General features: G+C 49.0%; 3 protein-coding genes across 5 annotated transcripts; 2 read left to right on the plus strand and 1 right to left on the minus strand.

Annotated features, from left to right (window-relative positions):
• Positions 1-9600: 9600 nt before the first annotated feature.
• LOC102943152 (protein-arginine deiminase type-1) lies at positions 9601-48238 on the plus strand. Its single transcript, XM_037881491.2, has 16 exons — positions 9601-9689; positions 20739-20919; positions 22232-22304; positions 24470-24531; positions 26034-26151; positions 30792-30921; positions 32904-33078; positions 34884-34987; positions 35760-35883; positions 36781-36888; positions 39432-39583; positions 42137-42281; positions 43730-43823; positions 43905-43984; positions 46097-46222; positions 47045-48238. The coding sequence occupies exons 1-16, from the start codon at positions 9601-9603 to the stop codon at positions 47276-47278; spliced, it is 1995 nt and encodes a 664-aa protein (XP_037737419.1). The 3' UTR covers positions 47279-48238.
• A 4071-nt stretch (positions 48239-52309) lies between these two features.
• On the plus strand, positions 52310-94400 carry LOC102943376 (protein-arginine deiminase type-3). The gene is made up of 16 exons (XM_037881384.2): positions 52310-52562; positions 67885-68065; positions 69077-69149; positions 70068-70129; positions 71757-71874; positions 73051-73176; positions 81820-81998; positions 83186-83289; positions 83963-84074; positions 84527-84634; positions 86534-86685; positions 88710-88854; positions 89368-89461; positions 90208-90287; positions 91081-91206; positions 93890-94400. Exons 1-16 carry the CDS (start codon positions 52471-52473, stop codon positions 94121-94123), a joined length of 1986 nt encoding a protein of 661 aa, XP_037737312.1. The 5' UTR covers positions 52310-52470; the 3' UTR covers positions 94124-94400.
• A 6685-nt stretch (positions 94401-101085) lies between these two features.
• On the minus strand, positions 101086-139307 carry RCC2 (regulator of chromosome condensation 2). 3 transcript variants are annotated; one of them, XM_037881034.2, is made up of 14 exons: positions 139145-139307; positions 138730-138932; positions 137366-137709; positions 127948-128041; positions 119768-119911; positions 118866-118997; positions 116897-116985; positions 115103-115217; positions 112827-112993; positions 110257-110437; positions 109879-109984; positions 107457-107529; positions 105542-105619; positions 101086-104442 (listed from the first exon to the last, which is right to left on the minus strand). In XM_037881034.2, the coding sequence occupies exons 3-14, from the start codon at positions 137699-137701 to the stop codon at positions 104338-104340; spliced, it is 1620 nt and encodes a 539-aa protein (XP_037736962.1). In that variant the 5' UTR covers positions 137702-137709; positions 138730-138932; positions 139145-139307; the 3' UTR covers positions 101086-104337. The 3 variants fall into 3 exon arrangements, with proteins under 3 accessions (XP_037736962.1, XP_043387587.1, XP_043387588.1); XM_043531652.1 differs by lacking the exons at positions 138730-138932; positions 139145-139307 and adding an exon at positions 138377-138461; XM_043531653.1 differs by lacking the exon at positions 107457-107529 and having other exon boundaries at positions 104377-104442.
• Positions 139308-142639: the final 3332 nt, after the last annotated feature.

Consider the following 142639-nt stretch of genomic DNA (forward strand, 5'->3'; position numbering starts at 1 on the left):
AAATAATGTGTAATTATCAGCTCGGGGAGATTATCAGACTTTTCCTGCTATGAGGCCGCTTAAAACATATGCCCAGCAAAGGGTCAGGTCAGCTCTGACTCCCTTCTCCATAAGGGAGGGATTTGTTTACCTAGGGGTCACGACCCAATAGGGGGCATGTATAGGTATCAAGGGATTGTAACCAACCTGCTCCACTCACGCTGCTAAACGGGAGATTGGTAGATCCTGGCTCGGAGGTGGGTCCTAGTAGGGAAAAGACAGAACTACCGCCATCAGGGAAACCTTGAACAGAGAATATGGCGAGGGCTCATCTGTGTGTGCACATTTCCATGTCAAACCCTGTTGTCAGCATGAGTAACTGGGCTGGGAGCTGCGCAGCCCTAGGTGGGTGAGGAAAAAGCCTCCTTCCTGGGCCATGGAACCAGAAACTTAGTTCCTTGGCTACTATTCCAGATTCAGTGGATTCTGCAGCTCTCCGCTGCAGATGGCAGTACGGCCAGTGGATCCATGCATCCGCAGATCCACCATCCGCAGCAGCCCTGATTGCTGGGGGTCATAGCACACAACGCCGGGCTCACTCCCCTTGAGCAGACGCTCCAAAGCCTGTCTCACTCCCACACTACACAGCCCCAGCGTTGATGCTGTATCTGGGACCCTCCAAAACTGTGGGAGCAGGGAGTTGCCAAAGTCATATCAGTGAGTGCCTGTATTGGGACCTCTTGGTATGTCACAGGTTTGGGTTCTACCAACACTAGCCTGGCTACTAATTCACCCACAGGACCCTGGGGTAGATCAGGATTAAGTTACACCCCATTTGCCAGACTGGTGGGTATGAAAAAATTACATGAAAGGTACTCCAAACTGGCATGGAATTATTTCTGGAATTGCCTTCTCCGGAAGGTGGCTCTCCTCAGATGATTTCCCCATCGCAGCGTCACCTGATCATATTTCCTGAGTCTGATGAGTCTCTTCCAGATAAAAGATCGGCCCGATCCCCGTGTGCAGTGTGAAGTCGCTGACACCCGTGCAAGTCAGAAGGCAGTTTGCACAGTTGACAGCGGTTCCAGAAGGCCCAGGGTATTAAAGAATCAGGTCCAATGTGTAGGCAGCTCGCTCCCCCTTGTTAGAGTACAGTCACACAGTCATTTCTATTTCTGCAGGCCCTGCTGCACGATTTTCAGGGCGATGTTAGTTTCACAACACCCAATTGTGCAATACTGCTTATAAAGTTATAAATAGTATATTTTCCCCTTGCGAGAGATTTGTGTAGCATGATCGAAATGAAATTAAACAGTATTTTGGGGGGCAGGGGCCATTTTTTTGCTCTGTGTTCATACAATGCCTAGCACAATGGGGTCCTTCTAGGAATACAAATAATGATGATAATTACAGCAATATTTAAATGGACCACATGGAATGAATTTTCAACAAAACATTCTGAGGAAGCATTCCCTCTCCTCTGCCCCAGAATTAATCATCCCGGAGCTCTGCTGTGAATCCATTCTGGATCACAAGCAGCTGGGCAGCCTGAATTGGTGTGTGTGTGTGTGTGTGTGTGTGTGTGTATTGCACCTTTCAGTGTTCCGGGGTCTGCTGGAGGTGGCTGCCATTTTGGGTTCAGGTCAGCTGCAGCTCGGGTCAGAGGAGATGCACACTGTGCTCTCTCTCATGGAGATCTGCTTTTGTGCTGGCACCCAACTGCGCTGCTGCCCTTGAAGAATTTTTCTGGCAGCCCCAAAGTCAACGGAGTAGATTTCCCACCTCTTGCCCTTCCCTGTTCCTCAGGTTCCTGTCTGTCTCCCCGCAGCCTCCTAGCCTCTCTCTCAATAGGGCAAGATCATTGCCTTAGAGCTAACCAGGTATTTTCCTACAACCTCTGCTTCCGAGAAGAGATCCTTCCGGTCACAGGGCTTCTCGAGCGCCACCCTAGACAGTGGAAGGGTGCACAGGTGTCTAGTGTAGCCTCTTGCATCTCTTTAAAAAACACCTGCTTATACCACTGAGCAGTGGCGGATCAATGATTTTGCCCCCCCAGGCCCTGAAATAATTGCCGCTCGCCCCAACAGCGCCCCCCCCAACCCCAGCTCACCTTCGCTCCGGCTCCACCTCCTCCCCTGAGTGCGCCGCCGGGTCCTGCCTCTCCCCGCTCCCTGCCAGAGCTTGTGCGCGAAACAGGTTCGCGAAGAGGGGGAACGCGGCGCGCTCAGGACAGGAGGCGGGTCCGGGGATTTGGGGAAGAGGACCGATGTGGGCAGGGAGAGGGTGGGGAAGGGGTGGAGTTGGGGCCGGGGGACGAGGGCGCGAACCGGCGCCGGGGGAAGCAGCTGCTATTATAAATTTGCCGCCCCTGCAATTTTGCCGCCCTAGGCCTCGGCCTTGTCGGCCCAGGCATTAATACGCCGCTGTCTCTGAGAGCTGCTGATGCACTGAGGGGTTGGAGCAGTGGCTTGTTCTTGGCACAGGCCTGGCTGCATCCAGGAGCCATTTCAAACACGATGACACAGGAAACGAAACTACGGCGGGGCAGAGAATCTTCCCTGGGTGGCCAGTGCTGTAATCAGAGCCAGGGGAACGAGTCAGGCTGAAAAACAAGCCTGACCAAACCAGCTCCTTTACAGTCTGCCAGGCCCCACCCCAGCTCAGTAAATTCAATTTGACACGGGGGGGGGAAATAATGCTACCACCAAATAGATATGTGCATGTCGGTAGCGTGTCGAGGCACCGTGACGTGTCGGTCACAGGCTGCAGACATCAGAAGGTCAGGAGGATAGGGCCACAGGAGAAGAGTAGCCACAGGAGAGCTTTATACTCCAGGGGAACCCGTCTCCGGAGCACAGAGGGGAGTTCACTGATCTCTCTCTGGTCCAGATTCCTCCACCCACCCTTAGTTGGGTGTCTTCCAAGCTTTTAATAAGCAGCCTCTGGTACAAGGTATAATTACGAGAAAACACTCAGCCCTGACCGAATATACGATTTAAAGTTCGAAGCACCCCGCTTCCGGGTGGGCAGGTAAGAGCCACGTGCTAGCTGCTGGCAGATGGAGGAGGAAGAGGTGGGTGTAGCTTTCAAGCAAGGGACGTTGTGTGTGTTAACAGGAGGAACTGTTAGAGGTCACCCCCGTAATATAGCTGCTAATTACACAGAGAGCCGTAAACAGACAGGGGTCCAGCTACAGTACCCACAGGCATGGTACTTTTCCATCTCTCCTCCTCTGCCCCAGTATGGACGCAGCATGCACCAACAGAAGGAGTTTTTCTGCTGGCACCTCCCTGAATGTCATTAGCTGTTGGCATAGCTGCATCTGCACTGGGGGTTTCGTTGACATAGCTGTGTCGGCAGGAGGTGTGACATGCTGGTATCTGTTTTAGTTGGAGATTAAGCCACAGGAACATTGGAGCTCCCACGACATGGGAGCAAATTCTACACCACAGGCCTCGACACCCTGACAAGGGAAGAAGGAGGATCCTGGGAACTACAGGCCAGTCAGCCTCACCTCAGTCCCTGGAAAAATCATGGAGCATGTCCTCAAGGAATCAATTCTGAAGCACTTAGAGGAGAGGAAAGTGATCAGGAACAGTCAGCATGGATTCACCAAGGGCAAGTCATGACTGACTAATCTAATTGCCTTCTATGATGAGATAACTGGCTCTGTGGATGAAGGGAAAGCAGTGGACGTGTTGTTCCTTGACTTTATCAAAGCTTTTGACACGGTCTCCTACAGTATTCTTGCCAGCAAGTTAAAGAAGTATGGGCTGGATGAATGGACTATAAGGTGGATAGAAAGCTGGCTAGATTGTTGGGCTCAGTGGGTAGTGATCAATGGCTCCATGTCTAGTTGGCAGCTGGTATTAAGTGGAGTGCCCCAGGGGTCGGTCCTGGGGCCGGTTTTGTTCAATATCTTCATAAATGATCTGGAGGATGGCGTGGATTGCACCCTCAGCAAGTTTGCAGATGACACTAAACTGGGAGGAGTCGTAGATATGCTGGAGGGTAGGGATAGGATACAGAGGGACCTAGACAAATTGGAGGATTGGGCCAAAAGAAATCTGATGAGGTTCAACAAGGACAAGTGCAGAGTCCTGCACTTAGGACGAAAGAATCCAATGCACCGCTACAGACTAGGGACTGAATGGCTCGGCAGCAGTCCTGCAGAAAAGGACCTAGGGGTAACAGTGGACAAGAAGTTGGATATGAGTCAACAGTGTGCCCTTGTTGCCAAGAAGGCTAACGGCATTTTGGGGTGTATAAGTAGGGGCATTGCCAGCAGATCAAGGGACGTGATCGTTCCCCTCTATTCGACATTGGTGAGGCCTCATGTGGAGTACTGTGTCCAGTTTTGGGCCCCACACTACAAGAAGGATGTGGAAAAATTGGAAAGAGTCCAGCGGAGGGCAACAAAAATGATTAGGGGACTGGAACACATGACTTATGAGGAGAGGCTGAGGGAACTGGGGATGTTTAGTCTTCAGAAGAGAAGAATGAGGGGGGATTTGATAGCTGCTTTCAACTACCTGAAAGGGGGTTCCAAAGAGGATGGCTCTAGACTGTTCTCAGTGGTAGCAGATGACAGAACAAGGAGTAATGGTCTCAAGTTGCAGTGTGGGAGGTTTAGGTTGGATATTAGGAAAAACTTTTTCACTAGGAGGGTGGTGAAACACTGGAATGGGTTACCTAGGGAGGTGGTGGAATCTCCTTCCCTAGAAGTTTTTAAGGTCCGGCTTGACAAAGCCCTGGCTGGGATGATTTAGTCGGGGATCGGTCCTGCTTTGAGCAGGGGGTTGGACTAGATGACCTCCTGAGGTCCCTTCCAACCCTGATATTCTATGATTCTAAGGTTCTCGATCTTGGTTCATTTCTCACTGCAGCTTGTGGACTGGAATAGCAGGGCACTGTGGGAGAGGAATGAGGGGAGTTATCAGGGCAGCGGGTGGCTCAGGACTGGTCTGCAGATGCCAGAACAACCTGAGGAAGCTAGCACTACGCCCAGCTCAAGCGAGGAGCTCACTGATAAGCAGTGACAATGTCACTTGCACGGATATATAGCACTTTCCAGCCACAGATCTCACGACAGATAACAAATAAGAATTCCTTCTCATAGTTGCCCTGTGAGGTAGGTACAGTATTATTACACCTGTGTCCACACTGGGGTGGTTGTGCAGTTTAAAGTATATCAGTGTATATACAGTCAAAGCTTATAATATGTTTGTGCACACAAGACTCCATGTTAAACAAGAGCTATCCCAGCACTTCACCCAGACTCTGTCTGGGAAGCTCAGCCCTTAAAGGTGCAGTCCTCAGTACCACTCCTCCATGAAATTTGGTTCTTTATAACCTTGACCCTAATCTCACTGAAATCATGAACTTCAACAGGGCAGGATCAGTCCCAGGAAACTGCAGGTTTCTAAAGAGTTTTAAACATTTAAATATTAAATGGCTGTGAGCAGTTTTTCTGTCATGGCTTCCCATGACCAACTCCTTCACGGGCATTAAGGGCTTGTCTACAGAAGTCGTACCACTTTACCAGTGTAATTAAAGCCGCACAACCCCCTATACGGTGTGGATGGAGTTCTATGGGTATAAAGGTGCCTTGGGCTTGGTCTATGCCTAAAACGTAGGTCACCCTAGCTATGTCGCTCAGGGCTGTGCAGAATTTAGCTCAGAGTGTGACTTACTGGGGCCGACCTAACCCCCACTGTGGATACAGGTAGGTTGACAGAAGAATTCTTCGGCCTCTCAGAAATGTGGATGACCTGCATTGATGGAAAGACCTCTTCCGTTAATGCAGAAAGTGTCTACACCTCAGTCAGTGCTCCTGAAGCAGGCAGAGTTGCAACTGACCAACCGAGAGAAGAAAATGTATCTATTAAGTGGCTCTAGAACTAAAATATTTCTAAAAAGAAAAGGCAACCGGAAAACACAGGGATTATAACAGGCATTACAATGAAACCTGTCTAAAGATCACACCCCTGAACAAAGAACCTTCAACTAAATTCACTATGGCCGGTATTCACTTACAACTTATCCTGGCATTACTATGTCAGTTACAAGTGTGATTTTTTTTTTTTTTAACCAACATATGGTTGTGTCGGTATAAGCCCTAAACACTTACATAGGCATACAAGTTCTTCTGCTGGTACAGCTTGTGTCTCCCAGGGAACAGGTATCAGCTATGCTTGCAGAAGCATTTTTATGCCAGCATAAGCTGCATCTACGCTAGGAGGGTTTGCTGGCTGTCAGCAAAAGGCCAGTGATTCTGGAACAAGCTTTGTTAAGATCCTCAAACTGGCTCCAAGACTGGGCTTGATAACTTTATGGAGGGGATGGTAGGATGAGACTGCCTACAATGGCATGGAGCTGATCCGTGGTTGCTGTTAGCAAATATCTCCAACAGCTGGAGATGGAACACTAGTTGGGGGGGGCTCTGAGTTACTACAGTGAATTCTTTCCCAGGTGTCTGGCTGCTGATTCTCACCCACATGCTCAGGGTCCAGCTGACTGCTTTATTTGGGGTCAGGAAGGGATTTCCCCCTAGCTCAGATTGGCAGAGATCCTGGGGTCTTTTCGCCTTCCTCTGCCGCATGGGTCACTTGCAGATTTAAACTAGTGTCAATGGTGGATTCTCTGTAACTTGAAGTCTTTAAACCATGATTTGAGGGCTTCAGTAGCTCAGCCAGAGGTTCTGGATCTATTACAGGAGTGGGTGGGTGAGGTTCAGTGGCCTGCGATGTGCAGGAGGTCAGACTAGATGACCTTGATGGTCCCTTCTAGTCCTAAAGTCTACGAGTACGTCGGCTCCTTTTGGTATCCAGTACTTATTTTGATTCTTTCTAGACCAGGGGTCGGCAGCCTTTCAGCAGTGGTGAGCCGAGTCTTCATTTATTCACTTTAATTTAAGGTTTCGTGTCCCAGTGATACATTTTAACGTTTTTTAGAAGGTCTCTGTCTATAGGTCTATATATTATATAACTAAACTATTGCCGTATGTAAACAAGGTTTTCAAAATGTTTAAGAAGCTTCATTTAAAATTAAATTAAAATGCAGATCTTATGCTGCCGGCCCGTTCAGCCCGCTGCCGGCCTGGGGTTCAGTTCACCTAGGCCGGCAGCGGGCTGAGCGGGGCCAGCGGCTGGGACCCCGGCTGGCAAGGGGCTGGCAGCCAGAACTCCAGACCAGCAGCGGGCTGAGCGGGGCCGGCAGCCAGAACCCCAGACCCGCAGTGGGTTGAGCGGGGCCGGCAGCTGGGACCCCAGCTGGCAAGGGGCCGACGGCTGGGACCCCAGACCAGCAGTGGGCTGAGCGGGGCTGGTAGCCAGAACCCCAGACCGGCAGCGGGCTGAGCGGGGCCGGCAGCCAGGACCCCAGACCGGCAGTGTGCTGAGCGGCTCAACTCGCTGCCACTCAGCCCGCTGCCGGTCTAGGGTTCAGTCCACCGGCTCCTGCCAGCCAGGGTCCTGGCTGCAGGCCCCGCTCAGCCCGCTGCCAGTCTGGGATCCTGGCCCTGCCCACATACAGTGGGTACCTACCTTCTCCCTGGTTCTAGCCCATTCTCTTCCTCTCTCTCTGCACTGAGCACAGGGCTGGGGGTGAAGGAGCAAGCTGGGGGTTGGGGTGTAGGGTCTGGCCAGGAGCTAGAATGAGGGATGGGGCTCAGGGTTGGGGCAGGAGGTTTGGGTGTGGAGTGCTTACCTGGGCAGCTCCCATTTGGTGTGAGGGGTGCAGGTGGGAATGTGTGGGGGGTGCAAGAGACAGGGCATAAGGTGTTGGGGGGCTGGGTATGTGTGGGGGTGCAGGAGTCAGGGCAGAGGGCTGGGGGCGTGTGAGGGGGGTGCCGGAGTTAGGGCAGAGGGCTGGGGGCATGTGAGGGGGGTGCAGGAGTCAGGGCATGGGGTGTGGGGAGGCTGGGTATGTCTGGGTGTGCTGGAGTCAGGGCTGGGTGTGTGTGTGGGGTTGCTGGAGTCAAGGCTGGGGTCGTGAGGGGGGTGCAGGGGTCAGGGCAGGAGGCTGGGGGTGTGTGAGGGGGGTGCAGGGGTCAGGGCAGAGGGCTGGGGGTGTGGGCTAGGGTCGTGGGGGTGTTCCCAGCCCCCTGCCCAGAGCAGCTCATGGCAGGGGGCTGGAGGGGATATGCCCTGATTCCACCGCCCTTCCCCAAGGCCCACTTCTCCCCCTCCCCAGCAAGGGCCATCAGCTGATGGGTGGCAGGGAGGGAGAGGACAAGGGGCAGGAACCCAGCATGGCGGGGGAAGAGGTGAGGGAGGGGGGACCTTGCTTGCCCTGCAGCAGCAGCTGGCAGGACCAAGCTTCTTCACCCTGCCCCGGGGTGCGGGGGGCGGAGAAGAGCGGGCCAGGGAGGGCAGGATTTTTAATGGCTCGTTGCTGCCTGCCGGGGTCCCTGCCTGGGTTCGGCAGCGGGCTGAGCGGGACCGGCAGCAGGCAGCAGCGTGCCATTAAAAATCGGCTGGCATGCCATAGGTTGCCGACCCCTGAGACTGTTGGGAAGACATTTTCTCCCCAGTCCAAGTTAACAGATATTTTCACTGGGTAAAACAGAGCCACCTCAGTTGGGGTCAGAGATCCAGAGTCACTATGCAAAGTGAAAAGGACTCTCTTTTCTCCCCTCTGGTGCAACGTCAGACAGGATGGACTCCACCCCACGCAGGGGGTCAGCAGGAGGAGCCTGCTAATATTATTTATTATTTGTAGTGTCTTGGCACCTAGGAACCCTAGTCATGGAGCAAGACCCCATTGTGTTAGGTGCTGTACAAACACAGAACAAAAAGGATGCAGGGCTGGCCTTCCGGGTGAGTGACATGGGGTGACTGCCGTAGTCAGGGGAGGCGCCACAGTCATGATGCAAGGAGCAGAGCAGGGCGGGCCTGCGGGAGGAGGCCATGGAGGGGGAGGCAGCGGGGGCCAGGGACAATGGAGGGATGGGTGGGGAGGCAACGGGGGCCAGGGATGGTAAAATACAAGTTGTCCCAGGGTGCCAATTTTCCTAAGGCCGGCTCTGCTCAGATGAAGCCAAAAATGGCATGGGATTTCGCCACCATTTGATCCTACCCATAGCCTCGATTCAGCCTTGAACCTGAACCCAGACCTCTGGGCAGAATGGAACCCAGAGCTGGGTCTGGACACCACCTCCTATAACCCTCCCGTTTGTCTACCCCAAGAGGGGGTTTTAAGAATCAAGTAACCTTATAAAGCCCTTAGCCCGTGTGAAGAGCTCCATATGATCATCCCCAGGAGCCACGCACCATGCAAATGCCCACGACTGTCCTATCTTCCACACCTGAGTTTGCCGCGAGCCTGTCTCTACCATGCAGTCAATGCTTGGAAGTGACAAACTCCAACTGGGGCTTGGGTCAACACAGCTCCGGCCCATTCTTCCCTCACCCCCTAATATAAAGCCAAAACAGAAGTAGGTAAAGACCTTGGAGGGGGAAGGGACTGTGCCTCCAGCTAGTCAGTTCAGAAAGGGAAGGGAGGAGGGTGGAACAAATTTTCCATGCCTTGTAATCCAGTCATGCTGGTTTGCCTGTAAAAACAGAACAGCACGGGAGCACAGCCGCTCACTTCACACACGTTTATGGTCCAAGGCCAACCATGACGCAGCGGAGAGTCCGGGTGTCCACCGAGAGTCCCAGCTACGCCGTCTGTGTGGTGGGCACAGAGGTCTCTATAGACATCTATGGGTAAGACATTCATTTTTAATACCGGGAGATTTGCCGATCTTTGTCACTTTCTCTAATCCGTTTCGACGGTCCGAGGCCATAGGGTGGGGAGCAGCCTCTAGTATTTCGTGTTTATTTTACAGATGAGCGCCAATGAAAAACTTGGATCTAAACTCCCTCGCTGAAATTTGGATCCCGTCTCTGGCCCTCCATCCCAACTTCCTATGAAGCTTTAGCATAATGAGAGATCTGGGGTGAAATGCTCCCATTTTCAAAAGGGAATCAAACACTTACTGAAACGCAAGGGAAGTGACTAGGTCACTTTTGAAAATGGGACTTAGGCACTTTTGGAAATTTTCCCTTGGTCTCCTTGCGTCCATTCCACTGCTGGAAGGAGACCACGGCCTTGCATCCCCGTGTCCCCTAAATGGCTACGGGAGGTATTACAACAGTTCTGAAATGCATAGATTCAAACACAGACAGCTGAGACAACTGCAGATACTAAAGCCAGTGCACACCCCTGCTAAATGGATGCTATTTTTGGCCATCAGAGTGCTAGGCAGCAACCTTGCTGGGTGAGTAACTTGTAAAGAATTAAACTGGATGAAAGAATAAATATGCATTCTTCTAAGCGCATAAAAACACATGAATATGCCAGAGAAAGTTTTAAGGGGTAACCTAAGGAAAAGAAGATTTTTCCTGTGCAAAGACCAAGAGTTACTTTATTGTACAGCAGTGAGGCTGTATTTGCTAACGCTGTTCCATTATTATGATTGAATGACATTTGAACGGATATAGTGCCTACAGGCAAACCACGCTGGGAACCTATTTTGCTAGATGTTGTTCTACACATGATTATTAAAAGCATTTCTATGACTGGAGCCCCCGACTGGGACCCGGACCCCACCGCGCTAGGCGCTGTACAACCACAGAGCGAAAGTACTTGCCGTCTAGGTAACACAATGGTCGTCATTTAAAGGTCAACATTGACCTGTTGTTGCCTTATTGCTACACAAGAGCAATGGTGGTGCAGGAGCCCAGGTTGTGGGGGTGAGAATTTGCTGCAGGGTTGGAGGTAAGCGTGGAAGTTAAGAGTTAACGATAGTTTTTGGCTATGAAGATCGAGCATGGGTGGGGCGCCAGGCCCTGGCTGGCTGGGAGCTTCCACCCTCACTAGCAGCCCTACTCTGCCTTTCACAATCACGGCACTGTTCGATCCTGCTGCCTGACAGGCGCTGCGGCCCAGATCCATTGAAATCAGCAGGGGTTAGGCACCTCGCTGCGTTGGAGGATTTAGGCCTAAGTCAATAGACGACTTCCTTCTCCCCCAAGCACGTACAATAAAACCAGGAGAACACACGCACGTCTGGCGCCAAGCCTCGATTCCTCTCTTCCATCTCCAGCCACGTCCTTTGGCAGCCACGGCCTCAGACTTCGGGACGGAATTAAAAAAATAATAATAGAACAACTCGGACCCATCCAGGGGTGGACGTGGTTCCCCGTATAACCAGGGAGTCACCCTCCTCCTTCCTTTCCCCATTCCCTTGAGTCATTGTCATGGTTACTACCTAATGTAAACCAATCAGGATGATTTACATTGAGAACATATGACTAAGGGAACATGAGCAATGTACTGGTCTGAGAATCACCTCTTCAAGCAGGGGTGGGCAAACTTTTTGGCCTGAAGGCTACAGCTGCGTATGGAATGTGTGGCGGGCCATGAATGTTCACGAAATTGGGGGTTGGGGTGCAGGAGGGGGTGAGGGCTCTGGCTGAGGGTGTGGGCTCTGGGGTGGGGCCAGGGATGAGGGGTTTGGGTGCAGGAGGGGGCTGTGGGCTGTGGGTAGAGCAGCGGGGTTTGGAGTATGGGAGGGAGTTCCAGGCTGAGGCAGAGGGTTGGGGTGTGGGAGTGGGTCTGGGCTCTGGGTTGGGGGTGCGGGTTCCAGGGTGGGGCCACAAATGAAGAGTTCAGGTTGCAGGAGGGGGCTCCGGACTGAGGCAGGGGGTTGGGGTGCGGGCTCCAGTTGGGGGTGCGGGCTCTGGGGTGGGGCTGGGGATTAGGGTTGCAGGAGGGTGCTCTGGGCTGGGACCGAAGGGTTTGGAGGACAGAAGGGGGATCAGGGATGGGGCAAGGGGTTGGGGAGTGGGAGGAAGTCAAGGGTGCAGGCTTAGGGTGGCACTTACCTCAAGCAGCTCCCGGAAGCAGCAACATATACCCCCTCTAGCTCCTACATGGAAGAGTGGCGCCGGCTAGGCAGCTCTGTGTGCTGCCCCGTCCATAGGCGCCGCCCCTGCAGCTCCCATTGGCCACAGTTCCAGGCCAATCAGAGCTGCAGAGCCAGCGCTTGGGGCAGGGGCAGTGCGCAGAGCCCCATGGCTGCCCCTACACGTAGGAGCTGGAGAGGGGACATGCCACAGCTTCCAGGAGCTGCGTGGAGCCACAGCACGCATGGGGTGAGGCAAATCCCCGACTCTGCTACCCAGCAGGAGCTTGAGGGCCACATTAAAAGGTCTGATGGGCTGGACGCAGGCCGTAGTTTGCCCACCCCTGTCTTAAAGGCAAGAGCAGGTGAGGCCAACCTGGGTTCTAACCACATCATCCTACTGCTTCATCTCAGCGAGGCTGATTGCTGGAGCCAGGTGACAGACGGGAATTTCCAACCCCATTGGAAATTTGCTACATTCACTTAACTCTGTTCTGAATCCAATTAAATCAAACCTAAAGAAAAGGGGGTTTAATGACATGGGTTTAAAGTCACATGTGAGGTGAAAACACCACAACTTCCCTGTGCAGCCAAGCCCTGGATTGAAGTGAGCGAAGGAGTCTTGTGGAGGAAGGTGTCAATGATCCCCGTTCGCAGCGGTTATGGAGCTCTGGGTGGATCAAGTCACGTGCCCCAAAAGCAAATTCCCATCGGAGCGGGTGTATTTAAATCCCATGCAGGCCATTCGGATTCAGAATTAAGGAGCCGACTGGAAGTGACCTGGCGAACATTTTTGACGGCCCCAGCTAAGGGGACCAGAGAGCAAGTGTGAAAAAATTGAGATGGGGGGCGGGTGGAGGGAAATAGGTGCCTGTATAAGACAAAGCCCCAAATAATCAGGACTGTTCCTATAAAACCTGGGACATCGGGTCACCCTAGCCCAGTCCGGGTCCACAAGGAGGGGAGGGTGTATGGAGCCTTTCCCCCCAGACCTCAAACAGGGCTGCCCAGTTATGGCCCTTGCCCTCCCCGCTAGTGTCTGTGTGGACACAAGCCATGCCAGAAGAGGGAAGAGGCTGTAGGGTCATGTCCCAGCTCCCGCTGTACTAGCCTCAGAGAGGAGCACACTCTGTATGTAGCAGCGGCCAGGCTTGCTTTGGGGTGGTGCGAATCCATCCCAGCCCCCGCGCTGGGCCAGAGCCTGGGAGATGCACCCGAGGCCAAGGTATTTCCTCCCTCTTGGAGTGGTCCCCACTTGCAAGAGTAGCATGGTACAGTCTGTGGCTGAGCTGGTGAGCCCCAGTGATGAGTGGGTCAACCTGTCTGTTAAACTGCCTTTCCTGGCCTCCCCGCTGCCTGCGGAACAGCGATTTTGCTTCTATGCAGCATTCAGATTTGTGGGAAATGCTGGGGAGCCTTTGGTTATAAACAAAAATCAAACCAGGCTGGTCCCAGGAACAGGGTCCACTCTATTGAATAAAGGGGCAGGCTCTGGGCTGCATCTCCTGAAAGACACAGCATAGAAAATGCAGTCCAGGGACAAAGATTTGTGCTGCCTGAATTCAGTGCTGATGTAGGGGTCAAAATGGCCTTTGGCATAAATTAGAGCAGCCCTGGGGCTGCTCTAACTTACAGCAGCCTCTCCACAGCTGCCTAGAGGCTGTGCTGTAGCCTAAAATTCTTGTAGCACTGAGCAATATGAATACAACTCCTCATCCACCCACTCCCGGCCTGGTATCCCCTCTAAGCAAGGGCCTGGAGTGGGGTGGGGGGCTCTAGGTTGCTCAAGTGCTTGTGGGGAGGGGCAGGAATTCTTCCCTTGATCCTTGTGCAGCCACCAGAGCAGCAGAGAGGGTCAGGGGACCGGAATCAGCCACAAAACATTTAGCTTTAGAGCAAAGATAGTTCTTTTACACGCACACAAAAAATTGGGTTGGAATCTTTAAACATGAACCAAGGTCAGAGTTGCGTTCTGTGAGAGCTGATGTCACTCATAGATTCCAAGGCCAGAAAGGACCATCGTGATCATCTAGTCTGCCCTCCTGGATAACACAGGCCAGAGAACTGCCCCAGAATTTTTCCTAGAGCAGATCATTTAGAAAAACATCCAACCTTGATTTTAGAATGGTCAGCGATGGAGACCATGGCTGCATTTGCTACTTAGGGGTCAGCGTGATTGCAACATCAGCAACATCAGTGGGTTCTTCAGACTTTGCTTCCAAGTGGCTGTTGTCAGTTAGGTGTGTGCGCGCGCCCTCCGGATGCTGTCCCAGCCCTGTGCAGATCGGAGGTTCAGCAGGCCTCGATAGCACTACCCAGAAAGAATGACCAGTGGCACGGTTCAGTGACAAAGGCTCTCGGCCAGGTTTACCATCCCAGCGCCCTGGCTAACACGAGTGCCCTGTGGCAAGGAGCAGCTCAACAGCAGGACTTTCTGCTGTCCCCTAGGCTGCACAAAGGGTTAAGGCGAGGTACCCTCACATTTATAGGCTGAGACAATTTACATACCACCTTACAGGTTTCATGACATCGGTTTGTTTGGTCCCCTTGTCCCTGGCTCCACGTGTCTGGGGCAAAACATCCCTCTTCATCACTTCTGTCAAACCCTCTTATCTGGTGCTAGGTCAGGAGGTCCCTGGGCTAATCACACACATACCCAGTATCTCTTGCTTCTCAGGAGTGCCTGTGTTTTACCAACAGTACCAATACTTTTGCCAAGGTCATGTATTGGACTGTGAATTTTTGAGCATCCATTTGAACACATGGCCTCACTTTGGTGCAGAGCCTCTGGCTGAGACCTCAGGTCTTGCTCCAGGCCCAGGGCTCCAGGATCTCTCTCTTTCTCTCCCCTACATGGGTCATCTCACCCTACATCTTAATTTGAGGGGAATTTGGTCCAACTCTACTCATACAAATCAACCACGTGTCCAAAGATAATCAAGTTTTCCCCCAACTCCTCCAAGAAATTATGAAACGATTTGTTAGTTTCAGTAAATCATCTGCCCCCAAACCTATAAGGCAGGGGTGGCCAACCTGAGCCTGAGAAGGAGCCAGAATTTACCAATGTACATGGCCAAAGAGCCACAGGAATACCTCAGCAGCCCCCGCATCAGCTCCCCCTGCTCCCAGCGCCTCCCACCCACTGGCAGCCCCACGATCAGCGCCTCCCTCTCCCTCCCCACACGGATCAGCTGTTTCGTGGTGTGCAGGATGCTGGGGTGGGAGTGGCGGGGGAGCGAGGGCATGGCAGGCTCAGGGGAGGGGGCGGGAAGGGGTGGAGTAGGGGCAGGGCCCGTGGCAGAGCCAGGGGTTGAGCAGTGATCTCCCCCCCACCCCCCGGCACATTGGAAAGTTGGCACCTGTAGCTCCAGCCCTGGAGTCGGTGCCTAGACAAGGAGCCGCATATTAACTCCTGAAGAGCCGCATGTGGGTCTGGAGCCCCAGGTTGGCCACCCCTGCTACAAGGATACAGCTCTGAGTCCATAACATGCCAGATCCTCATGACTATAAAGGAGCTACGATCATTTACATCAGCTGATGTAATGGCACAAAATGTAGAGCTAGCAGAAAAATGGAAAAGCTGTCATGAACAATTTGGTATGGTCTACGTTGTTTCTGTGTTGCAGGCTCCAAAATGGAACTATTTTTCCTTCCCCCCCCAAAAAAAAATCGTGAAACTTTTTCAAAATGTTTAGATGTTATTAAATGTATCTCCCAGGTCCTCCCTTCCTCATTGGTGCTGTTGAATGCAATTAAATGAATGACATTCAGGATTCTTTCTTCCATTTTTTCATCCCTCCCCCCACCGCTTTCCATTGGCTACTCTGCAACTTTTTACACTTTCTCTAACCTTGTGAAAGGAATAAAAGGATAAAAAGGAAGGGGGGGGGTTAAAAAATCAAAATCAGGCAATTTAAAATTTTGAGTTTTGACAAAAATCTAGAACATTTGTGAAATTTTGTTTAATGTTTTTGGTCTGGGGAAAGGGCCGTATTTTCTGAAAAATTGCTTCAAACCAAAATTTCAACCAGCTTGAATAAGATGTCATAGGATGCAACCCCATTTTCCCGTCCTCTTTCCCCCCAGGGGGCTTTCCCCTCCCTCACTCTGGGTCCCCGCTTCCATGCCTGCCCATCCACCCAATTTGCCCCATAGGTGGAGTTTGGGGGGGCATGGGAGGGCATTGCCCCCCCAAACTGCAAGCCTCAGACAGGCAGCCTGAGTGTGCAATGTAAGAGTTCTGCAGAGGAGACAAGAGACTTGTCACGAGCTGCTCCCAGTTTACGCCCTTGAGGCAGGGAGTCAGAATTTTGTTTATAAATAGAGTGATTAACTGGTGATTAAGATAAGAAAGGGCTGTGAGGGTGTTCCCTAAAGTTAAATGAGCTGTTCCAAGCTTGGTGAACTGCAAAAAGTAAGTAGTTTACAATTGTTGTATTCAAGAGGTAATAACGAAAGTTACCTTTCTTTGAGCTGATAACTGATTGTTTAGACAAAGGAAATGCAGCAGATCTAATCTCCCTGGATTTCAGTAAGGCATCTGATACCGTTCCACATGATTCAGAGTAGCAGCCCTGTTAGTCTGTATCTGCAAAAAGAAAAGGAGGACTTGTGGCACCTTAGAGACTAACCAATTTATTTGAGCATAAGCTTTTGTGAGCTACAGCTCACTTCATCGGATGCATGAGAAATTATTAGTTAAATTGGAGAAGATGGGAATTAATATGAGAATTGAAAGATGGATAAGGACTGGTTAAAGGGGAGATTACAACAGGTCATACTGAAAGGTGAACTGTTAGGCTGGAGGAAAGTTACTAGTGGAGTTCCTCAGGGATCAGTCTTGGGACCAACCTTATCTAACATTTTATTCCTTGGCACAAAAAGTGGGCGTGTGCTAATAAAATTTGCAGATGACACAAAGTTCGGAGATATTGCCAATGCCGAGGAGGACCGGAATATCATACAAGAAGATCTGGATGACCTTGAAAGTGGAGTAACAGAAATGGGATGATATTTAATAGTGTAAAGTGCAAGGTCCTGCATTTAGGGACTAACAATAAGAATGTTTGCTATAAACTGGGGACTTATCAGTTGGAAGTGACAGTGGAGGAGAAAGAGGTGGGTGTATTGGTTGATCACAGGCTAGCTATGAGCTGTCAACGTAATGTGGCTGTGAAAAAAAGCTAACGCAGTCCTAGGATGTATCAGGTGAGGTATTTCGAGTAGAGACAGGGACGTGTTAGTACCATTGTACAAGGCACTGGTGAGACCTCATCGGGAATACTGTGTGCAGTTCTGGTCTCCCATGTTTAAGAAAGATACATTCAAACTGGAACAGGTGCAGAGAAGGGCTACGAGGATGATCTGGGGAATGGAAAACCTACTTTATGAGAGGAGACTCAAAGAGCTTGGCTTGTTTAGTCTAACCCATAGAAGGCTGAGGGGAGATCTGATTGCTCTGTATAAATACATCAGAAGGATAAATACCAGGGAGGGAGAGAAGTTAAAATTAAGCACCAATGTGGACCTCAGAACAGATGGATATAAACTGGCCATCAACAAGTTTAGGCTTGAAATTAGGCAAAGGTTTCTAACCATCAGAGGAGCGAAGTTCTGGAACAGCCTCCCAAGGGGAGCAGTGGGGGCAAAAAACCTAACTGGCTTCAAGACTGAGCTTGATAAGTTTATGGAGGGGATGGTATGACAGGACCACCTACAATGGTGTGCGGCCCATCGGCAAAAATCCCCAACGGCTGGAGACAAGACACTAGATGAGGAGGCTGACAGTTACTTGGGAAAGAAGAACGCTGGTCAGAGAAATAACCCACTCACTTCCTTTCCTGATGAACCAAGGGATGCACCCCACCCATGTACTTATTCACTACACCAATACTGACTTGGACTCGAAATACATTCTATGGGTGGCACACCCAAGATCACTTAACCACTGATGTTTTAAAAACTCCCACACCCCAATCTGGGTCTATGCTGGTTATGTGCTATGTATGTATGTATGTTATGAACTTTGTAACTGATACTTGTAATCCCTCATAACCCAAGCCTGACCCCAGGTGTACCTTCCCTCTTAACTTGTGTACATTTGACTTTAAACATTAACTTTAATCAAATTTTTAAATCTGCCTGGTGGGTCTCGCCCACATGCTCAGGGTCCAACTGATCATCATATTTGGTGTCAGGAAGGAATTTCCCCCTGGGTCAGACTGGCAGAGATCCTGGAAGGTTTTCACCTTCTTCTGCAGCATGGGGCACGGGTCACTTGCAGGCTTACACTAGTGTAAATGGTGGCGTCTCTGTAACTTGAAGTCTTTAAACCATGATTTGAGGACTCCAGTAACTCAGCCAGAGCTTAGGGGTCTATCACAGGAGGAGTGGGTGAGGTTCTGTGGCCTGCAGCGTGCAGGAGGTCACATTAGATGATCATGATGGTCCTTCTGGCTTTAATAAGAGTATCTGAGTACGAATAGACATTACGATTTTAAACTAACCAGTGTCCCTTAAGTGACTTGCCACAAGATGTCAGAACATGTCAGTGTTAGAGCTGAGTGGGTCTAATATATATTTAATTTTCTTTCTTGATATAGGAATTAGATACAGTGCTCCTGTCAGATATTTCTAAGTTATTATCTTCAAAAAACACTGGAGTTTTCAGTTGCCTGACTAGCCCCTGGAATCACAGTTAAAGTTGCCTCCCACCCCGAATCTGAAATGGCGCCCCTATTGTCAGGCATGGAATTCCCCCCCCCCCCCCCACGCAGCCCTGTTGGCCTGATTGGAGCCCCTGCCCCCAAATATAGAAGTGAAACTACACCTATGCCCCTCTGGGTTTCTGCTTTTTTCAATCACCATTACTCCCCCAACCCCTCATTCCTTTGCAGGTCCCTGCTCCCCCTTGCCAAGTCCACTCCTCCAGCCCCAGCCTCCCTATTCCTTTCCCTTGGCTTGCTCCCCATCAGGTCCCCACTTCTCCCACTACAAACCCTCCCTATAAGGCTCTCTTATGTCTTAAGTCCAGGCTACAGACAATGTCTCCGTGCAGCAAATGAAGCTGCTGCCTCTGATATTAATAGGCAGCAATAGGGGGCTGCAGAAAGATTTCTCTGCCGGCTGCACAAGGCAGCCCGGAGGCCCCGATTTCCTGTGACTCAGTGATCCCATTTAAATTAAAATCAGTAGTCGTGTGCCCATGTCCCCTGAAACGTGAGGGCTTGATGGGACGTGGCATCCCCAAGTTAGCACATTACAGACAAACACCATTGAGTTGAACATTAGACTCCACTTTGCTCAGCCAATGAAAGATTATGAGACGCTCAGATACGGCAATGACAGGGACCACATAAGTACCATGCCTGGAAGTAACTCACACAAAGTCTATGGCTGTTCTCTTCATGCCGATAAACCCACGCGCACTTCGCCAGTCTTCCAAAGGTGGCCCCAGAAGCCATGTACTAGTTCTGGCGGCATGCGATAAATCTCACATTAACACTTCAGCAGTACCCACCAGAAGGCAAGAAGCTATTACACAGGTCTATAGGTAGATTTAAAATTCTGGAGGTGGGTGAGTGATGATAGATTAATCTCTCTCTTTACAAGTTGCTTCAGGCACTGACATACTCATGCAAAGGGAAACAGGGAATAAATCACTGAAATATTTTTCTTATGGTTAATGTTTACAACTTCATCCCTTTTCTTTGGGAAAGGAAAGGAGGGATGCAAGTCACATGCAAGACAAAAATGCCTCCCCACAGCACATTTAGGTTTTAATAGGTTAATTAATGTTCACAGGGTGCTTTGAAAGCGTGACGTGCCATGTATGCTGCGTGCAAAGAATAATTATTGCTTGCAGATGGACTGGATTTTGCATTTAAATGCCACCTTTTATCTGAGAATCTCAATCATTAATTTTTAGCGTCATAAAAATCCCGTTTAGTCAGGATTAGAGCTGGGCAAAATTTTTCAGACAACTTCTTTTCCACACAAAAAATAAATGCAGATTTGGCAACATCAAAATGTTTCGTGAATGAATTTGCGCCAATTTCACTGATGACCCACAGCATCTATGGGAGTTTCCTGAGTCTATGGGGATCTTTAGTTAGTGCTTTTATGCGTATACATAAACAGTGAGAGGGACAACTCTGAGGGACCTGGGGATTACAGTGGACGAGAAGCTGGATATGAGTCAGCAGTCTGCCCTTGTTGCCAAGAAGACCAACGGCATATTGGGCTGCATTAGTAGGAGCATTGCCAGCAGATCAAGAGAAGTGATTATTCCCCTCTTTTCGGCACTGGTGAGGCCGCACCTGGAGTATTGTGTCCAGTTTTGGGCCCCCCACTACAGAAAGGATGTGGACAAACTGGAGAGAGTCCAGTGGAGGGCAACGAAAATGATTAGCGGGCTGGGGCACATGACTTACGAGGAGAGGCTGAGGGAACTAGAGTTATTTAGTCTGCAGAAGAGAAGAATGAGGGGGGATTTGATAGCAGCCTTCAACTACCTGAAGGGGGGTTCCAAAGAGGATGGAGCTCAGCTGTTCTCAGTGTTGGCAGATGACAGAACAAGGAGCAGTGGTCTCAAGTTGCAGTGAGGGAGGTCTAGGTTGGATATTAGGAAACCCTATTTCACTAGAAGGGTGGTGAAGCACTGGAATGGGTTCCCTAGAGAGGTGGTGGAATCTCCATACTTTAAGGTTTTTAAGGCCCGGCTTGACAAAGCCCTGGCTCGGATGATTTAGTTGGGGATTGGTCCTGCTTTGAGCAGGGGGTTGGACTAGATGATCTCCTAAGGTCTCTTCCAACCCTAATATTCTATGATTCTATAACAGTAACCAAGCGCTCTTTTCTGTCTCAGATCCATCCCAAGTGGTGCCACGTCATTTGATGCCCGTGGCACCTCTGGAGTGAGGGTCTATGTTGTCTACAACCATAGTGATGTGAAGAAACCTGCTGGTGCATCGAGATGGACCCTCAATTCTCAGGTGGAGGTCATAGTGTCCATGGACATCCCAAGCAGTACTGTCAATGATAGCAAGGTGCGTGGATTGCTGGGCTTTGAAAGAATCACATGATCACTCCTGGAAACATGGGGTCAATCCTTTGCAGCATCAGAGGAAAGGGGATATTTTAACTACAGGATGCGGCTCAGTTGCAGAGTGCTTGTATGTCAGAAGCACAGCGATCACCCAACTTCTAAAGAATAGATTCCTAGTTAAATCTGTGTCGTTAACAGCCACAAAAAGACACAGAAGTGAGTAAGGGTGTGTGTGTGAAGGGGACAGAGGTTGTCCAAACAATGGAGAGAGGAAGGGTTAACGTGCTGGAAATTCAATGACTGAAAAGTCTGGTGGTAGATGCTCAGGAGCTGGTGCAAGAGAAGGGAAAACCCTTCTTTCACCTGGCTGGTGCAACGCACATTGGTACCTCCAATGGAGATTAACTGCCCACAGGCATTGTCTAGATGAGTGGTGCGCAAACTGGGGGGGGCGCTCTCTTGGTGGTGCACAAGAGGTTCGGCGGGGGGGGGGGGGGGAGGGCGAAAAGAAACTGGGATCCCGCGGGTCCCATGAATGCCCGCTCCAGCAGCTGCTGCTCTCTGGCCGTGCAGCTCTGAAGGCAGCGTCGCCGTCAGCAGCAGCGCAGAAGTAAGGGATTACTTCAGATTACAAGTAAGGGGGGGGACGGGGACGGTGACGGTGACAAATTCTGTGAATGGCAAGGGGTGTGTGTGTGTGACTGGAAAAGCTTGCGCACCGCTGGTCTGCATAGCCCAGGGCAGAGAGCCTCCCAGCCCGGGTCGGCAGATTCTCTAAAAATAGCTGTGGACTTCAGAACACAAGCTCCAGGCCAAGCCACTACTTCAAAGCACTGAACACACAGCTATGTTTAGAGCGCGAACGCAAGCCCTGCTAGCCCTAGTTTGTTAACCCGGGCCGGGAGGCTCGCTGCCGTGAGCTGAGGACACATGCGCCATGAGCCCAGAAACGACACAGAGGATTCCATGGAATGGGCTTCCCCACCCACTGTTCCATTGGTCAATTGCCCGGGGGTATAAATCCATTGCCAAGACCTTTCCCAACTTCCCTTAGCGTGAATGAGGCCCGTTGGACAGTTGGTTTTTTGTCTGAATGAATGACCCCCCACTGAATCATCAACTGCCATGAGCATGCAGGATGGTCCTACAGTTGATTTATTGAGGGTGGTTTCCATACCGCCATCACCCAACCTCAGCAGATATCGGGCATCACGCCTCTCTGAGGGCAGTGAAGAGATCACCTTTGACAACGGGAGCATGGCATGAGATGGACATTTGCTGGAATTTGTCGTGACCAGGCAATGTCTTCACAGGTTAGGATTTCGTACTATGGACAGAAAGAGAATGCACCTATAGAGGGGGCTTGGTTGTACCTCACCTGTGTCAGTAAGTATTGTAAAAACAATTGGCTAAATACACTCGAGACAGGCAACCTATTCAGCAAATGGGAATTAGTTTGTGTGCGTGTATAAATACTGTAACATTTTCTATTTTTCCATCCACTTCATTATCAGCTATTCAAAGGGAAGAGAGAACTGGATAAGCCTCCCTTCATTAAATATATATAAGATATGTGTATGTGTATATATTAAATATAATATGTACAAACATTCCTTTCAAATAGATCAAATGTTTGTGTCTACGTGTATATTTAATATATATGCAGTGTATATAATAGAAACCAGTGGTTTTCAACCTGTGGTCCACAGACCACTGGGCGTCCGCAGACTAAGTCGAAGATTTCCAAAGGGGTCTGCACATCCAGTCAATATTTTATTGGGGTCTGCAAATGAAAAAAGGTTGAAACCCACTGATATAAACGTATTATACACCCACACCCTCACCATATATATATATTAATGCAGGGAGGTTTGTACGTTTCTCTCTTCCCTTTGAACAGCTTATAATTAAGTGGATGAATGCAAGAAATAGAAAGTTAGCGTGTTAATCTTGCCCACCCCAGCAAATCCATCTGCTGTGTCATGGCCCTATCCACCCAGTGTTCTACACCCCTTTCCTATGAACAATACGACTATCTGGCTGGCTAGCAAGGGGCACAAGGAAACTGGGTGTGGGATTTTCAAAAAAGGCACATACAGCAGAACCTCAGAGTTACGAACACCAGAGTAATGAACTGACCAGTCAACCACCCGGAAGTACACAATCAGGCAGCAGCAGAGACAAAAAAAAAAAGATACAGTACAATGCTGTGTTAAACCTAAACTACTAAAAAAAAGGGGAAACATCATTTTTCTTCTGCATAATAAAGTTTTAAAGCTGAATTAAGTCAATGTTCAGTTGAAATTTTTTGAAAGAATGGCCCCAATGTTTTGTTCTGAGTTATGAACATTTCAGAGTTACGAACAACCTCATTCCTGAGGTGTTCGTAACTCTGAGGTTCTACTGTACACCCTAGGAAGTTGGGCGATGGACACTGGCTTCACAACCCAATGTTTGCCCTGGGCTCAAACTCTGGGCACGTATGGGCACTCCCTTAGTCTCCAATTCTACCAGGGCACACAAAGTGATACAGCTTCTCTGTGTAATGTTCACAGCACACACACAGAGAGAAGTTAGATAAACTCAGCACTCTCTTGCTGGAAGGTTGCAATGTAACACTACTCTATATCTTAGCATTCAGAACCCTAACACAAAAGAACCCGAAACCAGAGTTAGACAAAGCAGGCTGCTCCCTAAAACAAAGAGGCACAACTCACCCCACCGTACTTCAGGGTGGTTCTCTGCAGACTGACTGCTGAAAGACCAGGTTTCAAGCTTCCTGCAGATCCTCTGAGCCTGCAAGCAGGACCAGGAAGGCCCTTGTAAATTAAAGTGATGGCATCTCATTTTAACACAGTTTTCAACATACTGACCACACTCTACACTGTGACCTGCCTTTTGATTTTCAGAGAAGTAGCCACCTCCTCCTCCATTCCCATACCCTCTTAATGATGCTCACTTTGTTTCTCCCACTGTCTTTTTTGATCAGCTCAGTGGACTACCAGACAGAGAACCACCTAATGTCTACTATTGACTAGCGGTCCAGTAAGGTGCCAGAAACCTGGGGAGGAGGGGGGAAGAAGCATTTGCTTACGAAGGGCCCCTTTAAAATATTTCATCACTGCAAGCAAATATTTTGGTGTTTACATGCCCATATTCTGGAAACATTTCTTCCTGCTTCCACTGCATTTAATTTTCATTCAACAACAAAAGGCAGATATCAAGGAAACAGGTAAAAGTGCATCCATGAAACTATTTCCACCCGTGCTTTCCTGCTCAAGGGACCAAAGATGGGAGTAGACACATGAAAATCATAGGAAGTGGCAGGAAAAGGCTGGAACATACAGATTCTGAATGGAGACCCGGGGAGTCCTGTTCACACAGCCCTATCCTGTTGCGTGTGTTGGGGCGGGGGGGGGGGGGAGGGGGAGTTGGTGCTGTCCAGGTATGGATGGATAGCATTAAGGAAGCACCCAAGACATCAGTGATTTGAGTGTGATCATTCTCCTGCCATCTGAGACCAGGGCTTCCTTCTCCCTTTGTGATTTCAGATGTCTCTCTGGATGCCGACACGGACCGCAGCGGGATGGTGAAGAGCAATGGAACCAACAAGGTAATGCGACTTAGTTCATATTTGTAAGCAAGGAGCAAGGTAAAGCATTCGGCATTGAAACACACTGGGTGGATCCACTTCCATTCCCATTCCTAAAGGGCACTAGCCACCAGAAGCTGACAGTGACAAAGGTTGTGAGTGGAGACAGGCTGTTTTCTGGATCTCTGAAGAAGCCAGCCTAATCCCGGTATTGTTTTTCCATGCCCTATCACTATGAAACCATGGCATTGGCCCTGGACAAAATTCTCCTCCCTGCTTCTCAAGTGCAGAGTCAGGGGTCAGGAGAGCAGAAGTAGCATCAGAGAAAAGAATTTGGCTCCCTATCTTTTTCCATTGGGCTGTGCAAAAAGAAAGAAACTATCCCTTTGGTCCTGGATCTGTGTATTTGCTGTGGGTCCCAGCTTGCTCCATGCCTAGATTAAAGAGTCAGATGCCCAAGTTCCCAGGGAATGTTTTTTCATGGAACAATACCGGGATAGATTCATCCCAGCTGCTCTCCTGTAGGGACTCTCCCAGGGGAAGGCAAGTAGCTTCTGCTTTTCGTCAAACCATGTCTACACTAGAAAAAAAACCCCATGGGTTAACTAAGGTTATGTCTACACTAGCACTTTCATTGGTACAACCTATGTTGCTCACAGGTGTGAAACTCCGCGAGCGACATAAGTTTCACTGACAGAAGCGCCGGTGTGGACAGCGCTTTGTTGGTGGGAGACGCTCTCCCGCCGACATAGCTACTGCCACTCGGTGGGGGTCGTTTAATTATGTTGACGGGAGAGTCTCTCCGCGGGAGATCTTGCTGCGGTGCAGCTGCATCGGTACAGCTGTGCCGCTGTAAGATCTCTGTGTAGACATGGCCTAATTTGGATTAAAATGCTAGTGTAGACCCGGCAGCTGTAGGTTTAATGTGAGTTTAATATGGGGCTGAGATCTTACCAATGGGTTAAAACTACAACTAACTGCCTTGTCTACATTAGGGTTTTAGCACATTAGTTTGTTAACATGTTAAAATCTATTTTCCTAGTGTAGACATGGCTCTGGGTTTTTGCCAGCCAGGGGCACCCTTAGAGTATGTCTGCACTGCAATTGGGAGGTTTGATGGCTGGCTCCGCCCACCCAGGGGTACATACGTGAGTGGCCACCGAGAGTCCTGTCCAGACAGGGCTAGTCCATGCAGCCACCAGCTGCTGTGGCTTCACAGCGATTGTTTCTTGAGCTAGCTTTGCTCTCAGGAACGTCTCCTTGTGCGGCAATCACCTTCCCCGTGCGTCGCAGATGGACCTGTCGTTTCTGCTGGAGGCTGCGATCCAGATGTGCTGACTCAGCACATCTGCTGTACACGCCTGACCACACCCCATCACAGGTGTGGCCCCATGCCCTGATCATTGCCAGGGTTGTTCGGAGGGAGGAGAGGAAGGGTAGATTCCGGGTGAGGAGGAAGATGGAATTCAGGCTCACTGGCCTGGTTAGTTTTTGTTCCAGATCCCTTTGTGTTTCCTCTACAGACGAAATGGATGTGGGGCCCTGACGGGCAGGGAGCCGTGCTGCTAGTGAACTGCGACAGGGACAGCCCGGGCGCCAAGCATATGGACAGTGCTTACCAGTATGTGCAGTCCTACGCAGGTACTCGCTGGGAACAGACCTCTGCTCTGGGCCAAGCGTTAGACAGGTGCAGGGGGAAGTCTGACCGTGAGCCAGGCCAGGCTGGAACTAGATGGGCCAACTCTCATGTGCTACCACTACGATTCCAACACAGGGGAAGTGAGCTTCAGTGTGTAACACCTGGAGATGGGATCGGACGGTCCCTCGACTCATGTCTCCAACCACGGCTACTTATCTTTTGTTGTGGGGAGGCCATCCCCCTTTCTCTGCACATCTCCCTCCCCTCTTAGGGCTCATCTACACAGGGAAGTGAGTGAAAAACAGCTAGCGAGGGTATGAATTTAAGTTCAGTAACTATTCTCCATTAACTCCTCATGTAGATGCTCCTTTTCCTCACAAACAGTGCCTTTTACGCAGTGTGGCTTAATCCACTTTGGAAGTGTACTGACCTAATCTGCACAAAGGCACTCAGAGTGTGGAATCGGCGTGTCCACACAGGAAACTCACCTGGAACAGCTATTTGGCTACTCTGCACTAACTTTGGGGGACTTTTCCCCTATGTAGACAAACCCTTAGATGCTATCCTGGCTGGGAAAACAAACCGAGTAGACAAACAGAAGCGGGAATCTAATATTGTATCCTCATGGCTTCAAAAGAGGCTCCAATTTTCAACCTTTGACCCCTTCATGACAGAAGATTGACAGGCTCCCTTCCTCTGCAAAATTACCTCCCCAACCCCATGCACCTCTCACCTGTTACATCCCATCCTATCCTTTGGTGGGTTGTGTCTGGTTTGGACCCAAGGCGAGGGCCTATCATTTCTCTGTTTGTTGCCCCACGCAGATCTATGGCACTATACAAACAGTAGCAATTAGGGCTGTCAATTAATCACAGTTAACTCACACAATTAACTCAAAAAAATTAATCGCGATTAAAAAAATTAATTGAAATTAATCGCAGTTTTAATCGCACTGTTAAACAACAGAATATCAATTGAAATTTATTAAATATTTTGGATGTTTTTCTACCTTTTCAAATATTTTGATTTCAATTACAACACAGAATACAAAGTGTACACTGCTCACTTTATATTATTTTTATTACAAAAACTTGCACTGTAAAAATGATAAAAGAAATAGTTTTCAGAGTAGCAGCCATGTTAGTCTGTATTCGCAAAAAGAACAGGAGGACTTGTGGCACCTTAGAGACTAACAAATTTATTTGAGCATAAGCTTTCATGAGCTACAGCTCACTTCATCGGATGCATTCAGTGGAAAATATAGTGGGGAGATGTATATACACAGAGAACATGAAACAATGGGTGTTAGCGTACACATTATAAAGAGAGGGATCACTTAAGGTGAGCTATTACCAGCAGGAGAGCGGGGATGGGGGTGGGGTGGGGGAAGCTTTTTGTAGTGACAATCAAGGTGGGCCATTTCCAGCAGTTGACAAGAACGTCTGAGGAACAGTGGGGAGTGGGGGGGGGTGGGGGATAAACATGGAGAAATGGTTTTTCTTTGTGTAATGACCCATCCACTCTCAGTCTCTATTCAAGCCTAAGTTAATTGTTTCCAGTTTGCAAATTAATTCCAATTCAGCAGTCTCTCGTTGGAGTCTGTTTCTGAAGTTTTTTTGTTGAAGTATTGCCACTTTTAAGTCTGTAATCGAGTGACCAGAGAGATTGATGTGTTCTCCAACTGGTTTTTGAATGTTATAATTCTTGACGTCTGATTTGTGTCCATTTATTCTTTTACGTAGAGACTGTCCAGTTTGACCAATGTACATGGCAGAGGGGCATTGCTGGCACATGATGGCATAAATCACATTGGTAGATGTGCAGGTAAACGAGCCTCTGAAATAGTATTTTTCAATTAACCTTATACTAGTACTGTACTGCAATCTGTTTATCGTGAAAGCGCAAATTACAAATGTAGATTTTTTTTGTTACATAACTGCACTTAAAAACAACAATGAAAAACTGTAGAGCCTACAAGTCCACTCAGTCCTACTTCTTGTTCAACCAATCGCTAAGAGAAACAAGTTTGTTTACATTTGCAGGCGATAATGCTGCCCGCTTCTTATTTACAATGTCATCTGAAAGTGAGAGCAGGTGTTTGCATGGCACTCTTGTAGCCACATTGCAAGGTATTTACGTGCCAGATATGCTAAACATTCGTATGCCTCTTCATGCTTTGGCGTCCATTCCAGAGGACATGCTTCCATGCTGATGACACTCGTTAAAAAAATAATGATTAATTAAATTTGTGACTGAACTTCTTGGGGGAGAATTGAATGTCTCCTGCTCTGTTTTACCCGCATTCTGCCAGATATTTCGTGTTATATCAGTCTCGAATTATGACGCAGCATGTTGTTCGTTTTAAGAACACTTTCGCTGCAGATCTGACAAAACACAAAGAAGGTACCAGCGAGAGATTTTCTAAGGATAGCTACAGCACTTGACCCAAGGTTGAAGAATCTGAAGTGCCTTCCAAAATCTGAGAGGGACAAGGCGTGGAGCATGCTTTCAGAAGTCTTAAAAGAGCAACACTCCAAGGAGGAAACTAGAGAACCTGAACCACCAAAAAAAGAAAATCAACCTTCTGCTGGTGGCATCCGACTCAGATGATGAAAATGAACCTCCGTTGGTCTGCTCTGCTTTGGATCATTATCGAGCAGAACCCCTCATCAGCACGGACGCATGTCCTCTGGAATGGTGGTTGAAGGATGAAAGGACATATGGATCTTTCGCACACCTGGCATGTAAATATCTTGCGACACCAGCTACAACAGTGCCATGAGAACCCCTGTTCTCACTTTCAGGTGACATTTTAAACAAGACGCGGGCAGCATTATCTCCTGCAAATTGTAACCAAACTTGTTTGTCTGAGCAATTGGCTGAACAAGAAATAGAACTGAGTGGACTTGTAGGCTCTAAAGTTTTACATTGTTTTATTTTTGAATGCAGTTTTTTTTGGTACATAATTCTACAGTTGTAAGTTCGACTTTCATGATAAAGAGATTGTACTACAGTGCTTGTATTAAGTGAATTGAAAAATGCTATGGGGGAATGGGGGTTACTGGTAAGTGAAAAATGCTGGTTAACTAAGAGGGAGGGAGTTTGGGTCGTGGCAGGGGTGTGGGGCTGGGGCATGGGAGGGAGTGTGGAGTGCAGACTCTGGGAGGGAGTTTGGGTGCAGGAGGGGGCTTGGGGCAGCAGGTTGGGGCATGGGAGGGAGTGTGGGGTGCTGGATGCGGGGGGTGCTCACCTCGGGCAGCTCCCCGCAAGCAGCGACCTGTCCTGCTGCTCCTAGGCAGAGGTGCAGCAGGTGGCTCTGTGCTCTGCCTTCGCCTGCAGATGCCACCCCTGCAGCTCCCATTGGCTGAGGTTCCCAGCCAATGGGAGCTGTGGAGCTAGAGCTTGGGGCGGGGTGGGGGCAGGGCACAGAGCTGCTTGCTACGCTTCCACCTAGGAGCAGCTGGGAGAGGTCGCCGCTTGCAGGGAGCCACCCGAGGTGAGCGCCCCCCAGATCCGGCACCCCAAAACCCCTTCCCATGCCCCAACCTGCTGCCCCGAGCCCCCTCCTGCACCCAAAATCCCTCCCAGAGCCCGCACTCCACACCCCCTCCCGTGCCCCAGCCCCTTGCCAGTCCTGCACCAACCGGACTTTCAACGAAGATCAGAAATGCCGGTTTATAGAACTTTCTGATTGGTGAAGTGCCGGATAAAACAGCTTTTATTGTATAATAAAAAACAAATGTAAAGTGAGCACTGTACACTTTGTATTCTGTGTTGTGATTGAAATCAATATATTCAAAAATTCAGAAAACATCCAAAAATATTTATATAAAGAGTATTCTATTATTGTTTAACAGCACGATTAATCGGGATTAATTTTTTTAATCGCTTGACAGCCCTAGTAGCAAGAACAGAAAAACATAGCAGGCGTGCCATATAATCTGACAGCCAGGTATAAGCTCAGTATAAACTCTGTATCTGGACACACACTGGGAAAGTCAAAGTTTCAAGGCTTGAGCTTGAAAACCTCAACAGGTCACTGTAAGAAACTACTTGTCTTCACTTTCAAGGCTGTTCACAACATATCCCCCCCCCCGCCATCATCTCTCATCCAATAGCAAAAGGTCGACTCCCACCTCCGATCAGCCCATGATGCCAGCCTCCTTCACCCACTTGCTAAATTTTCAAACCAGCACCTTCATGCTTTCTCCCAGGCAGCCCCCTCACGCTTGAGAGAAGGTCCTTATAGACATCCTCAAAAATTAGTTAGTCTCTAAGGTGCCACAAGTACTCCTTTTCTTTCTTCAAAACTAACTCATTCTCCTGCTTCAAACCCTCCTTAAAACTCCCCTCTGGCAGAAAGCCTACAGAAAACTGGACAACGGGTGGGCTGCTGGTGTTCTGAGATCACTGCCTGTCATGATGACCAGTGTTGTTTCATTGTTTGCTTGTATTCCGCCCATCTGACCCATCTGTGGTCGCTTGTCTCATACTTAGACTATGAATTCTTTGCAGGGCAGGCAGCGTCTCTTTGTTCTGTGTTTGTATAGCTCCTAGCACCATGGTCCATGACTGGGGCGTCTAGGCATTATGATAATACAAATAATAACAGCGGCTAATGCCGATCTCTTCTCTTTCCAAGATCTTCAAGACATGTCACTTATGATCCTGAGGATCCAAGGACCCAGTGCCATCTTTGCTGACTACAAGTTGGTTCTTCATGTTTCTGTGTCCGATGTGGATAAAGTGAGAGTTTTCCATGCCAGTGGTGAGCATTTAGCCTTCCTGTCTATCTAGGGGCTTGGGTGGCCCCATCACCAGAAAATCGAGCCACTCACATATATTAATGAGTTTAGGTGGAATTTGCTTGAGTGCCTAAATGAACTAGGATGGCTAAGCAGAACTAGACAAAAAACAGATGTTTTGATTTGCTGAAAATTGCTAAACATAAAAAAATAGATTTGAGTCAAATGAAATGTTTAATTCAACCCCAAATAAAATGTTTATTTCATTTTTGAACATTTTCTAACGTTTGGAAAAACTTTGAAATAAAATTAAAGGACATTTCAAACCAGAAAAGTCATTTTGAATCGGAAAACTGAAAAGTTTCATTTTGAAAAGGTCAAAATCCGGAACTGTGCGGGTTTGTTTGACCGAAAACAATTCAGTGAAAATTGACACAAATTGGCAACACACTTCAGTATCGCCCAATCTGGATTTTTTGCTGGAAAACAGTTTTGGCCCAAAAATGTCCCTCCAGTTCAACTCCTAAGACTTTGTTCCACTGTCTGTTTCCGATATCAGCACCAAGCAGGAAAGTACCAACCCTAACGGAGGCGCTTAGAAATTAAGGACCAGACTGGGAAATGCTTTATGCTGCCAACAGTCCCCCTCCTTGTGTGAATAACTGATCAGCAGGGTGAGCAAGGGGTTTAACGCTGACCCTGCTACGTCGCTCAGGGACAAGGAGTCTGTGGGAACGTCTACACTAGGAGCGAGGGGCGTGACTGCCAGCTCGCACAGACAGACTCACGCTACCCCTCGTTGAGTTAGCATGCTAAAAATTGCAGTGTAGCTTCAGCAGCACGGGCAGAAGCATGGGCTCACCGCCCGAGTACAAACCCGACGGGACGTACACCGGGCAGCTCTCCCCAGCCACCATGGCTACGCTACTGTCTTCTAGCATGCTAGCTAGCACAAGTATTTCTGCATGAACTGGGAATCCCGCCCCTAGCGCATAGTCTAGACGTACCCTGTGGCTGAGCCAGAAACAGAATCCATCTCTCCGGAGCCTTAGCTACAAGACCATCCTTCCTCCATGGCAGTCTTGACGTCCAGTGATCTGACAACACACTTGGAGCATAACTCTACAGCTCTCAACAGTCAATATCGTTCTACTTCTGCTTTCTCTGGCTTTGTAATCATCCTGATAATTTAGGCGTCTGTGTCATTTTACTTTCCTGTTCCTTCGACTCATTTTTCCTGTACAATTTGATGTCCTCCGATTTCAAAGGTATTTCCTGTCCTCTGAGCATCTCTGCATTCCCTTGCATTAGCCCTTTTAGAAGATCAGGTTACAAGACAGTTAGGGTTATTAAAAAGAAGAAGAAGGCTTTGTTTGACATTTCAGAGGGCAAGGTCTGCTTCTCACACCAGTTCGTCTCCAATGATGAACTGCGTTTGACGTTCCATTAGGCATTTCTAAGCACGCCTGGGGCAGGCCTGACTGCCTGGAGAGCCCAAATACATATGAGTGGTGGGCATTGCTCTGTAATATGACTGCCAGCCCACCCACCCCACCAAATCATGATGCAAGTCAGTTTTTGCAGGACAAACTTCAGAGGGGGGCAGTGTGACCCAGGGGAACAAATACAAGGCTAGTATCCAAGATTGCCCAAGTTCTAATCCTGCCACTGACTTATTGCATGAACTTGGGCACGACACTTAGATCAAAGCTGGGTACCTCGCTGGGCAAACAGATTCTTATTTCAACACCTAAATCCATGGCTGAGAGCAGAGCCCCTGCAGCTCCCATCCAAAATGAGGCCATGGATTTAGGGAGCCAACTTTAGACAACTCACACTTGAAAGTTTTGGCTCCAGGGTATACAAAGGAATATTAACTGTATCCACTGGATAATGCAGGAGATGCTCTCCTTTGGTATACACCACCTTCCCCTGGCTGCCCCATCCACTCCAGTGTGTGAAATGTCCCGGTCACACTGTGGTGTGTATTCCTTTGTGTTCCTAGGCAGCGGCTCACTCGCCCAGTACGAGCATGTGCTGGGGTCGGATAAACTCTCCTACGTAGTGGATCGTCCCAGTGGACAAGAAGAGGAAACCTTCTACGTCGAGGGATTAGCCTTCCCGGACGCTGACTTCTCAGGGCTGGTTTCCTTCAGCGTCACCCTGTTAGAGGTCTCCGATAAGGTACAATACACTCTTGGACTATGGGCAGTACAGAGAGATGCTTCTAACTGCAGCGCCTTTCAGCCAGTGGAAGGATGATCACATAGGGAGGCAAGGCTCAAGGACACTGCCCTCACGGGGTTCCCCAGGCCAGCGTAGTCCCCTTGCCCCGGAGGAGGTTTTCGGAAAGACCAAAAGGCTCAGACAAATCAGAAACAACCCTGAATTTCCAGCCTTCCAGCTCTGGCTCTGGCTTTCATTGCGTTGAACAAGGGTTCCAAGAACCTGAGCTTCTGGTCAGTTGCTCAGAGAGGAACCTTCCCTTGGGAGCACTTTTTGAGCACATCAGGAAGCATAAGACAGAATAAAGTCAATTAAACCAGCCTCTCCCAGATGCCCCATGAGGTGGGCTAGCCTGTGACACTCATCTACCCTCTGCAGCCAAATCTGGCACCCATCGGGGTCTCCGTGAAGAGAACCTGCTGTACCCCCAATCAATAACTTTCCCCTGGACAGTTTGGTGCTATCCATGGCTCTCCCCTCGAGCCCTCTTCCGGCTGAAAGGATGGGGCGGCTGACTGAACCCTGCGTCTGAATGACCATCGTTTTAAAGGGCCGTACACACTACAATGTTTTATTGCGTTTGTTGCCAGCTTGTGATGTGATTAGGGATCTGTGTTTGTCACAGAGGTTTCAGGAAGTCACGGAGGTCGTGTTTGTCACGGGAGCGACTGCAGCTCTGTGGCTCCCGGCAGCGATCTCGGGGCGGCCAGGGCAGTGGCTGGCCCCCAGGGCCTTCCCCCGCTCGGTGGTGGCCGGAGTGGCAGAGAGGCCCCCAGGGCTTTCCCCCCCCGGAGGCTGGAGCGGCAGTTGGGCCCCCACCCCACAGCTGGTGCCACGGGCCCCCCAGGGCTCCCTCCCTGCAGCTGGTGCCACGGGCCCCCTGGGATTCCTTCCCGAGATTCTATCAAGGGTATTTATGGTTTATGTCATGGACAGGTCACGGGCCATAATTTTTTTGTTTCTTGCCCGGGACCTGTCCATAACTTTTGCTAAAAACACCTGGGATTAAATCGCAGCCTTAGATGTGATGGAGGGGTCCCGGCTACACACGCGGCAGTTAAGGCCCAGCTCCTAACCACATTCGTGTTTTGACATTGCCAGGGCTAGAGATGAGCTCAGTTACACCAGGACAAAGTGTCGTTACTGTGCAGTGTAGACAGGACCTCCTGACCATGTCTATGGAATTAGGCTAGCCAGGCCCCCCAACAGAGAGGAACCACATTCAGCACATGTTAAACCAACTCAGCTCTCCCTGCTGAGCCCTTCCAAAACTCAGACTGGGGTTTCACCCTCTTTTCCCATGGGAAGGGGCTTTGAGTGGCACTGGAGAAGACCGCTCCCTTCCGTGGGTAACAGAAGGGGTTAAGAAAAAGCCATGAAAGTGGCCAGCGTCCCCTGCACCCTGTGTGGAGATGGCGTCATAAGCGAAGTGGCAGCCATGGATCTAACTATTGGGTGGCCCTCCTTAGCTGCACACTTGCAGTTTAAAGGCGTTTCTTGCCAGGAGCTCTCCGTCTTCTGCTCAGCTTGCTCTGCAGTTCAGTTCCCGGAAGTCCTGTCACTGCTGCGGTGCGCCTAGTGGGGAGTGGCGCACAGTTGGCTTCTGAGTCCTTCGTTTTGGAGCCATCCTGTTAGCCAGCAGCCGTGAATGGGGCATCTATCTAGGTGCTCAGCAATCTTGGACGCGAGTCCTTTTGCCCCTTCAAAGACCGGGTTTTGCTTTTGCTTGGCGCTCAGTGATTTTCATCTCTTGTTGCCTGTAGAACGCGCCAGACACCCCGATTTTCACAGACACCGTGGTCTTCCGGGTGGCCCCATGGATAATGACGCCCAACACCCTGCAGCCTTTGGAGGTTTTTGTCTGCAGGTGAGAGCGATACAAGTCATACGACTGATCGTTTCAGTCACCAGTCTGTCGTAGGGTGGGGTGGAGTCACGCTGCTTCCGTGGCTCAGAGGAGCACAGTGGGTACATGTGTATCACACTCACACAGCGTCCTGGTACAATCACCCTCTACCGCTACCAACTACAGACTTATTCCTTTAGATCAAGTGTGCTACGGCGCCGAAGCCTGGATGCAGATTCAAACCATACTGGTGCCCCTAGGATGGTACAGTCGGCTCCCCTCCCTGCATCCGGCCATCTGCTGTTTGTGGGGCAATTTGTGTCCTTGGGGATGCATGGAAGGGACAGTCCCTGAGCTTCGTGACAGCAGAAACTGCAATTCTCCGTGGCACCCAGGGGAAGATTCTCCTTGAGCCTTGCCCCCCGTCCCCTCCCCTCTCTTCCCTTCCCCTCCTCAAGGACAATCTAGCCCCGACTGCAGGGGAAGCCGTGTTGCAGGCTTGCTCTCCTGTTCTCCAGGTGCCCCGGTCCAAATGTTGGAGAACCTGGACCTGCTGCCACTGGCATCCATTGAAATAGGTGGAGCATCAAGGCCCCATTTGTCATGTTGCCGTTTTGCAAAGTTCCTCCTTCCACGGGAGCTAAACTCACAACATTTAACAAACAGAGCAGCCTGTGAATGGGGAGCGCAGGGCACGGTTTGGTTTCTGGCTGGGTCCCCGTGACCCATTCCCCATAACGAATTGGCCCCTCTGCTCCATTTAGGTCCCTCTCTTTACTCATTTTCCTTCCAGCATGGAAAGAGACTCAAACCCTAATGGGGACTTTTTGGAGGCTCTGAGAGCCCTGGTGAGGAAAGCCAACTGCAAGCTGACCGTCTGCCCTGAGGTCGAAAACCGACACGACCGCTGGATCCAGGTGATAATACATGACTCTTCCCTAACACTTTTCATCAGTAGATCCCAAAGCGCTTTATCACGATCTCCATTTTACTGATGGGGAAACTGAGGAACGGGGAGGCAAAGTGATTTGCCCAAGCTCACCCAACAGGCCAGGGACAGAGCTGGGAACAGAGCCCAGGTCCTTCAAGTCCCAGGCCACTGCTCAGGCCACTAGAACACACTGCGTAGCCCATCACTGTGTCCACACTGCTTCCTCAAACCCCAAACCGAGCCAACAGGGACCAGGAGCCTTATATGGGGCCAGAATCAAACAAATAAAACTGGCGACTTTCATCAGTAGGTGGCGTTTTGATCAGCGGTTGGCTACTACGGCAATCAGGACGGTACAAATGACGCCAGATAGGTAGCTAGACCCTGCCAACCGCCCCTTCGCTGTCTCAGCAATGACTCTCTCAGCTGGCATTACCCAAGGCATCATTTTGCAGGCACTGGGGGAGAAAGGAAAACCACGCCCCCTTGTCATGTGGGGCCTATTTCATACTTGTGATCCTCTGCTTAGTTAACGCAGCCTGAAGGGGAAGGACGAGGGTTCATAGGCCCTGCAGGAACAGCATGGATTAAGGATGGGATTGAAGGAGGAGAGAGCAAGGTTTGGCGTATACAAGCGTAAGCCACTGGTGAGCAGGTATTATAGGCCCCCCTGGAGTTGTTGCAGCCCCCAGCTACGTGTGCAAGCTCACGTCGTAGCAGCTCTGGAGAGCTGCAGTTCAATCCCCGGCGTGTCCACCACCAGGGGAGCCATCACCCAAATACCCCCCATGCACGCTTAGCCCGCACCACCCGTGCCCGCTAGTCAGCGACTGATAGCACTGCTGCTGTAAGAGACCTCCTCCCCGCTTTCTCCCCACAACAGGACGAGATGGAGTTTGGCTACGTGGAGGCTCCCCACAAGATGTTCCCCGTGGTCTTCGACTCCTCCCGGGACAGAGGCCTGAAGGATTTTGCTTTTAGAAGGATTCTGGTTAGTAACTATTTTTTTAAACGGCCGAGAACAGACTCTCTCCAGGGTGTTCCTGATCCTGGGGCGAGGTTTGGCCGCTCAGTGTCATCCAGTCTCTTAAACAGAACAGACGGACTTGTGGCACCTTAGAGACTAACAAATTTATTTGAGCATAAGCTTTTGTGAGCTACAGCTCACTTCATCCAGTCTCTTGGAGCTCACCGCCCTGGAGAGGGGCTGTTGCTCATTTGGGGGCTGCTTGGCGGGTTCCTTCTGACTTTGGTGAGTTTACTTGTCAGGTGTCCAACATGTGCAGATTAAAAGCTCTAAATGCAGAAGCACCATTCAGCACACATTAATTCCAGCACACGACCGATAAGCAACTAGCATCCATTAAAGCACCATTGCTCTAACCCTCAGAAAAAACCTGCCACTTGCAATAGATGAGTCAGACAATCAAACTCAGGGCAGCAGTCTCCTTTTGCTTACCTCCATTGTACAGGGCCACAACCGCACTGACTACAGTGGAATCACTCCCAGTTTAGCCTCTAATGTCGCAGTTTGATGCCAGAGGACGGAATCACTCGTGTTTTACATCTGGCTTCACTCCCTGCAAGGCCTGAACCTACAGACTCAGCAGGAGAGTTTGCCCTGGATGGCTGGTTCTAAACAACGCCAACCATCAACCACTATGTCCCCCCCCCCCCCCCCCCCCCCCCAGCCTTTCTGCATAGACTTCTCGCTGGAAAAAAAATCTCCGTCTTACTGCAACGGAGCCATCCTCCAGAAAGGGCTAGAAAGCCCGGCTGTTCAAGGATCAATCCAAACAGCACTTCGCTGAACACAAGACCAAGCCCTGGGCAAAGTTAGAAGCAGAATCCGGCTGCAGAGTTGCTTTGCTCTTTCCTTTCGCAGTTACGTTACACAGAGCAGAGGCCTGGCCACTCTGACCTGTGGGGGAAGTTGGTGGGCGTGTTCTGCGATGCTGCCAGGTGCATTTTGCTCATGGAGACTAGACTAACTTTCTATGTCCTGGGATGGCAGGAAGGGGGCTTGTGATTACAGATCTTTATACCCTCCCACACAGCACCCCACCTGTGCTTGATTTGGTCTCATATTCTTGGCTGTTGTGTTCATGGGCAGTTGGTGCTGGGGGCTCCATATTCTGTCCTCGCCTGGGGACGCTAAGGGGGCCGCTTGTTTTGATGGCTAAAACAAAAGCACTTTTTTAAAAAAGGTGGGGGAGGGGATCCCGGGGGGGGGAAGCTCCACTGGAGAGGGATGATTGGATGAAACTAAAAGGGGGTGGAGTCAAGGGACTATAAAGCTGATTTCCAACAAGCTAGGTACATGAAGCCAATGCAAATGTTAGTTCAGATTAGAGCGGGGGGAAGTGTGGGATGAATTTGTATATGTGTGTGTGTGTGTGTGTGTGTGTGAATCAATTATTTGCTGTCAGTCACGAAGATGATGAAGAGTCAGTGGGGCAATCAAAGCGCAAGAGCGACTTTACAGCCTGGTGCTTGGGGCATGTCCAGAGGATGAGGGAGATGCAAGTTTAGATCTCTGTTCTGATGACTTATTTAATTTGTCATGCAGAGTGGAACAGCAGTAGGGGGGAAGTGAGCAAGAGTAAGGAAAAAAACCCGGCCTGTGGCTTAGTGGCTGGGCTGCTCTGTAGCCCTGTAAGAGACCTGAGTTCAAACCCCTTCTCTACAGCAGGCAATGTAAAGCCCTAACCCCAGGTTTCTCACATCCTGGGTGAGGTCCTGGGCTGAGAGTTATAAGGAGACAAGCTCCTCCTCCATGTGTTTGTGAATCTTGGCTTCTTGTTAAAATGCCCCAAAATTGAATGAAAATTGGAGATAGGTCAAAGGAAATGTGTCGCTCCACTCCACACAAAATGTTTTGACTTTTCGATTCACCAAAAATTCTGGAAAATCTTCATTTTCCATTCAACCTGAAACAGCCCTTTTTTCAATTTTCTTTGGAATTGCCAGTGAACTGAAAAATCCATCATCTGCCCAGCTGTACTCATAAACCCTCCTCGGGCTAGTCACGAGAGAGAGTCAGAGAGCCAGGCGGGACCAGTGTGGGTTAAACTAGCCCAGCCCAGCTCTTTCTATGTTGCTTCTTGTTGACTTACACCCCTCCCCAGCTGGGAACAAAAGTCAAGAACTCCTGGGAATGGATGGGGCATGTTCTACCACTTCAGGGAGGTGCCAAAGTGTGGCTCTGGATCTAATATTATATGGTTTCGCAAAGGAGGTTGAATGCTTACCCTCCAATGATAGGTTTTATTGGGGTGAGGCACGATTGGTTGAAAGGAACAGTGCCCCCTCCTGGCAGGGTTTGGAGAGGAGCAGATTTCCTTGCCTGGAAGACTGGCTCCTCTGCTCTTCCACATGGCCGGCCTGGGTAAGGATTCTTTTAGATGGGCAGGTCAAGCCTTTAGCACATGTTCTGACAGCAGCTGCATGGGCGCAGGCAGGATTGCAGCTCATCACCGCAATGAATAGCGCGTCTAACTGGACGGTGCGTTGTGTTGTTCTCGTCCCCAAAAGGGCCCTGATTTTGGCTACGTGACCCGAGTACCTCCTTACGGACACGTCTCCAGCCTCGACTCCTTTGGAAATCTGGATGTCAGCCCTCCGGTGACGGTCCAAGGGAAGACGTACCCGCTGGGAAGGATCCTCATTGGAAGCAGCTTGCCCAGGTGAGGGAGGAGCATGAGTTGGGACTTTTAGGCCTCCTACACTGAGGTCTTGGTGTGCGAGAGGATTAAAGGTGCAGCTAGCGGAATAAAGACGCCAGGGGGGAAAGCTCCCGAGGGGGGAATTGGAGGGGAAATTTGCAGATGCAGGTAGCTTAATAGCTCACTACTAAGGCCTGCAGTGGTGCGACCTTCCCCCTACAACCAACACGGTCAGCTTGCTGCCGAATTGCTGCTTGAGCCTCGAAAACAGCAGAGAGAATTTTCACGTTCCCTCTGCTGCCTGTCACTGCAGCTGCTTCAAGTCTGTTATCATCTCCTTAACATGGAAGAGGTGTTTTTAACCATGTGGAGATGCAATGTCTGAGCCCCATTCTGCACAGAGACATTAATGAAGCCAGAGGAATTTATACCCGCACCCCTCCGACCGTCTCTATCATGCAATGGGAGGGGATGGGCAACAAGATCATACCCTGCTGTTCCTAGCTAGTGACCATGCTTGTACGGCTCCCTTCACCACAGTATCTGAGCATCTTACAGGGGGGAGGGATAGCTCAGTGGTTTGAGCATTGGCCTGCTAAACCTAGGGTTGTGAGTTCAATCCTTGAGGGGGCCATTTAGGGATCTGGGGCAAAAATTGGGGATTGGTCCTACTTTGAGCATGGGATTAGATGACCTCCTGAGGTCCCTTCCAACCCTGATATTCTATGATTGATTCTATTTATCCTCACAACGCTGCTGGGAGATGAGGCAATGCTATGGCCCCATTTTGCAGACGGAGACCGGAGGCAGGGAGAGCCAAAGTGACTTGCCCAGGGTCACAGGGGATGATTGTGGCAGAGCAGGAAGCTAAAGGCTGGTCAGCCCAGGCTGGCATCTGAACCACCAAGCCATCCTTCCTCATTGGCCAGTATTGCCCCTCGTTTCAATGGAGCGCACGTCCGTGGCCTGCAGTTTGCAAGGCTTGCCAAACCATGTATATTTGAACACACAACCTTAGGCGCCAGCCATCCCCAGAGCTAATAGACTTGAAGACCCTGGAGTGCATGTTGATAGAACATAGTAGCAGCAGGGGAAGAGCCTTATCTAATCCAACCGTCCTGAGTTACAGGAATAGGAAGTCTCCTGGACTGCTCTTATTTGACAAGCTTCTGAGGTCACGTTTGCTCAGAGACGTGTGTCTCCAAGCACCACCTCCAGATGTTCTGTCCAAGGAAGCAGGTCAAGGCTCATCTCACCACCTCCACTGTTATCAGCCTGTGTAGCAAGGTAATATACTTACAGTGAGGGCTGGTGGATAGTAAAGCATAAGTGGAGGAAGAAGTGATTCCACTTACTTTCGTTATATGGACAGAGAATGGGATCCCTGCCTGCCGACCTAGGAGACACCTGTTATCCCACCAAGAAAGCATTCTGCTTTGAACCTGCCCTTTGAATGAAGCTGAGCCAAGCCCAGCAAGGGCTGCTGGGAAACTCTCAGCAAGCTGGCAGCTCTGCACTATCAACAGATCCTGGTGACATTGTCAGTACCAGGGTCTGGAAGAACAATCCTGCTTCTTGCTGCGGAAGAATTCACCAGCCATGATGTTCGGCTAGAGGAGGGACCAGAGTGGAAGTCTGGTTTCTAATATCTCCACACTGAGAGTGGAGCTGGCCTCCGTGACTGTAGAATGGCTTGAACCAAACCCCCCTGATCAGGACACCACCAGACGATGGAGACATTTGGATCTGAGTTCTGCAGCTTGGGCCCATTTCCCAGTTTGAGCAATGGAAATATTATTGATCTGCGACCCTTCCTTGCTCTGAGTCGCACCGATCTGGATAGTGCCGTTGATCCGAGTGGGACGGCTAGCATGGATAAATGCTACTCAGTGGATTGAGAGTGGGACCTAAATTCCCCATGTAATAAAGTCATTTGAGCTCCCCTGTGCATGTCAACCTATTAGAGATTGAAGCTAAAATATAGAGTTTAGGGGCTTGATTCCTCATTGGCTTGCACCCATGCAGTATCATTTCCCCCCGTGCATGAGTACAAGCTGCTACCATTCTGATGTCTACACCCGTTTTGCACTGGTGGGAATGACCCCACAGATTGCCGGGCAAGGGAGAGGCAGGCCTTAAACAGGAAAAGAGGGACGGCTCAGAAAAGGTTAAAGGCCTGGAGTGAGTGGAGGCTGGTTTGCTCTGCTCCGAAAGACTGCTGACTTGAACTCAGCAGCTGTTCCGGGCAGCCAGTACAAGGCGGTTCAGCTAAAACAAGAGGGCTGAGATGTGCTTTGTGTAATAAAGAACCCTGCTTTACAAAGCAGTCTGTTCACTGAGACAAACAGCCCCCTCCCCCTGAATCTGGCCTGGCGTTTATGTGGGACATTCAATGGAATAGCATTACCAGCACAAACTCAGGCATTTGGAAAGGTCAAGCAAAGGCACTGTCTCAGAATAGCAGCGCATTGGCAATTTTTATCAAGACACAGCTAGTTACGGGGGAGGGCTGGGAGTCGGGACTTCTGGGACTGATACGAACTCCTGTGTTCTCCCCTCCGTCTGAGTTCTCAGGTCGGGCGGCCGGAGGATGACAAGGGCCGTCAGGGACTTTCTCTATGCCCAGAAGGTGCAGCCCCCCGTGGAGCTCTACTCTGACTGGCTGAGTGTGGGTCACGTCGATGAATTCCTGAGCTTTGTCCCGGCCCCCGATAGGAAGGTACCACTCCCCAGGTGACGTTTCTAACCAGCCCTTCCCTCCCTTCCAGTCAGGCATGGTGCTTGGAGAGCATTCTTCATCTGCGCCTCTGGAAGCAATTTACAGAGGTTGGGAAGCATTCCTCCCATTTGATTGATGGGGAAATCGAGGCAGATGGGGAGGGGAAAGTGACTTGCCTGAGGTGAAATGGTGAGTCTGTGGCAGAGCTGGGAATAGAAAATGCATCTCCTACCTCCCAGTTTGGTGCCCTACCTACTAGACTGTACTGCCTCCTTTTAGAGGGGGAGAAGTCACAGAACATGTGTCTATAATAGTTACACTCTTGCAGTAACTTAGTCTGTAAGCCACATGGATGTACTTTTGGCTGTGTTCCTGTTATTCTGGGCTTGCATAATCCTCTCCACACATACTCTGAACTCCTCTAGTGCCTTTCACCTGAGACTCTCAATGCTCTCTGTATACATCAAATAAGCCCCGCAAGCCTTCTGTTAGGATGGGTAAATAGCATGGCCATTTTACAGATTAGGGAAACCGAGGCAGAGGAAGTGACTTGTCTGAGATGACACACTGACTTACCTCAAGGGACAGCATCATGTAATAATAAGAATATATATTTGTAAAAGAAAGTCTCTTTGCCTCTGTTACCTGATTCTCTTTGGGACCGTGTACAGCTCCAAGCACATGGCTGCATCCTGATTCTACGATCACTTCAGCAGAACCAGGCTCGTTACACTTCTGGTTCCAAATGCAGATTTTCAGCCCAATTGCCTTTCATTGTTCTCATGCTTCCATGGGCAAAAAAGCTTCCAATTCCCTGATATTCCGCTGTCTCTCATGGGGGGGGAGGGGGAAGGAAGAAATCACACGAAATGAAGAGGAATGTTCTAGGAAGTTTGGGTTAGATGCACATGGTTTTAATTCTAATGTATATTTCAGCAGTGCTGAAACCCCCCCAACTATAGTTGGGGGCCAGCTGTACCTGCGCAAGGTGACAGAAAGTCCTGCCCCAAATCATACGCAATCTAGATAAGGCAGGTGGGGTGGAACAGACAAGTCTGCAGCAGAGCTGGGGCTAGAACCCACGTCTCCTGATTCCTAGGCTACTGCCTGGTCCATTGCCTGGATGTACTAGACCACACAGCCTCCTGTGAGGGTCTTTTTTGGCCCCAATTTCCCCACTGCTCCTTCCATTGGTTCACCTCCCCCAGAGATAGCAACAGTGGGCACTCTAGTGTAGACAGGATTCCGGCAGCCATTGGTGTTCTCACCATGCTCAGAGCACGTCTGCGTGAGGCAACGCATCAAGTGCCGGTGAACACCAGTTCCCCAGCTACAGGAGCCCTCACACCATTGTGTCACCAGTGAGGCTGAACCAGTGAGATGAGAGATCTCGGAGGAAGAAGTCTAATGTAGACAAGGCCAGACACTGACTGACTCTCTCCGTTAAGGGTTTCCGGCTGCTCTTGGCCAGCCCCGATGCCTGCTACAAGCTGTTCAAGGAGAAACAAAGAGCGGGGAACGGCAACGCGGCCCAGTTTGCTGGTGAGTGGCTCAGTCAGGATGCCTTTGGCACTCACAGAGGCCGTCTGGTGGTTCTCACTTGCTGTATTCCTTTCCTCCCAGGGCTGGAGAATGTGAAGACCATAACAATAGACGAGATGCTGGCTGATAAGACCCTGAGGAGTGACAGTGAATACGTGCAGGTAGGAGTGGGGAAGAGGGAAGGCCTGAAAAAGACCCCAGTAATACCAAATGCAGCACCCTAGAAGTCCTATGGCTCCTCCCTTACTGAAGGAGCATGCATCCTCCTGCAGCTTGAGCAGATCAGCTCATGGGCTTTGTCCCAGAGTCACCTTGGATGTGATCCATGAAGAGGCGGAGGTGTGACTGTGGGCGTGAAGTTCATGAATTCCATCACATGCAGAGGGTCAGCTACCCATATTGAGTAATGCTCTTCATCATCATCATGGCACACCCCAAAAGGAGGTCGTCTCCTTGCAGATCAAGACCACCCCGGTTGATCTCTAGCTAAGTCCTTAAGATGGTCTAGTCGGATGGTCAGATTATGTCCATCTTCTCATATTAACCTCAAAATTCCCCATCTCCTCTGTGACTCGAGGTGCCTAGGGTAGCCCACACTGAAAATGCCAAAGTCAGGGCAGGCTGCTCCCCGAACTGGTGGTTAACACTGTAGTTGGACTCACCAACCAGTCACAAACTGTGCTCCTGATCCCCCACACTGGTTATCAAGAAGCCAACCAAAAAGAAATCAGCCCCCTTTCTTGCATTCCGGTCTCAGGCTCCCAATCAGCAAATAGGTCCAGTAAAGTGAGAAGTTATTTAAAACTCTACTCACTATACAAAATGTTCTTCTGATCCCCAAAGGACCAGCCGCATTACCAGATCAATACTAGTTTAGATCTTACCCAAAATACCACGCTGCCAGCCAATCCTTTTGTATCTAAAACTGAACGTTTATTATAAAAGAAAGGAAAAGAGAAGAGAGTTGTTAAATGGTCAAAGCAATCAGATACATAATATGACTTCAGAGTCCGTATATCAGGTTCATAGCAGCATTGGTGAGTTAGCTGGCTTATAAAGTCCCTCTGGGACACACCCAAAGCTTGGATGGGTCTATCAGTCCTTTGTTTAAAGCTTCAGATTGTAGAGAAGTTACTCCAGAGGTGAGACGCAGGAGTGAAGACAAAATGGAGAAGAGGCAGCTGCCTTTTTATATCCTTTGCCATGTGCCTTGAAAATCCTTTGTCCCAAACACAAACTCACAGCACATGGGCATGGAAAAGCTCTTGGTGTCCCTGTCCACAGGCATGTCCTTGTCCCTACATGTCCTGCTGACTCATAGGGGTAGCTCCTGGCTTCTCAATGGGCTCATTGTACAGCTGATTGTCCTTGGTGGGCCATCAAACAGGCTAGATAGTGCTGACACCAATCTGTCTGGGGGCGTCAGACAGATTGCAAAACACAAGTTTGAGACACAGCTATATCACACATATTTATAACTCATGATACAACGATGATACATACCTATAAACAAGATGATCATACTTAGCAAAGCGTAACTTCTCCACTGATACCGTACATGGCATATCTTGTAAGATTCATAGCAATTTTGTAATATTGGTATCAATAATATTATAAATGGCCATACAGCATCACATCCTCTCCCTAAAGACCACATATGCGACATGTCTGAGGGAGAGAATCTTTTATAGCAAAGCAAGGGGAGATTTCTAGTGGGTAGCAAGTTACAACCTTCATTGCTGTAACAGCGGCTTTCGAACAGGTGCTGCGTAGACAGGAGAGCAGAAAAGCCCGGGGAAGACCAGCTGCAATGGAGCAGTGGTTTAAAGCATCTAATGGTACAAAAGCAGCGGAGAACATGGTATCTGGGGTCAGGGGGCCATGCGCGACAACGTTCAGGTGGAGTCCCAGTGCGGACGGGGGAGAATGAGAGGCTCCAGGGGTCCTGATCCAAAGCTCATTGATCTGAACGGGAATCTTTCCACTGAACACAATCAGGTTTCAATCAGGTTCCTCATGGCGTTGCTATGTTGTGTCCCGTTGCTTCAAGCTGAGAACAGGGATGGACTGCACAGTGATTCCTGACAACATCTAGAAGGGGTAGAATCTTTGCCCTGGGAAATTAACTTATCCCAATAAAACTCCTCCTCATACAGAATTACCTGCGCGTTTGTCGCTGCAAATCACTAGCAGCAGAAATACAGCGCCTTCGCTCCACGCGTCCCAACTGGCCCGTAGTCACCTCCCTCCTCGCCAATCCTTTCTTCCCCCAGAGCTGCATTGACTGGAATCGACATGCCCTCAAGGAGGAGCTGGGACTGACTGAGCAAGACATCATTGACATCCCTCAGCTGTTCGTGTTGAACAGTTCTCGAGCGGACGCTTTCTTCCCAGACATGGTGAGGGGACCGTCCTGCTCATGCAGTTGCTTCTCATTTCTGTCCCATCCTCTGCATTGCCCAACAGGCTCCTATTCCCCACTTTGCTTCCCCCTGCCAAGCACTCAGTCCTTATCTTCCATAATGTCCCTCTCTTCCCTGCCTTTCTCCTTCCCCCTGGTGACCTCCTGGAACCCATTCAGCTCCCATGCCGTCAGAGAATGGGTCTCAGACAGGAAGCGAGACCTCCCCGCTAAATGCAGGAAGGTTGAAAGCAGAACTGAGCAAATGACAGATTTTTCAGTTCTGTGGTGATTTATAAAAGTCAGGGGGAAAATCGTTTTGGGTCAGACCAAAAAGAAAATTATTGATGTTTTCAGCAAAGAGTAAACAACAATGGTTGAGGGGTTGAAGGAAACATTTTGTTCCACTCGAAACATTTCATTTTGATTTGGATCATTTTTTAATTTTTGAAAAACAACTTAAAAATAAAAGGAAAGGAAATTTCAAAGCAAAGGGTTGTTTCACAATGAAAAATGGAAAAATTTCCATGGGGAAAAAGGCAAAATGAAAAGTTTTGATTTGGGGGGAATTTAAGATTTTTTTTAAAAAACATGAACAATTCTGTGAAATCAACACAAATCCATACAACATTTCAGTGTCACTGAAACTACATTTTTTAGTTTAAAAAAGTTTTGGTCGAATAATTGAGACCAGCTCTAGCTAAGAGGATAGGACACAAGCCGGGGTTACACGTAGACCACTGAGGAGATGCCCTGTTTGGGACCACGTCTGCCTGTTGTATGTTCCACAGTCCATCTGTCCCTTTTCTCCTGGCTGCAGGTGAACATGATCGTCTTGGGGAAACACCTGGGCATCCCGAAGCCGTTTGGGCCAATGGTCGATGGACAGTGCTGCCTGGAAGAGAACGTTCGCTCCCTGCTGGAGCCGCTGGGCCTGACCTGCACCTTCATCAATGACTTTTTCTCCTACCACACCCTCTTCGGGGAGATCCATTGTGGCACCAACGTCCGCAGGAAACCCTTCTCCTTCAAGTGGTGGAACATGATCCCCTGAGCAGAGGAGGTGAAGCCCCAACCCGCTGCTCAGCACTAACGAAGGAACATGGGACCAAGTTGATGCTAACAAACTCTGGATAAGGGCTCCTGGAATCTGGCAATCTAAGAAGTTTTGTAAATAAAGAGAACACCATCCAAGGAAGCCCTAGACCCTAAGTTGGAAGCCCTAGACCCTAAGCTAGAAGCTCTATCTAGCATGCCATTCCTTCATTCCTCTAACACACGTTCCTGCCACTGCAATTAGAGCTCAGGTGCTCTTTAGAGGTGCATGCTAATCACAGCTACACATACATAGCGGTACATAATGCACAGCTGCACGGCTCCATTATTCCTCTGCATTTTAATATCCACCACAAACTCACCACCTACAGCGGATCCTGCTTCAGAGCTTGGTGTTTTAGCCATAAGCCTGGTCTCCTCTCCCCCACCACAATGCCTACCCCTGTATCAGTTTCAAAACCTACTAATGTTCCAGTATTATGGTCATCTATTAGGGAGGCCGAACTAGGGAGCCAGGTCTCTTATTCCCAGCTCTGCAAGTGACCTGCTGTTTGATCATGGGCAAGTCACTTCCCCTCTCTGTGCCCATCTGTAAAATACTTCCCCTCCTTCATATGGGGCTTTGAGATCCAGGGCTGAAAACCCCAATGGTCATGCAAAATATTATTTTTAAACTATATATCTGGATAGCCAAGGAGGAAACGTCTTTCCCCCTAACTTCCCTGGCAGGGCAGTGATTTTTAACTGTCATCAAATCTCATTAAGAGTTTGCACTGCTTCTGGCATGGTGTTGCAGAAAGGCTGCTTAGGGCAACACAGTACATGACCGTGCAGTCAGAATGTGGGCATTTCAACCAGCGTCCAGGGCTTTCTCCACATGTCTCCTGTTTCCCATGTATTCTTCCGTGTTGAATTTTGGATGTTGTAAATTGTTGGTAAGAGCTAATTTATTAATTACTAACTTGCCTCGAGTGTATTTGCACCTTATCGACGCACAGCATGGATTATCAGCTGGATTTCACTCAAGACCTTCAAGTGCAAAGCACAGTTCTCTGCCACTTGAACCAGAGTATGAGCTCCATCAGCTGATAGCAGTAGTAAGCTATTACTGTGACACTTTGGGGGTTCACCCACACCAGTAAGGGGTTGTGTCGCCAGCCTCCCTGTAGCCCTGGGTGCCTCTGTGCTGTGCTCCTTTGGGTCAAAGCCCTGACCTAAGCAGCACTATAACCTCACCATGGCTTCTCTCAGCACGGTTACTCCTGGCAGAGTGACCCCAACAAACCTTCCAGTCCCGAGTCGCCCCCAAACCATCTCCCCTGCAGAGTCCAGTCCCTCTGCCTGGACCCACACAACAGTTCTCAAGTTCGCTGTCTTCAAAGAGACAGAGCCCACCCCAGCCTGTTAGTTTGGCTGCGGACTCACACTAAGATACAGCACTGAGCTGGTTTTGTAATAAAACAAAAATAAGTGTATTAACAAAGAACGGAGGCGAAAGCGATGACGAGCGTGAGTGAAAGAGACCGGGAAGGTTACAAACAGAACACACTTCCTGGCCAGTAAAACCTCGCAAGTTACAGTCTTTGCCTCCCGTTTCCTCACCTACCTCATGTTCTCAGCATCCCTGGTCCTCCAGACTAGGGGTCCCAATTCTGACTGGCTCGAAGGGTGCCGCACCCATCATGTCCCCTCAGTCATGGATGACAAAATGGCTTTTGCCTCTGCTTGTATCTTCCCAAAGTTCAATTGTTGCTTTGCGTTTTACTAGTCACCACCTAAGTTCCCTCTAAGGTGCGTGGCTGTGCAGGAGGCCACCAAGGGCCGTGCATTTAACTCCCACAAGCCTCTTCCTCCCAGCTCTGGGCCTGCGGCGGGGAGAGACGCTCTCCCCCAGCCCAGGTGCTGCTGTGAGGAGAGAGAGCTGGGGGGAGTCCTCTCTCTCCACTGTAGTCCCGGGGTAGCCTGCACCCCATACCCCTCATCCCCGGCTCCACCTCAGAGCCCGCACCCCCAGCCAGATGCCTCACCCCCCCCAACACACCCAATCCCTCTGCCCCAGCCTGAGCCCCCTCCCGCACCCTGAACCCCTCATGCCCGGCCCCACCCCAGAGCCTGAACCCCCAGCCAGAGCCCTCACCCCCCTGCACCTCAACCCTCTGCCCCAGCCCTGAGCCCCCTCCCACACTCCGAACCCCTCAGCCCCACCCCCACCACACATCACCTCCATCTTGGTGCAGATAACAAAACTCATTCCGCACATGGATGGAAAAATTAGAGAGAACATTGGACAGTTGCTAGTTTTCCTCCACCACAAACCCCAGTTGTTCCTGGGGGGGGTGCCACCTCCATCCCTCGTTGGGGGTGCTCCATGGTCATTTCCCCCCAACTTGCTCACCTGACGGCTTTGTTTACCTTGCATGCAAATGTGCTTTTCATTGTCTCAGGTTCCCCCTGGCTTAGTTTACATTGGAGACACAGAACCCGTGAAACCACATTCCTTGGGCTTAAGCCCTGTCTGCCAAACACATCTGAGGAACGGATTGCCAGCCCATCTCTCTAATTCGTTATGCGCCGCCCAGACGCACATCACATGATAGTATGAATGGCCAGCGCGTGACCAGTCGGCCTTCGACACATCATACGATACCTTTTCGATTCAGATGATGACAACAGCGAGTTGGGCAATGAGTGTGCCAGGCCTGATGAGAGTTATGGGGTGCTGGGCCCTCTGCAATGGGACTCTCTGGGTCAGTTATCCTCAGGGTTGCTGCTCCACTAGAGAGGGGCATGACGCGCCTAGCCAGCGTGACACACGGCTCTCTGCAGGAGAGCTGCACTCCGGTTCAGACGGGTGCTCAAAGGAGGAATTGGAAATGGGACCTCCCAGGACCGGCTGCTGGGGACAACACTCATTTAACAGCAAGCTCCTGCAGGGTGTTATAGCCTCCCTCTCACTGAACGGGCCCTAAATCACTGGATGCACCATGTGCTTCAAGCCATTTCTCTGCCTTTATTAAATCATCTCCATTCCCAGGCAGCCTCAGGAGACAGAACTCTTGCTCCCCGACAGAGACTGGTCGGCCCTTAGCAACATCATGCAGGGGGCGGAATTGCAACCCTGACCGTTGTACAAGTCAGTTGCTTTCAGGCCGTTTCCCCAGGAGAACAAATTTTGGCATTTTGGCATCAGTTTTCCAATGAAAAAATGCCTACCATTTCCAGGACGCTCTTTCAGGCGTGACACCCTAATTAGTCTTTCCACTTTAGCTATCCAGTGGAGTTGCTTTAGATTAGCAGTGCCCCCAGCCCTGGAGTGCTGGACACCACAGCCGCAGAGCCCCCAGCCCCGGAGCACCGGGTGGGACGCCTCAGCACCCCCAGCGCTGGGTGGGTGGCTCCAGCACCCACAGCCCCGGAACGGTGGGTGGGCCCCAGCGCCAGGTGGCCCCAGCACCGGCCCTAGCTGCCCTAAGACCAGGGCCGCAGGCTGGCCCGCCATAGCCCCACCCCCAGCTCCAGCCCCCTTTGGGGAAGAGGAGCAGCCTGGGCTGGGGCTATGGGGGAAGAGCGAGAAGCAATAGGGGGCCTAGGGGCGGAGCATGGGCAGGGCCATGCCTGGCTGTTTGGTGAGACTCAGCTTCCCCTGGCCTGCGATACCCGCTGTCCATGGCACAATTCCATGTCACTGGTCCTTGTTGCAGTGTGAGGAGGGCTTAGCTAATTGAGCCAAGACTGAAGGACTCTTGACAAACTGGCTGAGCTTGAGCGTGGTGGACCAGAGCTGAGTCTGAGATCTCACTATAGGCACATTTCAAAGCACCGAAGTCCTATTTTCAAAAGTGACTTACGCACGTGGGCCCAGATCCTCAGAGATATTTAGGCACTAGTCCAAGTCCCATCAACCTACAAGGAGACTTAGGCCCTATTTTCAAAATTGTCTTGGGCACTTAGGAGCCTAAAACACTTTGGTGCCTTTGAAAACTTTATCCTAAATGCCTACGCTCCCGCCAGCCCACATTCAGGCCTCTGCATCCCAAATCCAGTCGCTGTAGAATTCCATGCCAGGCTCTTCTGTTCTGGGCAGTGTGCTAAATGCTCATGATGTTACTGCTTTCAACTTGAAAGCATCATTAAGTCCAGCACGTGAGCTCATCATAATTAATTGCTGCTGGGGTTATTTTGCCAGGGATCAACCCCCATTGTGAGGCAATAGGTCATTGGCTATTAGGTTGCACAAGGTCATTTCCCAAAAATAAAAGTATAAACCGAAGAAGTCGGAATCTGAGGCTTGCTTTTAGTTCGGTACAAATTCAGTCCCATGCTTTGCTCCCCAAAACACCAGTGCACCATAGGTAAGACATAATTGTTGCACACACACACACACACACACACACACACACACACACACACACACACACATTGAGCACAGGCCCACGAACTCTTGAAATGAAGTGGCTCAGACGGGGCACCCAAAATTAGTGAAAATGTAGGCCTAAGCCTTTCTGTGCCTCAGTTTCTCCATCTGTAAAATAGGGATAACAGCACTCCCTCAATTACCTCCCAGGAGTATTGGGGCTTAGTAGAAGATGTAAAGCACTACATGACTGCTGAGAGTTATTGTTGTTACAGCTTTATAGGCAAAATTATAGACATGTGCAAACATATACAGACGCCCCCCGAATGAGCTCCATTGCGGTGAGTGACCAAGTTTGTTCCAGGAACATGCTAAATATTTTAAGATGCTGGCTCTTCTTATATCCGCAGTTTCTGTTTCCTTGGTGTGCAGGTATGTAAAAGAACCCTACAGTACACGGACAGGCAGGCACCAGAGAGGATGCTGATCTACTCCGAGCCCTGGTAATCGGCAGTACCTTAGATAACAACTGGTGTTTCCCCAAGTTAACCTGTCTCTCTTTCCTCCCATTCTTTCACCCCCTGCTGATGCTGCTGACCTCTAAACAGCTGATCACAGCAAGCAGAGTTCTGCTTGCTTCACAACCTGCCCCTCCAATCACCAAGCCGAGATCCTGGAGGTGGGATTACATCTATCTCCAGCTAATCACAGCCTACCGGAGAGAGAGAGAGGAGGGGTGGGACACTTGGCCCATGCCTTTTAATCTGATCAAGCTGGCTCATCTGCTGTAAACAGAGCAGCACAAGAAAGACTGCAGCTGAGAGAAGGGTACAAACATGTCCCAGCAAAGAACCATACGGCTATCCTTGCAGCAGCATACTAGCATGGTTTATGTGCTGGGCACAGAAATCTCCATTGACATACAGGGGTAAGAAATGCGAGCTTTAATAGCTGGCGGTTCTCTGATCATTTGGCTCTTTACTGGTGTCAGCTTTAAATGGATACTGTTCCCTGGGTTGGGGAAGGCAAGGGGTGCAGCGATGGTAAAAGTAACTTGGAATGAACTCAGCTAGAAATATGTTGTTGTAAACTGAAAATTATACCCTGGGTGCCAGCAGCCACATATCAGACTGGGAATGACTAAACAGATAAGGGAAGTGGCATTTTCTATTGGGCTCCAGATGCGTGTCTGTCTAAAGTCAGGGGCCAGATCCTCACTGGTGCAAAGTGGCTCGGCTCCCCTGAAATCAGTAGAGCCGTGCGGCTCTATCCCAGCTGAGACTCTGTTTGGTATGCTCCGCACACGTGGTGTTTGTGCACGCATTATTGTTAGGGATGAACGGCTTGGCTGCAGAACTCCGAGATTCTTTGCAATGCCCAGCTCTCCGCTGGCCGTGCTTGGCTTCTCATACCAGTGGCGTGGAGGCCGAGATCGAGGGAGGGGAGATTTTGCACCCGCTCTCTGGGATATAATGCGGCTTCCTCACTCCAGCACCCTATTTTGTCTGGAGTGAGGAAATTCACAGAGTTCATTTACTGGCACTAAGGGACGAGGAGAAAGTTCAGAGGCAGAATGGTTAAGTGACTTGCTCAGAGAGTGGAGCAGGCTAGTGGCAAAGTCAGGCATTAGAATGGGAACTCTTGAGTCCCTCCTGCTGGTAGAGTACATAGGGCTGCTTTGTCCAGGGAACTCTTTGCCATCACCTGAGATTGTACGTGTAAGATCTTTAGGGGAGGGGCTCTCTCTTCTTATGCGTATGTACAGCCCCTAGCACAGTGGGGCACTGATCCCAGACGGGGGCCTCTGCATGCTACTGTAATACAGATACTTAATAAATGAATCCGCAGCATCTCCAGCAGTGCCATCTTTTATTATTATGGTAGCCCCTGGGGTTGGGAAGGCAGGGGGAATTATCCCTGGTTCGATACCCAGGGCTGTAGGAAATCAGGTAAAGTTGCAAAGAATACACTGGAATTGAAGGTGGGGTGAGATCAGAGTGCAGATCTCCAGGTTCGCCTCCCTATAGACACCCACCTGTCTTTATCTGTTATCCTGCAATGTCCCTCCCTCTTCTTCCCGAGAAGTCTGAACCTTTGTAGTTGCATGTTGCAACTGCTGCTGAACTCCAGGCTTCCCGGTGCAAGGCCCGTCTGCAGTTGTGTTTCTCTCCCGGGGGAAGCAGGAAAGATCTATGTTGTATCACACTTATCTCCAGGTGTGACTGTTCGTTATCAGGGAACAGGTGACCTGAGGCATCCCAGACCTCAGCCAGAGATGAACAAAAAGCCTCTGACAGCTATTATTCAACATCGGTTGCCTGGCAGAAAGCCAGAAGTTAAATAACGGAAGGTCTCTCTGATGCAACTTCTTGCTGCCACTTGCAGGCACGCAGAGGGTCTAGCCAGCTCCCCAGCCTCATGCAGAGCTCCAAGGCCAGCTCTTTGCTGCTGGGTGGCTCCAGGGTCGGGATACTCTCTTGGTCACTGTGATGCTGGCAGACCAGGTGCCAGCTCAGGTCAAGGCCCTTAGGCCTTACCTGAACACTGACAAATGCATCGCTGGTAACCAGCGTGGCTCACCTGTCTTAGTGTTGTTATTCTAGGTATTAGAATGATAAACGTGTTTAGACTTTATGAAGTGCTTGTAAGTTGCTGCCTGCATGAATCTCACTTACAACAGCTGTATCCCATGCTTAAGTAAGGCTGCGAGTTTGTCCCAGAGGTCACGGACTCTGGGACTTGCCATGACTTCTGCAGCGGCTGGTCCTCTTGGCTCAGGGGCAGCTCAGGCAGCCCCTGCACCAGGCATACTGGCAGCTGCTGGGGCAGTCTCGGCCCACCGCGTCCCCCCAGCAGCAGTGTTTGGCTGTGGGAGGGGGCAGGGGGTTGGGGCACCGGTCGGGGTGAGGGCAGTGCTTATCTGGGGGGCTCCCTGAAAGTGACAACATCCCCCTCGCTCAGCTGGTAGGCAGAGGCGTGGCCAGGCAGCTCTGCGCGCTGCCTACGCCCACAGCGCTGGCTTCGCATCTCCCATTGGCTGGGAACCGCAGCCAATGGGAGCTGTGGGGGCGGTGGTTGCACACACAGGCAGTGCGCAGAGCTGCCTGGCCACCTCTCTGCCTAGCAGCTGAGCAAGCGGGATGTCACCGCTTCCAGGGAGCCCCCCTCACCCCGTCCCATGCCACAACCCCCGACTTCCTCCCACATCCAAACTCTGCTGCTGCTGGGGGCGGGGGAGGCATGGAACCAGGTAGGGAGCCTGCTGGCCCTGCCAACCATGCCCCCCCAGCATCAGCGGGGGTCCCGGGCCAGCTTGCTCCACACCCATGAAAGTGCATGAGTAATTGTCCCATCAGCTTGAACCAGCACCAGATGGGGGCTGGGGCCGCAGGCCACCCCCCGCATCCTCCGCCCCCCCAAGCAGTCGGGCCACCCTCCCCCAAGTTTTATTCACTGGTATTTTTAGTAAAAATCATAGACAGGTCACAGGCCGTGAATTTTTGTTTATTGCCCGTGACCTGTCCGTGACTTTAACTAAAAATACTTGTGACTAAAATATAGCCTTAGTTATAAGGTAATAGTTAAGTGCTTGCTCTGAAACGGGAAACCTCCCCAGTCAGGAGAGGAGCATTACCAAGTGTGAAATACCAGTTTGCCCCAGGAGGCAGTATCTCCTGCCCAGTGAAAGAAGGCCCATCGAAACGACACAAACCATTGTGAGACATCAGAGGACAAAAGACTTTGTGAATTGCTTGCTCCACACCCATGAAAGTGCATTAGTAATTGTCCCATCAGCTTGAACTCTGGGGGAAGGGGATAAAAACCCCTGGCAGGAAGAAACTGGGTCTTTATGGTTCTTGGACTTTGAGGGGCAAGGATTTCTAAGCATAAGCAAGGGATTCCCAGTACTTGGCCTGGGTTAGCCTTAGAGGACTTATAGAGCTTGGACATAAGACTTACAGCAGCTTCTATCCCCTTTTGAACCCGAAGACTGGAACTCATTGGTATGTGTACGTTTATCGTATTTACAAGGTTAAAGAACTCCTTTCTTTTTCTTAGTTAATCGATCTTCACATAGTTTATTATAGGATTGGCTACAAGTGCTGTCTTTGGAGTAGGATTTAAGGTGCAATTGACCTGAAGTAAATGATCAGTCCTTTGGGACTGGGAGTAACCTGAATATTGTTGTGATTTTTGGTGTAAGGGATCACGTATCACAAAGGTAGGTTTATCTGGGTGGCAAGATAGATAGGAGTACCCAAGGAGACAGTCTGTGAGTACTGAGAAGTTCACACTGGATTTGTGAAATCTAAGTATAGAACTCATACCCAATTTGTGCTGTGTGCCCTGCTTAACAGTCTGCCCTGAGTTGGCACTCATGCTGTCTGGGGCCACTCCAGACAGCTTGACAGTCACTGTTTCAAATCCAGTCAAAGAAGATTAGAAGTTGTTAGTATGGGTAACATGCTGGCTAAGTGTGTTGTCTTCCTCCAGTGCCTGATTCATAGAGATAAAAGCCTTCTACTGCTACCACATAGTGGAATTACTCCTTTAGGTCACATGGCAGAGACCAGTGTCTTGGAGCTAAAGAAGTGGGGTTCAGTCTCCACAGACACCCTTTTGGGTGGGGGGATCATTACACATCTGATGGCTGTTTGGTAGCCTATTTGAATTGAGCACAGTTCATAGGAGACAGGTGTCTGTCAACACTGGCACCCTTGTTCGTTTTCTCAGTGGAAGGGCCAGGGACCGAATGGTCTATGGTCACTGAACTCAATCTCCTCTTGTCCTTAGGAAGGGTCTCCCCAGGACAGTGCTGATGCATGTTGGCAGGGCAGCGTACAGGAAGTTCACCCCATTGCGGCCTGAGATGCATCTGCTCTGGGAACCAATCCGCTCCTGCTTTCCTTCCCCATTCTCATCCTGCAGCCAATCTTGTTGGACCACAGTCCAGTCCCCGACCTTCATCATTGCCAGCACGTATATTACAGTAGCCCCTAGTGGGCCCAGTTGAGACTGGGGCCCCTCTGAAGGGAATGCACTCACCATGACAGGGCCTCTATGGGGCCAAGCATGGCATAGTGTCTCTTTCCCCATCCAGTGCCCCCTGCTGACGGCCTCTCTGGTCCTCTGCCTCTTCCCACGATTGGGCCCTCCAGCCATGTCCTAGTTTCGTCCACTCCTTCTGGAGTAACAAAGTCCCACCAACAGAACTTCACTGTTGTTATATCAGGTCTCTGGCCCCAATTCTGGGCCCTGTGGTCCTTGTGCGCCCTATGCTCAGGGGTTCCAGTCATCCTTTGTCCCCTTGTTCAGCCTGTGTCACCATCCCAGTGGCTGGTAGGGAAATGCAGGCCCTCACACTACACCAGGTTCCAGCTTGGGGATCCTGTAACCAGTAGCCCAGGTCTGCTCAGTCCTACACGGTGCTGCTACTTCCTTGGGCTTCTTCCTACTCAGCCTCTCTCAGGTCTTCTCCCCACAACCTCTGTGGGCTCACCTGGCTCTCAGGACCCCAAATTAAAGCATAATCTTGAACCCACTGCCACCCTCCTCGGGCTTGGCCTTTCATGCCTTCCTTCACTGAGCACCTCCCTGGGCTCTCTACCTCCCCGGAGGCCTAGATCCTGCCCTTTTACCAGGGCTTATCGCTGGAGCCTGTTCCACGCCTAGCGGCTGCTTCATCTCTCCTAGCCTCTTGCCAGACTTCCCTACTCAGGATACAGTCCCAGGGCCTACTCCTCACACATTCTCTCGGCCCAACTGATCATGTCGGCAAGAGCAAATGGGACAAATGCCCACTTTTGTCGAAAAAGTCCAGACAAGGCTTAAAAAAGGGACTGTCCTGGCCAAAACAGGACATACGGTCACCATAATCCTGCCCCAAAGAGTTTACAGTCTCAATAGTCAAAGGATTATGCTCCCCTACCTTTACAGCAGGGGAAAGTGAGAAATACATGACTTGCCTAAGGCCACACATGGGGTCGGTGACAGAGCCAGAAATGGAAGCCGGATCTCCTATATCTCAGTCCTGGGGCCTGAACCACAAACTAACTTTTAAATCCCAACGAGACTCGGTAAAATCAGGCACTCACCTGATTTCCTGTCTCCTCCAATCCTGCCTTAATGGCTCCTCTTCACTGAGATTGCAGCATACACTCTGTGAAAGACCCTGCTGGGAGTGCAGTCTGCTTCCTGCATTCTCCCCCCAACCCTCCATATGAACAACTTTCAATCTGCTCTTCCTAGAGCTACTCGGCCCCTCTGTTTCCATCCCTCTTCTGGCAGCAGCAGCCCCCTGGTTCTGTTGTGGTCACAGGGCCTATCAATTTACCCTCACAGTGAGCTCAACTGTCAAAAGTCAGTGTAAGGTCATAAGATGTCACAATCACCTCCTACAACAGATGGGGATGGGGAAAGGGAGACAGACTGGATTGGTCCAAACAAAAAGGCCGATTGCTACAACTCTAGGACGGTGTTAGGATCATGTCTGGTAAACAAGAAAAGTGTGAAACCAAAAATCAGTGAACCAAATGTGGTGTGTTGGAAACGAGGGCTAAATGGTGGACCAGATAATGAGGGGATGGGCCACTCTGCCCACCACTCCCTCTGTGGGACCTTCAGAAAAGAGACATTGGGAGAGAAAATGGCTACGGGAGCAAGCTTCACCATCATGCCTGCCTCCCCCACCATCTCCTGGGACCTTTGTCATCCTGATCCTGAGAGATGTCCTGACTGGACTGGACCAGAGAGAGGGACCCAGATGACATGGCTACCTCCACCAGCTCCAGCTGAATTCCAAACACCACCTGGGATGAAACAGGATCGGACTTTAACAACAGCAACACCTCCAGCCCATCTCAGCTAACTTCTCTTTTCCCTCAAAGGACAGTGATTAGCGTTTCTGATATTAGCTGAGAGACTGTCCAACAAGGGGTTTTTCTTCTAAAAACTCCCTCCAGCTCAAGGAAAGGGAACAAGGGATGTTGTTAAAAAGAAAGGTTTATTTAATACAGTACATTTCAGATGCTTTAACTGTCCTTTTCCTGTATCTTTAATAAAGGGTTGAAAGGATTTCTAATCATAGATTAGATTAGATTAGATTAGATTTGCGGGGAGGGATAGCTCAGTGGTTTGAGCATTGGCCTGCTAAACCCAGGGTTGTGAGTTCAATCCTTGAGGGGGCCATTGAGGGGGCAAAAATTGGGATTGGTCCTGCTTTGAGCAGGGGGTTGGACTAGATGACCTCTTGAGGTCCCTTCCAACCGGGATATTCTACCACTATGATACTAATAGTGTGTTTGCTGTGGTACTAAGCAGACCAAGGTCTCTGTGCACCAAACTCGGAACCTTGTTTAATGCTGCTTAATGTTGGACAGTGACTGGATGATGTTAACGCCTTTGGCCCATATAGTCCATCTAAATAAATACATCTCCTCCACAGACTGTCCAGTTGCTCAGGCTCATGGCTTCCTCAAAGCTCTTTATGTTACATGCTGCAGATGCGAATTCCCTTCAGGCAGCCATTTGGACTTAAATGCAGAAGGGGAGCCCTGCCTGTGTTAGGGGAAGAGAGGGCAAAGTGTTAGTCTCTAAGGTGCCACAAGTACTCCTTTTCAAAGTGTTTGAGTTGCTCTTGTGTTTCCTTTTCCCTGTGCTATCTCACGGTTGTACAGCAGGGAAGTAGATGGGCTAATAGTTTTATAGTTGGCTCAGAGAATGGCTTGGAGTGTCACTGTTGCACATTGTAAATTTAGAGCTCAGGCTGTCCTTGGAATCAGAGGAAGGGAGGGGAGCTTCACTGTTGTGTAACTGCATCCGGTAGCTTGGTGGACCAGCCACCACCAGGCCTGCAGGAAGAGGGCACAAGGGGGCAGTTCTGGGTGTGACTGGCAAGTGGCAGGATTGCCAAACTGAAGAAATCAAGCACCAGGCGATGTGGAATGCCCTCAATTAGAGCTGAGTGAATCATTGTTTTTTTTCTGTTCAGTGACCCAACTGAAAAATCCCAGCTGCAAGCTGTTGGAGTTTCAAACTGAAACAGAACTCTTTTCTTGGTTTGTTTTTCTTGCTGAAACAAAACAACTGAAAAAATACTTTGTTCGGGTAGAAGGAAACATTTTGAAATGCTGGTTTTGAAGTGACACTTCAATTAGAAAATGTCAATTCAAAAGGACCCGGCTTCTTTAAAAACAAAATGAATTGCAAAACCATTCAAAAGAACCTGGTTTATTTCAAAGCAAAATGGCAAAACGGTTCGTTCAGAAAATGCTGACATGAAAATGGCTCAGAAACCAGATATCAAAGATTAAGAATCCCCAGTGTATTTTTTCTCTTTCATGATTTCATGAGTTTTGGGGGCTAACTCATTAGTTTTTAAGCACTTGGGGTTGGCAACACTGCACTATGGCGCCTTTGCTAGATGCAGCATGTCCCAAACAAGAACAGGGAACTTCCTGGAAAATACCCACAGGTAGAGGCTAAGGGTGGTAGCTGCATTCCTTGCCTGCCAGACTTGACTATATCCCTGACAGACCCGCCTCACATCTTGGCTCTCCTGTCTTTAATCATCTTTGTGCCCCGCTTATTGTGAGTCTTCGTAACAGTTAATACCCCGGTCTCTGGGGCTGGGGCTGCACGGTGGGGAAAGCTTTGCTAATCCTTATCTACATAGGCAGCAACATACTGGTCACAGATTTCTGTGATGTGATCTCTTGTTTGTTCGGTGCTTGATGACTAACACTTGGCTGTTCCCTCCGTGTCAGCTGGAAAAAACAGTGGACTGGCATAAGTTTGTCATGAGTTCTCAACCATGGAGCCAACCGTCCTTGCTAATCTTAGAATACCAGGGTTGGAAGGGACCTCAGGAGGTCATCTAGTCCAACCCCCTGCTCAAAGCAGGACCAATCCCCAACTAAATCATCCCAGCCAGGGCTTTGTCAAGCCGGGTCTTAAAAACCTCTAAGGATGGAGATTCCACCCCATCCCTAATTGAGCAGCATGAATTGGCAGGACGAAGTAGTTGTGTTCAGCCAGGCTTTTCCTCAAGTGATAATCCTTATAACAAGGAGGCAGTCCCTCCTCCAAACTCTCCTTTGCTGCAATGCCCACAAAAAACTGGACAATGGTTAGGCCACTGCTGTGCTGGGACCACTGCCAACGTGCTGACCAGTGCTGTCTCAGCGTTTCCTTGTACTCCCCCGTCTGTCTGTATCCGTCTGCTGGTTTGTAAGCCCCTGGGGGCAGAGACCATCTTTTTGTTCTGGATTTATCCAGCGCCAGGTGCGACTGGGTCCCGGTCTGTGACTGTTGCTTCTCAGGGCTATGGTAACCCAAGTCATAAATAATAAAAGGTGAAGGAAACAGCCTCTCAGGTTGGGACTCGGCTCAGGGCTATGAGCTTTGGGAACGGGTTCGGACCTTCCCAAGGCATCCCCCCAGCTCTGCGCCAGACAAGGGGAAAGCTGAGCTGGGTTTAATCCCTTGTTTGCTGGGAACCAGGTAGGGTTACTGGCCATTGTCACCTCATGCAGAGGGTTGCCGATGACTGGGGCACTTTCTGCTGAGGTGAGGAGGACGTGCTGGGAGAACTGCCTTTGGAACGCCTGTCTCCTTCCTGACCCTGCACTGCCAAAAGGCAGCACAAGCCAGAGCCTGCCAGCAAGCAGGCAGGTTCCTCCATCCATGAAGGACGGCTGGGATAAACTTGTTCTTTCTGCTTTACTGATTAGCAGGAAACCTTAACTCCACCTGTTTGGCAACAGCTTGTTTCCTGGGTCTGCTTCTGGCCAGGTGTGACTAATTCAAAATGATCTGGACTAATGACTAAAGGGGGGAGGGGTAGCTCAGTGGTTTGAGCATTGGCCTGCTAAACCCAGGTTTGTGAGTTCAATCCTTGAGGGGGCCATTTAGGGATCTGGGGCAAAAACTGGGGATTGGTCCTGTTTTGAGCAGGGGGTTGGACTAGATGATCTCCTGAGGTCCCTTCCAACCCTGATATTCTATTCTATGTTTTCTCTTGAAGAGGTTTGCATGGCTGCCACAGGAAGGATCCGCACCCTAACCACAGAGACCGTGACTCATGGGAGTTAACAGGAAAGGTGGATGCTGAATGACAAGCTAGGGCTCCCAATTGTAACCGGTGTCCTCTGCCCCTGATGGCTCCAAGGGGCCATTCTGCTGTCACTGGTTAGGAAGGGGGTTGAAAACATGCATCTGAATGATTGAATTGAATGCATGGACTGGATTGTCTCCGGTCAACCAGAAGTGCTCTGCTTTATGGCATGTCTTCAAGTCACCAGGGCCTGATGACATACATCCTAGAATACTCAAGAAACTGACTGAGGAGATATCTGAGCCATTAGTGATTATCTCTGAAAAATCATGGAAGACAGGAGAGACTCCAGAGGACTGGGAAAGGGCAAATATAGTGCCAACCTATAAAAAAGGGAATAAGGACAACCCAGGGAATTACAGACCAGTCAGCTTAACTTCAGTACTTGGAAAGATAATGGAGCAAATAATTAAGCAATCATTTTGCAAACACCTAGAAGATAATAAGTTGATAAATAATAGTCAGCATGGATTTGTCAAAAACAAATAGTGTCACACCCAACCTAATAGCTTTCTTTGACAGGGTAACAAGCCTTGTGGATGGGGGAAGCAGTAGATGTGGTATATCTTGACTTTAGTAAAGCTTTTGATACTGTCTGGCATGACCTTCCCATAAACAAACTAGAGAAATACAACCTAGATGGAGCTACTACAAGGTGGGTGCATAACTGGTTGGAAAATCATTCCCAGAGAGTAGTTATCAGTGGTTCACAGTCATACTGGAAGGGCATAACGAGTGGGGTCCCGCAGGGATCAGTTCTGGGTCTGGTTCTGTTCAATATTTTCATCAATGATTTAGATAATGGCATAGAGAGTATACTTACAAAGTTTGCAGATGATAGCAGGCTGGGAGGGGTTGCAAGTGCTTTGGAGGATAGGATTAAAATTCAAAATGACCTGGACAAACTGGAGAAATGGTCTGAAGTAAATAGGATGAAATTCAATAAGGACAAATGCAAAGTACTCCACTTAGGAAGGAACAATCAGCTGCATACATGCAAAATGGGAAAGGACTGTGTAGGAAGGAGTACTGCGGAAAGGGATCTGGGGGTCATAGTGGATCACAAGCTAAATATAAGTCAACAGTTTAACAAGGTTGCAAAAAAAATCAAACATCATTCTGGGATGTATTAGCAGGAGTGTTGCAAGCAAGACACGAGAAGTAATTCCTCCACTCTACTCCGCGCTGATTAGGCCTCAACTGGAATATTGTGTCCAGTTCTGGGTGCCACATTTCAGGAAAAGATGTGGACCAAATTGGAGAAAGTCCAGAGAAGAGCAACAAAAATGATTAAAGGTCTAGAAAACATGACCTAAGAGGGAAGATCGAAAAAACTGGGTTTGTTTACTCTGGAGAAAAGAAAACTGAGAGGGGACATGATAACAGTGTTCGAGTATCTAGAAGGTTGTTACAAGGAGGAGGGAGAAAAATTGTTCTCGTTAACCTCTGAGGACAGGACAAGAAGCAACGGGCTTAAATTGCAGTGAGGGCGGTTTAGGTTGGACATTAGGAAAAACTTCCTGCCAGAGTGGTGAAGCACTGGAATAAATTGTCTAGGGAAGTTGTGGAATCTCCATCATTGGAGATTTTTAAGAGCAGGTTAGACAAACACCTGTCAGGGATGGTCTAGATAATACTTAGTCCTGTCAGGAGTGCAGGGGACTGGACTAGATGACTTCTCGAGGTCCCTTCCAATTCTACAATATGTGAAATATTCAGCAAGCTTTTTGTGGTCCCCGGTTCAATTCCTTTCTCTGCCACAGACTTCCTGTGTAATCATGGGCAAGTCACTTAGGGGATCATTTTAAAAGTGCCTAAGTCTCTTAGACTCTGATGCAGAGCTGGGCAAATAACTGATTTTCGGTGCATTGGCAGTTCTGAAAAAAAAATGGTTTAAGTCGAACGGCATCTGAAATGTTTCAGATTTTTCCTTGAATTGAAAAAGTTCATTGCAGGCTTGTTCCAGAGCAGGGATGTGGAATGTGGGTCTCCCACGTCCTAGGTGAGCGCCCTAATCACTGAGATAAGACCACTGAGCAATCTTCTACCACCATTACCGCCTCCTTCACCTTGTCTGGCCACTTTGTGAATGGCTCAAGCTAGTCATGTCAAATTTGTCAATGCTTTCCAGTTGACCAAATCTTAATTTTTCCTCAAATAACTATTTGTCCCAGCTTTACTGGGAGATATTTGTCTCAGATTTACTCCTAGGTCCTGGTGATTTTTAATGAGACTTAGGCTCCTAAACCACTTAGGCACTTTTTGGTCTCCCTAAGCCTCAGTGTCTCTGAGATCCTTAATCTCTCTGTGCCTCAGTTCCACATCTGTACATTAAAGTCTGAGATGCTTACCAGATGGTGATGTCAGCCATAGAAATCCCTTAGATTGATAAAGACCCATGTATTCCTACACGCACCCTTGCACACCCCCAGTCCTCTAACCCTGCTCAGGAAACCACCACATGGAATAGGGCATTTACAGAGCATAAGAAAGCATTGCTAATTCCAACCACAAGGAAAGGTATCGGGGGGAGTACCGGGTTTATAGGAAGATTTAGTACCACTCTCCAATGTGGTATTATCAACGTCTATTCCTATAACCTGCCACAACTGTACCCAGAGAAATGGGGAATGAACTTGTCAAAAGTTAGGGCAACTGCACCTCTAATCCCCCTCTGAGGTCCCTCGAGGGCACCCACTCCTGGCTCCTCAGGCATCATCTTTCTTGGGCAGAGACCAGTGTCTCTCTTCCTCCTGATTGGGGTTTTTCCAGGCTGCAGAGTTCCCTGTGTATACCATGATATCCCCAGCAAGCCAGATTGCTTTAAATGGGCCAGTGTCTGCACTTTGCTTTCTCTTAGCCCTGGTCTGCACTGCAACGGGGAGGGGAGGGAAAAATCGATCAAAGTTACGCAACTTCAGCTATGTGAATAACGTAGCTGAAGTTGACGTACTTAGATCGACTTACCGTGGTGTCTTCACCGTGGTGAGTCGACTGCTGCTGCTCCCCCATCAACTCTGCCTGAGCCTCTCGTGGTTCTGGAGTACAGGAGTCGAAGGGAGAGCGCTCGGGGGTCGATTTATCATGGGTAGACTAGACGCGATAAATCGACCCCTGCTGGATCGATCGTTGCCCACCATTCCGGCGGGTATAAGTAAGCACCTTTATTTTTAAGGTGAAAGCATTACAGAGAAAACCTATTAAGATAATAAAGATCCTGCACATGTGCTACTAAGCCTACCAAAGATCACCCCCCAACTCCGGCAGGGGCTCTGGTAGGAGGCAGTCCTTCAAACTCCACCACATGGGGTGGTTACAAGTTCATAACAGCCTTAGCTCAGAATTAACACCACCATGAATAGCTCAGGCTATGTCCACACTACAAATCACTTTGATGCAACTTACATCGCTCAGGGGTGTGAATAATAAATGCTCCTGAGCGACGTAAGTTACACCAACTAAGCGTCAGTGTAGACAGCGCCATGGCAGTTGGAGAGCTTCTCCTGCCGACATAGCTACCACCTCACGTGAAGGCAGGAGTTATGAAGCCAATGGTAGAGCTCTCTCTTGTCTGCTTAGAGTGTCTTCACCAGAAGCATTACCATCAGTGCAGCTTGCGCTGCTGCAAATGATGTAGTGGAGACATAGTGTTAATCTTTCCTTTATACAGCTTGGGCCCTTGACCTTGAGATTCCAAGAACAGGCAATCACCAGACAATGATCTCCTTCTCAGGACACAACTTCCAAAGGCTGGGTTTTTGCATAACCAGAGGTGGGAATTTGCATTCAACTCCATGTAGAGATTCCCCAGGCAAACCACTTGACACTATTTGTCCCCAGAGCCCATTCGTGTCTGGCACGTTGTTCATTACGGTACTTTGAAGTTCATAACACTTCCCAGGATTCAAGCCCCCTCTGCCTTCTAGGGAGAGGCTACATATAATCCCAACCCACAATAATACATAAACCACACGTAAAAATACATTTAATACAATAGACCCCAAACACACAAACTTAATTCAGTAAGGTTTCCTAAGACTATTGCAGGAAATTGCCATGTCTGTCACAGAGATGATTGGTAAAGTCTCTAAGTATTTTTCTTCGGGTGTAAATGAACTGGCTGATCCCTACCTAAAGCTTTAGCAAAGCTTTTGACACGGTATCCCATAGTATTCTTGTCAGTAAGTTAAAGAAGTATGGGCTGGATGAATGGACTATAAGGTGGATAGAAAGCTGGCTAGATTGTCGGGCTCAATGGGTAGTGATCAATGGCTCCATGTCTCGTTGGCAGCTGGTATCAAGCGGAGTGCCCCAAGGGTTGGTCCTCGGGCCGGTTTTGTTCAATATCTTCATTAATGATCTGGAGGATGGTGTGGATTGCACCCTCAGCAAGTTTGCAGATGACACTAAACTCGGAGGAGAGGTAGATACACTGGAGGGTAGGGATAGGATACAGAGGGACCTAGACAAATTAGAGGATTGGGCCAAAAGAAATCTGATGAAGTTCAACAAGGACAAGTGCAGAGTCCTGCACTTAGGGCAGAAGAATCTCATGCGCCGCTACAGACCAGGGACCGAATGGCTCGGCAGCAGTTCTGCAGAAAAGGACCTAGGGGTTACAGTGGATGAGGAGCTGGATATGAGTCAACAGTGTGGCCTTGTTGCCAAGAAGGCCAATGGCATTTTGGGATGTATAAGTAGGGGCATTGCCAGCAGATGGAGGGACATGATCGTTCCCCCCTATTCGACACTGGTGAGACCTCATCTGGAGTACTGTGTCCAGTTTTGGACCCCACACTACAAGAAGGATGTGGAAAAATTGGAAAACGTCCAGCAGAGAGCAACAAAAACAATTAGGGGGCTGGAGCACATGACTTAGGAGGAGAGGCTGAGGGAACTGGGATTGTTTAGTCTGCGGAAGAGAAGAATGAGGGGGGATTTGATAGCTGCTTTCAACTACCTGAAAGGGGGTTCCAAAGAGGATGGATCTAGACTGTTCTCAGTGGGAGCAGATGACAGAAGGAGTAATGGTCTCAAATTGCAGTGGGGGAGGTTTAGGTTGGATATTAGGAAAAGCTTTTTCACTAGGAGGGTGATGAAGCACTGGAATGTGTTACCTAGGGAGGTGGTGGAATCTCCTTCCTTAGAGGTTTTTAAGGTCATGCTTGACAAAGCCCTGGCTGGGATGATTTAGTTGGGGATTGGTCCTGCTTTGAGCAGGGGTTTGGACTAGATGACCTCCTGAGGTCCCTTCCAACCCTGAGATTCTATGATACCGCCCATTCCCCCCGCCCCCAGTTGTGTTTCAAAAACTTGATCTAAATTGGCGAAATATTACATGAGTGAATATGTGTAAATAGTTAATGGTTCTCATGGATATGGAGCATAGTCTCAGGGTTTTGTAGGACTAGTAAGACTACCTGTGCACTGTAAACCAGTGGCTCTCAACCTTTCCTGACTACTGTACCCCTTTTAGGAGTCTGATTTGTCTTGCGTACCCCTAAAGTTTCACTTAAAAACTACTTGCTGACAAAATCAGACATCAAAATACAAAAGTGTCACAGCTACACGATTACGGAAGAGTTGCTGATTTTCTCATTTTTAACCATATAATTATAAAATAAACCAATTGGAATATAAATATTGTATTCACATTTCAGTGTATGGTATATCGAACAGTATAAACAAATCGTGGTATGAAATTTGCATTGACTTCACCAGTGCTTTTTATGTAGTCTGTTGTAAAACTAGGCAAATATCTAGATGAGTTGTACCCCTGGAAGATCTCTGCATACGCCCAAGGGTACATGTGCCCCTGGTTGAGAACTGCTGCTGTAATCAGTTTCCTTTGTGCAGCTTTTGACACCAGATCTCAGCTGTACCTGCCCACCCCAAAATACTGAATGAAATCTGCTCACCTACAGCAGGTCTTCTCCATCATGGAGTACGAACTCCTGCAGTTTACGTCAGAAGCTTCCATGGGTGCCACTTACCTCACCCACAGGAATTCCCTCACCTTAGAACAGGAGCGGTCACATGACCACTGTCTGGCTCTGTAGCGTCTTTACGGAGCTGAAGTCGGGAGCGGATGGGATTTCCAGCTGCAACAGTAACTGAATGTCCTCCTCTGCTTCAGATCAGCCCCAAAGGACGCCACGTCGTTCGATGTCCGTGGCACCCCTGGTGTTGACATCTATATTGTCCACAACCCTGAGGTTGCCAAGGTACCAACGTGCGTGCCCAGATGGCCCCTGGATGTCGGGGTGGAGGTGGTGGTGACTATGAAGGCGCCAAGCAACGCTGTCAATGATAACAAGGTGAGTTGGTCATGGAGGGGGAGAAGCACCCTTGGAAAAAACGATGTCAAACTTCCACAAGTGTAGGAGCAAAGAGCCGTTACTTGGGACTTGGACCAGGCAAAAGGGTGTTTGAAGTTGGACAACAGACACTGTGCCTTGGCTGGTGAGATGTCTGCTTGCTAAGGGTGCCCACGTCCTGGGCGTTAGAATGAGCGGGGTATCCCATGAATCCCTGGGCGATGCGTTCCCATTTGGGGCTTTCGTCACCTCACGGACTGAGAGAACAGCCCAGTTATAAAACTGCTTCATTTCAGCAGCCGGGACCTGTTGCTTTGGTTTTACTTGCTGATGGGTTGTTTATTATTTAGACTCCTTATCCTATTGTGCATTTCCATGAGGGAGCAATACGACTCTAATCTGCATTAGGGTTTGTATTACAGTAGCACCCACAGGCCGCCTTGTCCTAGGTGCTGTACAAACACAGTGAGAGGCCGTCCCTGCCCAGAAGAGCTGCCTAAATTAGTGGTTTTCAAACTTTTTTTTCATTTGAAGACCCCTCAGAAATGTTGAATGGAGGTGCGGACCCCTTTGGAAATCTTAGACATTGTCTGCCGACTCCCAAGGGTCCGTGGACCACAGGTTGAAAACCCCTGGTCTAAATGGAGAAGACAGACAGTGGAATAGTATAATCCTCATTTCACAGATGGGGAACAGGGACATAGAGAGAATAAGGGACTTGCCTGACGGCACAGAGCCACAAATTGAGCCCAGAACTCCTGAGTCCTGGCCCAGGTCCCAAGCCACATGACCATCCTCTTTGTCTTAAACTAATGAATTTTCATGAAGGAGTCATCTGCACAGCACTCCCAGTTGCTCCCAGCGTAGAGAGCGGAAGACCGCGTGCAAGACTCGCACTCTGGTCTCATCCGTGGCAGCATTATGTCCCCAGGCAGTATCTGTTTTACTCTCAGCTTTGCTACAGGCGACGGTGTCCTGAAAGTAGTAGTGCTGATTGTGGTGTCTTTGCAGGTTAGGATTTCATACTATGGGCAAGATGGGGGGCCTCCTATGCACACAGCCATGCTCTACCTTACCTGTGTTGGTAAGTAGAACCGAAGAATCCACCTGTTCAATAAACTCAGCCCCAAAAAGCCGCTCCCTTCACTGGGTAGGAGGGTGGGAGGACACGTTTTCTAGGTTGGCTTCTGGGTACACTGGCAAAAATATTGGTGGGGGAAGGTGGAAGAGGGGCACAGAAATTTCAATTTTTCAGGGGAAATTCAAAAGCCAAAATATTTCTATTTGGAAATGCTGCAACAGTGACTCATGGGAGTTATAGTTTGGGTGCCTTATGCTCCCATTCTCTTCTGTAGGCTAGGATCCCTAGTCAAACTACATCTCCCAGGAAGCACCACTGTCTCCCCCTTGGGGAGGGGGCTGGTGTACTATGGCTGGCTCTGGCAATGGTGCATCCTGGGAGATGCAGTTCAGCCGGGAGACTGGACCACAGGGGATCATGGGGATAAGAGGCACTTGGACTACGACTCCCATAAGGCACCATGGCAGCATTCCCACAGTTTCGAAATATTTCAGTTTTTGGGTGTTCTGTTTTTCAACTAAAAAAAAATCAAAATGTTCTGTGGAAAGCAAATGCTTTTCATGAATACTTTCATTTAGTCAAAGACAGTTTTGATGGAAAATTTTCAAGCAGCCCTGCTTATAGGGACAGGCTAGCTGATCTGAGCCCCATGCTGTAATGGAGACCGGTTCCCTTGTAGCTCACTCCTCTCCCCATTGAGCTGTGTTCAGTTCAGTCCAGGCCTTGTCTTGCCCTGTGGCTATGGGGGCTGCACACTTTTAAAGAAGCCTATAATGGCACATACCCACCGAAGGATGCCCCTCTATCTCTGCTTTTGGTACTGAAGATCCCAAGCTTGGCTAGAACATAGTTGAGTCCAGTTCATTGGTTCTCAGAGCCCTCCAGCCTGATGGGTTCTCTTCTTCTCTTGTGCCATTGCAGACATCTCCCTGGATGCTGATACAACTCGCAGTGGGGCGGTGAAGAGGAAAACAACAGATATGGTAAGTATGATTCATCTTTGTACCCAAGGAATAAGGGAGACCAGTAGGCTGAGTAAATCCTGAGCTGAACATCCCAGAGCTCCCCAGCAGAGTATCAAGTGTAAAGGAGACATGGTTTCATAGAATCATAGAATATCAGGGTTGGAAGGGACCTCAGGAGGTCATCTAGTCCAACCCCCTGCTCAAAGCAGGACCAATCCCCAATCAAATCATCCCAGCCAAGGCTTTGTCAAGCCTGACCTTAAAAACTTCCAAGGAAGGAGATTCTACCACCTCCCTAGGTAACGCATTCCAGTGTTTCACCACCCTCTTAGTGAAAAAGTTTTTCCTAATATCCAACCTAAACCTCCCCCACTGCAACTTGAGACCATTACTCCTTGTCCTGTCATCTTCTACCACTGAGAATAGTCTAGAACCATCCTCTCTGGAACCACCTCTCCGGTAGTTGAAAGCAGCTATCAAATCCCCCCTCATTCTTCTCTTCTGCAGACTAAACAATCCCAGTTCCCTCAGCCTCTCCTCATAAGTCATGTGTTCCAGACCCTTAATCATTTTTGTTGCCCTTCGCTGGACTCTCTCCAATTTATCCACGTCCTTCTTGTAGTGTGGGGCCCAAAACTGGACACAGTACTCCAGATGAGGCCTCACCAATGTTTATCTAGTACTGTGGTCTGCAGCCTAGAGCACCAGCTACAATAGCATTAATTAAGGGTTTGTCTACATGGGGATGCTCAGGAAAATTAATCTGAATTAATTAAAGGTGTGAAGTTCAAGTGGATTAGTTAAATGGCATTAAACCCCTGTGTGAACACGCTCATTCAGAATTAAAGTGGCTTTAATTCAATTTATTAATTCACTTTGGAAGTTAATTAAACTAAACTGAATTAAGGCTACTTTAATTCTGGAGAAGAGCTTCCACAAAGGGGTTTAATGCATTTAACTAATTGATTTAAAATTCACACCTTTAGTTAATTTGGATTAATTTTCCTGAGTGTCCCTGTGTAGACAAGCCCTAAGTGATTTTATTTTTTTTTGTTGGAAAATGTCAGTTCATCAAAACAGAAACTTTTCACAGGAAAGGGTCAGTTTTGACAAATTTTTTGACTTGGAAAAAAATCTGAGAAGTTTGGAAATTGTTAATCTTTGGTTTTGACATTTCCAAGATAAAAACATGTTAGTTTTCTGGGTTTCATGTAGAAATTCAAGCTAATTATAGTAAAAATAGTAACCAAAATGTTTCTAAATGATTGAAGTGTTTCAATTGACACAAAATTTGTTGATCTCTCAGAAATGTTCCTGGGATGGGAAGACAGTCCTCCACCCAGCTGTATCAGTAGGACCCTGGCTCCCAGGCCTATGCTCAGACCACACCACTTGCCTTACAACAGTGTATGTGTGTGAGTGGCTGGAACCTGGAAGCTCATATATTTCTGAGTTGGGAATGAGTAACATGGAGAATAGCTGGGAGGGAAACACTTTCCATAGGGGCTAGTGCAATAGGAAGCGGCTATGTCACATGCCTGTCCTCTCGGCTTTTATTACTGTAGTAGTGAAAAGAATTGGGTTCCAGCTCTCTGGTCTTGTTCCTCGTTTCCGTACCAAGCCTGTCTGTGTCTTGCCTCTGCAGAGAGAGTGGACATGGGGCCCAGATGGGCAAGGAGCTATCCTGCTAGTGAACTGTGATAGGGATGACCCAAAGTCCTCGGATATGGACAACATGGATTTCTGTGTGCGATCGTATGCAGGTACTGGCTGGGAATGGATCACTGCTTTTGGAATGGGCATTAATCAGATGATGCAGAATGTTTGAAATTCCAGCCAGGTCAGGCCAGAATGCAAGATGTTAGCTGAGTCCTAAGAAGAAACTACACCTATATAAAAGGGAGTAGTGAGAGTATGAACACTGGGCACTAACCCAAGGAGCGGTTCATGGGCTCCACTCATCAGAGCTAGGCCTGGATTTTCAGGGCCCCCATCCATGAATTGCTACCAGTAGAGCTATAAAACATGTACTCTGGAAAATGCCCAGATAGTCCACTATAACCGCCGATTATCAGGATGTCTCACTTATTCCGAACACGGCTCCAGGCACATCCAAGGGATCTCAGTGATACCATAAGAACTGCAAAAATGTTTGCCAAGTGGCTGTGTTAGAAGTGTAAATGTTTGCCATGTGACTGCCGGACTACTGGTCGGGCAGTGAGACAACTCCAGCTTAGGCCAGTTTTCAACCCATAGCTGGTCTACTTTCTCGGGGAGTCTAGATGTTGGGTGCCTCTTATGGAAGAGCATGTTCAAGATATCCAGGGGGTTTATTTTACATTGTGATGCTACTAACCTTAAGGCGCAAGTCTCTTGGAAATAAGCCTGTTGAACGGAATAGCCAAGGGGGCATATATCTCCTTCTCTCTCTTGGGTACCCAACCACTTCTAGTTTTGATTTTTGGAGGGTCACCTTTGAGTCTCCAATGCTAAACAAGAGACACCTGGATTGACAATAGAGCTTACAGTCTTCCCTAACCCACACCTGAAAAAAGGAACACAATGGAAACCGATGGGGTGGACAAAGCACAGGGGTCCCGTGTTCCGATGCTCTAACCTCATAGCTTCATAATGATCTGCATCTTCCTCCTTTAGGACCAGCCCAAAAGTGATTTCCCCATCCCTTCTTGATACAATTGAGATATATATATAGTGGTCCTATCAGACATAGCGTTTCCTGAGTTTCTGTAGAGGGATCACATACACTATGGACCAGATCCTCCCCCGGTGTACATTGGCCTAGATCCAGTGACATTGGTGGGGCTAGGCTGATAGGCAGTAGCTGAACATTAGGTTCCAGAGACGTGATGATCCAAATCTGAAAGCAGCTACTTGAATAAGCCCCACTCTTTTCTCTGTTGGTCTCCTCTTACCCTCAGACCTTCGGGACATGTCCTGTATGATCTTGAGAACTCAAGGCCCTGATGCAATCTTTGATGACCACAAGCTGGTTCTTCATGTTTCCGTGTCAGACGCATACAAAGTGGGAGTTTTCCATGCTCGGGGTGAGTATCTGGCCTTCTGGCTGCTGCGGGTTTGGAATTACAGCTCTTGGCCAAGGCATTCTGAGAGTGTCTAGAATTGTCTCTGCCTTTGCGCCGCCGTGTTACACTGCAGTCTGGCATGCCATGATAACCTATTCTGGTGAGAGCTGGCACTTCAACTGTCTGCTACACAGCAAGTGGAAGTTGGTAGTAAACATTGGCTGGAATATTGAATCCATCCGAGGACCTGCTCCTGCTCCCTGTGAAGCCCGTGGGAGCTTTGCCACTGACTTCAAGGGGCGTGGGATCAAGTTCTAAATCTGCCCTTCAATTAGCTGTTCTCTAGCTGTTCCCTCTCAGGAAGGCTGCTCTCTGCATCCACGTCCATTTACCTCCACCCTTTCACCCCGGTCTCGCAAACACTTCCACACATGGCATGCTGCTGGCCCGGCTCCCCAGCTCAGGGAAGACCAACGACAGGCCCCAAAGCTGGCCCGGCCCTTCCTGAAGGGCACAGTTTTATTCTTTAGGCACAAACCCCGCAGCATATCAAAACAAAGCTATTCTGCCAGCCAAAGCAGGCTTCAGTGGCTTTTCCCCTGTTGTCTTCCTTCCTACTCCAGGGCCTGCCAGCATCCCTCCTGCAGTGCTCAGGCCTGGACAGGACAAGGAATCTCCTGCCCACTTCCCAGCTGGGTCTGCTCACCCCGCTCCCTGTTTGGAAAAAGGCTCCATCCCCAAACAGGGCTGAGGGTGGGGGGAATCCCAGGGCGCCAGCCCTTAAAGAGGCAGACCACCCTATTACACACAGGCTCAGCTCTAAGCGAGTGAGTACTTCCATTGACTCAAGTGGACCTATTCAGGTGCTTTAACTTGTGCCTGGATGTTTGCACAGTTGGGGTTTTCTACTGTATTGTTTGAGAAACAGTGGGCTAGCCCTGGACTGGGGGAACTCACAGGCCCTCTTTGCACCCCAGGGCACTCCTGAGCAGCACTGGAGGCTCATGGCCAGAGTGCAGTGCTGTAATTGTACTGTATCACAATGATGATACGGGAGCAGGCAGAGTTAAGGGTGTCTGGTTGACCTTAACTGTTGCACTTCTCTGCTTTTTTATTGACTACTACTCCGTGCCACCTTAACATCCTTCTAGTGCGACATCCTAGTGTAACCAAGTGTCACTGCTGCCCATTATGGGTGGCCGCAGTGCTGCCGGGCCAGCCTTTGTCCTGGCACCACCCCTGCTAGTGTGCCAGATGCCCCACAGCTGAGGCAAGTGCCACAAGTGATTCAGCTGCCAAGTCTCTGTGCACCTTCACACCTGGGGGCCTCCAATGTGTGCTCTGCCAACTACCCCTAACACCACCCTCCTTCCAGGGCCACTCAGAGCCCCACCCTTCCCAACGTGCAAGTGCCCTCCTGCCAGTGTCTTCCCCAGCTGGAAGAAGTGACCCACTTCCACCAGATCCAATACATGTTTCTGTTGACCTGTTCCCACGATCCACCACATGCCTGCTACTGACCTGCTCCAAGTAGATCCAGCACAGCGGGTGTTTGTTTTATGGAACAGTATCTTCACTTGGGGAAGATCTGAATTATAAGTGTTTAGTGCACTGGGGTTAGGGCAGTGGAAGTGAAGATGTGATATCAGCTACCAATGCAGTGAAAAGGAGAGTATTGCCCAAATAAGTTACTGAGACCAGACATCCCAGAGAGACATGACCAGTTCCAGAACAGGGGCAGCAAGTAAATGCAGAGTGTCTGCTGGGCTCTCCTAAAGGATGTTAAAACCTAGTTTCTGGGGAAGGACAGAGGTGCTGTGTTCGAGGGACGGGGCAGTGCACCTGGAGACCGACTGCTTCTGCTTCTCTTCCAGTCTGGGAAATGAAAATCCAGAGAGTCCCATGGGGCTCCTGGGGGTCAGTGAGGAGCAAACATCAGATGCGCAGGGGGAATTCAAGTACGTAGATGAGCCGGGTGGCTGGCTGGCAGGATCAGAGTGGAAGCAATTCCTTTGATGGTTTTCAAAGGAAGAGAGAGAATTTCACCCATTTCTAAGTGGTACTGGGCTCCAGGCAAAGAACGACACAGTTTGTGGGAGAGTTAGAGGTAACTGACTTGATTGCCCTACCACACTCTTAAAAACTCCGCAAGGACAGGGTGAGGGTTCGAGAGAAGGCGATTCTGTTTGGTGCTTGAGGCTGATGTGTGTAAAGCATAGGCTTGGCAGAATCTGATTTCTATAATTTCAACCAGTAATATTGATTTACATTTTTACAGTGGCGGGGAATTGTGGCAGTGGGGGGCTGTCAAACAATTACTGAGTGACAGCAGACGCTGATACTCAAAGAGACAAAGCTTCATAAAACTTTCAACCACAAATTTTTCAACATCACAGGTCACAATATAGAAAGTAAATATCCCTAAAATCAACAACGCTGACCCGTTTTTACTAGCCGTTCGCTAGTCCATTTGTAACAAGCCTAATTCAAAAGCCTAAATCCCTGGAGTTTGACTCTAATATGGTCTTATGTAGCATTTTTCCTCACTTTGCCTATCTGTAAATTTCAATTATTGTCGGTGAAAATATTTAGTTGTTGGTTTGCATGTGTACGGTGAAATTGACCTTTACCGATAAAAATCGAACCTTTCCAAGCTTGCTTATGGAGCCGAATGTAGGTCAAACTAATTCCAAACCAGAACTGAATGTTAGGGTCCTTTGCCAGGACTTGCCTGTGCAAAGCCCCTTTGTGGCCCAACTTACCCGGCCGTGGGATCGTCAAGTATGGTCCCCCCCTCTTGTGGTGTCTGATGCAGTCGTGCTTTAGCCCGCTGGCTAAGGAAGGCTCGAGTCCCACCCCTTCCGGGTACTGAAGTCCCCAAAATAAGAGAAAAGTAAGAATTCAAAATAGGATTGGCCGATGAGTCTTTGGCACTGTTTAGGGCCTGTGTTCAAACCGGTCTCCCTGGGTCCAGCCGTCCCATCCGCAAGCTGTCCCAGACTCCTGGCTCTAACCAGGGTTCCCTCACTGGGGTGGGTCGTAGAGCTCTGTCTCCTTTCTGGTCAGCCCCAAACTGAGCTGGGCCATCTCCTTTTAACTCCCCTGTCCACGTGTGATGCCTGCTGCCAGTGTCGCTGGAGAAGGGCCAATTGGGTCCACAGGCCTCATGCACCCCCTTCCGGTCAGTGCCTTCCCATCACGGCTCCTAGAGCCTCACCTGGGCTCTGAAAAAGACTGCCTGGTTCTCAAACCTGCCGAGCCGCCCGATGATTTCAATGAAAGCTGCTGGATGCTTAGCACTTTTGAAAACCAGAGCACGTCTGGAGGAGTCCAAATGTAGATTTAGGGATGTAGGCTCCTTTTTCTGAAAGTCTTTGCCATACACTAAGGATATGTCTACACTACGAAATAGGTCGAATTTATAAAAGTCGATTTTTAGAAAGCGATTTTATACAGTCGATTGTGTGCGTCGCCACTAAGCGCATTAAGTCGGCGGAGTGCGTCCACAGTCCCGAGGCTAGCGTTGACTCTCGGAGCAGTGCACTGTGGGTAGCTATCCCACAGTTCCCACAGTCTCCGCTGCCCATTGGAATTCTGGGTTGAGCTCCCAATGCCTGATGGGGCAAAAACATTGTCGCGGGTGGTTTTGGGTACATGTCATCAGTCGCCCCTCCCTCCGTGAAAGCAACGGCAGACAATCGTTTCGCGCCTTTTTTCCATGCGGGCGCCATACTGCTTTCAGCAGATGGTGCAGTAGGTCTGCAAACCGTCATCATCGAACGACCACTTCCGTTGCCACTCTGCTCTCCTGGTGGTCTCGCAGATCCTCTATATGACCGTTGTCATCTGCTGCTTCCGCTGCAACTCTGCTCGGCTGCTCTTGTCTCGCCACACCACGGCAAGCGTGCAGCCCACTCAGCTGTTGTGTCCTGGCAGCAGACAGTGCAGTAGATCTGCCAAACTGGTCATCCAACCACCGCTTCCCCTGCAACTCTGCTCTCCTGCAGACGCCATACCACGGCAAGCATGGAGCCCGCTCAGATCACCGCGGCAGTTATGAGCATTGTAAACACCTCGCACACTATCATGCAGTACATATGCAGAACGAGAACCTGCAAAAGCAGGCGAGGAGGCGATAGCAGCGCGGTGACAAGAGTGATGAGGACATGGACACAGACTTTTCTCAAAGCACAGGCCCTGGCAATTTGGCCATCCTGGTGGCAATGGGGCAGGCTCATGCCATGGAACGCCGATTCTGGGCCCGGGACGGTCCCACCAGTCTGGATCAGGGATGATTCCCAGTGGCTGTGAAACTTTCGCATGCGTAAGGGCACTTTCACAGAACTTTGACTTGCTTTCCTCTGCCCTGAAGTGCAAGAATACCAAGATGAGAGCAGCCCTCACAGTTCACAAGCGAGTGGCGATAGCCCTCTGGAAGCTTGCAATGCCAGACAGCTACCGGTCAGTCGGGAATCAATTTGGAGTGGGCAAATCTACTGTGGGGGCTGCTGTGATCCAAGTAACCAACACAATCACTGAGCTGCTGCTATCAAGGGTACTGACTCTGGGAAATGTGCAGGTTATAGTGGATGGCTTTGCTGCAATGGGCTTCCCTAACTGTGGTGAGGTGATAGATGGAACTCATATCCCTGTCTTGGGACCAGATCACCAAGGCAGCCAGTACATAAACCGCAAGGGGTACTTTTCAATGGTGCTGCAAGCACTGGTGGATCACAAGGGACATTTCACCAACATCAACGTGGGATGGCCGGGAAAGGTACATGACGCTCGCATCTTCAGGAACTCTGGTCTGTATGAACAGCTGCAGCAAGGGACTTACTTTCCAGAACAGAAAATAACCGTTGGGGATGTTGAAATGCCTATAGTTATCCTTGGGGACCCAACCTACCCCTTAATGCCATGGCTCATGAAGCCATACACAGGCACCCTGGACAGTAGTCAGGAGCTGTTCAACTATAGGCTGAGCAAGTGCAGAATGGTGGTAGAATGTGCATTTGGACGTTTAAAAGTGCGCTGGCGCAGTTTACTGACTCGGTTAGACCTCAGTGAAACCAATATTCCCACTGTTATTACTGCTTGCTGTGCGCTCCACAATATCTGTGAGAGTAAGGGGGAGACGTTTATGGTGGGGTGGGAAGTTGAGGCAAATCTCCTGGCTGCTGATTACAAACAGCCAAACACCAGGGTGGTTACAAGAGCACAGCAGGGCGCGCCGAGCATCAGAGAAGCTTTGAAAACCAGTTTCATGGCTGACTAGGCTATGGTGTGACAGTTCTGTTTGTTTCTCCTTGATGAAAACCCGCCCCCTTGGTTCACTCTACTTCCCTGTAAGCCATCCGCTCTCCCTTCCCCCCTTCAATCACTGCTTGCAGAGGCAATAAAGTCATTGTTTCAAATTCATGCATTCTTTATTAATTCGTCACACAAATGGGAGGATAACTGCCAAGGTAGTCCGGGAGGGAAGCACCGCGTGGGGTGGGGGAGGAGGGAAGGACAAGGCCACACTGCACTTCAAAACTTATTGAATGCCAGCCTTCTGTTGCTTGGGTAGTCCTCTGGGGTGGAGTGGTTGGGTGCCTGGAGGGCCCCCCCCCCACGTTCTTGGGTGTCTGGGTGAGGAGGATATGGAACTTGGGGAGGAGGGTGATTGGTTACACAGGGGCTGCAGTGGCAGTTTGTGCCTTTCCTGCACCTCAACCATACGCCGGAGCATATCAGTGTGATCCTCCAGTAGCCTCAGCATTGCATCCTGCCTCCTCTCATCATGCTGCCGCCACCTGTCCTGTTGCTCCAGCCATCTGTCCTCGTGTTCATTTTGTGCTTTCCTGGACTCTGCCATTGTCTGCCTCCATGCATTCTGCTGGGCTCTTTCAGTTTGGGAGGACTGCATGAGCTCATAGAACATTTCATTGCGAGTGCGTTTTTTCACCTTCTTATCTGCGCTAGCCTCTGGGACGGAGATGCTAGTGGCAGTGTTGAAAAATTTGCAGCTGCAGGAGGAAAAAAAGGGAGAGTAAAATTGAAAAAGACACATTGGCTATTTAAAAGGAGGGGCTGATGTTTTCAGGTTAACATGCAGCACAAACCCAACTAACCCCCCCCCCCCCCCCACAATTCTCTGGGATGATTGCTTCACCCCTCCCCCCGCCACGTGGCTAACAGCGGGGATGATTTCTTTTCAGCCACAGGCAACAGCCCAGCAGGACGGCCACCTCTGAATGTCCCCTTAATAAAATTCCCCTATTTCAACCAGGTGACAATGAATGATATCACTCTTCTGAGGATAACACAGAGAGATAAAGAACAGATGTTGCTTGAATGCCAGCAAACACCGGGACCACACGCTGCCAGGCTTTCTGATGCAATGATGCCAGACTATGTGCTACTGGCCTGCCGTGGTAAAGTGTCCTACCATGGAGGATGCAATAAGGCTGCCCTTCCCAGAAACTTTTTGCAAAGGCTTTGGGAGTACCCCTAGGCGAGCTCCATTGAGATGTCCCTGGAGGATTTCCGCTCCATCCCCAGACACGTTAACAGACTTTTCCAGTAGCTGTACTGGCCATGAATGCATCGCAAGTCTTCAGGGCAAATTAATCATTAAACACGCTTGCTTTTAAACTGTGTATTATATTTACAAAGGTACACTCACCAGAGGTGCCTTCTCCGCCTTCAAGATCTGGGAGCCTGGGTTGGGAAGGTATTGGCTCCAGGGTGATAAACAGTTCCTGGCTGTCAGGGGGAACAGTTTTTCTGCTGCCTGGTGTGCGCTATCTTCAACCTCCTCCTCCTCATCATCTTCCTTGTCCCCAAAATCCTCATCCCTGTTGCTTGAGACTCCCTTGCAGGAGTCCACATACAGGTGTGGGGTAATTGTAGGGGCACCCCCTAGAATGGCATGCAGCTTATCATAGAAGCAGCATGTCTGGGGCTCTGACCCCGAGCAGCCGTTTGCCTCTCTGGTTTTTTGGTAGGCTTGCCTGAGCTCCTTAAGTTTCATGCAGCACTGCTGCGGGTCCCTGTGATAGCCTCTGTCCTTCATTCTCTTGGAGATTTTTTTCAAATATTTTGGCATTTTGTCTTTTGGAACGGAGTTCTGATAGCACAGATTTGTCTCCCCATATAGTGATCAGATCCAGTACATCGCGTTCGGTCTATGCTGGAGCTCTTTTGTGATTCTGGGACTCCATGGTCACTTCTGCTGATGAGATCTGCATAGTCACCTGTGCTGATCAGCTTGCCATGGTGGCCAAACAGGAAATGAAATTCAAAAGTTTGCGGGGCTTTTCCTGTCTACCTGGCCAGTGCATCCGAGTTGAGAGTGCTGTCCAGAGCGGACACAATGGAGCACTCTGGGATAGCTCCCGGAGGCCAATACCATTGAATTGTGTCCACGCTACCCGAAATTCGACCCAGCGATGTCGATTTCAGCGCTAATCCCCTTGTCGGGGAGGAGTACAGAAATCGATTTTAAGAGCCCATTAAGTGGACAAAAATGGCTTCGTTGTGTTGACGGGTGCAGGGTTAAATTGATCTAACGCTGCTAAATTCGACCTAAACTCATAGTGTAAACCAGGGCTGAGATTAGCTGGGATTAGCCTCTCTGCAGCTGGGAGCGTCAGTTACTTGGGTGGACCCAATATGGGTATATTTAAGTGATGCTTCTTAAATGTTGTCAGTAAGCTTCTAGGTGCAACCGTGCCCCCGTGCTGTGTAAATGGATAAAATGATCAAAACTGGGGCTGCCCCAGATTCTGCTGTAATAATGGAGTGCAGGGAGATAGCAGGTTAGTAAATCAATGGTGAATAAACCCCTCCAATCTGTCTTGCTGTTCGTAGGGTCACACTATTCATTGTGAACATTCAGTGACTTCTAAGGTGTTTTTGAAACACTTCACCCATCCTGAAAGTTTCATGAATTCAGAGCTGAAATGCACTGCCCACTGTTTGTCATTAGCTAGGCTCCTATGTTCTATGTTTGGTTCTCAAATCCATCACCTGAAAACTACTCATCCAACCAAATACATTGGGCAGCTGATGGGGCTGGTTCACACCTGAAATCCCAAGGCTACCATTGACTGGATGCTCTCTGACTAGCTCTAAAAGATGATGAAGCTGCTTTCATGGCTTTGGGTAACATCACCTCTAACCCCCGGCCTTTCCTCTCGTAAATTCCAGTGCAAACTAGAGATTGATGCAGAGACAGCAAGACCGCATCCAGGCCTGTAAAGCACCTCTCATGTGATTGAAGTAATCAGACTTTAAGTCTGCTCGCTCTGGTCTTTCCTATCATGAAAATTGGCCCCAGTTGCTAGCATTGGTGTATTTGCATCAGTGTAGGCTGCAATTTACACTGGTGGATTTAACTCCTGCGAGGAATTTGGTCCACTGGTGCAAATCATGGCTTCGCCCGTCTCCGTGAGGGGTTTGCACTGGTGCAGCCACAATGCTGGGGCTAATTCTCCATGTAGACAAGGCCCTACACACACAGCATGCAAGGTCTAGTCCAATCATCCAACAATGCACTTCCTGTCATGCCTGGAAGCTTGATCCCCAGGAGCTGGGAACAGCTGAGCTACCTCTGCTAGCTCCATTGTGCTCAGTGTGGTTCCCCCGACCTGTCAGTATACTCCTCTACATTCGTAGGTGATGACGTTCTCCAACAGTATGAGCACGTGCTGGGGTCAGATGAGCTCTCCTACGTAGTGGATCGTCCCAGCGGACAAGAACAGGACACCTTCTACGTGGAGGGATTTTCCTTCCCGGACGCTGACTTCTCAGGGCTGGTGTCCTTCCATGTCACGCTGCTGGACGCCCCGGTTGAGGTACAGTAAGCCGCTGCGCTCACTTGGCCTGCGCCTATCTGGGCTGGAGAGAACGAATGCTCTGCAGAGCGGCTTCTCTAGCGGGGTACTGCCAGTCCACCATGCCCCTTGGTGGCTCAGCAGCAGCAAGGACTGAGCCGTGGCCCGCTGGATCTTAAAGTCTGAGCTCTACTGCTGGAGCAAAGGTTCAGCCGTGGCAGGCCTGTCCACTGCTGCACGTGGCACGACCACCACGGGGGAAGCCAGAGCACGGCACAGCCTGGGTGTAGGAGATCCAGTCATGGGGACTGAAGGGCTCGTGTCCCCCTCCTCTGAGCTGGGTGTTTTGGTCATGGAATGGTTCAGCTTTGGAGTCCTGACACTGGTGCCAGGCCGCTGGCTGCTAGCCTGCGGGATTGGCCTTTGCAGAATTGGTGTCTCTGGTGGGTCGCCCAAAGGAAAAGCTGCTTCTAGACAGGCTTGTTGGAGGATCTGGAGAGAGGGGATGGAGACCGAACAGTATCGGAATAACACGTCCCACGGCCCCTAAAACCAGCAGGGCTGGGCGCGGTCTCCACGTGAGCGGTATGCTTTCCCAGTGGGCTGCTTGGTCCGTAACTACTGCTGTGGAGATCGCTGTGCCAACCGCCTCGGTACTAATGAAACACACTGGCAAAGAGAGCGTGGCAAGTCCACAGCTAGCAGCCGGTTCACCACGGGATAACTACCTACAACTGCTGCCAGCTAACGGAATTGCTTCTTTAGCTGACGTGGTCGCAGGCTTCAGCAGCAAAGGTCATTGGGTTGACCCATTCTGGGGGCCATAACATTGGTAGGAGAAGGTGAAAATGTCCTGGCTGGATGAGGGGCTACCCTAGCTGAGCCAAGGGTTTTGATGCTAAACACTTAACAGGAGGAAACTGCTTTTCAATAGCAACTAAATCGAGGTCTCCTGCCATTTGAGCCAGGCCTGAGCTTCCCCTTCCTTCTGGGCAGAGGCTTGAATTACAGTGGGGTAAAGGGCCAAATGCATGGGAGCAGCAAAGGGAATGATAAAAGGCATCACTGCCCTCCAGATCCTGTGGGGATGACGTAGCAGAGAGATGGCAGAGGCCACATGCAAGCAGGGATCTCCCCCCTGCTCCAGAGAGATCTTTGAAGTTGGACTAAGATCCATAAATCACCCCTTGTTTTTTTTCCCCCCATAGAATCTTCCCGAGACCCCGATTTTCACAGACACGGTGGTTTTCCACATGGCTCCCTGGATAATGACCCCCAACACTCAGCGGCCTCTGGAGGTCTTTGTCTGCAGGTGAGGGCAGGATGGGTCAATTGCCCTGGGGAAATGGGCTGAGCTGTCATTTTCTACCCAGGGGCTTGATCCTGCGAGGTGCTGAGCCCTCTGCTCCCGGTCCAGTGCAGCCCTTCAGCACACGCATAACATCAAACACGTGCATAGCCCCGTTGACTTCAATGGGCTTTGGATCAAGCCCCAAGGGCCTAACTGGGATTTAAGAGCAAGCCAGGTTGGAAGAGGCCACCCCCAAAGACCCATACTAGGATGGGCCTCTTTAGGCACGTGAAGTCAGATTGTGGAGACCTTACAACTGTCCCTGGACCCATCATGCCTGGAATCACTTGATTATAGCCTGGACCATTTCCGTCAACACACCTTTGTGCCATGGGAGGGCAAGAACACCTGGGCCAAAAGCCCCAGGTGGTGGCAGTGAGACTGATGGGTGAAAAATTCTCTCTTGATACCCAGGAAAGGGGCTCGGCTACTCTCAGGCACCAAGCCAATTAGCACCTCGTTAACATACTAAATCCCCTGTTGGATAAATAATGGTTGGCCAATCCATTCCCCACTGTTGTTTGACCTGGGCCTGCTGGGATCTCCCCAATGATGGGGTTTTTTTGGGCTGGCGGGAGAGTGTCTGTCTGTCCCCTAATTTAGGCCTCACTCTCCTCCCCCATTTCATTCCCAGTGTGAGCGACAACACCGACTTTGTGGAAGCCGTGAGCGAACTCGCCAGGAAAGCCCACTGCAAGCTGACCATCTGCCCGGAGGTGGAGAACCGCAGCGACCGCTGGATCCAGGTCATACCACCGGGAATGGGAAAGCCAAATGCACGGGGCCTGCGTCTCTGCTGCCTTGCGGAGTCATTGACGGCTGCCGGGTGGCGTTTTGTGCCCTTGTTATGCAGCAGTCAGTCACTCAGTGCAGAGCAGTGGGGGAAGCGGGCCATAAAGCTCAGTCACGTCCTGCTGCATCACAAGGGTCCCTGGATGAAACCTACGAGGTTCAAAGCTGGAGGAGTGGAGCTAACACTCTAAAGATGTAGCTCCAAGAACACGATGGGTTGAAACGAAGAACCTGCCTGGTCTCTAAGTTGCTGCAAAAGCATCTGTTCAGCAATGGTACAACTGCAATCCCATGTGGGCTTGATCCAAAGCCCATCCAAATCAACAGCAATCACTTCTGCACGTTCTGGTTCAAGCCCCGTATTGGCTGGCTGTTTATTTGCCATTCTCTTTGTCCCCTCTAACAGGACGAGATGGAGTTTGGCTATGTGCAGGCTCCCCATAAAACGTTTCCCGTGGTCTTCGACTCGCCCAGGGACCGAGAGCTGCAGGACTTCCCTTTTAAGAGCATCTTGGTATGTGACGCTGTCTAGCGGTGCCAGCCCTCAATTTAACACCAGCTCGTTGGAAAGCTTGTGTTGAAAGGCTTTGGGTTTTTTGGACAGAAATTGCAGTTTTCAGCTATTGAGACATTTTGAAAAATGCATCGATTTTGACTAAATTTCATTTAAAAAATGGAATGAAGTGTTTTTCAGAATGGAACATTTGGATTTTTCATTCCGAAAGAACTTTTCAAGACTAAATTTATTGGGTTTTTTTATATAATTTTTATTTAATGTTCAAAAATCGACATGAAATGTTGTGATTTTATCAAAATGTTTTGATCGACCCAAAACAAACTTTTTGGGGTCGTTTTGTTTAGCAGAAAATGTTGACGTGTCTTATTTTTGGTGAAATAGAAAATCTGGTTTCCGTCCAGCTCCGTGCCTCTGCGATGAGATTCTGACTCCTTGGAGGGCTGTAGGACCGACTCAGATTCTGTTCTTCACAGCCAGATGTGCAGCCCTGTTAACTTGTATTCAAAATCCTGTCAAAGTCAGATTCAGGACTCACATAATTTGTCAGACCACTCTGTTTATTAGCAAAGCGCTTTGCCAATGCACCCAGATATGTGAGTCCCTCTCTGAGGCTCAAGCTAACTTATTGATACAAATAAGCCAAAGCCAATTTAACATAAGAGACAAAAAGAAGCAGAAACTGACAAATATACATACATATCTTATTTGCATACTAACATTTACCAATCTTCTAGGTCAGTAGGAGCTCTAAGTTAATTAGTTTGAGGACCCATTGTCTCACACTCCTTAATGTTTCTCTTCCTGACAACTATATTTCAACAAACCCTTCAAGTAGCATTTCTTTAATGAATTATAATTTCAATATCATTCATTCTACTTTCACAATCCCTCCTTTTGGTCAAGTTACGCAATGACCAATAATGACTGGGTTCCACATATCAAGCGTTCTTTATCTCTTTGTTCATCAGTGATATTTAAAATCATCAAATTAGCACTCTGGTTTGGGGTAGCTATCTGTGTAGCGTGCCTGACACAATTTTGGATGCAACAGGAAAGTAACTGAAAACATACAAAAATTATTGGGATTCCAAACAGGAGAGTTAGGACTTCCTGAAACAACCAGTTTCCTATGCCAGAGAAATTGAAAAGGTTACTTAGCCACTTCCATAAAGAACTTGGCTCTTCGTGGGGAAGATATGCGATTTGTTCTAAGTGGCTAGCACGATCTATCACCTCATTGGCGTTGTCTGGTATATACACACAGCAGTCTTTTCCAATGAGAGCACAAGTCCCTCCTTTTGCTGCTAGCACTATGTCCAATGCCTGACGGTTTTCAGTAGGAGCTCTAAGCTAATTAGTTTGAGGACCCATTGTGTCTCACACTCCTTAATGTTTCTCTTCCTGACAACTATATTTCAACAAACCCTTCAAGTAGCATTTCTTTAAAGAATTATAATTTCAATATAATTCATTCTACTTTCACAATACTAAGCATAGGCTTCTGTAGGGTTTTCCATCCACAGACCTCAAGTCGTTTACAAAGGGTGAGGGGAGCATGCCTTCATTTTACATATTGGGAAACTGAAGCACTGAGAGGCAAAGTGACTCAGCCAAAGTCTTACAGGGAGTTGGTGGCAGAGCTGGGAATAGAATAATGTAGGTTTGACTTGCCATGCTGTACCTGGTCCCCTGGACCATGGTGCCTCTTTATTTGGCCACTCCAGACAGAGCTTTTAGAACCAACACCAGCCCCGTGAGGCAGCGACTTTAACTGCTTCAATTGCAGCAGGGTGCAGTGTATCTTGTGTAGCATGCCCATTTAAGGCCTGGGCCTCACTTTGTCCGAGTTAAGCAATTCATTGCTCTCAACTTCATTGTCATCTTATTCCCTGGAAGGGCCCCGATTTTGGCTATGTGACCCGAGAACCTTATAATGAAAGAGTCTCCAGCCTCGACTCTTTTGGGAACCTGGAAGTTAGCCCTCCAGTGACCGTCAAAGAGAAGGAGTATCCACTGGGAAGGATCCTCATTGGCAGCAGCTTCCCCAGGTGAGAGGCATGAGCGTGGTTCGGGACAGCATGTGCCTAGGGAGAATAGACCAGCATCTCCTCCCAGCTGAGCTCAATAGGAGTAGATGTGGCAACAAGACAAAGTTGCAGGTGCTACAAGCTTTCCAGGTGCATCCGTGGAATATCAGTGCCAGGGGAGCAGAGGATGAAGGGAAGCATGGCAGCGGGGAAAGTGGCAGCCCTGGAGATAGACACCCAGAGAAAGGGGTACAACCTACTCCCATCCCACAACAAGACAGACATTTAACTACTGAATTGCTTGTTCATATGCAGACAGTCGGCAGCCATAACCAGCGAATTCCTCCATGCCTACTGCTGCAGTCCTTCACTTAATTCGTCACAGGACAGTCTTACATTGATGGAGCACCTACAAATTAGGCTTATCATTTATTATTTGCATTGTGGTAGGATGCAGGAGCCCCAGTCTTGGGCCAGGATCCCAAGGTGCTAGGTGCTGTACAAACCAAGAACAAAAAGCTGGTCTCTGCCCCAAAGAGCTTACAGAAGTACCTCATGACATGCCCTGCATCAGAGGGACTTCCAAGTATTTTAACCACTGGGTTTCCAGTTTAGTGGACATCCCTTATTTGATGCCTAATGTCCTGCAACCAGTACCCAATAAAGCTACCCTGAAGCATCTGATGAGCTAATCAGCGTGGGGCCAAGCAATAATTATGTCCAGGCTTCTGCAGTGATACAAGCCCATGATCTGGCCAGGTTGAGATGTGGGATCACTTGAAAAACAAGCTTTGCTCTATATTTGGCCTAGGTATTTTCTGTGTGATTTTGCATCGTAGGTGCTAGGGCTGCCACAGACTGGGAATGAGGGGTACGTTTAACGTGAGAGTCTTTAACCATTAGAACAGTCTACCAAGGGTCATGGTGGATTCCCCAGGGAGAGAGACATGCTTTCGACCTTACACAGGGCTTGAGGAAGAGATAAAAGACATTACTTCACCCACCTTGTCGCTCTAATATCTGGAGACCAACACGGCTACAATGACACTGCATACAACAGTGGTAGAACCATAGACATGCAGGGCTGGAAGGGACCTCCGAGGTCATCTAGTCCATCCCCCTGCGCTAAGGCAAGATTAGGCACACCTTGAGATTAAGTCATCAGGGATCGGGGCCTCGTGCTGGGCGCTGCACAGACATAGCTAATGAAAAGACAGGCTGCAAGCCCTTGGCGGAAGCGACCAAATAAAGCAGCATCACCAGGAATCCTGGCCTAATCGAGGCGGATTCTAGGCGCACATTAGACAAGTTGCAGTTGAGACGATTTCGGGATGATTCAAGTTGTTGGCCTCAGGTTCCTGGCAACGTATTACGTAAGCCACGAAGTAGTATTTACACTTTGCATGGGGCGGTCAGGTTAGCAATTACACGCCTACCACTGATCTAGAGTTTATCAGCCTTTAGTGCTAGATGAAGGGAATCTGGGGTAACAGGCACGTCATGACAAGGGGGTCTGTGCCCCATCTCCATTTCATGGTGTTGCTCCCTGCTTGGAGTGAGGGTGGCCTGCTCTGCCCTCCCACAGAGGCAGGAGAAAGAGTAGCTGTCTCCTAACTACCTCCCCTGCCCCACCCCAGTACTTACCCCAGGAGCTGTTGGGTATGTGACTAGGCCAGAACTGCTGCACTCTTCTCCTCTTGCCACACCCAGGTCCACTGGCTGGGTTGGGCCCCCAGATCAGTGAGTCATGGGGTTAGCTCCTCCCTGAGATGCACACGGCTGGTCTTCTCAGAGCAGTCGTTTCAGGTTCTCTGCAAACTCAGGTAGACGTCCCTGCATGAGTTCCACTCACGTCATGTTTTCAAGCTTTCCTCTGCAGCCATGAGGGCTTAGAAATTTACTTTCATCTGACTCCCGGGGCGGGGGGCCTAGCCATGAGCCTGTAACTTTTATGCCTTAATTTGGCCCTGTCCACCTTGCGTCCCAATTCTGCTCTTAACTGAAGAATGTGTCTGGCTCTTCTCTTGCTTCCCTTTGGCCTCTAGGGTTGGCGGCAGGAGAATGACAAGGGCCGTCAGGGACTTCCTCTATGCCCAGAAAGTGCAGGCCCCTGTGGAGCTCTACTCTGACTGGTTGTTTGTGGGTCACGTGGATGAATTCCTGAGCTTTGTCCCAGCCCCGGGCAGACAGGTACCATACGCTGGGTGAGAGGTCTCGGACCAGCCCAGGGCAAACGGGTACTGCACACTGGGCAAGAGGTCTCGGACCAGCCAAGGGCAGATGGGTACCGCACACTGGGTGAGACATCTGGGACCAGCCCCGGGCAGACAGGTACCACACACTGGGTGAGACATCTCGGACTGGCCTTGGGCAGACGCATACTGGTCACTGGGTAAGACCTCAAACCCCCAGAGCATATGTCTGCTCCAGCACTGCCATGTGCTTTTTAGACACCTGAACATTTTAGGGAGGTCAAAACATGTGAAACTCTCCTCTGCAAGATCCCTCTTTTCAAGCTGAATTTACCTCACTCCAGAAAACTGATTGTTCCAGGGAGGGTGTAATGAGCGTGGGTACCACACCTGTTGATCCAGACTATTGCAACCGTTCCTTGTAGACTGAACCCACTGGGCAGAGGGTTTGTAATGTGAAATGTGATTGAATGGCAAAGATCTGTCAATGAACCGGTTTGTCTGTTGTCAGGGTTTTCGGCTGCTCTTAGCCAGCCCCAGTGCCTGTTACAAGCTCTTCAAAGAGAAGCAGGAAGAGGGCTATGGAGAAGCCAGAATGTTTGAAGGTAGGATAGCTCATCTTTTTTCTCTCTCCCGCACCACTTCACACATTAGAACAAACCATCCGGAAGTTTCCGTCTGTGGTGAACAGGCCTGCCTCAACAAGCTGTTCTACGGGCACAGGACAGCTCAGCAAAGAGCTGCTCAAAAACTTCCTGTCAAAACTGTTTTAACAGAAGGTTTTCAATTACAAGAAATTTTGTCGAGGAAAAAGTTTATCCATGGAATACTTTGATTTTTCATTTCCCCCCCGCCTCCCCCCAAAAGGTAAAATTTCTATTTGATTGTGCTGCGTGGTGCCTCATGTCCAAATCTTCTCTATAGACTAGGCTCCTGGAATAAGCTACATCTCCCATGCTACACCATGGCCAGGGTTTCCCATGATGCACCGCCTGCCCTCTCCAAGAGGGGAAACTGTAGTGCATCATGGGACATGTAGTCCTACCAAGGTACCTAATCTGTTGAGGAGAATGCGAGTTTGAGGCAGCCGAATTACAACCACCATGAGGCATGACAGCAGCGTATATTTTTTTGAGTTTTAAATTTTTTAGTATTCAAATTTTCCATGGAAAATGTTGACATAAATGACACTTGCTTTGTTTTTTGTCACAACTTCCCCTGGGGAAAAAAACACCATTTTCTGACCAGCTGATACGAGGCTCTTAGATCTACATATGCACGTAGGTCACATGTACATCCCTGCTTAGCACATGAATTTTCATTCGTCTCTTAAATTTCTTTCTTCTTGCAGAGTTAGAGACAGTCACCACAACAACAATAGATGAGATTCTGGCCAATGAAACCCTGAGGCGGGAGAACGACTACGTTCAGGTAGGGACAGGAGACAGAGCAATAACTCGGCGATATTGGATGCAGGACTCTGGTAACCCAGTTGACCCACCTTCTGTCCATCTAGGTGCCGGTGTAAGAACGGATCGCTGTTGCACGTGAGAACCTTACTGAAAATGTCTGGTTGGAAGCAGTTTGTGGCAGATTGGAGACATGGCCTAGAGAGGCTGGTGTAAGGGGGCTGCTCAAAATACACACAGCCACATTGAAAATAGGATTTTGCCACTACTACGAAAATCTGACATTTTTTGAGATTCTTGCACTCAGACTGTCCTGTTTTTTACTCACAACGGGCCATGGTCTAGCTCAAAGGGGATGAAGTACTGAGTAAAAATGGGTCATGTATGAAGGGAAGAGGAGGTGGCTTTGTGGCCAAAGTAGAAGAAATGGCTGTGTCCCGACAATAAGCAGATCAGGGCTACTGCACTGCAAGCCTTGGGACAGGTGAGAGAGAGCATAGGAAGCGCCGAGTGTGTCCAGATTCACAGTGGAGCCAGAGAACCAGTGAAATAGCCGGGGAAGACTTTGCCTCGATTTATCTCAGCTCTGATATAAGGCCCTAGCAAGGGGAGAGTTGGGTTCATGGCTGGGTATTGGGTTTCACATGCCGCTACCACCGGCCCTCCAGGCGAGGTTCTTTCTCCATTTCAATTCCCAATTTACTTCCCACGTTGTCTCTTACTGAACGGACAGCAAAAACGCTGCCTCTCCAAACTGCTCCTCCCAGGGCTGCCTGTAGGAGGAAGGGTTTTGTGACCTTGTCCTTCCTCCCCAGAGCTGCATCGACTGGAACAGAGACATCCTGAAACGGGAGCTGGGCCTGAGCGAGAAAGACATCATCGACCTCCCCCAGCTCTTCTCCGTAATCAACAAGGAAGCCGCTGCTTTTTTCCCAGACATGGTAAGAGCCGTAGGAACAAGGGCCTCTCCCGTTTTCTTGCAATTCTAGGGGTTAAAAAGTAGGTTTTGGTTCAGATGAAGTGTTTCAGTTTGGACTATTTTTAAATAGTTCTGATTTAAAAACCCAAAACTAAAGGAAATCTTGCAACAAAAAGTCCCTTTGAACTGAAAAAAAATCAAAACATTTCAAAAATGTCAACACAAAACACAGGGTTTCTCCAGACTTTTGTTTTGTTTCTCCAATTTGGCCAAACCAACCTCAAGTCACAAAAATTTCAGTGTTGCCAAATCTGCATTTTTCACCAGAAAAACAGTTTCACCTGAAAAATTTCATCCCGTTCTACTGGATTCTTCTCAGGGGACTGGGTTTCGCTGAAAACATTCAAACCTTGCTGAGTACAAGGCTAATCTTCGTGACCAGTCCTCCTCCTCGGACAGCCCATTCAGAGTCCAGCCTCCTTCACAGCGTTGTCAACTCTTGCAGTTTTATTGGGATCACTGTTGCTGACTCTCACGATTTTATTGGGAGTAGCACGGTCTCTTCTGGGGCAGCTGTTTTTCCATAAAGTGCCAACTACTGGAGTCAAGTGAATGCAAGAGAATCTCTGCTTTTTCACTTTGTAACCCTCATGGTTGTGAAGGAAAGCTGCAAATGTGAAGTCCCCTAATGGCTTGGAAGCCAAAGGCAAATCCAAAAGAGTAAACATTTATTATTGCAAAAAATTACATGATTTTTAATCCAGTGTGATGGGATTTGGGGTTTTAGGGGGGTGGGGTGGATGAGGGGATTGCACATGCAGACTCATCTTGGGGTTGGCAATGCTGATTTAATTAACAGTACCTAGTGTGTTTCATCAATAGATTGCAAAGCACTTTACAAAGGAGGCCAGTCTCACTACACCCACTTTACAGATGGGGAAATCTAAGACACAGAGTGGGGAAGAGACTTGCCCAAGGTCGCTAAGCAAGTGAGGGGTAGAGCTGGGGATAGAAGCCAGGTCTCCTGAGTCTCAGTATAGTTGCTCTTTCCACTAGACAATGCTGCCTCCTTTAGGTGCCTGGCCTGCCTTCTGGGCCCACTCCAAAGCTCAATTAAAGTCAGGGGGAACCTTTCCATTGACTTCAGGTTGGGCCCTTTGTCAGGTGTGCTTCAGGATAGGGGCTGTGTTCAGACAGCGCCCAGCATAGGGGGGTCCTGATCTTAGCCCCCAGGCACCACCATGATAATCGGTGATTCATAACTAAAAATAGCCGAAAGTAAAAATGGATCCTAAAACGGTGCGTTACAGTTTGCCGGGGCAGCATTGCCTCCTGTCTGTGCAGAGGAGCAAAATCATTCTCTTCTGCCACGCAGGGCACGTCCATGCTGGAGCTAGAAGGACGTACCCACGCTAGTTCTGATAGAGCCAACCTGCTAAAAAATAGAAGCAGGACGGGGCAGCCACCCCGAGCACGTGCCTTGGATTTCAGCCACACTTCTATTTTTAGTGCACTAGCTCAACCAGCGCGAGCGTGGGTACGCCTCCGCAAGCTGGAAATTCCACCTCCAGCTCTGGTGTAGTCAGACCCGGAGGGTACATTTACGCTGCAATCGGAGCGGAGGCAGGGCCGTGGCTAGCCAGGGTCAGCGGACTTGGGCATACGTGATTCAGGCGACCGGGCTATAAAATAGTCGTGGAGACATTTGGGCTTGAACCCCTGCGAGGGGAGAGGGTCTTGGAGCCCAGGCTCCAACCCAAACATATACACTGGTAGCATTAGCCCTGCAGCCCGAGTCAGGTGACCCAGGCTCTGAGACTCGGCACTACGGGTGTTTTATTGCAGTGCAGGCATAGCCAAGGGGACCTCGGTAGAGACTAGCTAACCCTGATTGCAGCATGGCCAGGGCCACCCATGGGAGTCGCTTTCCATTAACGGTACACTCTTTTCTATAAGAATGGAGACAGCATCTGCTACTTGATGGCTAAACACAATCCAGTTGGCTCAGGCAAGGCCATGTGACTCAAAACGTTCTCCCCCCCATCAGTTAGGAACTGTAGAAATTATACATGTTTCTGGCTCCTTCCCATTTCTAGCTGCTAGATTGTATTTAAGAACGGCTCAGCGGCCTTGATTTCCCTATTGTCCTTGGCCAGGAGGGCAATTGCGGTAGGTGCCAGGGGGCTGTTGGGCCGTGGCATGGACCCTCTCTCCTGCCGTGCACAATCACGCATGGGAAGGGAAGTGTTCTCCCAGTCACAAACAGGAAAGGGAGCTAGTGCCTATGAGAATTTCAGCATTAAGCTGGGGCCCAACTTTGAGATCCTCAGCTTAAAACTATTCAGCAAGCCCCTGATTCTGCGCGTGACTCGTCAGTGCGGGGTCTGTATAACAAGCAGTCAATATACGACGCCTTGTTTAAAAAAAATAAATAAAAACTCTCAGTAGCAGAGGGGCTCACGCCAAACTTTGGGGTGCCTGGAGCTGGATCTGCAGCTGAGGTTTGTGGCTTGAGTCCAGCTGCACGCTGTAGTTTTGTAGGCTGAGTCCTCACTGTATTCCCCAACCCTTGGCTCCGCGCTCTTTCTTGTCATCACGCTGGAGTTATGCAGAAGACACTGCAGTGAAATCCGCAAAGGAATGCGTCTGGCTGGCGTAACAGTATATTCAGTGCTCCCATCTGCTCTTTCCTCTCCTGGCTACAGGTGAACATGATCGTCTTGGGGAAACACCTGGGCATCCCGAAGCCGTTTGGGCCGATCGTCGACGGGCGGTGCTGCCTGGAAGAGAACGTTCGCTCCCTGCTGGAGCCGCTGGACCTGACCTGCACCTTCATCAATGACTTTTTCTCCTACCACACCCTCTCCGGGGAGATCCATTGCGGCACCAACGTCCGCAGGAAACCCTTCTCCTTCAAGTGGTGGAATATGATCCCCTGAGCCAAGGGGGTGAAATAAATCTCACTGCTTTTTTTTTTCAGAGGAGGGGACCTAAAGATGAATGTGACATACAGTTTCCTGGGGTTCACTTCACCCACTACTGAATTTGTAACTTCAATAAAAACAATACTTTCTAAAGAAACCCATTACTAACCTGCATATGAAATCGCTAGCTGCCCCATCCCCTTCTCTGCCACACAAGTCAGACAGTTTGCTGGGACTGTAATCCCCACCACTGTTTCTTGCCGCTCATCAAATATAGGACGTTAAAGATGTGTGTGTCACCTAATTTATTATAGCTACCTAGGAACCTATAAGGCCCCCAGTCATCATGTATTTATCCTCATCTGTGCAACAGAGAAGTACTAGCAGCCCCGTTTTACAGTTGGGGAAACTGAGGCACAGAACGTTTAAGTGATGTGGCCAAGGTCACATAGGAAGACTGTAGCAGAGCCAGGAACAGAATAGTCTAGTATCCCAGTTCTGTGCCTTAACAACAGCTGACTGGAGGACGACAATTCCCTCACATGGCAACTTTCAAGATTTTGAAGGAAGGCAGGCAATGGGGAGGGCATTGAGCTGGGATGCAGAAGTCAAGTCCCTGTTTGGCTCATTCAAAGCAGACTGTTTTCATCTCACCTCACTCTGATTCAGGGAGTAAACCAGGGTCTCCCACATTCCAAGCCCGGGCCCTAGCCACCAGGCTACAGTCTCTCTCTCCCTCCTCCCTGGTTTGGCTTTGATGAAACTACATATTTTGTTGAAAAAAGCTAACTCCAGCTTTAAGCACAGGGTCCCACTTCTGCTACAGAAAGGAAAAGCTACAAGTTAGGGAGAGTAGTGAAAGCTGAACCCGTCTTCTCGGGCTCGCGCCTCTCCACATTCCCTGGGGGAGCTGCAACTTTCCATGTAAGTTTTCTTTTCTTTTCTTTTTTTTTTTTTTTGTTGGTTTGTCATTTAAGGCAACCAGGGGTACGCAGATCCCTGGGGGTACGTAAAGGTCTTCCAGGGGTACATCAACTCACCTAGATATTTGCCTAATTTTACAACAGGCTACATTAAAAAGCACTAGCGAAGTTGGGGGCCAACTAAAATTTCATACTGCTCTATACGCCAAACACAGAAATGTAAGTACAGTATTTATATTCCAGTTGATTTATTTTAGAATTGTAGGGTAAAAATGAGAAAGTCCGCACTTTTTTCAGGAGTAGGGTGCTGGTCTGATTTTGTAAGCAACTCGTTAAGTATAGTGAAACTTGGGGTACACAAGACAAATCAGACTCCTGAAAGGGGCACAGTCATCTGGAAAAGTTGAGAGCCACCGCTTTAAAGAAGTTATTTGAGTACTTAAGCACAGGGGCCTCCTCACAACCACACCTTGTTGAATTACAAGAAGTCAAGGGGCATGGAGGGCTGTAGCTTCTTCCATTTGGAGGGTGAAAAGTAACTTTTCGTCACTTCCACTCCAATCATTCAACTTTCAGACCTGGCATGGTAATATTTCTCACAGAGCACATCAAGGGCCAGATGTCCTGAGTTTGGAGAAAACACCTGACTGGACAGTAAAGTTCTGGACACCTGGAAGTTGACCACCGTGCTGTGTTATGTAAAGTTCAGGAGTTCACAGTCAGATGCACGGAGCATATAGGTTTTACATATTCAGTGAACTCTTCTTATGGCAGGGCAATAGATACTGAGTCAATCTGGGCGTAGCGTGCTCTGTAGTCATACCCTTAAGCTCCTTGTAAAATCTCTTTGCGAGGGCAAAACAACGTGTGTGTTCTTACCCTCCTGTGGCTAACACACGATAACTTAATTAGCGGTTCCCATTCAAGAAAAAAAATCATAGGGTCACCGTGGAGATTTCTCTGAAAACTTCAGCTCAATGCATAGCAGCAAAACGAGCTAACAGAATGTTAGCATTAACGATTAGGAGAGGGATAGAACATACGAAAAATATCAATGACATCATTAGGAAAGGTCCAGCAATGAGGATTAGGCAAGTGGTCGGGGATGCAACCCTGTGCTTGGGATGACCTTTAGCTTCTGACTGCCAGAAGATGGGAGGGGAAGACAGGGGTGGATCTCTCCAAAATTGCCCTGTTTGTTCTATACACTGCCCCTGAAGACCTGGTACTAGCCCTTGTCAGAGACCGGATACTGGGCTAGATGGACCACTGGTCTGACACAACATGACTGTTGTTATGACACAATATTCTAGTGAAGACAAAGCAGTTTGTAGCTTTCACCTGTGTTGCAGGTCGAGGTAAAGACTATGAGGGAGCCAAGGGAACCATCAGACCATTTTTTTTTTAAAAAAAGATCACAGTGGAGGATGTGAAGAAAGGGCAGAATTAAACATGCAGCATTTTTGTCACCCAGCGTGCGTCCGAATGAGCTATTTAAGAGCTAGCCAGTGCCGTCACAGTCCGAACGGCAGAGCAATATCCGCTTTGGATAAACTCTTCCGAAAGCTTATTCTTCTATACGTTGGTGCAGATAATAAACAGTAAGTGCATTGGGCCCATTGCTCCTCTGTCTGTTTTCACACAGATTCAGCTCCTTTGATTTCCAGTAGAGTGAATCCTGATGTACAGCCGTGGGAGAAGAGCATCGGGCCCATTGCATTCCTGGCTTACCCCCTTCATGCGGAAGAGAAAGATCTGTGGACTGTGCTAGGATGCTTTTTGTGGCGTGCTACTGCCCTCTACTGGCTGATCCAGTCCCTTTGTCCTTTGGTTAGAGCGGAAGACAAGAATTGGGGCTTATGTCCGGATTCCTTATTCCTCCTGGTCGTTAGGGGCAGCAGAACAGTCCAGCCCTAGAAAGGCAGAACGCCGAGAATATTGGCAACATCCCACTGCAGCCAGGACCTAGCACACCTGCCCTCCCCCTCTGGGTCAATCTGGAAATCTGCTCCCGCTCCCATCGCCTGCCCTCCTCCACGTACACCTCCTACAACAGGCCTTCAGAAGCAGCAGCCTGCCCCACTCCGCGATGGAGAGGGGCTGCCACTGGACCAGAGTGGCTTGATATGCATTACTGGGTGTGTGATTGCATCCCCCAGCCCCACACCCCTGATACAGCTGCAGCCGGGTATCAGAGGAGCATTTTCATTGCCACTCACCTTCTCCCTTCGCTGCGGGACCCGACCACCTGGCAGCAGCCTGGGGCCCACACTACGGACCCGCCTGCCATTTGCCTTAATCCGTTCCACTGCTCCTCAGCTGATTTTACCTCCCTGCCTTGGCTCACCCCACTACCTGCATTCATGCTGCTGGTCACCGCCACCTTCCCATTGCCCATCCCTCACACCCGTCCTCCCTCCTCCAACCCAGCCTCTCCAGCTCTCACTTCCCGTGCTCAGATCCACAACCCAAAGCACCCCCACACCCAGAAACATGCTCCAACCCGTGCACACCCAGTTTACGTAGCCACGTAATATTCTTGTAACTGTCATCCTCCCTCAGTCTTGATTGTTGCTACTGCCCATCTCTAAAGTCAGCTCTTTGAGCTGGAACCGTGCCGGACTGGTTCACGGAATGCCTAGCACACTTCCCGTGCTGTAGGAACTGCCAGGATGGGTCAGACCAGGGATCCATATAGTCCAGCCTTCTGTCTGGGACATTGGCCGGTAGCGTTGCCAGGTGACCAGTTTTTGACCAGAACGCCTGGTCTAAAAGGGACCCTGGCGGCTCCGGTCAGCACTGCAGCGGGGCTAAGGCAGGCTCCCTGGCTGCCCTGGCTCCACGTGGTTCCCGGAAGCGGCTGGCATGTCCCTGTGGCCCCTAGGTGCAGGTGCAACAGGGAGGCTCCCCAAGCTGCCTCCGCCCCGCAGCTCCCATTGGCCGGGAACTGTGGCCAAAGGGAACTGCAGGGTCAGTGCCTGCGGATGTGGGTCGCACACACCACACAGAGTCACCTGGCCGCCCCTGCGCCTAGGAGGCAAACGTGCCAGCCAGCTCCGGGAGCTGCAGGGAGCCTGCCTTAGCTCCGCTGAGCTGCCAAGCGCCTGAGGTAAGCACCACCTGACTGGATCCTGAACCCCCACCTGCACCCCAACCCCTGGCTGGAACCCCTTCCTAACTCCCTCCCAGAGCCCACATCCCAACCCCATCCCTGAGCCCCTTCCCGGAGCCTGTACCCCACAGCTCCTCCCACACCCCAGCCCTGAGCCCACTCCTTGAACCCCTCATTTCTGGCCCCACCCCAGAGCCCACACTTCCAGCCTTCATCCCCTCCCACACCCCAACCCCCTGCCCCAGCCCAGTGAAAGTGAGTGAGGGTGGGGGAGAGCGAGTGATGGGGGAGGGGGATGGAGTGAGTGGAGGGTAGGGCCTCAGAAGGGGTCCGGCCTTGGGGACGGGGCAGGGCAGAGGCAGGACAAGGGTGGTCAGTTTTGTGATTAGAAAGCTGGCAACCCTATTGGCCGGTACTAAATGATTCACAGGAAGAGCAGGACATCCTGCAGCGGGTAACTAAAACAGAACCATGCCAGGGGGAAATGCCTTCCTAGCCCCTGCTAGTTAGGGACTGGAGCATGGGGGTTTATATCCCCGCTACATTTTGTAAATTAAGCCTCTTTTTAAGATCAGGAAATTACAAGACATGGCTAATAATCCTCCACGGTTCATAATCCCACAGTACTAGGGGAGAGGCGGTGAAAGGGTTAACTCACATTGTCTTGACAATTTAAACAGCTTTGGAGCATGGAGTCTTTACACTGAAGTGCTTGAGCATGTTTAATTGGGTAAAGCAGCGAGACTACATAGGATCCTAGAGCTGAAAAGACTTTCTGATCTAATAAACCCGTTCCAGTGAGCGGATTGCAATCGGTAGCGGCACCCAAGAGACTTCCGTACCCAGCAGATTTTGGGTATTGCGCCTAAGCGTTCCCAGAGGCCTTTGTTTTTAGAAGGGCACAAGTTTTTTTTTAACCTCTTGGTTTCTCTACGTAAGAGGGGTCGGCTTGTCTCACCGGCCGCCCTATGTGCTGCCTGGAACAAGTCAAATTCAGTTTGGGGCGCTGAAGAGAAAGGGCGAGGGAACAGAGCAAGGAAAGAGCGGACATGGACACAGGCTCTTGTCTGCAAGGAGCCGTCTGGGGGGTAATACAATGCTTGAGGCGTCAATTGAAGAAACCAAGGAAGAAATCTTAAAGTGCTGTTAGGGTACGAACAGCTGGCAATATTCTACGGCCGCTTCTTCCTCAACAGATGCTACTCCAGTCATGACTCAGCAGAGGTACGATGTCTGAGCATCGTGCCCAAAGCACAGCGACAGAGCATTTGACACCTGTGAGCCCTGCAGAGCCAGGGTCAGCCCTGGGAGAGCGACCGAGACGCTATCATCAGCAGAACTCTAGGGAGCTGTCCAAGTGAAGGAAAGAACCCAGCTTGCACCTCAGAGCCCCGGACAACTAGGAAAAACCCTTCTCCCCATGTTTTTATTTGTAAACTGAGGCAGCTGCTGTGGGAGCCGTTGCGGCGCAATTGTGGAATCCTGCCCTGCCACTTTTGTGGTCTCTTCTCAGAGAGCAACTGCACTTCAAGCAGGCGCCTATCAGGGCAGGTGAAATTTGCAGTAGTGCTCTTGAAATTCCCTGTTCAGATGTGGGATCACAACCCTCTCCCAGCGAACAGTCTTTTGAAGAGAGACCCCTATCACGCTTCAGAGCAACAGCCGTGTTAGTCTGTATTCGCAAAAAGAACAGGAGTACTTGTGGCACCTAAGAGACTAACCAATTTATTTGAGCATAAGCTTTCGTGAAGTGAGCTGTAGCTCACGAAAGCTTATGCTCAAATAAATTGGTTAGTCTCTAAGGTGCCACAAGTCCTCCTTTTCTTTTTCCTTATCAAGCTGCAGCTGATCTAAGATGACAGTGTTTGGAAGTGGGGTTGAAAGCAGGGAGAACAGAAAACTCCCATAAACCTGCCGGATAGCTCACCCTGTAACACAGAACCTCTTTCCATCAAACTGATGGGAAGCCCAAGAGGCTTAGACTGTCAGCTCTTTGGGGCAGGGACCGTCTTTTTGTTCTGTGTTTGTACAGCGCCTAGCACCATGGGGTCCTGTCCATGACGGGGGCTCCTTAGCACTTCTACAACACAGGCATTGCTTTCCCTGCCCTCTCCAGACGTTACTGTGCTAGCCCCGCCATTTGGTGCACGAGCAGCAGTGCAGGTAAGGCGCAAAGGTGTTTAACTATTCCGTGCCAATGACATACTGGGCTAACCCAGCAGGAAATAGGCACAAAACGGCCAAAGACACGTTGCCACAGGCTACGGTCAGCAGTGAACAAAAGGCCTGATCTGCAGTTTGGTGGCCTAGGAGGAATGAGTTGGTGGTCTCAGCTGAGTTTCTAGAAATCAGGAACAATGCAAACATTTTGGTGGTTGGCACCCTTGCTAGTTTCAGCAGAGGCCAGGGATTGATTGGGCCAAGGAGACCGAGCTCTGATTGGAAGTGCTTCCTCTAGGTCAGAGGTTCTCAAACTGGCAGGTGAGCCCCTCTCGGGGTAGGGGGTACATCACTGGGGGGGATGAGATGCTTGGGGCAGGGGGAGGGAGGGGGGGGAGAGACATGACAGACACCTTACTGCACACATTTTACCCACAGCCGTGAATAACTAGCAATGCTGATTTCTCCAGCCAATCAGGTCCTCAGAGGACGCGGTGCGCATAGAACAGTGTATGTACTTGTGTGGCACGAGAGGGCGGGGCGCACACAAATACAGACACAACCGGGGGGGAGGGGGGCACCATGATCAAACAAGTTTGAGAGCCACTACTCTATGTCGTGAGAGGGGTGCAAGCAAGGAAGATTAACTTTGAAGGGTTTCCTATCAGTATGGCATCTTTTTCACAAGTAAATTCACTCAGGGGAGTAGAAGGGGGAAAATACGGAGGAGTAGCACACATGCCCACTTCCAGGCTATCAACAGAGGCCTGTAAACCAAAGGGTGTACACAATGATGTTGTTTATTTAAACATTTACTCCAAGAAATATAAAAAAAACCCCATGAAAATACAATTACAGCACTAACCCAGGAACCTTTCATCTCGTCTAAACCAAAAACTGCTCCAAGATCCTTTTTCTCCGACTCTCTTTCACTCTCCCAAGGTAAGAGCACGAAGAAGGCAGCTGGGGGAGAAGTTAATGAGGAACGTGAATAATGTTTAATTTCTAACTACCACAGGCAGGACTCTGTCTGCCTAGGGAGGTTCAGCCCCTTTTGGTTTGAATAATTTTTGGGCGAAGGTTACTTTAATTTTTTTTTAAAATAGCTGAAACAGCTTAATCCTACGTCAGACGGAGAGTCGGCACCTGGCCTCTGGCATGCAAACTCCCAACCCCAGAAAGGGTCCGTAAGAGCTGAGATTTCCAGTGCTGCAGACCAATATCTTGGGAACTGGTCACGGGCAAGTCAAACCTCTGTCCGCTCATGTCCTGCATCTGTTAGTGGGCTAGTAAGCGAGCCAAGGACATAGTCTGAAAGGAGATTTTTGTTCGGGAGTTTGGCATTACACCGAGAAGAGACACACAGGCTGCAACTGTAGCTCGGTGAAAAGGTTTTGGTGATGTGGGTGAAAAGGCTCAGGTGAGTTTGATTGTAGCAGAACCTCTGGCCTGGATTTCAATTCTCAGGACAAATCTCTCTTACTTTCAGGCTGACTAATTTAGGGTGTTCCATTTAAGACACTTGGGGGCCCATTGTCAGAAGCACTGAGTGCCTATGACAACAATTGATTTCAAATGGGAGCTCTGGGTGCCTAGTGCATCTGGGGAGAAAAAACAAAACAAAAGAAATTCCAGGTGACTAAATTAGCCTCCCATAAACACAGGCACTGAAAATTAGTCAGATATTTTGGAAAAATTGCAGCCGCACTGCTTGAAGGTGGTTTATAACAACTGTACATGTAGGCACCTGGCTGAACAGGAGTTCAGTTCAGTTTCGTTAAACACTCAATGCTGCTCCATGCAGAATTAACCAGGTGCAGACACTGCAGCTGGCTACTGCTGTGGTCTGACATCGCAAGGGAAATCCCACTTTTCTGGAAATCCACCTGATCCAAAGTCTATGGAATCACAGAAGTCAATAGAAAAAACGCCTATTAAATTTATCGGGCTTTCAAATGGGCCCTAGATACCTGGCTGGAGGAGGGGGGGAAGACAGTTAAGATTGAGGCCACTGGATTTACTCAATACTGTAAATGGGAAAGGCTAACGTTATTAAACTAGCAAAGCAAAGACTCAATTGAAGAACTTCTCCACCCAGCTGCTTTCTACGTTCAAGGAATTTTTCACTTTAAACACAATAAACAAAGTTTTTTGCAGAACTGCAGTGTACCAGGATGCTAGCAAACGTTGCCTCTAGAGATCAGTGCAGCTTGCTAGGGTAACGAGAAAGGAAAAGCCATGCTCACATTTGTGTGGAGACAGAGCAGAGCACTCTGTTAAAAGGCACCTTTGTTTCTCCAGGACAGTGCAGAGTATTGGAATGGAAGAAACTTTTGGTGGGTATCTGATCGTAATCGAAAAATAATAAACCTCCAGACCGTCCAGGGCTGGGAGCTCTTTGCATCTCTCCGCCAGCAAAACCAATTTGGTTCAGCAGAGTCTGGCCCAGCACCTGCTCCAACACCCAGTTTGGAGGAACTGGATGTGACTGTATAGACAGGGTTCACGGGTCAGCAGGAGGCAGTAATTTCCAAGGGGAGGAAGACAAAGGATCCCCTAATGAATGCCTGCAGAGAGCTGGTAAAAAAAACTGCAAGTTTTTAGGGAAAAAGACGTTTATTGAAATTTCAGCGTTGAGGGGTTGTTTTCTGACTAATTCTAACCCCCCTACTGTCGGAGGCCCTGATCCTCCAAAGACTTACATACACGCTCAGCTATGCGCTCAGAGCACCCCACTGACTGCAGTGGGCCTCCTTATGTATAGTACATATTAAGCAGGCAAATAAGACTTACTTGATCAAGGTTCATGTCTCACCGACCAAAGGGAGAGGCCTGGGCTGCAAAGTTCTGATCTAACCCTCCCATCCCCAACAAATTCAGCGGTGTTTGAATCCTGGGTTTTTATTTAGGCCCCATCTCTGAAGACTTCAGACTCTCAAAGAAAACATCAGCGAGGCAAATTGCTATGAAAACCTCACACAAAACACAATTACCCTTGGAATCAACCTCACTTCGAATCAACTTCATTTACAATCAGCACTCAGGAGCACCACTCGTGACAGCCTTTTCATAAGTGACCACAGGTTTTGATGCCTGACTTGACATACCTAGGGCTTCATTTTTCAGCGTGGGTGAGCACCTGCCGATCCTGTTTTCAACTGGAGCTGTGAGTGCTCTGCTGAAAAATGAGCCCCAAGGTGTGTCAGATTTTGGGGTACCCATCTACCAAGGCACCAGGTGCTATTTGAATGCGTTGACCTAGATTTTGTCTTGATGGAGGTTTTTAATCAGAATGGAAACAATTTAAATCGCACAAAAAGGTCAACGCTTATGAAACAGCCATGAAATAGGTGGCAGCCAGAGTCCCGCAGCTTAATCTACCAAGGGGTTACACAGCTGGATACCCGCTCCTTGGGGCTTATGTCAGACGCTCCTCACACAGAACAGAGACCAGCACATTAAAACTAGAGAGATGAAAACGTAAATTTGATTCTGGAGAGAGATCTCAGCAGTTGACTGCCTCAGTTCACCAAAGAGATGGCCCCATAGACACTCAGGGTAGATTTTCAAAGGCACACAGGGCTATTAGGGGTTTAACTTCCATTGAAAGGCAATGGGAATTGGGTGCTTACGGCCATTTGTGCCTCTCCAAATCTTCCCCCAAGCTCTTAGTGGCAACTGGGACTCTCCTCAATTCAATGCAACAAGCGCCATGTGGCCCTTCTTATGCGTCAGCAGCTGTTCCACTGCTCACCAAAGTACGTGGGGTTTATATGCCAAAAGGTCCTGCCATTTTCATCGGAATAGGAACTCGTGAGCCAGGAGTAAATGTCAAACGTTTAAAAGAACTGAACACTTTGGAAATGATACAGTAACAGGTAGTTAAAACTGTGAATCGCTTATAAAATTGAACCTCGGAAAGGCTAACAAAAAGCTTCGGTCAGGTCTCAATGCCGGTCTGCAATCTCTTTCGGTCCCAGTGCACATTGGAAATGACAGCTGCCATGGCAGGGGGGCGCGGGGCCCTGGCCTTATCAGAGGGTGCGGGGGTTATATTCAGGCAGCTTCTTTAGTTTTTCTTTCTCCACTTCGCTTTCGTCCCTGGCTATCACCAAAGAATGGGCGTAGCCCATCGCCACCTGGGTAGACAGAACAAAGCATTTGCCACCCTAAAGGTAATACTGGATTTCCATTGCTAACGAACTGCCATGTTGGGAGGTCTAGTGGGTACAGCACTGGCCTGCGATTCAGGAGACTGGGTTCTAGTCCCGGCTCTGCTGTGTGACAGTGCCTCAGTTTCCCCAGGTATAAAATGGAGGTAGTGATAATGATCAGACTGTAAGGCACACGGAGTTCTACTGATGACAATTGCTATGTAAGAGCCAGGGAAACCACAAGTCTTTTTATGATCAGTGGCTTCTTATAACTCACCTCTGGAGGAACAATGTGCAAGGACTAGCAAAGCGCACAACTGCTAGATTCCAAAGCCTGAAGGGACCATTGTGATCATTTATTTTGGGGAAGGTGGTCAGACTAGTTCCTAGGGAATATCTTTTAGAACAGCATCCAGTCTTGATTTAAACTACACCCCATCCCTACGTTCCTCTAACTCCTTGTGAGAGGTTTGCTGACACACCACATTCATTGCATCTATCATGGGCGCCATGGTGACACGAATGATGGACACCATCTCCCTGCTTGGGTATCCGCATAAGGGATGGAGTAGGGAGTCTGGTCAATTTCTGTGCGGATTTAAAATGAATGGATTAATGAACATTAACAAGCGTCTACTCTACACCTACGGGGATTTTACTCCATTTTACAGCCCTCCTCCCCACTTGTGCATACACATGGCACATACCCAACCCAGAAACAATCTGTTTGAGCCAGGTTTCTACTTGTGCAGTCCTCTCTGAGAGCAGCAATACACAGACGCCTACACACCGTCTATACACAGACGCCTTTCCATTACCTATGGAAAACAGACTCCCCTGCACTTCTCTCCACCTCCAGTTGCTGGTGTATTTTGCATAGGACAATCCCGTTACCCAATATCTTGAGGTTAAACAGGGATCTCACTGCCATGCTTCGAAGCATCAAAGCAGAGTATTATGAGGAACGGGATTATGAATAGGGCGCTGATTTTCAGAAGCATGAGATGTGAAATGAGCCTCTCAGGCTGCAATCCAGTCTGCTATGCTAACGGCTCATGTTTTTATTTGCTGGGTCTGCTCTCACCTGCTCTGGATAAATTCCATCTAGGGTTTTCACCTCTTGGGCTGCAGTAGAGGACTTGGGTTTATGGTCTCCATAGCCCTGTGAAGAGAAATGCAGAAGGGGACTTGTAAGATCAGAGGGTAAACCACAATCTAACCATTGTCCAAGAGGCTGGATTGTGTTATTTGGCCCATTCCCTTGGTTTGCACTGGCTTCTGGAGTAGCCCCATGGAATAACCAAAGGTACGGAGGTCAGCAGTTCTCCTAGGCAGGTTTAACTGCCTGCAAGGGCAGCAGACACACAGGAAGAACTAGCAATTACAAAAAAAATTTCCTGAAGACCAAGAGGAAAAAGGCTCTGGCTTCTAGTTTGTATTTTATAAAATCCTTGGGTTTTTTGTTGGTCCTACAAAAATGGTTTCTGCAGAGGAAAACAAAATGTTATCCCCAAAGCCAGACTGCCAGCATGTGTGTGGGGTATTGATGCTGGGGCATGAGGAAAGGACACCTCACCAACAACTCAGAATTATGTTATTTTCAGCTTCATTTGGAAAAGGGGTAGGCAGGCCAAAGAAACTTCGTTTTCCAAACTTCTAGGAGTAGCAGTCAAATGTGATGAGCAATGGGACTTTGATAAGGCAGCTAATCGATAGGTCAAGGGGAAAAAAAAAAAAAAAAAAAAGGATCAGAACATCTAAATCAGTATGAAACAAAAAAGCCAATATGGTGGCTAAATCTTGAAACCACTGAAAATTCAAAACACTGCAATGCACACACAGAGAAATCCAGAGCAACAAGCAGTCTAGCTCTACCCCAGTCACTTGGGACACTGCGAATTCGAACCAAGAAGGCAGATATAAAGTCACCATACAAAAGTATAGCACAGGGGTGGCCAAATTTACTGGCCCCCCGAGCCACATACAACACTCTTCAGAAGTTTGAGAGCAGGGGCACACCTGCCGGGAGCTGGGGGTTGGGCATTCAACCCTGCTGCTGCTGAAGCCCCGAGCCCTGGCAGGTGCGCCCCACAGGGCTGAAGCCTCAAGACCCCCCTCCCCACTGGGCAGAAGCCCCTTCTGCACCACCCTGCTGCAAGGCAGAGGTCCTGAGCTTCCCCGCTCCCAGTCTGGTAGGTGAAAATGGGGGCGCTCCGCGAGCCGCACTTTAATGGTAAAAGAGCCGCATGTGGCTCGCAAGCTGCAATTCGGCCACCCCAGCATAGAGGAAGTAGTCAAACTATGATTTCCCTGGGAAAATGGTGCATATTAGATAGTTATGTCACACTACCCCAGCCCTCAAATAGCTCTTAAGGAATGAGACAGAAGGGCTGCTACATGGGCTCAAACAAGTGGTGAGATAAAACATTCAATAATTAGACACAAGAAGTGCATTAGGGTGAAGCCAATTGCCTTCTAGAGGTTGTTAGGCACAAGGCAACGCTGAGTGTTTCCAGCTATTTGGGAAGCCAGTTCTCACTGAGATACAGAACTCACTTGGGTTTATGTGTTAAGTGCACCCACGCATCCCTCTCCTCCCCTTCCCTCCTGCACAAGCTCCCTGCTTCCAGAAAAATTCACTTCGGAATATTTTGGTAATTTTCTCTGGGAGAATACTCGGCATAGTTGTGTGTGTAGGAGTGAGCAGAAAGGTACGTTTCTGTGTAGCACTTCATCTCTGTGTAAATTACCTATTATTGCATCTTCCAGGCTAACTTTTCAACGTGTGCTACAGGAAAATTTTTTTCCCTTTAATAACTAAATTAAGGAGGACAGTGACCATTTAAAAATATAACACCCCACTAATTTAGCGATCACAGGATTACAGCAGTCCACTTGTAATGCTGTTTCTCCCCATCTCTTTGCTTGCAATCTTATCTTCTCTTGTACCAGACCAGCCTGGCTAGGGTTTCTGTGCAAGTCCACAGCTGCCTTCTTACCAGTTCACCGAAGGTCGGAGATGGGCCCCAGCTGATTGTGCTCTCATCTGCAGCCACTATAATACTGCTCTTCCTGAAACAGGTACACAGGCTGTTACTGCTACACGATCTGCCTTCACGCCCGCCCCCCGGCAGCCCCATTTTTTCGTTTCTCATGCCAACTGGCCGCTTGGTACCAGAAGAGAATTTCCCCAAGTATTTTTGGATGCTTTCTTCCTCAGATGCAAACCCTGGTCCAGCTGTTTTCCAAAGTGCTGCAAGGCCTGATCCAGCTGCAACTGGCTTGGGTGGGTGGATCCTTGTGGAGCCCCACTGAAGTCAGAGGTCCGCCTCAAAATGGAGCCCCATAACTATTCATTCCCGAACACAGCGTTTCTCAAACGTGGCCACCAGCGGAGTTTTTGTGTGGCCACGACAGCCTCCCAAGCATTGGCAGAGATTGGGGCAAAGCAGCGCCCGCTCCCTGCACCGCCCAGCTATTGCTCCTGAATAGCGGCTACCAAGGGCAGCGAGAAGCACTGCCTTGGCGTTTGTGCTGGCACTGCCAGTGGGGATCAGCGCCCTGCACCACCCAGCCTCTTCGGAGGCTCTGGGCAGCGCCTCTGGAGATGCATGGGGCCAGTGTGCACAGCGCTGGAGGTGGCTCGTCAGTGGAAGCAGCTATGGCATTCGGTACCAAGAACAGTCCCCTGGGCAGCTACCCTGCTCCCACCCGGCTGGGACATGAGGAATCTGCGACTCTGCAGGTGACAGGTGAGTTCCTGACCCGCCTTCCCTGGGGCAGGCTCTCACTGAAGGGCACGGGAAGCAGGAATAGAGAGCAGGGTTTGTCAGAGCCGCCACCAGCAAGAGTTGGTGGCCTAAATTCGTTGAGAGAAGCCCTGTAACATACTCAAGATAAAAACCTTTAACAGAAAATCAAGGAGAGGTTGAACAAACATTAGGTCTTAAAGAGATTCCCTTCCCATGTCTACTAATACAATGCTCCCACTCAAACAGCAGTCAGAGATCAATGTTCATTTGAATGAACATCCACGTATCAGAAGTTGCTTGCTTTTTAGCGACAGAAGAACATGCAGGGGAATGCCTGGATCGAGAGAGTGGGGAAAGAAATCTTTAAGTCACAGTGTAAAGATTTACTCTCAAAGTCTGTAGGGCCCTTAGAGGTCACGTGCTAGGTTTCTTCATTGCAGCATAGTAAAATTAGTAACAGTATATTTACAGGGGGACTTTTCAAACAGATCCCGATGTTCCCCACTCTGAAGAGCTTGCAGTCACAGAGAGACAAGACAAAGATAGGTGTGGCGTGAGACAAAAGGCCAGATAAGGGAGAGGGTGAAGAGGATAGGAGACCAAGGAGGAAGGATTCCTGGAGAAAGAGGGTTTTAAAGAGGTGAGGAGGAGATAGAATGATTCTATTTCTCACGGACCTCTAATCAAATGCTCATGCTGCTCACAAACCTCCCATTAATATAAGCAGAAGCATCCTCTAAGCAACCTAGAAACACTGAACAGCACCCCCTCTTCCACACACACACAGGAGTGCTACAAACAGTGCTGGAGAATGGATGAGATTTTAAGAATACACTGATTAAAACCTGTTTAATGATCACTTGATTTGAAGATTTGCATGCAGTGTTGGAGCCTTGTTTGTCCCAGGATATTAGAGAGACCAGGTGGGAGAGGTCATATCTTTATGGAGCCAACTTCTGTTGGGAGAGAAGCTCTGTGTAGCTCCAAAGCTGGTCTCTCTCACCAACAGAAGATGGCCCAATAAAAGACATTACTTCACCCACCTGGTCTCTCAAAGATTTGACAGTTTCTCCCCCACGCTCAACTGACTGCAGCAACCATACAGCCCCCCACGAAACCCATCGTCCCAACCCCACAGCAGGAACTGGAAGGTCAGACATCCCATGATGGGTTCTCCACCCTTCCTCATGAATCTAAACAAAGACGTCAGCTCCCTCCCAGCACAGGACAAGGCAACAAGCCTTTTCTAGGAGGAGATAGTTGCACTCAGACATTCGTTTATCGTGGGCCATTTCCCTCCACCCTTGCTTTAACCAGGCCTCAGACCTCCCTTCCTTCTCTACTGCTATTAAGAATACTCACCCTATGTATCCAGCAGGTTTTCCCCTACCACAGGGTCAAAAAGCAAACAAACAAACTCAACACCACTACCTGGATCCACCAAGCAGAGCTGGACCCAAGCCCTGGATAATCGAATCAGATCTCTGTGTCTGTAAATATAACTAGTCAGGAAGAGCCATTTCATGGGGCCAGATTCACTACTCCTACTATCAGCCCCTGCTGTCCTTGGATCTGCCAGCTAACAGCACTACTTCTATGATGTCATTCAGGCAAGCTGTGGGCAACGGTTCCCACCTCCTCATTTCTGGGGACAGGAGCGGTCACTTACCCACAGGCCAAGCTGCGGATTTTCCAGCCACAGAGGTCCTGCACAGCTTTGGGGTACATGGTTGACTCACGGGAGGTGTTTGTGGCTCCCCAGAAAAACAGGCCACCTGCAAAACAGAGCAAACAAACCAACCAACATCAGACTCAGATATTCTCGGACACAGAAATCCATTTGAAATGCACATGCACGGATGCTATAACACATGCTGGTCAATCGCTCCAGGTTTTGTTTTAAAGATACCGGGAAGATTCATAAGTGAGCTCTCCCTGAATGGAGACAAAGGCTGTCTATTGGAGCATGGCTCTCACAAGACAGACTTTGTGCGGAATGATGGCTTTGTGCCAAGGCCCATCTGCAAAGAAAGACAGGGCAACTGACCTGTTTCGCTGACAGCAAAGGAGCAGGTGTAGCCAGCGTAGATCTGAGCTGCCCCACGGCCCGGGAAGTCAAAGAGCTTGACCAGCCGTGGCACCATCTCGTCCTTCTGCTCAGCATGGCCCAGCCGGCCGTAGCCACCAAAGCCCCAGGAGAACACACGCTTCTGGGAGTCTAAAACAAGCTGCAAAGGGACAGATGGTGACATGCAGTTGGGTTTAGACACAGGAAGATGTCTCCCCACCATGCAGCTATTTGCAGAATGGATTATTGGTTCTGCTCTACAGATCTTGGCAGACAACCAAATGCAGCTTATCAGAGGCATAAAGATAACCTATGGCGAATTCTACACTGCAGGGGCTAAAACCACTGAGATGATGCATTTAATACAAGGACATTCCACTATTTTCTCTGCCAACTATTCCATTCTTCCCCTCTTATCTTAATTGTTGTTAAGTCACATGTCTTCCCACTCCTCTCCTGGAGTAATAAAGCCAGAAGCAAAAAGGGCTAGGTGTCTAGACAGCTGGGTAATTCCGTCAATTTCATACTCCAATATTGATTAAACTGGAGAAAGAGCAAACAAGCTGAGGACCCTGACACCTCCCCCAGGATTCCTGCTCAGAGCTTTTGTGCTGCTCTATACAGAGCTACTCAACAATGGGCCATAAAATCCCAGGGCTCTGCCTGGTGCATTTACACAACAATTAGAATTTAGCTGCCACCCAAGATGTGGCCTCCAGTACTAGAGGGGTTAAGTCACATGGCAGCTCCAGTCAGATAAAAAGTCTCAGCAACAATAATTGCAAAAGACATTTATACTTCAGGCATCCTGTGGGTACACATGTATCTTTTCCTCCGTTATTTGCTTAACAAGTCCGTCTGTCTCTCAGCAAGCTATTACAGAGTGGATTTTCAGGTTTGGAGGGGGTTTATTATTTTTAATCTATGATTACGCATTTCAAACCACTAAATGGTAAGGATTCAAACTACTCAAATTGGATTAGGACACCTCCCACGCAAAGTAAAAATCATAATCTGATTACGCCAAGATTGGACTCAAACCCTAAGCAGGGCAGGGAGAAACAGAAGGTTTGTGCAAGTGACAGCCTATATTACAGATTAGCGTCAGCAGATTTAGCACATTTCCCATCCTTCCACTGTTGTGAATTACCGATTCTAAGAAAAGGTGTCTGACTCCAACTATCCCTAGAGAAGTTTCAACATGTACCAAGACAAAGTTGTGATCAAACCTTTGTGCCATGGGCTAAAGCCTTGCAAATAGTCCACAGTCACGGGATTACAGCCTTAAGTCTGGAATGAACATACTTTTAGGGTAGGTCTGCACTTGGGAGCTGGGGATGGGATTCCTAGCTAGCACACCAAATGCAGAGCGTAGCTGCAGCAGGACAAGCAGAAGAATGTGCCAGCAGCCCTGAGCATGTGCCGATCAGAGACCACAGGCACATACTGGAGTACTGTGTCCCGTTTTGGGCCCCACACTACAAGAAGGATGTGGAAAAATTGGAAAGCGTCCAGCGGAGGGGAACAAAAATGATTAGGGGACTGGAACACATGACTTTTGAGGAGAGGCCGAGGGAACTGGGATTGTTTAGTCTGCGGAAGAGAAGAATGAGGGGGGATTTGATAGCTGCTTTCAACTACCTAAAAGGGGGTTCCAAAGAGGATGGATCTAGACTGTTCTCAGTGGGAGCAGATGACAGAACGAGGAGTAATGGTCTCAAGTTGCAGTGGGGGAGGTTTAGGTTGGATATTAGGAAAAACTTTTTCACTAGGAGGGTGGTGAAACACTGGAATGCGTTACCTAGGGAGGTGGTGGAATCTCCTTCCTTAGATATTTTTAATGTCAGGCTTGACCAAGCCCTGGCTGGGATGATTTAGTTGGGGTTGGTCCTGCTTTGAGCAGGGGGTGGGACTAGATGACCTCCTGAGGTCCCTTCCAGCCCTGAGATTCTAGGACTCTATGGTACTCAGGGCAGCCAGCTGCCCTGCCGTTCGCACTGCTGCAACTACCCTATGTTTAACGCCCCAGCGCAATCAATCCCAGCTATCAGGAATAGGCCTCTTCAAGCTTGGAATAACACCCCAGGCCCGAGTGTCGGCATGCCTTAGATAGAGCTCATGGAAAAGAGTGAAGAGAAAGCACCGAAGGCTTTAACGCCTCGGAGGATAAACCTGAGGGAAGGTTTTCAACGAGGTCGAGTGTGACTTCTGGTCAGAGGTGGGACAAACCAAGATTCCGAACTCCTGGAACTCAGAAAATTCTTGGCGCGTGACCAGATCTGTTCAGTGCAGCTCTGTGCCTATTACTGAGAATCCAGCACGAACGAAAGTCATTTTTAGAGACTACGTAACTGCCAGTCACCGGGAGTGATTTAACTACATGTGGAAGGTACAGCGCATTGAGCGGGAACTCATCAAATCAATTTCTGTCAAATCCCAGCAGAATCCCAATGACCGAACACTGAGCAACGCTAGATAGGGAATCGGTTTCTTTGATGAGCACTACTGCGGACAGTGCTTCAGACTGCCAGCTGAAATCCCAGCCTTACCGTGTGGTTAGCACCGCAGGCCACATCTCGCACGACCACGTTAGGGACAGGAAGGATCTGCCCATCTTTTGTCTTTTCGATGAAGATGGCAACGCGACGGGGCACCAGCTCACAGTCGTACTCTATCCTCTGAGCACGGGCGATGAACTTCCCATCGGAATTGTGTCCTGTTGTAGGGCAAAGATAGATGTGAAAAGGAACTGTGCGTGGCTGGTACCCTGGCCCACACCACTCAGAAACTCAGCAGGAACCCTCTTGAAGAGACATCCCATGACCCATGGGATAGGAGCACCACTCTAAGTTACTACACTCATCAGGGTAACGGTTTCTTTGCTAACCTTTGACTCCCTCTGAAAAGGGAGGTATGGAATACTTCTCACTACATACAGCCATTATTACATGTACTGCAGTAGCACCTAGGAGCCCTAGTCATGACCGGGGCCCCCATTGCGCTAGGCACAGTACAAACACAGAACAGAACTCCCAAAAGCGCTTCCCCTCTCATTAAGGTGAAAGGAGGAGGAATTCCTTGCAGCTATTCCTGGAGCTTTTCCCATTTATAAAGGATTTCCACCTGATTTCCCCTACAGGCAATTTAATGTCATTTCCCATTTTGTCAGGAAACTGCACCTCCAGCACGTCATGGTATGTCTACACTGCAATAAAAAACCCATGGCACCAAGTCTCAGAGTCCAGGTCAACTGACTTGGGCTCATGGGGCTAAATCAGGGGTGGGCAAACTTTTTGGCCTGAGGGCCACACCTGGATATGGAAATTGTTTGGCAGGCCATGAATGCACATTAAATTGGGGGTTGGGGTGTGGGAGGGGGTGAGGGCTCCGGCGGGGGCTGCAGGCTCTGGGGTGGGGCTGGATATGAGGGGTTGGAGGTGCAAGAGGGTGCTCTGCGCTGGGATAGAGGGGTTTGGAGGGTGGGAGGGGGATCAGGGCTGGGGTGCGGGAGGAGGTCAGGGATGCAGGCTCCGGGCGGCGCTTTCCTCAAGCAACTCCTGGAAGCAGCGGCTTGTCCCCTCTCCGGCTCCTATGCGGAGGTGCAGCCAGGCAGCTCTGTGCGCTGCCCTGTCCGCAGGTGCCGCCCCCGCAGCTCCCATTGGCCTCAGTTCCCAGCCAATGGGAGCTGCGGGGGCGACGCTTGGGGCAGAGGCAGCATGTGGAGCCCCCTGGCTGCCCCTAGTGTAGGAGCCGGAGAGGGGACATGCTGCTGCTTCCGGGAGCCGCACGGAGCCACGGCACGCACAGAGCGGGGCAAGCGCCCGACCCCGCCCCCTGGCTGGAGCGCCGGAGTGGGGCAAGCCCGGGACCCCACTACCTGGTGGGAGCTCGAGGGCCGGATTAAAACATCTGAAGAGCCGGATGCAGCCCCCAGGCTGTAGTTTGCCCACTCCTGGGCTAAACATTGTAGTGTAGACATTCAGGTTCAGCGTGCAGCCTGAGCTCTGAGACTCTTTCCCCACCCTGCTTGGGGCCTCAGAGCCTGGGATCCAGCCCGAGCATCTACACTGCAATTTTATAGCCCCGGAAGCCAGAGTCAGCTAACCTGGGCCAGCCACCGGTCTTTTCCTGCAGTGCAGACATACTCGCAGACCCTTCAAGCCTGCTCAGGAAATCCTCACCACCCTCCGAGAAGATGCACCCCGTGGCTGCATCAAAGCCTCTACTGCAGGAAAGCATGCGCACTCCCTGCTCTGTAGATCACAGCTACTAGACATTAACCAGACAAAGTACAGCTCATGCATAATTTAACACGCTGCCTGGATGCACAGTGGCATATTGTCAGCGCCACAGAAACGACAGGCTGTACAGTCTAGCAATCCAAATGATGGGGGTTTATAGACACTCCAGGGGAAACGGCTTTCGTTGTGTTGTAACACCGCCGCCTTGCATTTCTCTCTCCCTTTCCATCAGGGGCTCTCCAAAGCACTTTACAAATATTGGCAAATTAAGCCTCACCACCCCCATGTGAGGCAGCGTAGAAGCACTCATTGTATACCTGGGGAAACCGAGGCACAGAAAGGAGAAGCATATTGGCCAATGTCATACAAACAGAGCAGAGAGAAGATAAGCCAGATTGTAGGCTTTAAACACAAGGCTACCATCCCCTCTGGAAGGGGACGGAGATAAGATGTGCCTGGCCCCCCATTATTGTTTAGATTATATCAACATGCCAGTCTACAAAAAACTTGGTGGCTGTCTCAGGCTGGATTTTAAGTCAGCTGTCATTAAAACTAGATAGTCATTTAAAAATAAACCACCATACCCAGCTGTCCATACTCAGGGCACCCAAAGGAATAGAGGTTTCCTTTGCAGTCCATGATCATGCTGAATTCAGCCCCACAGGCCATTTTGGTAATAGGTTGGCCGTTGTACATTATCTACAAAGGAAGCAGACAACAGTAGCATTTGGAAACAGATGAAACAGAGTGACTCAAGTGCCCCTTCTAGGCTGCCAGTGAGCACTGCCAGATTCACAGAGCAAATACATGGCTAGGCTTTCAAGGGGCACACAGTTGTTTTCTGACACACATGCAAATACCAGGCCCAACTTACCCAGGCAAATCAGGTATTTGCATGTACAGTGAAGCAGGACGTTTGCATACACCAAGTGGCTATGTTTAGTGTGTACCAATTTACATCCAAAATTGTGCAAACCTAACTGAAGAAACCTGGCCTGTCATTTGAATAACTGTCCCGATATTGGGGAAGAGGAAAAAGGGGGTTTGGGAAATGGTCAATTTGATAAGTAACCCACAGAAATATGAAGGGAGAAGGAGAAAACAGGAACTGAGGGTGTGTCTACCCTGGAGTTGGGGGTGTAAGTTCTGGCTTGAGGAGACATCCCACGCTAGCGCTGATCAAGCCAGCATCTTAAAAACAGAAGTGCAGCCAGCTGGTGGGAGAGGCTAGCCGCCTCGAGTACAATCCCATCTGAGCTGCTAGGTACATTCTCCGGTGGCTAGGCTAGCCCCTCCCGCTGCTTGCGCCACGATGGCTACACTTGTATTTTAGCACTTCAGCTCCATCAGAGTTACAGTAGGTTATATCTACTCGAGCTGGAAATTGCACCGCCAGCTCCCGTGTAGACAGACTATAAGCGTTTCTTAGGACAGCTCCTCAGGTAAACTTCCACTCTGCCCTCAGCTGGATGATCTCTTCACTTACTTCATGACTGGGGCAATATTTTGGCTCTTACGTCTTCAGCCCAGACCCATAAGAGAATGGATCCCAGTGATTATAAGGCAGCGGCAGGCTCTGTTTAATCTCCAAGCCGAGGTGTGAAAGCTCTCCTCCCTGATCCATTTTGCTTCCCAAGACAAGAATGGAAATGGCTACGGAACAGGTAATCTCCTCCATGGGCGACCAATTTGACCATTGTTTTGACTTTGTGATATGAAAATCTGAGAGCCTGTCTACCAAAAATTCAATTTATGGCGGTCCAAAAACTCACATGGGATGCTCTGAGTCCCTAGCCACACCAGGGACCAATCTAGCAGCTGAGCTGTTTGAACACTGGATTGCCTGGCCATTGAGGGGAAAACAACATTTTAAAACCATGTTTAAAAGTTACGGGAGGATCTAAATGATCACTCTGGCCTCTTCTGGCTTTGTAATTTATATTCTAGACTACATAGGGAGCTAATCTAGAGCATGGCTTTAAAATGGTCTGGACCATCCACATTGGCCAGGTAAGCCATGTTAGCCAGTACCAATCTGACATCAGGTTTAAATTGACTCAGGTAACACTGTATAATCTTCAGTTTGGATAGGGCTTTTCCACTGGTCCAGCAAATAGCATCACATCATGTATTTTGTCTATTTATTTTCCAAGTCAGTAAATAACAAACAGAAGAAAATATAAGGCAGAATTTTTATTCTGGATGAAGATTCCATGTCTCCCCCGACCTTCGCTCCTCCTGCTGGAACCAGGTCCAAGCAATTTGGCTTTAAGGATCAATATGGCCCCAAAATGGTCACCAGTGCGGTAGCCAGAACGTGAGAAATTAAGGAACCTGTTGACTGACAGAGGAAACCCAAAGAAGAGCGTTAGAAGTACCTGAGTGGGACTTGGAACTGCATCTGTCTGATTGCCGAGACCTAGCTGTCCCATCTTGTTCTCTCCAAACGCAAATACAGAGCCACTCTCTGGAACAAGAGGGAAACAAATGCAGGGGAAGGAGGAGGGGTGGCAGTTAAGGGAGAAGTTTAAACCTCCATGTTAATGCAGAGTTGCTGGAAAACCATTAACACAGAATGGAGATGGTCATTCCAATGCACCATGCTAAATTAAAGCATATTGTCCCATAACAAACATTACGGTTGTCTACAGAGGGACACTCAAGAAAGTTATTTAAAATTCACACCTTTAGTGACTTTGAATGTGGATTAGCTAAATCGTATTAAACCTGTGTGGACACTCTTATTTGGAATTAACATGGCCTTAATTTGGTTTGTCTTAATTCCCTTCTAAGGCCACTTTAATTTTGAATAAGAGCATCCACACAGCAGTTTAACAAATCCACTTTAAATTCACAGCTTTAGTTAATTTGGATTAACTTTCCTGGGTGCTTCTGTAGCATAGACGTATGCGGGAACTATACTGGCATAGCTTTGTGGCCATAGATATGCTGGCCTAACCCTATAGTGTAGACACTGCCTATGCTGCCACACTGGGGTTTTCCTCCCATCAGTGCAGACACAACCTCCCCGAACAACAGTAGCTACATCCACAGAAGCATTCTTCCATCAACACAGCTACATCTACTGTGCGGATCAGGTCACCAAATTCCAGACACAGGGATGGATTTTTCACAGCCCTGATCTACGTACTTATGTCAGCCTAACTTTTAAGTGAAGGCCAGGCCCCCACATAGATAAGCTTTAAGCCATCCAGAATCTTAGGTCTCCACTAGAAAGGCTTCAGCAGTGCGGCTGAGTCACTGTAGCACGTAGACACTGACAACAGCGACGGAAGGGGCTGTTCGGTCACTGCAGCAAATCCACCTCTCCGTGGCAGTAGCTAGGCTGATGGAAGAACTATCGACCTAGCGGCATCTACACCCGGGCTAAAGTTGGCTTCATTACAGGACACAGGGCATGAAACTTTTCTCAGCCTTGAGCAATTTAGTTAAGCAGATGTAACTTTGTAGTACAGCCCAGCCCAGAGAAGGAATGTATCACAGTAAGAGAAATTAGCAACAAGGCGGCATAATCACCATTTTATAGCACTGCTATCGAGATAGTCATCTGCAGGAGGGGCCATGCACAGGCGGCCATGCCTTACGCTCTAAATAGCAAGACAAAGGGCTTGTTTACATTTCACTGTGGTATGAAACGTAGAGCACGCTCATATGGGTCACTCTAATTGCCCCGTGTAGACACCGCTGGCGTGAATTAAAAGGCACTAATGTAGTCCCACTTGAAACATTAATACGCACTAGGTATCATTGTGCCAGCAGGGTCTACCATGGGCATTTAGAGCCCTCTACAATTCACACCCCCGTAGTCCAGACTGTGGCGCCACGCAGACAAACCTCAAGTATCTTTTCCTTTCATGCCCAGTGACGGAAGTTTCAGAAGTGGAGTAAGACTGAGACCATTTTCAATAGCCTTCATATTCTTTAGGATCCCTTTGACCACAAGACCCTGCAGCACAGCTCTCGGCCAAGGACTCCCTTTGCATCCCTTCACAAGCCAAGGCGTCCGCTACCCACCAGGGGCTGAATGTACTGCTTCCAAGACCCTATCCGCTTCTGATAACCTAGGGCTAGGTGCCAATGGGAGATGGAATCTTAAGGTGCTATCCTGGCCCCATTGAAGGTAATGCATGTGTTGTTTCAATGGGACTGGGATTTCACCCTTAAGTCTTTTGATCCCGAGGCGCTCTCTCTCTCTCATTCCCAGGTGCATTTCCTGAGGATCAGTATTTGATGCACCAGTTCCCTGTATGCCCCAGTATTCTGCAGGGTCCTGTAAGGAGATTGATAGCCCAAGCCCAATTCCTCTTTCCTAGCAGCCTCCCGTACCCGTCAGAGCGAGCGTGTGGTTCCGTCCACAAGCTGCTGATGCGATCACCTCGTTGCTGAGAACTTCAATGAGTTTTGGAGCCTCCACACGCTTGGTATCTCCATGCCCCAGCTGCCCTTTCTCGTTACGACCTAGAGAGAAGTGTGCACACAAACAACACGCATGAGCAGGTGATGACCTTTAATTTTAAAGGGGAAGAACATACTACAGACTCCAATCCCTCTTCCTGCTCATTGCATTGTACCCCTTCTCAGTGTGACCAGGCCTCACGCTAGGAAAAACAATCCTTTGAACTTTATCTACTCCTTCATCCTTCCCAAGCAGAGCTTGCCTATTGTACGAGTTCCTAACCTGGGGATAGCAACGGGTCTCAAAGGGGCGTGACCATACTTCCTTTCCTTATGGCTGCCTTGAAGCTTTGCCAGTTGAAGCGTGGGAGACATGATATGGAAAAGGTGGAGAACTGCCGTTCTAGTGCGTCCGAACTAGTCTCCTCAGGATTCACAATATACAGCAAGGGGCAAGTCACCCGCTAGCTGTCAAAGATCTAATCCGCCCCACTGAACTCTGTTTCAAGGGCAGCTCTTTGGACACACCAGGCAAGTTTGGTGCGCTTGGTGGAAGCTGGGAAAAGAGGCTAGATTATTTGACTCCAACACTTAACAGAAGAGTTTAGGGGAATGTACAAATTAGTTCCACATATCCCTTCAAAACTAGGGCAGAAGCCAGGCTGTTTCAGGAACTAGTTCTGAATGAGCCACGTTTTCAGCACTTCCGATACAGGCAGCTGATAATCTTAGGATCCGTGCAGAGACCACTGCCTTCCTCTATGCCAGCAATATCTTTACTTGATTCATGATCTAAGGGTTACTGATACACACTCTTTTTGCATACTACTCACCCCAGCTCCAGAGCTTCCCCTCTGTGGTGATGAGCAGACTATGAGCTGCACATGGTCCAGAAACCACAGTCCGTACCTGAATCCCTGAGAGACACCCATACCTGTGAGGCCCCCACAAGTTCTGGCCCAGGTTACGGTAAGCCACTGTAGAGAAAGCGGAATACAGACAAGTCTTACAAATAACATGAAGTCAACAGCAAGTGCACTAAAATCATCTCTTAACAAGTCACTGTCCACACAGAAAACCACTTAAATAGGAACAGGTTTGTGGATTCAGTTTTGTCCCAGAGTTTATCCAAAATTTAGGGTTATGCTGTGTAGTTCCTGCAACTCACCTCATTCAGCTGATTCATGGTTATATTTTATGTACCTGCTACTGCAGAAATCCAAAATAGCTTCCAGTTGACCACTGACATCTTATGTTCACCTCAGTGTTCTGTCACGCTACAGGATAGTCTTGGTTGTCAACATAAGACAGGAAGAGGGAAAGGACCGCAGGAGATTTGTGACCTTTCAGAGTCATCAGATTTCTATTAAGAGGGTAATTACACCAAAAACCACCCAACAAAGCAACCCCAGCAATTACAGGCACCCTGACAAAGCGACAGAGCTAGAGAAAGAATGGGGGACCTCAGTGAGCCAATTAAAATCACTGTTGCAATTACCCGCATCCTACTTAGGTGGCTTTGACCATACCACACAATGAGGCTTGAAAATAGTGAATGACAAATGACTTCAGGAGTCACTTGATCTTTCATGTCTTAATTCTCCCCATAAGTATAATGGGGCTGTAATACAGCATCTCTATCCAGGGATCTCAAAGTGCTTTGCAAACATCAGTGAGTTTAGCTTCACGGCACCCAGCTGGGTACCTACAGATTGTCCAATTTTACACATAAGGAACAAAGGGTTAAATCCTGCAACATATCAAGCACCCACTGACTTCAATGTTAGCTGAGGCATTCAGCACCAGGAATGAGAGCCTCTGACTGATGAAGTGCACTACCTACAAACTGAGTTCTGATGGATACACTCCACTCTATGCATATTAGATCTTGTTTGTTCTATCCATCTTCCTTTATGCCTTTAGCCCTTCTTTGCTAATGATCTACCACCACAAAGCACTGTAGTTACGACACTGTATTATTTAGATTTACAATAAGCTCATATCTTGGGCTCTAAACAATTTCATGCACTTTTAAATGCTTTGTCATTGCATTTTATTTTATTTTTTTAAAAAACACCTCCACCACATCACAGGGGTATTATGAGGCTTAATTCATTAGTTGAAAGCATTATAAGTGTGCAAAGCACTGCAGAACTTGCATTTTTTTGTTGGGCTTCCTAGTCACAAACTCTGCAGTCTGTGTGTGAAATGTGATTGAGAATACCACAGAGGAGTTTGTTAGAGACTGGCAGTTGGCAATAATGACAGCTACCAATTATTATTAATTATTATTATTATTAATTGTGGCAATTTTGCAACAGAAAAGCTTCAAAAACAGACTTCAGCGAGAAACTGCTGAGCTTGAATTAATATGCAAACTAGATACCATGAACTTGGGTTTCAATAGAGACTGGGAGTGGCTGGGTCATTACCCATACTGAATCTATTTCCCCATGTTAAGTATCCTCACACCTTCTTGTCAACTGTCTAAATGTGCCATCTTGATTATCACTACAAAAGTTTTTTTCTCCTGCTGATAATAGCTCATCTTAATTAATTAGCCTCTTACTCCACCTTTTCATGTTCTCTGTATCTATATATCTATCTTCTTACTATATGTTCCATTCTATGCATCCGATGAAGTGGGCGGTAGCCCATGAAAGCTGATGCTCAAATAAATTTGTTGGTCTCTAAGGTGCCACAAGTACTCCTGTTCTCCTTGCAGATACAGACTAACATGGCTACTACTCTGAAACCTGTAATTATTATGTCTGTCTGTTTTAGCTACAAACGTTGAATGATGAGGATGCTGTCTATACTTGCCCTGGATACTCTCAGAAAGAGCACAGAAAGAGGCACCTTGGTACATGTTATTTGCAGAGGATATTCGAAACTATCTTTCTCTTCACTGCATAGAAGAGGGTATTGATGAATACAGAGATGTGCCGGAGAAACATTGACTCAAAATTAACAGAGGAAAAACAGAATATATGATGTGTAATTTCAGTAATATGAACACTGAAGAATTATCCTTGAAACCAGATGGGCAGACAATACCAAAAATACAAAGTTTCAAGTATCTGGGATCCAGATTCTGGGAAAATGGGGAAACGGAGGACAAAATTAGAAGTAGGATAATAAAACCCAGCTCACATGGAGAGAGAGAGAAGTGGTGTCGTATGTGACAGGAAGATACCAGTAAGATTAAAGGGAAAGTCTAAAAAATGGTGGTCCATCCAGTTTTAAATGTATGGCTGATACGCATAGCTATATACTGACAACATTCAGAGGCTGTTAAAAATCAAATGGTGTTTCACAAATACCAAATACTCAGTGTTACGCAACAGAAGAAACATGAGCAAACAATCTGTTCCACAAGAAGTTAAGATGGATAAATGGTATAAGCAAGAAAGACCACGGGAGGAATGTGCATGGTAGAGATGTGCTCAAAGTAACAGTGAAAAAAAATGAGGGAATGCAGGCTCAGATGGTTTGGACAGGTAAAGTGCATTCCTAATAACATGTAGTCCCACAGATCAAGACTGAAGGAAAAAACAAAGAGGCCAACAAGGATAAGTGGTGGGATACCGTAAGGGACCACACTAGCACTAGAGGATATGCCACTGAACAGAGCACTTTGGAGGGAGAGGACTCAGAGCGGACTGGATTAACGCAAAGAAGCTGAATGACTGACAGATTACTGAGGTAAGCACTTCCCCCCATTTTAATTATTTGAGGAATCATCTCTATTTCAAGATGCCGTTTACCACGGGGGTAGTGAAACTAGACATATGCAGCAATGGCCAGTGGGTTCCAAACGTGGAGAAGAGAAACAACAGGAGTGGTTTGTACATGCTTATCTCGGATGACAGAAATCAAGCAGGACTGGTCTATTTTACACCATTTAAAAAGGGTGTATCTGCTAACAACTCTGGAATGCAGTTTAACTGTGGTTTTTAATTCCCTCTGGTATGGCTTACATCTGTCAGTGTCTACTGAATTGCACTAACTGTTCTGACTAACTGGGATGGAGGATGTCTGTTCATTGCTGCCCTCGAAATTTACAAAGCCAACTAGTGCATTTAACTACACAACTCCCGTTAAACTTGGTGGGAGCTGCGTGCCTAAATCGCCTAACTTAGTGGTTCTCAACCTTTTTGAGCTCAGGACCCATTTGTAAATGGTTATGGCCTGTCGCAACTGAGTAAATAGTCTCGGGGGGGGGGCCCTGGGGTGGTTTTTGTCAGATCCTGCCCAGCACTCACCCCATAGTGGTGGCTCCTGTGCTGTGGGGCTGGCTGGACTTGGCTCTCTGCTCCGGGTGTTGCAACCTCTGGGGTTGTAGCGCCGCTCAGGTTTGGCCCCCTTGGTGACCTGGCTCATGGGGTTGCAGTGCCACTCACTCAAATTTGGCCTACCCAGATTCCATCATCATGACGGCTGGGCCAAACCCAAGTGGCACTTGGACCCCAGGGGCTGCACTGCCTGGAGCAGGGAGGCGAGCCGAGCCACCCTCATGGGACAGGGGCCAAAGGAGCTGCCAAGCGACCCTGGGAAACATTCTGGAGACCCGATTTTGGGTCCCGACCCACGGGTGGAGAAACCCTGCCCTAACTGACTTTGAACATCTCAACCGGTCTCAGCTCGGAGGCTCTAGAGACAGTACAATAGTCAAAATGATAACAAAAGATTTAGAATCAAGGTAGCATGGTCTAGATGGAGAAGCATTAGACTAGGACCTAAGGAGATCTGGGTTCCATTGTTAGCTCTGCCGCTGATGTGCTGCGTGTCTTTGGGCAAGTGTTGCTTCACCTCCCTCTGCCCCATGTCCCTTTCCATCCTTTGTCTGACTCCTCCATTTAGACTGCACGCTCTTCACGGCAGAGATGTCTCGTACTAGGTGTCTGTACAGCACACAGCAAAACTGGGCTGTGATCTTGGTTGGATCCACTAGGCACTACCATGGAGATAAACAACAACAACAGAAAGTTACGCTGATTTTACTCAGTCCAACCGTCTGACTCCACAAGGTAAGAATCACTTGTTACCAGGAATCAATGGCAAGAAAAGTTACACTGCGGACAGAGTGCTGGACTGGGACTCAGGAGAACCCAGGTCTTATTCCTGACTCTTCCATTGACTTGCTGGATGGCCTTGGGCAGGTCACTTCCCCTCCCGCCCCGCTCTCTGTGCCTCAGTTTCCCCATCTGTAAAATGGGGATAATGATCCCGATCTCCTTTGTAAAGGACTTTGAGGTACATAGATGAGACATGCTAGATAAAAGTGAGGTATTATTAATATTATAAATGATTAGCAACAATTGTCATGTTTGAGCCTACTGGAGGCAGCCACCTTGCTGAAAGGTGCCGTCATGTGACCTTTGCTTTGCAGATCCCCACACTCCAAAGACTATAAACCCATTTTGATGTTCATTTAGCAGTCTGAAAAATCAGTCGTTTGTTTGAATAGCAGAGTTCTGACGGTTTGGCAAGCCATTATTGGAAGGTCTAACCCACAGGGCTCTCCATGCCGTAAGCATCACTGAACATCAGCAGGATCTAGCTATTCTGGGGCACTTTATGGCCCCTGTTATCACAGTATCTGAGTGCATCTCAATCTTTAACGCATTTATCCTCACAACCCCATCCCCCACATGAGGAAGGGCAGGGCTTTTATCCCCATTGTACAGACACAGAACTGAGGCCCGGAGAGATTAAGTGACTTGCCTAAGGTGTCACAGGAAGTCTGTGGCACAGCAGAGACTCAAACCCAGGTCTCTCAAGTCCTAGGCTAGTGCTCTAAACACTGCACCACCCTCCTCTGATGGCGGTCTTCAGTCCAAGGTTCAGAAATGCTAACTAATTACAGATTTTAAAAAATCCACACATTTCCTAATTTTCCAGAGCAAGAAATGCTTTTTCCTTTGAACATCTAGACTACTGAGCTGAGCACAATAGGTGCAGTTTGCCTTTAAGTGAGAGACGAAACAAAGAACTCACTGTGAGTACAGACAAGGAGGCAACCTCCTGATAACAGACAGGCTATGAGTTCTCAAGGTCAGTGGAGAAGGTGTCTTTGTCCTTCATTCTCACAGGATACTGAGAACCCAATTCCACAAGTCAGCCTTTAAAGAGAATATTTCAATGAATGCCTGGTCTGGTATTCAGAAGTGCTAAACAACTCTGGAAATCAGGCCATCAGTACATATATTGGACCCTGGTGTTGTCTTTCATAGAAAGCATGACCTCTTCCACATCTCTACAAGGTTACATAATTACGTTAAACATTTTATAATGAAGAAAAGCACACATTTTTCCCCCACAGCACTTTTTGTAACATTTTAGAAAACAAGTTTTCCCCCAGATGGTCAAATCAGGGCAAGTCCTCAACCATTGTTTCTTAGTCTGATCACCTTGCTGTTGTTGCATTCCTATCATTTCACGCCCCAAACAACTCTAAGTACCAGAAATATTTGGTTTTGTGTGGAAATGTGTGGTTTTTGGAAAGGGGGGGGGTGTTGGGGGGGGGGTGAGAAAACCTGGATTAGTGCTGGAGGTGACCCACCTTGATTATCATGCGCATTATAAAGAGGGGTTTCAAAGGGGGATGGGCTGTTGCCAGCAGGAGAGTGAGTTTGTATGTGTGTGTGGGGGGGGGGGGGGGGGGGAAGAGTGAGAAAACCTGGATTTGTGCTGGAAATGGCTCCACTTGATGATCACTTTAGATAAGCTGTTGCCAGCAGGGGAGTGGGGTGGGAGGAAGTTTTGTTTCATGGTCTCTGTGTGTATATAATGTCTTCTGCAGTTTCCACGATATGCTATGCATCCGATGAAGTGAGCTGTAGCTCACGAAAGCTCATGCTCAAATAAACTGGTTAGTCTCTAAGGTGCCACAAGTACTCCTTTTCTTTTTAGAAATATTTTAAGCTCTTGTTCATCACCTGTTCTTCTTTCCTAAGGCATGCCAATAAGTGATCCACATGGCTATATACGGACAACATTCAGAGGCTGTTAAAAATCAAAGGGTGTTTTACAAATAAGTGGCCACTGATCTGCTATGCTGCAATTTCTTGCAGCAGCAGTGCCTCAAATACAGACACCTAGAATTCAGTATCTTCACATGAAGAAGCAAGAAGCCATATGCCTCACAGGAGCCCTCTAAGTCATCTAACCACAATAACAGAGAGAGCTCCCAGCAAAGCACTGACGTCGTACATTTGGCTTCAAATGGCTCTCCGGCTAGATTCCGATCACGGATATGAATTTTTGGAGCGTTGCAAAAGTCAACAGGAGTGCCTGTCCCCCTAGCAGCTTTACAGGATACAGGGATTCCCGTATCCAACAGGAGGATCAGACCCACTTGTTGCTGGCTGAGAATAGGCACATTGCACAGACTGGAGAAAGAGGAAGCAAACTCACTCCTCGACCAGCCCTTGTTCAGAATGTTTAGGACTTCAAATGTTTCCACTCCGCATTGCCCCACATGCTGCCGTTGAAAGCAAAAGGTGCATTAATGCAGGGCTGTGTTCCAGGAGCTTTGGCCTAACTTTCCAACAAGTGCCGGAGTGAAAGCTATCCGGCATCCATGAAATATTCTAGATCGCTTAAGTTCCCTGTAAGCTGCATGGCCGCGCAGCAGCCTATGAGCGCCGTGAACCCGCTCAGGGACCTGCTGGGGCCAGGGAAGGGAAGCCCCGCCCCCAACCTAGCCCAGCCCCCAACCTGCGCTGGCCTGCCCCCCCGGAAAATGCGGCCTGGACCTACTGGGGCCGGGCGAGGGGCGCCTATCCTGCAGCCCCAGCCCAGGTGCTGCTACAAGGAGAGAGAGCTGGCCGGGGGGGAGGTCCTCTCTCCCTGCTGTAGCCCCAAAGCACCCTCCTGCACCCCAAACCCCTCATCCCCAGCCCCATCCTAGAAGCTGCACCCCCAGCCGGAGCCCTCACACCCCTGCACCCCAACCCTCTTCCCCAGCCCTGAGCCCCATCCCACACTCCGAACCCCTTGACCCCACTCCCACCACATGAATTTTGTTATGTGCTCCACTCTGAAAGGGACACGTCACACTTCACCTCCATATTGGTGCACATAACAAAATTCATTCCGCACATGGGTGGGAAAAATTAGAGGAAGCACTGTAGGTCGTCAACCTCACAGATACCACAGATGTTGAGCTACGGTCATTGTGTCTTCGGCAGAGACGCTTGTATGAGTCTGTATGGTTGAGCTTGTCAAAAATCAGACCAGGAGATCTCCAAGGAAGGGATGCCGGTGGCATGCTTCCCTCTGAGCTGGCACTGAACAAATACTCCAAGCATGGTACAATGGGGGAAATGTACTGGTCATGGCGCCCCCTTTCAGATGAGACAACGTTGTGATGATGTCTACTGCTGGTGATTAACGATCTCATTGCACTCCGACAGTTTGGCGGTAGGCAGATTCTAGCTTGGACAATGCCTTACGGCAAACCACAATTCTCTCAGACACTGCTTTGGTATTTTAATTCCTTTGCAGGTCATTCTTTGGTCAAGAATGTCAGTTTTAAGACTGCATCTTCCTCCTTTCCAAGGGCTTAGTCCTGACTATGTAAAAGATTTTCAGAGCGTGACTGTTTTTGGTATGGGGACAGTAGAAAGAGAGACAAGCAACAGACATCAGGCTTGTCGCCTAAAGGGTATGTCTACACTGCAATCATAGAATATCAGGGTTGGAAGGGACCTCAGGAGGTCATCTAGTCCAACCCCCTGCTCAAAGCAGGACCAGTCCCCAATTTATGCCTCAGATCCCTAAATGGCCCCCTCAAGGATTGAACACACAACCATGGGTTTAGCAGGCCAATGCTCAAACCACTGAGCTATCCCTCCCCCCGAGACACTACAGGAGGAGACACTACAGATCAGCTATGCTTACACCAGCTGCAATCACACCTCCTGATTGCAGTGCAGACATATCGTTAATATGGTCATTTTATCCACAATGGGCCACTCAGACACATATGTTGCTTAGCTTCTCCTACCTTGCTGTTTCGGCACTTCTTTACGGCCAATCAGGTCCCAGTTGGTTGCTCCAAATATCAGAAGCTGCCCCTTGCACTTGGACCCTTCGAGTTTCTGCCAGGTGTAAAGAGAAACAATCAGGTGAGCAGACAGGAAAGACAAATACGAATTGCAACTGTTCTGCAATTACCTCAGCATACAGAGAGAGCAGGTGGCATGAAATCAAACAGTTTGTTAGTATTGCTACCGTTCATTTAGATGCTCCGGGCAATCGTGGAGTGTTTTATTGCACGAAATAGCATGGCGGCCTGTAGCAGGGCAGTTATACCTATGGTTTATTTTTAGACTGATTTTGCTTTTTCAAAATCTGGTGAAGATTCATACCAAATGCATTGCAGCAACTAACGATCAGTACAGGTATTTGCAAGTTACATTCATAGTACCGAGAGAGGATAAACTCCAATAAAACTGGCCTATAGTTTAAAAAAACAAAAACTAAAACTGGATGGCCATTAGAAAGGTCCTGGCTAGAGACATCAGGATACAGCAGATGTAACACTTTGTACTGTACATATTAGCTCCTTAAGGCTGAAGATTTCAGTTGTTCAGGGAGTTGAGTCAAATACACCATGCACAGGATTCAAACCTTCATTAACGTCAGGGACCTTTTCCCTTCACCCCCACTTTATTCTGGCAGCCCACTGCATCTTAGCCCTTATTCTCCCAAAGCGAGGCCCACCACTGTGACCATCATCCTACAAGTCATAGAATCATAGAATATCAGGGTTGGAAGGGACCTCAGGACGTCATCTAGTCCAACCACCTGCTCAAAGCAGGACCAATCCCCAACTAAATCATCCCAGCCAGGGCTTTGTCAAGCCTGACCTTAAAAACTTCTAAGGAAGGAGATTCTACCACCTCCCTAGGTAACGCATTCCAGCGTTTCACCATCCTCCTAGTGAAAAAGTTTTTCCTAATATCCAGCCTAAACCTCCCTCACTGCAACTTGAGACCATTACTCCTTGTCCTGTCATCTTCTACCACTGAGAATAGTCTAGAACCATCCTCTCTGGAACCACCTCTCAGGTAGTTGAAACCAGCTATCAAATCCCCCCCTCATTTTTCTCTTCTGCAGACTAAACAATCCCAGCTCCCTCAGCCTCTCCTCATAAGTCATGTGTTCCAGACCCCTAATCATCTTTGTTGCCCTTCGCTGGACTCTCTCCAATTTTTCCACATCCTTCTTGTAGTGTGGGGCCCAAAACTGGACACAGTACTCCAGATGAGGCCTCACCAGTGTCGAATAGAGGGGAACGATCACGTCCCTCGATCTGCTGGCAATGCCCCTACTTATACATCCCAAAATGCCATTGGCCTTCTTGGCAACAAGGGCACACTGTTGACTCATATCCAGCTTCTCGTCCACTGTCACCCCTAGGTCCTTTTCCGCAGAACTGCTGCCGAGCCATTCGGTCCCTAGTCTGTAGCGGTGCCTTGGATTCTTCCGTCCTAAGTGCAGGACCCTGCACTTATCCTTGTTGAACCTCATCAGATTTCTTTTGGCCCAATCCTCCAATTTGTCTAGGTCCCTCTGTATCATATCCCTACCTGCCACTGTATCTACCACTCCTCCTAGTTTAGTATCATCCGAAAATTTGCTGAGAGTGCAATCCACACCATCCTCCAGATCATTTATGAAGATATTGAACAAAACCAGCCCCAGGACCGACCCTTGGGGCACTCCACTTGATACCGGCTGCCATCTAGACATGGAGCCATTGATCACTACCCGTTGAGCCCGACAATCTAGCCAAGTCAAGATGGGACTCTCTTCAGAGCCCACCGCCATCTCACCCCCCACTCCGAGCATCACCCCACAGCACTCCTGCTCTCAGGAGAACTGATTGCATCCCACAGCACTTCCTGGCAGCCCCAAAAAGCAAGAAAGCAGGCTTTCTAGTCAGATCACTTATTCTGAACTAATCAGCAACAAAAGGACCAACTGAGTTTTTTCGGAACCTCAAGTTCCTTGGGGAACAGAGACTCTCCAGCCTTAAAAATCCGACGCTTTACAGCTGACATAGCATAGTCATATTCAAAGCTGTGGTCCTGATTTTCTCAAGCGCGGGGCTTACATGTCTCCAGCTGCAGCCTGGAAGAAGTGGGTACTCAGCACCTTTGAAAAATCCAGCCCTTTATGCACCGAATACGCACACAGCTCAGAAAACAAAAGCCAGCATCATCCATCCTGCAATGCTGTCCATATGCCACTCACAAAGGCAAATGAATCCCCCGCTCCACAGGACTGAACTTACCCATGTTAAGAAGGTTTAAAAAATAAGAGTGGGAACAAGAATTCTGGAGCTTAAATTTAAGTGATTGGTTGGGATTTTCAAAGGAGCTAAGGTATTTAGATACCCAACCAACCCTGAAATACAATAGGAGCTGGGGGCTTAACTCCTTAAAGCTCCTTTGAACATCCCAGTCATTATGTTTGCAATCACTGATAATATAAAACCCCTGACCTTTGGTTGGCAACTTACAAACTAAAATAGAATGCCCCACAAGAGAATGCTTCAAACGATGGCCTCTGACTTTTACAAGGCTGGGGAAATTATGCATCCATTTGGTTTTGCTCCCCAAGTACACAGCTAAAAGCCAACATTACAGCACACTTCTGTAACAAACAGCTGGTGGGAGAGGGAGGGTTCGACACAGACACCCTTGAAAAGGAAGAGAAACAGCCCAAGAATCTGACAGGGAAGCCACCTAAACTCCATTTAAATTACTTAAAGATCTTTATCAGAGAGATTAGAACCACAAGCCTTTCAAACGCTCCCACTATTTCAGATCACGCCCAATTTTCTCTGTCCCCCTTTTCCTTTAACTGATAGGCCATGAATTTTATTTCTGTAGCAGGGATTCCAGAGCCTAAGCTTCCTGGATACATGTTACATCAAAGCATCTGTCTTAAGAAACAGGAACTTCTTCCTGAGGCAAACCCCTCTGTAGGTTCAACTGACTTTACTCCTACAACTTCCTGGTCTGCCAAATGGATCAGGAAATAGAGCAAAGGAGAAAAACTTGTTTTCTAGCAAAAAGAAAAGGAGTACTTGTGGCACCTTAGAGACTAACCAATTTATCTGAGCATAAGCTTTCGTGAGCTACAGCTCACTTCATCGGAGCTTATGCTCAAATAAATTGGTTAGTCTCTAAGGTGCCACAAGTACTCCTTTTCTTTTTGCGAATACAGACTAACACGGCTGTTACTCTGAAACCTTGTTTTCTAGCAGCGGTTTCCCATAGGATGTCCACTCAAATCAATTGAGTATTTGATGCTGTACCACATCGGGAACGATGGAGAACCGGTCTGGTACTGAACGACATGGCTAGCACATCACTCAGCATTCAGAAACCAAGAAATTCTGCTGCCATCACACAATCAGAATCTGGACAATGCTACCAAACAACAGCTTGACTGCAGATACTTTAGGAACCATGCTAACAAAGAAAAAAAAAGAGAGTGTTTTAAATTTAATACACTGCAGTAATTACAGATGCTTCTCACAGTGACTGATATGTTGGCTTGGGAGACTGGACAGGTTTTCAGAGTTAATTGTCATCTTTATTAATGAAGTTGGGATTAATACTATTTGGTCCGGGTTTGTTTTTTTCCCCCCTTTTGTGAGTACAGGCAAGATGATAAAATGCTGTACAATGGCTATGGGAAGAATAGATCAACGCAGCAAAAACAAGCTAAGGCTATTCGACCCATCTGAAGTGGAGTCCAATTTCCCTGGAGGGAAGGTGCCAAGTCCAGAACGTTCAGTATTGTCCAGGTTAAAAGACTATACCAAAGATTTACTTAGCAATAAAAGAAGTCTTCCCTGTACACTAACCTAAGCACGCTCTTTGGATCTTCGCTGCCTACTTAGATCCTAGTCACGTAATTTGTGCTAAGATGGATCTGATGGAAGGGGAAAAAAAAATATACGGTGCTTTCTTCAATCAGCAAAATGGGGTTTCCAGGGTAAAATTACTTTGGAATTGTATCTCAAGGGAAAAAAGATGTTTGAAAGGCTGATGTTCAACCTTTTAACAGACTCATTTGGGAGGCTGCATTTTTTAGACAAGGAACGAGTGTTAAAGGTGCCTGTCCATTAGAGAGTGTATTATTGCAATCAGCTACAAAACAGGGCAAGTAAATAAGTCTGGCTTATGTCACGGATTCATCCCAGAGTTAACGAACCCTCAGAATGCACGTTACACTACAGCACTGTGTGATCTCGCTGCAGCATTAAACTTGCATCCCCACTAAATGACCAACATCACTTGCATGAGCAGAGCAAAGGGACTGTTATGACACATTCCGTCAGCTCAGGCAAAGATCACAAACTTACATCCGCATGCAACAGCGGAGCAGAGACCTTATTGGCAAAGCAGGCTGAAGGTGTTTGTAGGATGGATCCTTCCCTTTCCAAGTCTCATAACGTACAAGAAAAGAAGTGGCCAAGCCATGACAATGCAGAAGCAACTTCTACTTCAAAGGAATGAGCAAAACATTTTCCATAGCTGGTTTGTAAGTAAAACTATTCCCCAATGCTTACTCCCCTACCCACAAGTCAAACACTGAAAGCTGGCTTTATCCACAAGATTCAAATAAATTAGAGCATGGTTACCACAGGGAAATTCAAAGACCCAATAGTCAAGTTTGGCCTTTGCATCATGACATTAGTGGACACTTTAGGCCAAATTTTCAGAGAAGCTGAGCACCTGAAGATCTAAAGCCCTGGTTTTCCTGCATGTTTGGAAATTTAAATAGATGCCTCATGACAACCCAAAGGCTTAGAGTGGAGGCAGTTTTGAATAGTCTTCTGAAGTCTCGTCGTGGGTGGTCTTCGGAGGTTTAAAACAGCCTGCACTGTACTAACCTTTCAGTCTGGCACGTACTTCTGTTCTACAAGGAGAAAAACTACGAGACCAACAAATATTTTAAACACTTCCATGCTTAACTGGTCAGTAGAAGGGAAGCAAACAAAATCCAGACCAACTGTTCATGGTATCACCGACACTTCTGCTATTTCAGACATCTTTAACATTGTCGCCGGCATCACAACACCATCATCTAAAGGAGTCCAGCCTCCTGCACAGATGTCAGTCCCAGAACATGGGACCCTTCCCCACCCCCCATAAAAATGAAAATGCAACATCATAAACACTGTTGCAGAAGCAATGTCAACAAGTCAGGCATGCGTTTAAGGTTTTGCTTACTGAACAGCCTCATGGAAGACATGCTGTTTCTATCAAGATCCCAGGGGTAAGGAAGATTCTGCTCACAACCACAAACAAAAATTTACAGTAACTAAAACAGAAGCTGCTAAGATGCTTTCGTAACAAAACTAAGTAACCACATTAACATTACTCAAATTACTCTCCATCTTTTTGCGCCAATCCCCTTATCTCTCTCTCTTTTTTTTTTTTTTGTAAAGCCTCAGTCATCCATCTGGGTCAGCACAGTTGGATTCTTACGCTCATAACCTTCAGTGGAGCTGCATATGGGCACGAGGGTCCACACGCATGGTTCAGATGTAAAATCTGGAGCTTAGATTGTAAACTCTTGGGGGTAGGGACTGCATCTTATTTATTCTGTGCCAAGCAAACTCTGGCTGCTCTATAAAACTGATCACTATAACGCAGGCCACTCAGCCTAATACATGCAGCATGGCGGAGTCATGAGTTCAGTGGTTTTTCACATGCTGTTTCTTGCGAGAGAAGAGTACAAAAGTGTCTTAATATCAGTGCTTGCTTCAGCAGAACATCTCATCTTATTCCAGATGCTTGCGGGGGGGGGGAGGGGTTGCAAAAGTCAGGAGCTTTATAATTAGTCAGACCATTTTAATTAGGGATCCACAGCAGCTCTGTGCACTTTCCAGCTCCCTGCCTCTCGCCTTGCAAACAGCCCTGCCCCCAAACAAAAGAAAAAAAGAGAAGTGTGGCTGGCAACAATGCTAATCAAGTTCTCTACTGCCTCTGCCCCCATTATACAAGCAGGGCTTCCCCACCTGCTGGTGAGACAGGAGGGGGAAGGGAGAGAACACACTGGGCATGCGCAACAAGCCCTCTCCAGCTTATGCCTTTACAAGGGAGCCGGGCTTCCCTTGCATCCTGGGGAGGGGAACCACCACGAACACACACATGCGCAGTGCCTGTCTGACCCCTGCTACAGTAGCAGGGCTTCCCCCACGTCCTGGGGAGATGGGAGGGAGGGGAAAAAGGGTTGGGAGAAACTGGGCATGTGCACTGCCCGCCTTCTCTCCTTCCCCCAGCCCCCAGAGTCATTTGCCACTGCCAGAGACAAGGCGGGAACCTCAAAGCCCTTAACAGTGTCTCTCTCCAAACAACAAATAATCCCCCTGCCCTGTAATAACATCCCCTGGAGTGTCTAATGCAGCCCCCAAACCCACACACTTCCCAGACAGAGACAGGCCAATACCAGACAGGGAACATGGGCAAGATCTTCCCTGTTACACATCTGTTGCTGGATCAGCTTCTGTGGGTGAAAGAGACAAGCCTTCCAACTCCACCCGTCTATGGAGCTCCAAAGCTCGCCTCTGTCACCCACCGAAGTTGCTCCAGTAACAGAAATTACCTCACCTACCTTGTCTCACACCCTGGGTCCAACAAGGTTACAGCACCACAAACACGCGTAGCATGAAGTCTTTCTCTCAAACTGAAGAATTGCGGGGAGGCTCCCCATTTCCAACACCAGTACATTTCTTTCACGAAGCTAGGCTCCTTGAATGGCATCCCAACCAGAGAGGGACTGTCTTTCAAATAAAGATCATGATTTCTCTTTCACAATAAAAGCAAAGCCTCTCCCTCTCTAACATCAAAGTCTGTCTGGCTGTGATGATCATAGAATCATAGAATATCAGGGTTGGAAGGGACCTCAGGAGGTCATCTGGTCCAATCCCCTGCTCAAAGCAGGACCAATCCCCAATTTTTGCCCCAGATCCCTAAATGGCCCCCTCAAGGATTGAACTCACAACCCTGGCCAATTTAGCAGGCCAATGCTCAAACCACTGAGCTAGTCTGCTTGCACATGTAATAAACGGATCACGTACCCCACTTCCCAGCAAAGCGAACTCCACTTCCCAGCAAAGTACATTCACTCACATGATCGTAAAACTAAGGGGTTGGGTTTTTGGTTGGTTTTTTTTTTTTCCCCCCAGGGGGAAGAGTTCTGTTAGTGACCAAGATAAGTTTGACATCGAAATCCTTCCTGTGGAACATTTGAGAGGGTTATTTTTCTTCTGTTGGCCTGGGGAATATCCAGACTTCCCTCCCTTCCACCCCAAAAGGACTTCCCTTTCCCCAAATAAAGAAGGAACCAAACAAAACACGTTTCAGAGTAGCAGCCGTGTTAGTCTGTATTCGCAAAAAGAAAAGGAGGACTTGTGGCACCGTAGAAACTAACCAATTTATTTGAGCATAAGCTTTCGTGAGCTACAGCTCACTACAGCCAGCTTTTTTCGCAGTGCATGAATTCCCTCCCTCCCCCCTTTTCTTTTGGGAGAGAGAAGGCCCCCACACCTCCAAAAAAAGTGAGCTCATTTGATTCAGCAAGGGGCCTAATCTAAGACACTGGGGCGGGGGGAATCCATTTTCAGGGCAGGTTTGAACTTCTGTCCTCAAATCCAAAGTAGCCCTAACAGTTACCCCATCCAAAATGCAAGTACCCCTACATTCCCAGGAAGAGCGCCAACCCCTGGACTGACCCACATGGAGTGGGAAGACGGGTGCTTACACCACAGGGGCAAAAATTCCCCATGGGGGGCAAAAAAATCAAGCCAAGAGGAAGAGAAAATGTTTGATGAATATCAAGAGTAAGTGCAAGGAGGAGATTGTTTAAAAGGCTTTTGTTGTGGGTTAAAGGGACTGGGTTGGGGTCTAGGCCATTTGCAGAACCTTAGTGAAGGAAATCTTCACCCGATGTGATTAAACGTATTTAACCTATGGATTGTTAATTTTTAAAAAAGCATTAAACAATCACACACATCTCCCCCCCAACCCTAGCTGGATCAATTTTAAGAAAAGCAGCTATTTATATATTTCCCCTGCACAAAAACTAAGTGGGGGATGACAAGAGGGATGTATCCCCCAGCAGTTCACAGGGAAAGAGGGGCATACTGCCCACACTTGGTTTTGAGGGTGGGGTAGGGTGACCAGATGTCCTAATTTTATAGGGACGGTCCTGATATTTGGGGCTTTTTCTTATATGGGCGCCTATTACCCCCGTCCTGGTTTTTCACATTTTCTATCTAGTTATCCTAGGGTGGGGACAAGTAGGGAGTCCACCTAACTCCAACTAGGTGATGGGGGGGGGGGGGGCACAAGGGGACCCATACCGCCCTGGTTCAGAAAAATGAGGACTATTTGTCATCTCTTCTCCCCCTGGTTACTTGGGGGTGGTGGCTCCCATCCCTCCCCCCCTCCCCCCCGAGGGCCTTGAACTATGGGGCAGTGGGGGCTCCCAGGCCTCCCCCCAGGGCCTTGAACTATGGGGCAGTGGGGGCTCCCAGGCCTTGGCCTATGGGGCGGGGGGGGCTCCCATCCCTCCCCCCCGAGGGCCTTGAACTATGGGGCGGGGGGGGCTCCCAGGCCTCCCCCCAGGGCCTTGAACTATGGGGCGGGGGGGGCTCCCAGGCCTTGGCCTATGGGGCAGGGGGGGCTCCCATCCCTCCCCCCCGAGGGCCTTGAACTATGGGGCGGGGGGGCTCCCAGGCCTCCCTCGAGGGCCTTGAACTATGGGGCGGGGGGGGCTCCCATCCCTCCCCCCCGAGGGCCTTGAACTATGGGGCGGGGGGGGCTCCCAGGCCTCCCCCGAGGGCCTTGAACTATGGGGCGGGGGGGGCTCCCAGGCCTCCCCCCAGGGCCTTGAACTATGGGGCGGGGGGGGCTCCCAGGCCTCCCCCCAGGGCCTTGAACTATGGGGCGGGGGGGGCTCCCAGGCCTTGGCCCATGGGGCAGAGGGGGCTCCCATCCCTCCCCCCCGGGGCTTTGGCCTATGGGGCAGGGGGGCTCCCAGGCCTCCCCCCAGGGCCTTGAACTATGGGGCGGGGGGGCTCGCAGGCCTCCCCCCGGGGCCTTGAACTATGGGGCAGGGGGGGCTCGCAGGCCTTGGCCTATGGGGCAGAGGGGGCTCCCATCCCTCCCCCCCGGGGCTTTGGCCTATGGGGCAGGGGGGCTCCCAGGCCTCCCCCCGGGGCCTTGAACTATGGGGCAGGGGGGGCTCCCAGGCCTCCCCCCAGGGCCTTGAACTATGGGGCAGGGGGGGCTCCCAGGCCTTGGCCCATGGGGCAGGGGGGGCTCCCATCCCTCCCCCCCGGGGCTTTGGCCTATGGGGCGGGGGGGCTCCCCCCGGGGCCCGTCTCTCACGATCCGCTCCTTGCTGTGCTCGGGCTCGCTGATGATCACGGCCTGGCCTCCGGCTCGGCCGCCGCCCGGCCCGGGCCTGGCCGCCCTCTTGCCGCCGGGGCCCCCGTCCAGCTCGGCCGCCGCCAGCAGCAGCTCCCGGGGCCCGTCCTCCTCGCTGCTGCCGCCGCCGCCGCCGCTGCTGCTGCCGCCCTCGCCGCCGCCGCCGGCCCCGCGCTCGGGCCGGCCCCGCTTCCTCGGCCCCGGGCCCGGCCGCTTCCTGCCGGCCGAGCGGGCCGTCCCGTTGCCGGAGCTGGCCTCCCACACGGGCCCCGCCGCCGCCGCCTTCCTCCGGGGCATCTTGCCGGCTGGGCAGAGCGGGACAAACACACACACAGGCGGTCACGGGCCCCGATCCGGCCGCCGGGCCCCCCCATCGCGGCAGGGCCCCCGGAGCTCTAGGCTGCCGGGGAAAGTGGGGAGCAGCCCCCCCCCCGCAGGTTATACAGCCCTGAAATGCACAATCGAGCAACAACAAACCCCCTCACGTGGCAAAATAGTTTCTCCCCCCCCCCGCCTCGTGCAGGGAAACTGCCCCCACCACCACCCCCAAATGCACGAAAATCGCACAGAAAAAATCTCCCCCCCTTCGTCCTAGATGGATTAAAATTTGCTACCTTGAAAAAAAAAAAAAAACCGGCATGGAAATGGCACCACTCCTGCGAAAGTTTAGGGGGTAAATGTGTGTCGTCCCCCCTCCCTCCATTAGCATTCAAACTAGCCAACAGACAAGATGTAAGGGGAAAGAAAAATCCCCCCCCCCCCCCATTAAAATTTACAGTCTAGAAAAGATCCGGGCATTAAACCTACACACAGAGAAAGGGGTGATGAGCTCCAGCGATAGTTTTACACCTTGGCAAACAAAAAACCCCGCAAACAAGTGGGGACCCCCCCCCCCCCAAGCCGGCTCCAAAAAATATAGGTGAGAGTTCTCGACCCACATCCCCCCTCAGCCGGAATCGCTGGGATACTTACAAAGCGCTTTAAAGTCTATTAAAAAGTAAAATCTACCCCCACTTTGTCTCTTCCCTCAAGGCACCCGCAAAGTGTGTGTGTCTGCGGGGAAGGGGGGGATTTCCCCCCACCTGAAGCTGCTTTTCTCTTTGAACTCCCCTCCCCCTTATTAAAAAAAAAAAAATTCAACTCAATTGTCTCCCCCACCCGGCTCAGAAATGACACAAAAATCCAATTCATGCCTCCATCCTCGAGGGTTCAGAGCTTGATCTTCTACTAGCCGGATCCGTTCCCAGGCCTTTTCACGAAAAGGCTAAAAAACACACAAAAAGATGCGCTTTCCCCCCCACCCCCCCAATAAAAGCCATAAACACCTGTTCGGGGAGTTGGGTTTGTTGTTGCTCCAAATCAAGAAGAAGAAAAAAAAACTTTGACGTTCTCCAACTCTTTCCAGCAGGTTTTAATTTTTATTTTTTGCCCGTGTAGCTCCGCCGGTTTATTTCTGATTCAGGTTAGGGATTTTCCCAGCTCTCCTCTTCTAGATTTTCCTCCAGCGTCCCTTTTTCTTTTGCTCTGCCTTTAAAAAAAAAAAATTGAACAATGGGATCTCTGTCTGTCTCCGATTAAACCACGTGGATCCGCCTTCCTTCCCTTTTTTTATTCATTCAACCCCAACCCCCCTCCTCTTAGGGTTTTTTTTATCCGCTCCCCCCCCCCCGCCACTACCTTTAAAAAAAATCAACTTTCTCCTCCTCCCAAAGAGATCCGAATCGAATTTCAAAACTCTACCTGGTTTGGATGAAGAGTGCAACAAAAAGAAAGAAAGAATTCAAAGGCTTTAATTAATTTTGTTTTGTTTCCTGTTAAAGAAAAGGGTTTTTTTTTTTTCCCCTAGCGCCCACCCACCAGATGCACTTAAAATGTAAATATGAGCCGCCAGAACAAATGCTACAATACAAAACAGAAACACATGTATGCACAAGAAAAAGGAAAGAGCTGTGAAAGAAGGAGGCAGGCAAAGTCCAGCTTTGAGAACAGCTCCATCTCTAGGACAGGATGACTTTGGGGGGGGGGGGTGAGCGGGGGCTGTTAATTCAGTTAATATGGGGGGGAGCGTTCTTCCCTTACTAAAATGCTACCGTGAAATCCTCCTGCATGAACGAAGGCTAATGGTAAAACTGCCTATTTGTTATGTCTTGGTATTCTTTTATTATGCTCAAATAAATTGGTTAGTCTCTAAGGTGCCACAAGTCCTCCTTTTCTTTTTGCGAATACAGACTAACACGGCTGCTACTCTGAAACCTTTATTATTATGATTATTTATTTGTATTCCAGTACTGTCAGTGGACCCAAACGGAGATTAGGGCCCTGTTCTACTCATAGGTGCTATAGATACATGTATGCATTGTGGATAGTTCTCTCAATGTGTAGCGGCAGTCAAAAAAGTCAACAGCATGTTAGGAACCATTAGGAAAAGGGTAGATAATAAACAGAAAAATATCCTAATGCTACTAAATAAATCCATGGCACATCCACACCTTGAATATTGCATGCAGTTCTGGTCAGCCCATCTCAAAAAAGATACATTAGAATTGGCAAAGGTACTGAGAAGGCCAACAAAAATGATTAAGAGTATGGGACAGCTTCCGTATGAAGAGAGATTAAAAAAGCCAGGACTGTTCATCTTGGAAAAGAGATGATTAAGAGGGAAGATGATAGAGGGCTGTAAAATCATGAATGATGTGGAGAAAGTCAATAAGGATGTGTTATTTACTTCTCCACTGAACACAAAGAACTAAGGGTCACCCAAAGAAATTAATAGGTAGCTGGTTTAAAACAAACAAAAGGAAGTATTTTACACAACACACAGTCAACCTGTGGCACTTGTTGCCAGGGGATGTTGTGAAGGACAAAAGTATTACTGGGTTCAAAAAATAATTAGATACATTCATGGGGAATAGGTCCATCAATAGCTATTAGCCAAAATGGTCAGGGACGCAACCCTATGATCTGGCGGTCCCTAACCTTGACTGCCATAATCTGGGAGCAGACGACAGGGGATGGATCACTTGATGGTTGCCCTGTTCTGTTCATTCCCTCTGAAGCACCTGGCATTGGTCACTGTTGGAAGACAGGATACTGGGCTAGATGGACCCTTGGTCTGACCCAGTATGGCTGTTCTTATGTTCAGTGTTGTTGTAGCCATGTTAGTCCCTGGGTATTAGAGAGACAAGGTGGGTGAGGAGATATCTTATATTGGACCAGCTTCTGTTGGTGGGAGAGACAAGCTTTCAAGCTTGCGGACATATAGTGAGAGAGATGGGTTTCAGAGTGGTAGCCGTGTTAGTCTGTATCAGCAAAAAGAATGAGGAGTACTTGTGGCACCTTAGAGACTAACAAATTTATTTGGGCATAAGCTTTCATGGGCTAAAACCCACTTCATCAGAGAGTCCTTCACCTGAAGAGTTTTAAATCCTGCAATCTCTTTCCCTGAGAAAGAGATTCCTGTGCATAAAGTTAAGCACATGCTTAAGTGCTTTTCTGGATTGGGGCCAGAATGCTCAGCAGTTTGCAGGATCAACCCCTGTATGGGATAGATCTAAACGAAATAATATCCCCATTCTACAGATTGGGGACTGAGGCAATGAGAGATTAAATGAGTTGCCCAGAGTCATACAGGAAGGCTCTGGTGGATCCAGCAGCTGAACCCAGGTCTCTTGAGCCTCAGTCCAGGGCCTTAAATACAAGACCATTCACCTGGTCAATATTTATTGATACAAGGTCTCAAATGCTGGTTCTGTCCATTGACAAGAAAGTAAGGATTATTATAATTCTATACTTCCTTTCACTCCAAAGAATCCCAAAGCACTTTACAAACTCTTGCTCCCTGATTTACAAATTATATAACATCTACTGCATGTAGATAGATATATCTATGCATCTTTCTGAATTGTTTTTACCCAACTCTGAAATTCACCCATCTCTGGGGTAGAATGCAGCAGTTCTTTAAAAGCACCCAGACCCAGTGACACTGCACAGTGAGTTAGGGCAAGAAGTGCCGAAGATTGCCAATCTGAACTAAACCCAGGTATGAAGCCAGAGGAAATTCCACCTCAAGTTAGTAGCTGGGACATGCCAATGTCTTTCCGTTAGCTGTAATAGTCCATCATTTGTCTTTTCCTGCATTGAACCATGGATCGTTACTTGTATCGAGTTTTGTGTAAACCAGGCTTGGAAGAAGCTCCTCTCTGCTGTGAGGTGTATTTGAAATTGCAGTACCTGTCATGAGCATGGTATTTTATACACATAAATACTTTCATAACCACAGTCTTTATACATATCTCATAATGACCATCAAGTTCAGAGCATTACAAGCTTTCATAAAAGACCTCACCCTACATATTTTACACACAATAACATTGTATACAACCAGTTGATTCACTTGCTTACTCTTTGGGGCCTGAGCTCCCCCTGACCTTCCCTTGGGGTGTCTGGACCCTGACTGGCACAGCATGGAATTCATCTACAGGAAGTATAATTACCCAAACTGGAATACATTAGGGCATTAGTGTTAACACTTTTACCCTGTAAAAAAGTGCCATTGAATCTTTAATGGTCAGGATCTGATTTTACATATCACCCAAAAGGCTGCCTCTACTGGCCCCTGGCCCCAGTAAGGATCGTAGAGAGGCTCATTACTGGTTTAGAGGAAAGAAAGAATCACTGAATCACCACTCCACTATCACTTCCTGAGGCATGTGGAATTTTCAGGGAGGCCTCCCATCAAAACCATGTTCCCTGCTTATTTTAGAACATCTGAGAAGATGAAATGGCTGGAAACATAACAAATGCTTTCCAGTGTATGTGATAAGGGCATTGTCTATGTATTTGCTCTCCCAGTGGGTTAGTTTAAAAGGGAGAGAAGAAGAAATCTGAGTCGAAGCACAGTGCTGTGTCCTGATTTTAAAAGGTCAGAGCCTTTGTGAAGAAATAATAACTTCAGCGATTGTTATCCTCCCTTTGCTGGCTTTACCATTTCCTTTATGTACAGTGCCCAGAGTTGCCAATTCAAAGAGAAGAGCAGAGAAGACGCTGTAGTGGATTTGAGGGTGCCTTTGTAGTTTCACAGGGTAGGAACAAAATGCAATCCTATCCCATAAAAATGTCTCTGAGGCCCTTCTGATCCCACCCTTATGCTCCAAATAATTAGTAGCTGCCCTTTTTATTGCTAGAGCTGTCTTAGCTTGTTTAATTACTTAAAGGCTTTGTTCTGGCCCAGTGTGA

The sequence above is a fragment of the Chelonia mydas genome, chromosome 18, assembly GCF_015237465.2.
Source record: "Chelonia mydas isolate rCheMyd1 chromosome 18, rCheMyd1.pri.v2, whole genome shotgun sequence".
NCBI lineage: Eukaryota > Metazoa > Chordata > Testudines > Cheloniidae > Chelonia > Chelonia mydas.

Excerpts from the sequence above, each read along its gene's own strand:
- LOC102943152 (XM_037881491.2), top strand. The coding sequence starts at position 9,601 with ATGACGCAGCGGAGAGTCCGGGTGTCCACCGAGAGTCCCAGCTACGCC. Across the intron at positions 24,532-26,033 it reads AGAGCAATGGAACCAACAAG|ACGAAATGGATGTGGGGCCC; the intron begins GTAATGCGACTT and ends TTTCCTCTACAG. Across the intron at positions 43,824-43,904 it reads CAACGCGGCCCAGTTTGCTG|GGCTGGAGAATGTGAAGACC; the intron begins GTGAGTGGCTCA and ends CTTTCCTCCCAG.
- LOC102943376 (XM_037881384.2), top strand. The coding sequence starts at position 52,471 with ATGTCCCAGCAAAGAACCATACGGCTATCCTTGCAGCAGCATACTAGC. Across the intron at positions 84,075-84,526 it reads GCAGCGACCGCTGGATCCAG|GACGAGATGGAGTTTGGCTA; the intron begins GTCATACCACCG and ends CCCCTCTAACAG. Across the intron at positions 90,288-91,080 it reads GGGAGAACGACTACGTTCAG|AGCTGCATCGACTGGAACAG; the intron begins GTAGGGACAGGA and ends CTTCCTCCCCAG.
- RCC2 (XM_037881034.2), bottom strand. The coding sequence starts at position 137,701 with ATGCCCCGGAGGAAGGCGGCGGCGGCGGGGCCCGTGTGGGAGGCCAGC. Across the intron at positions 118,998-119,767 it reads GGGGAAGCTCTGGAGCTGGG|GTCGTAACGAGAAAGGGCAG; the intron begins GTGAGTAGTATG and ends ACTTCTCTCTAG. Across the intron at positions 105,620-107,456 it reads CTCCGACCTTCGGTGAACTG|GGCTATGGAGACCATAAACC; the intron begins GTAAGAAGGCAG and ends TTCTCTTCACAG.